Below are 116465 nucleotides of genomic sequence, written 5' to 3' on the forward strand. Positions count from 1 at the left end.
TTAGTATGAAAACTGACTTCCTTCAATCTGTTGGTCACTATGCCATCCTGGAGATTTGCTGGCACAATTTGCCATTGGAACCTTTACAGATTATTCTTCTGTTTGCCATATTTCTATAAATATTTAATCAGTTTCTATAGCCTTCTGACTGGAATTCTGAGCTAACTTCATATTCTAGGACTATTTTCATTTGATCTTTTTGGAATCATCAATACTTTTTCATTGGCATCCTATAATGTAACCAATCAAAGTTTAAACTACCTTTTGAGTGCAGAAAACTTTTGGAAAACTTCTTTTTATTTGTATCTTTGGTATCTATCAATGCCACTGTATTTCTGCTTTTTGTTTCTTTTAACAGTTCTCTGAAATTATTCATTAAATTCCTTCCTGTGATCTTTACTTGTTAAAGATTTTTACAAGAATAAAAGATGAACATGAAAAAATATATGGAGCTTTTAAAAGAAGATAGATAAAAGAAAAATAACAAACTGGAATGTTAAAATAAACAGAAAGCAGTAACTCTTCTAAGGAGAAGAGTTGTTTCCTATATTGTAAGGACTGCCCTATCTTGGTTTCAAAAGTTTGAACAATCATTGGATGGCAGAAAGAAAGATGGGAAATTGATTTTTGTAACTGATGTAGTTGCCTTCCTATTGCTGTATTACTATAAGATAGAAAAATGTGACTTGGATCCATAGCTATAAATACAACACACAGTTTAGTTAAATATGTTGAGTTACTTGTCTGCCTTTGTTTTAATCATTTTGGGATTTTTCTTTCAATATTAATTCCCATCTGAATTGAGCTATTATCTTAGCTGGTCATAAAATGATACTTCACACCTGTAATTTGAAAACTAGATTTTTAGAATGGTTTCAGATCTTATTTTTGAAGCCAGTTTATGAGTAGACTATTTTTTTTCCGGAAAATCAGCAAGGATCTCAGCTATAAACTTATACAAGAAATCAAATTTGATGTCAAGAAATGTTTGAGATAATAGATAGTTTGAACTAAATGTACTATAGTTTATTAAATACTTTTATATATATTAACTTCATACATTGATAGCCCAAGAATTAATTGTTTCTTACAAGATATTTGCAACACATACAGGTAGTCCTCAACTTATGACCACAACTGAATTTAAATTAAAACAGCTGGAGAGTTTTCTCTTTTTGTTGCAAAAGCCCGAGAATAATAATGAACTGCAGAAAAGGGAAAAACTGAGATCTGCAGCCCAAACTTTCATATAATTTCATATAAACAAGCTTAATACCCGTGTTGTTTGGGAGGAAAATAAGGAGAAGAAAAGTCTGCCTCTGCCTACCAGCATCCATCCATATTCATCTGGCTAGCATCCTGTCAGTGTGTGAGAGTGTTAAGGGCTGTTTGGAAAGTGAAGCAGTATTTGCTGTGTGAGCAAGAAGGATATAGCAAGGAGCCTGGGTGTGGCTTAGCTCAATTGTTCTGGACTAAAGCTGCTTGTTGCTCTGAAACTGAAACTGAAATTGAAACTCATCTCCTTTGATTGTGTTTTGCAGGTGGGCAGTGGGAGTAGAACTCCTTAACATCAGAGCGTGTTAATAATATACGAAATACTAATGCTCTGATGGTCATTTTGAAAAAGCCTTTCTTAGTGAGCACCTAGAAGCCAAGAGGAACATACATGCCAAATTTCAAGTTTGTAGGCTTTATGGATCTAGAGATATTGTAGTGACGCATGAGTGGTATTTCACTTTTATATATATAGAAAATTCAGATCCCACTCATTAGAACATAATTCTGAATGATGAAAGACTGTGGTCTTTTACTCTTCATAATGATTACTATCTTATTTATTTCACCATCTTTTCTTAGTTGTAATAGAAACAGCAGAAACATTTTTCACAAGCAATCCTATGATATTTACTAAAAGGACAGTTTAATTTGACTTTTTCCCAAGAGTAATATTGTAACATGTTTGTAAGAATTTAAATTATTACCTTAGGCCTTTTGCATCTTGACCTGCAACTCTAGCTAGCCACTTTTTTCTTAAATGACAAATCAAAGTACCTTTAAAAGGTTGTGGTATTGTGAATAAAATCTCTGCATGTTTTCTACACCATTGCATTTGTTTTTTTGTTGAACAAGACAACTATTTTTAAAAAGGCCAGTATTGCAGAGTTTCTATTTGGCTATGACCTGAGTAAAAACAGAAGAATCACTCATTTTATTGTTTTAGCATTTGCAAGTCAAATTGTGGTTTAAGTGTTTAAGACTGTCCTCACGAATTCATGTAACTCTTGTGGAAATTATAAAATATTTTCTATAAATAGCAATAGCACTTAGACATATACCTCTTCACAGTGCTTTTACAGCCCTCTCTAAATGGTTTACAGAGTCAGCATATTTTCCCCAACAATCTGGGTCCTCATTTTACTGACATTAGAAGGCTGGAAGGCTGAGTCAGCCTTGAGCCTGGTGAGATTCAATCTCCCAAATTACAGGCAGCTGGCAGGAAGCAGAAGTAGCCTGCAGTACTGCATTCTAACCACTGTGCCACCAGGGCTCTTAAATAGTTCTAATATAGTTCTAGCTATATATTAATTAGAGAATACTCCTGCTTTTCCTTTTTTGCTGTTTTCTAAATGGATTAGTATCTTGTCTTCAAACCTTTTTGAAAAAGATCATGTAATTATTAAATTTTGTTATTTTTCCATTGTTATAGCTTCAAATTTGGGTTATTATTTCTGTCTAACTGCCACAATGGTGTAAATATGAGCTCTTAATTGACTAGGAAACCCATTTTTCACCTAGTCTAAAAAGGAATTCTTTATGTTGTTTTGATTAATACAATTTTATTATTTTCCTTTAAGAGTTTTTGCAGAATACAGATGTGTCTTGACAGATAACAATACCTAATTGGTTTTGCCTGACCTGAGATATTAAGCAGGTCTGTGTCTGATTATTACTTATAGAGATATCCAGAGAAACCCAGAGATGTAGAATAGATGGGAAATTTTTTAAGCATCTGAGCATAAGGCAATACAACTCACTTTTATTTTCCTACTAAGAAAGCTACACGGGCATGTCTCTGAAGTTATCAGGAGTCAAGCCTGATTTTATCTTTACAAAGACATACTATTTTGTAAGTTTGTGAGTGGGAGCAATTGGACAGGGCTGGCAAACTCACAGCCTATGGGCTGGATACATCACATGCTGGCCACACCCATGCCCAGTTTAGTGAAGGGGAAAAAGTCTTGATACATCATGTGATGCCACTGTGAGGTCGCGAGTTTGACACCCTTGATCTAAGATACGCATATTGCAGTAGTTGGATTAGCCAAGTAATATTCTATCTACAAATCAGATGTCTTTGTTGTATAAAAATTTAACCTGCTTATATTGGCCTCATATTTAAAAAAACAAATCACTATGACAATTTATGCCAATTTTATGAAGTAGAGATAATCCTCAACTAATAACCATTTATTTAATGACTGATCAAAGTTTTAAGGGCACTGAAAAAAGTGACTTATGATGAATTTTCACACTTATGATTGTTTCACCATCCCTATAGCCCAAATGATCAAACTTTGGGTGGTTGGCAACCAACATGGTTGCATCATCCTGGGCTCCTGGGATTGTCATTTGCAACATTCCTAAGGAGTTTCTGACAAGCAAAGCCAATAGGGAAAGCCAGATTCACTTAACAACTGCATGATTCATTGAACAACTGTAGTGATTCACTTAAAGATGGCAAAAAATGTAATAAAATGGGGTATAATCCACTTAACACCTGACTTTCTTAGCAAAAGAAATTTTGGGCTCAGTTGTGGGTGAGAACTTCCTGTATTATACTGACTCTTTGTCTTCCAAGTGCTAAATATTCACAAAACAATTTGTTTGGGCCATGAAGGGAAATCTTGTTATTTCTAGTCTAGCTGTATTTAATATGATCGGTTGAAACACTATCATGAATAGGTTTTCCATAAGAAATGTATCTATGTAAATAAATTGTCCACTTTGAAAATGTAAAATTCACATGGAACATAATCTTATCCTATATTTACTTAAAAGACATCAGTAAGCAAGGTGAACTGATTTCTGGTGCTTAATCTTATAATGCAATGCACAGCATGTTGTTCAATTCAGTGTGCTTTATTCCTAAATAAGTGGGCAAAGAATTGTGTCTTCAAGAAGACTGATTTGAATTCAGATTTAAGTCATTTTGCATTAGTTCAGTAGACATTTATTGAGTTTAGGCTATTCATGACTAAATGTATGCCAAATTGATTTCAGTTGCTCTACTCCAAGTATGAATAACCTGGGTGCAATCTGTAGTAAATAATAATTTACTACAAATAATACTACAAATAATTTTAAACAATTGTGTTTTAAACCTTTTGTGGGTTTTATGTTTTTATGTCCCTTTTTTTCTTTTACATAAAACTATCTTTTTAAACCAAATGATCATTATCCCACGTCTCAAATTTCTTCAAAACTTTAACAAGCCTCTTTTTTAAGTCCAGCAGAGAAAAATTATTCTGATTATTCTCTTGAATTGGCATTTTTGTTTCCTTTGTTAATTTTTAGATCCTCATCATTTTTTATATCTAGTGATAAGTTCACATTTTTTTCCATAATAATATCAGATAAGTTTTGTTCCAAATATTTTTCTGTATGAGCATATTCTAGTGTAACAGCTCCTTGTTGGAATAGGGTGTTCATAAAAGCAGACAACATAATTGACACTGTTGATTCAAAGTCCCATTGCTGTTCTTCAATGTTGGTGAATTTTAATAGTTTCTAATCTATTCTTTAATAGTAAAGTTAGATCACAGTAAAGCCTTCTGGACATATCTCCCAAAAGAAAAGAAACCCTTCCCTTCCTTTTTTTCTGAGGAGTTTATTGGAAGGTTACTCTGAATACACAGAAACTGAAGACCAACTTAACTAGAGGGAATCAGTGTTTGAACAGAATGAAATCTCTGCCCAATAAATTATCTTTTCTAGTGATCATGATGGATGAACTTAAGGAACTATATATACAATGTCTAAAAAAGTGCATGCAGTTGGTCTGAATATACAGATACATGGAAATGCAAGAGTATGCTGGAGTGGACTAGATAATGTGCTGAAAACCCAGAAAAAATCAAAGTATGACTGATGGATCATCAGGACACAAACTTCCATGATCAAGAACTAACCAAGAACAGTTAGACACCTCCTCAAATTGTATTCTGCATTGCACTTCATGACAAGATTGATTTATACCAGCTGTTTAGAGTTCAATACTTTGAAGGTACAGAATAAGAGATTAAGAGTTATGTGCATTTAATCTGGGAGAAATGGGTGAAGTATGTAAGAGTGTGATGAAGATGTTCTCCATTCTGTAGCTCACCATTTTACTTCCTATTTTGCTATTTTTCCCCACTTTGGGAAACCTTTCTGGAATCAAGGAGCTACAAGACAGCTTTTGGTAATTATTTGATTATTAATGTAGATCACCTCTCTGTTAAATTGTGATCAATTTAAAACAATTAATGTTGGAACAAAAAGGGAAAAATTTTGTTTGGTGCTGAAAGGACAGCACCAATCTTATCTTCCACATAGGTTGGATGGGGACAAGGAAACTGAAGTTGGCACAAGTCCTCTGCATTAGTTTTTATTTACAGTATAGTCTCAAAATACCCTCTAAATTTTGTTGTTTTTCTAGATGTAGTTTCTCTAGGCAATCTTTCACTTAACTTTAATCTAGAAGATATAACAAGCAGGTAATATCTCATCTCATATCCTGCACCATTTCCCATTTCTCAAATGCCATTCTTCCCTGGACCATGTAAGAAGACAACCTTCAGCACAATAATTGAGTATGACATTCCACATTAAGACATGTCATTTAGTGAAGGCTGTCTTCTGGAGATGGTGCCAGATATGAGATATTACCTATTTGTATCTTCTAGATCAGGGGTGACAAACTCGCGTCACCACGGCAGCATCACGTGACATATTGGGACTTTCCCCCCCTTTGATAAACTGGGCATGGGTGTGGCCAGTGCGTGACACATCCAGCCCATGGGTTGTGAGTTTGACAGCCCTGTTTTAGATTAAAGATAAGTGAAAGGCTACTTAGAGAAACTACATTTAGAAAACAATAAAATTCTGACTCTAAAGAGGATGAGATAATACCGTGACATTTTCAGATATAATTATAGCTTAGCACTCTAGGGAAATTTAGATTGTTGATAATTATGTATGACTGTTGTTACTTGGATGCTGCTTTTGTTCTGTAAAGCAAACACGATGCTATTATTTTTGGGTCAACAGCTATTTCTTCAACCAGTTTTAAAATACTTTCAAAACATTAGCTTGAGATGAGCCTGCACATTATAATTACATTTATAATGGCATATATTTATTTGCATTTGTTTATTCTGATGTTTTTCAGGAGCAAAAACTACAGTTGTTTCTGTTTTTTGTTAGGTTTATTTGTTCATGGTACCCATACATTGAAATCAGTGAGTTTAAAAATTGGAACTTGGAATTTAAGTTCCATAATATTAGTGCTAGAAACTGCTGGTTATTAATAGCTTAAAAAGAGTGCTGTCCTATTGGTGGCTAACAAATTCTCTGCTATTATATCAACATTAAATTACTGTTGCATTCTTAACTATATTAGGTATTCAATAGAACTTGCAATTTCGGCTATGTATAACTAGGTAACCTCTCAGATTATCTTGAACTGAGTAAAACCAATCTCATTAATATACTTTTAAGAATATGATCTTTCATGTGTGCATTGTAAACTATTTTGGGTTTCTCTGTAATCTTATATTGATCAAAGGCAGGCTAATGGATAGGTAGACATTTTTTAAAGCTGGGAGAGAATGGCTGACAGCTCCTAATTCACAGACATGTGCATACCCATATGCACATATATAATACAGGTATTTCTTGACTTACAACAGTTTATTTAGTGACCTTTCAAAGTTACAACAGCACTGAAAAAAGTGACTCATGTGTATGATGTTTTTCACATGACCATTGCAGCATCCTCATATGATCAAAATGCAGATGCTTGGCAACTAGTTTATATTTATGACAGTTGTAGTGTCTTGGGGTCATGTGATCAGCTTTTGCGACCTTCTGACAAGCCATCAAACCATCACTTAACAACCAAGTTACTAACTTAACAAATGCTATGATTCACTTAACAACTGTAGCAAGAAAACTCATAAAATGGAGCAAAACTCACTTCAACATAAATTTTGGGCTCAATTGTGGTTGTAACTTGAGGACAACCTATAATTTACATTTAAATTCAACCTTTTAAAAAAATAGGAACTAATACATTAGATTGCATAGAAATAATGCTGGATTGTGGTTTTTTTAAAAAATCTAATTCATATTGATTTGATTTGATTTCTATAACTGCAGTGTACATCATAAAAACCTAAAACAACAATACAGTATAAATTAAATATACATGGCTGCAGAGTAAAATTATTGCCATAGATGTTAATATAACCAAGAAATAGAATCCTTAACATATTCATGGCCCCAGGCCCAAGCTCGTAACCATGTCTTCAGAAGAATTAGGGTCATCCTAATCTTTGAAGGGAGAATATTCAGGGGGTAAGGGCTTTAGCAGAGAAGCTCCATCTCCTAGTCCTTGCTAACCAATATTCCTTGGCTGATGGGACTTATAATATGCCCAAGCTGCTGGACCAAATTGCATAGGTAGAAACAACTCTCTAGAATAGGCAGTCATTTAGGTAACCTGGCTCAAAGCCATGAAGGGCTTTAAACAGTGGTGGGATTCAGCCAGTTTGCACCAGTTCGGGAGAACCGGTTGTTAAGTTTCTGAGCAGTTTGGTGAACTGATTGTTGGAAGAAATCATTAGGGCAGAGAACCAGTTGTTAAATTATTTGAATCCCACCACTGGCTTTAAAGGTGATAACCAGTATTTTGAATTACACCCGGAAGCTCACTGGTAGCCAATGCAAGTCATGTAGCATTAGCATTAAATGTGTTGAATATCCAACACAATTTACCATCTGTGCAGCCACATACTGTACCAGCTGAAGCTTCTGAATGTTTCTCAAGAGCAGCACCATGTAGTGTGCATTGCAGTAATTCAGATGAGAGGTCACAAGGGTTATGTGTGAATATGAACAAAGCCTCCTGGTCCAGAAACAGAAACAACTGGCTTACAACATTAAGGTGTGTAAAGGCCCTCCTAGCCATAGCTGCCACCTACTCTTCTCACAGGAGCACTGAGCAGTGAGTCCAAAAGGATCTCTAGATTGCACATTGGTTCTATCTGGAGCAGAGCCATCCCTCTAGGATCATCTGTGGAAAAGACTTGTCACTGGAAGATGACAAATACTCAATGCCACTCAGTCTTACTTGGATTGAGTTGAATCTATTGCGCTTCCTCCAGACCCGTATAGCTTCCAGGCACTGGTCCAGACACCCACAACATCAATCACAGTCCAGGGTGGAGATGAAAAGCTTTATACATCAGCATACTGATGTCTCATCCCAAACCATTGGATCACTTCACCCAGAGGCCTCACATAGATGGTAAATAGGAGAGAGAGAGAGAGAGAGAGAGAGAGAGAGAGAGAACGAACTGGGGCCTTGGGGCACCTTATTTATACCAACTAAAAACAATCCTGGCAGAAGAAGGAAAACCAGCCCAATTCAGTGCCACCCACTTTTAAATATGAAGATGCATCATTTGTATATTATCAAAAGCACATCTGTTTCAACATGACACTTGAAAATGTTTTGGCAAAAAGGAATTGTGGCTAAATAATTTTGTAAATAATTTTGTAATCATCTATTAATAATACACAAGGTACAGAGTAAGCAAGCTAATGGTATTTCACCAAGGGTTTAGGAAGTGCTTGTGAGTAGAGACCTTACAGTTGCCAAGTTTTTGACATGTTAGTGTGACATTGGATAAGGGAATCTCAATTATTTAAAGGCAAACAGCAGAGTACTATTACTCTGTAAGGGTTTGCATCGAAGTTTTAGTTTTGTAACCCATCCTAAATTGCGAAATAATATAAGGCCTCTTAAATTGGGAAATCATAATAAAACCTACACAGAGCTTATCAGTTCCCCACCTGGCACAGACTTAAATCTGCTGGCAGTATTCACACAATGTTTTGCAGATTAATTACTTTCCCTTTACAGCGACGTTGAACTCGGAACTCTGTCCACGGGGCACTTTTTTTAAAAAAAATAATAATCTGTGTTCTAATTGCTACGTCTAACTTCTGTTCAAATTCCAATTCCACGCGATCGCCCCGCCCACAAAATAGCTCGGCGTCGCTTTTCCCTCCCTTGCCTTCGCTGCTTGCCCCGCCTACTCCCGATCCTGCCTTGAAGGAATCAACGGCTCGCCCAAGCTGCCACGTTTCCCTGCTGACGTTGCCCGGCCGGCTGAACCTGTCAGCCAATCGGTTACCAAAATATCAAAGTTGAGTCAACCGGGAAACGCGAAAGAAAGAGCTTTGATTACGCACGCGTCGACCCGCCTGTAGGTTTGCTGGGAAAGCGAGTTTTTTTGCGGGCTCCGCTCCAAAGCAACCCGAAAGCTGTCACGGGACTTGGGAACTCAGTTCCCCAGCATTCCTTGCCAAGGATTCTCCACCGCCTTCTCACCATCATGTAAGACCCAGCCCTCCCCCAGAGGCTTCTCCGTTTCCTGGTTCGGTGGTGGCAGCCATTTTGAGTTTTAGGTGCTAGAGCGTAGACGACGGCAAGTCGCCGCTGGTGTGGGGAGGGGTTGTTCCTGTTAGAAGGAGACGCCGCTGTTGCCCGTGTGTGTGTCTGTCGCCTTTGGGTGTTGGTTGGCCCGGAAGTCCGACCGTTCCAGGAGCCGCCGGTGGTGGGTCTGACCGCCGCCTGCTCCGCGGAGAGAGCTCATTCTCTACAGGCCGTGGGGGGCCCCGCTGACATGTCCAGTATGAATCCCGAATAGTGAGTACTGTGTGGCGGCTTGCTTTCTGGTGTGCGTGGGGACAGAAGGAAGCGACGAGGTTGTAGGGGGGAGCAGGAGACGGGGACGCCGGGCGGGATGAGATCAGTGGTTGACGGGATGGAGCAATTGCTCCTTGGCGAAGGAAAACAGGGAGGCAGAGGCGGCTCTGGGGCCAGCAGTCCCTGGGAAAACAGGGGAAGCTGCCGTGGCTCTGGGGGGGATCCAGGATGGTTGGTTGTGCCCGCAGCGAGTAAACAGAATTGGGGGCTTTGGCTTTAGGATGTTTTCAAAGATGCATTCTGACACCACCACCACCACCACCCTTTTGAAAGATAGGATTTGGCCCGAAACTTTTTCTGGGAATCCTTTTTGTAAGATGTAAATAATCGTCTCAGCCTTTGGGGGGCCTTTCCGATAGCTAAGCGAGTCGGTTCATTATTTGGTGTATTCTGTAGTTGCACAAGTGGGGGATCTTGTAGGTCTGATTCCGTGTCTTAGTTGCTCTCCTCGAGCGACGGTAGAGTCCCATCTACTTTTCTAACCACGATTTACGTAAGCAATCCGGGATCAAGATCGCAGCTCCCTGTTGTTAAAGCTTATAGTGGGCAAATGGTGTGCGAATAAGGGAATAAAAACCACATCTGAGATAACTTTTGTTCATGGAAGCCTCTTAGGTTAAATGAAGGGAGAAAGTGTGGTTTCAACCAAGGAATTTAGGGAAATGTACACCCCCCCCCCATTTAATACTCCCAACTGGATGTATTGGAAGATGATCCAAGGCCATTTACTAAATGATTGTGGCATTTAGAATACCATATATCAAGTAGACCTCAGTATGATTGTGTTTTTTTTTCCCATTTAACCTGTTCAATTCACTTTGTCTTAAATTAGTGACCATATAACATGCATACATATGCTCTCCACTGGCTTATAGATTTCCTTAGAAGTCTTTCTCTAAAGGTTGTTCTGTTCTCTTTACATGTTGCTTTTTTTCTTGTTTGCTTAGGTGGGGAGCCTTGACTAAAAGCTGTATTTAATATTTAAGGGAGGTGGGGAACTGATGGACTTTGGGGAAAGTTCAGTTTTAACTATGATATGACTCTAGTATTGCTTAGTTCTCATCTCTTCCCCACAATTAATAGCAGTTAATTGTACCACTGAAGTTCAGCTATAAGGGCCAGAGGCATTTTCAAGAATTTACAAAGGGGGATTTAATATTGACAGTTGTCTGCCCCTGTATATTACATTCTGTCTTTACCAGTATCCTCACCTTTGCTTTATAAACATATTTACCTTTATCTCTAGCCATTCCTGTTCTTGTTCATTTCTTTAAACTTAAAATACAGCCTAACTCTGGACTTATTTTTCCCTTCATATGTATGTAGCTTGTTTCTCTGTACCTCTGCTTGTTATTTACTTGTTATTTTCATCTTGGCAGCATTGGTACTCCAAAGTACCAATTATTCAAAGCTCTTTGAATAATTTATATTGAAGGATAATTTGGCTGCAAATGTTTGGAAAATAACTCATTTGAATTTATGTATAATTAATTTTCAGTCGTGCAACAGTAAGAAATATAGGGATATAGTATTCTGATTGTTGGTGGACTCAGTGTATGGCAACCACAGTTAAGGCAGCTACAGTTTTGAGGCCTTCTTATGTAAATGTATACTATCTGCAAGGTGTAAAAAGAATGACTTTGAGGAAATGGCCTCCTAATGTAAGAAAAAACAAAAACTTAAACCAGGAATGACTTGCCTGAAAGCCTATACTGTAATTTGTTCTGAACAGCAACTATTTCTGGAGTTTGTCTTCAAAGTTTACTGAGAAACTGAAAAGAAGTTCTAATGTCTGTAGGGACATTTTTGTGACAAAACAGTAGCAATTGTCACAATGTTGGTGAGAAGATTTTATGATATGTTTTAAAAAATTAACTGTTGGTTCTTCTAAACTGAGAATTGATTGCTTATGTATCAGGTTGCAAAGAAGTCCCCCCCCAATTGCAAAATACATGGTATTCTCATTTAATTTTGCAGTGTGTAAACATTCAGTAGTATTACTTTACAGTGGATAAAGTAATCTTTACCATTTGATTTCTGTGTAGCTGATTCATACTTTCTGACCAGTTGCTATTGACTGATTATTGTGGATCTTCATTTTAGCTGAGTGTCATGTGTTTGCCACATGATTCTTAGAATGCTTTCTGGGCTTAGGTTGATTTTGCAATGTTGCTGCATTGCAGTGAAACACTTCTAAGAAATGAAAAGAAGAAATATGAAAGCAACACCAAATGCTTAATGATGATTTCTTTCTTATTAAGGACTTTTTGATTGCTTAATAATTTTTCTCATCATCCACCCTCATTCTTTGGGTGCTACAGCTTAAAGGCTGAATATCATCAAATCTTGTTCTACTGTTTCCAGGCAACATTAGCAGTGGCACTTTAGAACAGCAAGTCTAATTTTATCATGAGTTCAAGTTGCATGTGGTGAGAACTAGGGCCTCAAGATTAAGTGTATTTGTTTTTAGCATCCAAACAAATAATGTTTGATATAATGTTGATACAATGTTTGATATATATGTTTGATATCTATGTTGTAGCTTAACATATTAAATATAGTTTTCTTAATTATGTAGGGTTCTGTACATTTTAAACTCTGAAAGTTTAATAATTTTCTGAAAATTCTCAAATGAAATATTGAGTAAGATCAAAAGGTATATGGGGATGACCTTTTAATAGGACCCTAATCCATGATAAATATGGGGGGTATTTTCTTATCTATCGGATTGGAATAAGATCATGTTGGTATGACTGATATTTTTGAAGGATAGACCCAAGAGGTGACGCGGGTGGCACTTGTGTTGCCTCCCTGGCTTTTTAGGAGTCCATCTTGCCCTCAGCACTTTGAATATATGAAACTTCTGGGAAATACCTTTTATAGGTTTGGACTAGAAAATTGCTTTAAAATCATGAACATGAGAGATTGAGTTGAAACTGAAATTAAAATAAAATAGTGCATAGAATACCATAGGTAGGAGAAGATGGTTTGTGGGAGATGTGCAACCATGTGTGGATTGGATTGCATTCCTTCTGAAATATTGTTTGATGATCCTGGATTCAGTGCAAGCAAGCAACCAAACCAAGGTTCCATAATTAAGTATTTTCAAATTTTACTGATAAGTCAGCAAAAACTTTTAAAGTTAATATTTTTAAATTTGATGCTTCAGTTTAGTAAAAGAGCAGAACAGTATTTGGTTTAATGCTTCAGTTATTTACAGCACAGAAAAGTACTAGAATGCAGTTGTAATTATTAAAATTAACTTGTAGTTTACATCTGTGGCAACTTTTCATTGATTTCCTTTATGAGGTAGTGCTAAGTTGTATTAATATTAACCATTTTATTTTACAATAGTGAAGTAAAATGTAATATATGTATCTGTTTTGGATAGGTAAAGTGTCAAAAAGTAACTAATTCAAATAATTGTTAATAAGGATGCATTTTAGCCAAGGTATTTGCCTGACATAGCCTAGTTTTGGAAACTAAGTAGAATCAGCTGATTAGAATTTGGATTGGCAATTTACAAAGAATATCAAGGATGTAGGTGAGATTGGAAAGTTGAAAAAAACATTCTGGAAGAAGACAGTGGCAAATTAGCGCTGTATTGCTGCTAAAAGAAAATACAATAGTGGAAGTTTGTAAACCCTTTAGAATTATTCATAATCCTGAACTATTTGATTTACAATGTAACTGGAGTTTCGTCTTGCCTATTAATAGAGTTTCTGGTTAAACAAGACACAAAACAATATATTATGTCATGTCTTTTTTGAACCCTGATCCACCATTCTCTTAATAGGTTTACATTGAGTTAGATGATCCAAACAATGGCAATCACATGTAAGTTTGAGGGGTGGGTCCTTTTCTTAACAGAGACAAGTCGATTGCTAGATTCAGTCTGCTTTTCAGGACACAATTTATGGAACTGAATCTTGCCCTAATCAGATGAGATCTCTCTGAACTCTGAAAAGGATTATCAGTGCTCAGGAAACTATAAAGAACTATGAAATCTTTTGTAAGCAGTTTACTCTCCATCATGCCATGGTCAGACACATAGTATACAAATGGAGAGATATAATAACATTGTTACCCTCTTCCCAGATGTAGTTGTCAATTGCCACCTGTTTCAGGTTTGCCAAAGACTTCATATTGCAGACTGGAACAGTGTTGGGTGGGTAGGCAAAACAAAAATGGTACTTTGTAGTGTTGATGAGAAATCAGAATTCTGTATTCCAACAAAAGAATCCCCTCAGTGAAACATGGCAATAAAAGTACTATTGATTGAAATTGTTTTGAAGCCTCAGAAATCAGATGGCTTACAAATGATCAGGGAGTAATGTATTCTGATTTGAACCAATACATTCTAGAGAACATCAGCTTAGCCAGCCATGAGTTGAATGTGAGTGATACCGTATATCAGTGGTCCTAGATATACATCTACAGCAGAGTTACTGAAGTGGAAAAAGTTCGCATTTTTGAATGGCCAAATCTAAGGCCTGAATTTAAATCTATTGAAATGTGGCACGACTGAAGCAATCAGCATGCAAGATAACTCCAAAATATCTGAGTTGAAGCAGTTTGTAAGGATTGAATACCAAAGAGATTTGGATGAGGTATTTGCTACTAAAGGAGATACCACAATTAAGGTAATCTTCACATTATTTCTCCAACAAAAGCAGTGATTGTTGGTTCAGCATATACAATGGGAAAAAAAAGACAAAATACATGGTTTTTAAAGTTTGTATAATGAGAATCTCTTTAATTGGTAATAGAATTCAGATGAAACTCAGATCTCAATTGTAGGCTACAGTACTAGGATTATAGTTACCAAACATTTAAAATTCGATCACATGACCACATGGATGCTACAACAGTCGTAAGTTTGAAAAACTGTCTTAAGTCATTTTTTCAGTGCTGTTGTAACTTCAAAGAATCATGAAATAAAAGTTGTAAGTTGAATAGTATTTGTAATTTAACTAGGCTGTGATTTGAATGAGTCAATGAAAATCCCTCTACTATATAAAGAGAATTAGAATAGCATGAAGGATTCAGAACATCTTGAAAAACATTACCTTGGACTGAGATACAGTTCCTGGCAGAAAATTATTGTAATATAGCATGAAAGGCATTTATTCAATAAAACCACAGGCTCCTCTGTCAGAAATGTCTACATGAGTTTATTCACTTCACTCTTGTAAATGTTTGAGATTTTTCTGTAAGTTACCTTGTAGAAAGATGGTCTATAAATTTTATTAATGAATAAGTGTACATAGGAGCTATGGCATTTTAGTTTGTATATGAAAAACATTTTTTCAACATCTTAGATTACACATCTTATTTAGAAAAACAGTCTGATAAGTGCCTTGTGCATTTGAAGAGTTAACTTTTTTCTGAAGCCAGGTTATTATATTAGATATTGATATGCAGGCTGTCAAAATACTAAATTTGTAAAGCGAGCCAGGCTGCAAGATTAAGGGCTAGAAAACTTAATTGTACTAAGGAAGTCTTGGTGTTGCAGTAGGTGTCCAACTTTTTATAAAATTTTCAACTTCAAAGTTTTAAACAACATATCCTTTTAGCATGGAAATAATGATAAATGGTTTTATTTCAAAAATTCACTAGTATTTGTCAACAGCTATGTATTTTAATTTTTGTATTTATGATATGATTTTTTTAAGATTATTTGCAGTCCAGTTAGTTGCTGACATAGGTAGCTATATAAATTGAATACATGGTGTTGATGATCATAAGTGATCTGAAGATTTCATTTAATATAATGCACTTGACTTACCTTACTTCCAGCATAATAATAAAAGAGTACAATACAGAATTCCATGTGAATCTTTTTGCTGTTCTCTTCATGAACTTCAATCCAAAACCAGTCCCAATGAGAACTTTAAACCATGTATTTAGAAAGAGTTTTCCATAAAGTTGTAACATGATTTATTTTCAGAGCTTTTCAGTTATCGAAACATGGAAGTCTTAGCATAGCTGATACTACTGTATTCTTTCCATAATGTTTAGGTGTTTTGCTTATAGCTCCTCACTGCGACTGTTACACCAAAACCCATGAAAATTTGTATACGATAGTAGTATTGTATGACATCTTTGGTCTGTCTGTGGTGATAGCTAATGATAGATGGGAACATAGAAGTAAAAAGCAGAATATTGAACCAGCTGGATAGTGCCAAAGGGATTGGAAAAAGTCTCAGTAGTAAATACCGATGATTTGTAATTTAAACATTTTAACATTCTGTTTAGATTGAGAAAATTGTATAAAAGAATTTCATTCACTTGTTTCAAGCATTCTAAAATTAATTTCTGTGAAAGCATATAGTTATGACTTAGATAAATTTAATTATGTTCTATAAGTTTGAAATCTTAGAATCACTAGTATTCAAACTGCTTAAATTTGAATACAAATACAAAATTCTGAAAATTCATTACATTTTATGTCAGAACTTTCCTTGTAGTGAAATGCAAAGGTACCATATTTTTCAAACTATAAGATGCTCCAGGCTATAAGACGCACCTAGCTTTTGGGGAGGAAAACAAGGGGAAGAAAAACTGCCTTTGCCTCCCAGCAGTTTGCCTCCTTGCAGCAAACAGCCTGGTCAGCTTCAGCACAGCCTGATTTAGCACGAGCAGCTGATTGGTGGTTGGATCTGCCTCTCGGAATACCGATGATCAGCTGTTCCAGGCTGCGGGGATCGCTGCTGCCCATCAGTGCTGCCTCCTATTTCGGCCTCCGCATGTCCTGTTTTTGGCCTGTTCCAGGCAGCGGGGATAGGTGGCGGCAATAGGTGGCAGCACCGCCTAACTGTAACCCTAAACCTGTTTGCTGCAGAGGCAAATTGCTGGGAGGCAGAGGCTGAAGGGTGTGGGCCAGGGGATGGGTGGGGCTTTGACAACATTCGCTATATAAGACGCACAGATATTTCCACCCACTTTGGGAGGTGTGTGTGTAAAAGTGCATCTTATAGTCTGAAAAATAAGGCAGTTCAATTTAAAGTCCTTCCACTATTGGTGACTTCTCACCAGGGCATCTAGAGAAGAGTCTTGGAAAATAATGATGCTAGGCTACATAACAAACGGAAATGTTACAAGAATTCTATTTGCAAACAAATGGAAGACGGTGGAAGTTATGTAATGCAGGCAGGATGCTCCAGTGAGCAATCTGGGAGCTTTATTTTTGACCAATTTAAGTTCTAAATTGATTCCAAAGAAGTGCTATGTATACTGCACTCTGTTGCCGAACTGTTTATGACAATGGTAATATTGCTAATACCAATTTTAGTAGAGAAAGAAACAAGGGATAAGAACAGATTTACAATAACCCTAGGCTGATTTGTTTGCCTTTTCGCTGTGTAAGTGTATTATTTAAAGAATCCCACACATGAGCCAACTATCAAAAGTAGTTCCATCTTCTGGATGGAATGGATTTTATTAAAGATTGTTTTGCTCCGGATCCCTTATTCAAGACAGACTCCAAGAGTCGAGCAAAGGCTGGAGGGGCAGTTATTTCTTACTACCAGAATTCTCTTCCAGAAAGTATCAGTTACTATATTGACCAACTGATCTAGAAAGAGAACAAAACTAAAGATCTGTAACAGTTCTATTATTTTCTAATTTTCATCACAATTTCGTTTCCACAAAGCCACATAATTTAGATTTAAATTTGGGTTTCAGTATTAAATTTATTTATATAATTCCTAGCATATCTCGACAAAAAGAAAATTGTCAATTTCAATGAAGATAAAACATAATATGTTATATGAATAAATAGCTTTAATCTATCATACTATTGTGCATATAATTGTGGTTTTCTCTTTGCAGTGATTATTTATTCAAGCTACTCCTTATTGGAGATTCTGGTGTTGGAAAATCTTGCCTGCTGCTTAGGTTTGCAGTAAGTTGTCTTGCATTCTCATCTTTGGATTAATAATAGCAAATGGTATTAATAACTAGATGTTTTAGCTTCCATAATGTTTATACTTGCCAAGTATTTGTAAAATAAAATATCTGTTTGCAAGAAAAGTTAGAAAAAATGCTAATCTTGTGTGTGCATTTATAAGACATGGAGTTAATCCTTTACAAAACTAAAAGCCCTTAAGCACATTAAAAAGTCTAGAGTTCTTAAGTTGGAAATAGGGCTAAATTTGGGGGTATTGAATTGTGCTTGTGATGTATTTGGGTGAGGCCAGTTTGTATGCTCAGTCAAACTAAGAGTAATCAAGAAATAAATCCTGCAATTCATACTCGGCCTTCGCTACAGTGTGAATTATTGAATTGTTACATATCTTTCCAGGTCTATCTACAGGTAGTCCTTAACTTACAACCATTTGTTTAGTGATTGTGCAAAATTACAATGACACTGAAAAAAGTGACATGACTGTTTTTCACATTTACCACTGTTGCAGTGTCATGTGATCAAAATTCAGGCACTTGGCAACTGGTTTGTATTTATGACAGTTGCAGTGTTCTGTGGTCACGTGATCACCTTTTGTGACCTGACAAGCAAAGTCAGTGTGGAAGCCAATTAACAATTGCAGTGATTCACTTAATATCTGGGGCAAGAAAGGTTGTAAAATGGAGCAAAACTTGCTTAACAACTGTCTTGCTGAGCCACAGAAATTTTGGGCTCAGTTGTGGTTGGAGACTACCTGTATAAGTGTAAACTATACAGAAATCTAATCCTGTAATTGGTAATGTTGGTGTGGTACACTAAATATATAAATGGCTTGATTATATTAATCATTAGCTTAGAGTTACTCTCTCAAACAAGCGAGAGAAAGCAGCTCTAATTGGTTCTTGGTCTTGCTACAAAATGGACTTCTACAATGCTTATGGCTATTCAAAATTATGATAGCCTTGGAAAAAGTGACTTTCCGAAAAGTATACTCACACTTAGAGCCATTGTATCTCCCCTATGGTCATGTGATTGCAATTCAGGTACTTGGCCACCTGCTTAAATCTATGATCAAATGCAACAACCTGTGGGTCATATGATCATGGTTTAATGCCTTTTTTGCCAGTTTCTGGCAAAACACCCATTGGGGAAGCTGGATTTGTTTAACTGCATGATTTGCATAACCACCACTGTACAAGTTGTCATAAAATCAGGCCTGATTTAATTTACAATCACAATTTATGACAGAAATCCCAGTCCCAATTGTGAACATAATTTGAGGACTACCTGTATGATCAATTAACGGCAGTCAGTTTGATAATGTTCACTGAACCTTCCCATCATCATCTGCGCAATCTCAACTAGAAGCTGTTCGTTTTTTTGCTAATGTATCCATCCTGGCTTCAGTTTAATCAAGTATTTGTTTAATCTGAAACAGGTTTTCCTGTCTGTGGTGGTGATGCTTTGGAATACAGTATTACTAATGATTCTAAAAAATGTTTTCTCATCCTAGGATGACACATATACAGAAAGCTATATCAGCACAATTGGGGTGGACTTCAAAATCAGAACTATAGAGTTAGATGGCAAAACTATCAAGCTTCAGATAGTAAGTATTATCCATTGATAAATCTCAGAAGATGCGCTATCTAGGGTGTTGTAAGCTTCATAGGACAATTATACCATTAGAAAATCTGCATTATGGCCAGTTCCAAACTCTGTCAAGCAGCCGCAAATGTGAATTGGTTTATATGTTAAGCATATATAATAAGTGTTGCTCTGCATTTTGTAGCTTGAAGGTACTTTGTGGCAAACTTACCAAAACGCTCCCACTGACTGAGGGTATATCCAAGATATGCCTGAACAAAGACCTTTTACTGGTGCCTCCTGGTAATGCTATGAGCTTAAAATGAAATCCCCAACAGCACTTTATAGTTGATTCCAATGAAATGGATTCTGCTTCATTGTTTCAGGTATTTCATCAGATCTTTGGTAGATATTTCAGAATCATTAGTTGACTAAGTAGTATTATCAAAGTTTTTAAATTTGTCCAGTTAAGAGCCCTGATGGTGCAGTGGTTAAAATGTAGTCTTGTAGGCTAATTCTGCTGACTGCCAACTACCGGCAGTTTGACAGTACAAGGCTCACCAGCTCAAGGCTGACTCAGCCTTCCATCCTTTCGAGGTCTCCAAAATGAGGAGCCAGTTTGTTGAGAGCAATATGCTGACTCTGCAGACTGTATAGAGAGGGCTGTAAAGCACCGTGAAGAGGTATATATTGTCTTATTGCTATCAGATCAGAATGGGTGCAGTCTTTTAAGCGCTATTCGTTGTTTTTCATAGTGGGATACAGCAGGACAAGAGAGATTTCGAACAATTACTTCTAGTTACTACAGAGGAGCTCATGGCATCATAGTTGTGTATGATGTTACAGATCAGGTAAGTGTTAGTTTGGCATTTGAATGAACTGCATGAGCGTGTCATAGGGAAGTGCAACTTTGTACATTGCTCAAAAAAATAAAGGGAACACTTAAACAACACAATGTAACTCCAAGTCAATCACACTTCTGTGAAATCAAACTGTCCACTTAAGTAGCAACACTGATTGATAATCAATTTCACATGCTGTTGTGCAAATGGGATAGACAACAGGTGGAAAGCAGAGGCAGTTAGCAAGACATCCCCAATGAAGGAGTGGTTCTGCAGGTGGTGACCACAGACCACTTCTCAGTTCCTATGCTTTTTGGCTGATGGTTTGGTCACTTTTGAATGCTGGCGGTGCTTTCACTCTAGTGGTTGCATGAGACGGAGTCTACAATCACACAAGTGGCTCAGGTAGTACAGCTCATCCAGGATGGCACATCAATGCAAGCTGTGGCAAGAAAGTTTGCTGTGTCTGTCAGCATAGTGTCCAGAGCATGGAGGTGTTACCAGGAGGCAGGCCAGTACATCAGGAGACATGGAGGAGGCCGTAGGAGGGCAACAACCCAGCATCAGGACCACTACCTCCCCCTTTGTGCAAGGAGGGACAGGAGGAGCATTGCCAGAGCCCTGCAAAATGACCTCCAGCGGGCCACAAATGAGCATGTGGCTGCTCAAACGGTCAGAAACAGACTCCATGAGGGCGATATGAGAGCCCGACGTCCACAGGTGGGGGTTGTGCTTACAGCCCAACACTGTGCAGGATGTTTGGCATTTGCCAGAGAACACCAAGATTGGCAAATTTGCCACTGGCGCCCTGTGCTCTTCACAAATGAAAGCAGGTTCACACTGAGCACATGTGACAGACGTGACAGGGTCTGGAGACGCTGTGGAGAACGGTCTGCTGCCTGCAACATCCTCCAGCATGACCGGCTTGGCAGTGGATCAGTAATGGTGTGGCGTAGCATTTCTTTAGGGGGCCGCACAGCCCTCCATGTGCTCGCCAGAGGTAGCCTGACTGCCATTAGGTACCGAGATGAGATCCTCAAACCCCTTGTGAGACCACAGACTGTCCAGGAGTTGGGGGATGCTTTAGTCCAGGTGTGGGAGGAGATCCCTCAGGAGACCCTCCGCCACCTCATCAGGAGCATGCCCAGGCGTTGTAGGGAGGTCATACAGGCACATGGAGGCCACACGCTACTGAGCCTCATTTTGACATGTTTTAAGGACATTACATCAAAGTTGGATCAGCCTGTAGTGGGTTTTTTTTTCACTTTAATTTTGAGTTTAACTCCAAATCCAGACCTCCATGGGTTGCTAAATTTGATTTCCATTGATAATTTTTGTGTGATTTTGTTGCCAGCACATTCAACTATGTAATGACCAAAGTATTTAATACAAATATTTCATTCATTCAGATCTAGGATGTCTTATTTTTGTGTTCCCTTTATTTTTTTGAGCAGTGTACATAGCAGCAATTAGGTGAAGAGATGATTGAATTCAGTGATTGTACATCCTCTCACTTTGAGTCTTAGTTCTCCTTGTAATATGTTGCGTTTTAAATCATCTCGCCACCCGCAACTCTGATGCTTCCACAAATTATTTTTAATTTTATGGTGGGTCTTTGCATAAAAGAAGAGTCTTAAGGCAAAGAAAAATCTTCGTTAATTCAAGCCATTTGTAAAGCAAAGGAGAGAGGCGGGCACTATTGGGATTATATTTAAAATGCAACTGGATTTGTCTTAGAATCCAAATGCGCTGTATTAAATGGCTGAGTTTAGATTTAACATATTTTATTTTTTTTAGGAGTCTTTCAATAATGTAAAACAGTGGCTTCAAGAAATAGATCGTTATGCCAGTGAAAATGTTAACAAGTTGTTGGTAGGAAACAAGTGTGATCTGACTACAAAGAAAGTCGTAGATTATACAACAGCGAAGGTATGCCTATCTTTTAAAACAACTTTAACCTTCAAAAACAGAAAAATATTATTGAATCCATTGCAATATTTATGAACTAGGGGATGCATAATGCTGAGAATGTGTGTGGTATAGTGGTTAAGACATTTGATTAAACGGGGTGCCCACATTCAAGTCTCTATTAGTGGAACTTCCCTGGTTGAATTTGGGCTGTCCACTATTTCTTAGCCTAGCCTACTCCACAAGGTTGTCAGCATAAACTTGGAAGATGAGGACTGAATATCCCATCATGAATTTCTGAAGGGAAAGCTGTATGAAAACTAACAATAATAGTTAAATCTAAGTGAGGTTGTATGAAAGTGCCTCTGATGCTTCCTTTTCATAATTAGCTAGAGAGCAATCAAATTCTTTTCCAAATCTGGATAATAGAACTAATAGTGATGTCTTTATTCTACAGGAATTTGCAGATTCTCTTGGGATTCCATTTTTGGAAACCAGTGCAAAAAATGCAACCAATGTAGAACAATCTTTCATGACCATGGCTGCTGAGATCAAAAAACGAATGGGTCCTGGAGCGACAGCAGGTGGCGCAGAAAAATCCAATGTTAAAATTCAGAGCACTCCAGTCAAGCAGTCCAGCGGAGGTTGCTGTTAAAACTTTCCTTCCCAGCTCTTTCTCAACAATGAATTTGAAATCTGAACCCAACTGAAAAATGCCTGAATTGTACTGTATGTAGCTGCACTACAACAGCATCTTATCGTCTCCACAAAGGTCAGAGATTGTAAATGGTCAATACTGACTTTTTTATTCCCCGATCTCAATAAAGCTAACTTCATTTTCAGAAATGTGTTAAACCTTTTGTGTGCTAGTTTATAAATGTGCGTAATCTTTGTTACTTTTTCTTATTGTTTCCTGTGGTTGGCTAAATTTTGAACATGATTTTGTTCTGATCTTATTGGCACATTTAGATGTCGGGTTTAGGCTTCTGAAGATGAAGTTTAGTCTTTGTTTTTCTATTCAACAGCACAATTGTGGCTGTGACTTTTCCATGAGTTCATAAGGCATTCTGTATAAAATGAAATTTACTAGTTCCATGTAGAGCTCTAAGGAAATGGAAAGAAAACACACTACCTGGGATCAGCACGAAATAACAGTGCGCAGCCAAAAGCAGGTTTGGACTCTCTGAGCAGCACCTCCCTTGGCAACCCCCTTTTGAAATAGCAGGGCATTTCCCTAAGGGGAGGGGGATTGCCATTCAAAAGGAAGTTGCAATCCCATAATAGTTCTTTGGATCGCAGATGCTGATTTTTCTTTACACTCTGCATATAATTTGTGGCTGCAGACTCTTGTAATTGGTTGCACAAAATGTAACAAACTGAAGAAATGTTTAATAAATATTGTACTTATTGGAAGTAATATCAAACTGTATGGTGATAAGTATTGTCTTAATTCTTATGAATAAGGGAAGAGGCTTGCATTGTGCTCCCAGTGAACTTTTTTGTGTGCGGTATTGGCACTTTAAAATCACTTCCTTATAGACTGTACCTGCCCAGCCCAGCAAATGACTAGCAAATATGGCCTACATGACATAAAGTGTCATGTGTTTCTGGCATGTGTGCTGTACTTGGAACACAACTTATACCATTGTTATAGAACCATAATCACTCTAGATGTACCATCTCTCTTTCCCTTTGCATCCTAATTGTGTTTGAATCTATTTCTGAATGGTTCCATTTAGAAATTATTTGTCTCTCTTGCTCTGTCATAGAAAAGGAAACAGTATTTTTCCTAAAGTATGAATGACTTCAAGCTAACAAAGGTGATGTTAACTCTAATGATATGTTATGTCTTTTCTAAATAATGTTACTTCCATTCTCTCACAATCAATACTGTTGACTTTAATAAAATTTTGTGCAATTTATTGGTCGGCTTGGTTATGCACAAAGGCACAAGAAAGCTACAGTGAAAAAAAAGCATAGTAATAAGGCAGCTGACCAAAAAAGACAAATAATACATTTGTGCAGGGAGGAAACATTTGAATACATATGTGAATTTGAGCAAAAATGTGGCTTGGTTATTGCTTCAGTGACCATATGTATAACTTTTGTATAAAGAAACTAATCCATTAGTGCCTGATATCTGGGTTTTAAAGTTACCAACTTGATAAAAGAATATCTTATTTACAAAATAATTTGAAAGTCATTGACACTTTTTGTAAGCAAACACTCAGATGTGATTGAAAGGCAAATGTATTAGCAAATCTCGAGAAAATTTCATCCCCATTATGGGATAGACTTTAGTGATCTGCAACTGGGACACACAATACCTTAATTCTTCATAGTACTGTTGATAGAAGATTGAAATTATTGAATTTCTGAATCTGCTCTTTAACTTCAACAATAAAGTGTACTTCAGAATGAGAATTGTTTAATCAGTTGATTCATAATATGCTTTTAGTATTGTATCAATTCATAAAGAAATGTTGCGTAGCAGAAAATTGGCTACAATATTTAAATGATGATTTGGGGTCATTCTGAAAGTGCTAAAGCTCTTGGCAATAATAAACTCTAAATGTTATTAACTGAGCACACTTTTTTAAAAAAATAAAGTGTACTATTCTGACCTTCAGAAGATGCTTAGAATACTAATGAATACATATTTCAGTACTTTTGTTTGCTAGACTTTATCTGTGCTTCTTTTAAAATAGTAGCTTGTTAACATTCTGAACAAAGTGACTATACTTTTTTTTCCAATTTATGTGTCAGTTCTAGTTGTATGTTGTTTTTAAATCTGGGAAGCAGCCTGCAAAAGGCAAAAGATTTGGAATAGTGTAAATCTGATTTGTAAACGTTTGAAAATATTTGTGTTCTAGGTTTTCATGTTTTGTGGAGTTAGTTTTTATAACCTCTTGGCCCTAATGTGAGCAAACTATGACTTCAATACTTGAGGGCACACCCAAATTCCATTGTTTTGGACTTCTAAATTCTCCTTCCAACTATTACAGCTAAACACTGCCATTTAGAAGGAAACAAATATAAATCCAAAAATAGACATACAAATAAAAAACTGTAAAAATTCAATCTAAACTTTACATGGAATCAATCTCAGTTTTTGAACAGTCCTACATGTTGAAATGCCACCGTTGTGAATTAGAACAGTGACTTAGTGCCTTAGATTGTATCAGTCCATAGCAGTTTCCAAAAATGCATTAATTCAAAGTAAATTTTGTGGAAAAACCAATTTATGCTGCAGTATCTATGTCATGCAAATACTACTTCATAGCAATGCTGACAGTACAGCTCTTACCTGAGAAGAAGCACTTAAGAGCATGCAAAGGTAACTTATAGGCTACTTGCACATCATGCTAGGCTAAAATGTGAATCAGAATGTATGCAAACTCAGGCTACCAGATTAATTTAGTAAACTTTCATTCTGGTTTACCTGTATAAACAAGGCTAAAAAGATCTGATACTATGTAGTCACTTTGTGCTGAGATAGGTGGCAAACAAATTTAATAAATAATGATTTTTTTCACCTACCCCTTAAAAAAATAATTTCTTCTTGTTTCCAGTGAAAAAGAAAGTTGAACAGCTTAGAAAGAAGACATTACCTTTAGCCTATCAATTGCTCTTGATACGGCTTGGAAATTGCAGTTTCAAAAGTTGTGTAGGAAGGGGTTTTATCTCTGAGTGCACAGAATTCTTTTTTAAAGGTCTAATATGGATTCAGGATTATGGGCAATTAGGAGACAGCATCCTTAACTACAAAGCTTATGGAGGCAGAAAAAGAAGGTATATGCAAGCCTACTCATGCTACGATATTAAACTGAGGTTCTCTGTTACAAGCTGAGTCTCTTGTATTCTGTAATGAAAACATAGAGCCAACCTTCATCCAGGAACTTACCACTAAAGTATTTATCAATTGCACAGAAAAGTACTATTACAATCTAGTGGTTGGTAAGTAAAGGTGAACAGTGCCTGAAGCTTTCAAAAAAATTATAATTTCTTTAGCATGAAATAATACCATACTAGTCATGTAATTGCAGCTTTAAAGGACGATTATTTAACTGTTACTGAAATCACTTACCTCCAGTGCATGTTTTAAAATAATAAAGTTGCTTTATTTGAAATGTAGCTTCCATATAATTTGTCACATGAGATAAACTGAAGACTTACAATTATTCACTGAAAAAAAATACAAAACAAATAATTGGGCTATACATTTTTTGATTATTTGGAAGCACTTTGGATCTCCCATAAAAAAGTATTTTGGCTGTTTTATACAACAGCCTCTATTTTGTTTCAGGCAGCAACACAAACCTAAAAATGAAGGTTGCTGCTTTAAGAAGTCCATTCATGATCTCACTTTCAAACCAACTTTTTGAGGCTCAAGTGGAATTTGTGTCTCACAAACACTTGAATAATTTCTGAAGCGCGCAGAGCCCTGGCAAATAGATATCTAAATTAGAAATGCATCATTAAACCTCCTGTCACTCCAACATCAGAAGTTTCCCTTCCACACTGTTCTTTAACACTTTGTTGCCAGATACAAAGCCCATTGTTGTACCTTCTGAACTTGAAAACCAAGCTTGATATCACTGCAGCACATCAAAACTTTGAAGGAAAAGTTATTGTTTCTTGATTAGGGAGCCGCCTCCATACTGTTTATGGATTCATTCTTCCACATCAATAGAAGTTTTATCTGAAATAAAATCATAAAACAGCCATTCTGTTTCTATTCTCACATTTTGAATAGAAATTACTGAGGATCACATAATAACTATATTATCTGAAATGGAGCACATTATTCAAATTAGGCTTATACCCTACATCAGGGCTGTCAAACTTCCAGTCCGCAGGCCAGATGTGTCAAACTGGCCACACCCACACCATTTAGCGAAGGAAAAAAAGTCCCAATAAGTCATGTCATCATGACAATGTGAATTTGACGCTCCTGCCCTACATAAATAAAAGCACGCACTAATTTTTTTAAAAAAAAAAAACATGCTGATGCAGCATTTTTAAAGTAATATGGGTAGTCTTGGATTTACAACCTATTTGTTTAGTGACTGAAGTTACAATGGCACTGGAGAAAAAAAAATGAAATGACCGTTTCTCGCACAACGGTTGCAACATCCCCATAGTCACATGATCAAAATTTGGACGCTTGGCAACTGGGAGAGCCAGTTTGGTCTAGTAGTTAAGGCGCAAGCTAGAAAGCAGGAGACTGAGTTCGAGTCCCACCTTATCCATGAAAGCCAGCTGCGTGACTTTGGGCTAGTCTCCCAGCCCAACTCATCTCACAAGATTGTTGTTGTGGAAAAAATAGGAGGAGGAGGATGTGTTGGTTATGTTTGCTGCCTTGAGTTATGTCTAAAAATAATAAAGATGGAATCCAAACAAACAAACTGGTATGTATTTATGAAACTGAAGTGTACTGGGGTCATGTGATCACCTTTTGTGAAATTCTGACAACAAAAGTCAGTGAGGAAGTCAGATTCATTTAACAAGTTTCATGTTACTAACTTAGCAATAACACTTAATATACTGCTTCACGGTGCTTTTACAGCCCTCCCTAAGCAGTTTACAGAGTCAGCCTATTGCCCCCAACAATTTGGGTCCTCATTTTACCCATCTCGGAAGGATGGAAGGCTGAGTCAACCTTGAGCCGGTGAGGATCAAAGCCCTGGCAGTCAGCAGAGTTAGCCTGTGATACTGCATTCTAACCACTGCACCACTACGGCTCCTACTGTAATAACTATAGTAATTCACTTAACAATTGTGGCAAAACGGGTCATAAAACGAGGCAAAACTCACAACTGTCTTGAGGTTGTAGGTTGAGGACACTCCAAATATATATATTTTGCATTTACTTATGAAAAGGCCTGTTTATCCTACATTGTATTATATAAATCCAGAAAATAAGGAGGGGAAAAAAATCCAAAGAGCGGGACAAGGAAAAAGAATAAAAAACAAGGGATGCAGAGAAAGCCAGTCACTCATGATTCTTAAATCATGTTATTCTTATTTTTCTGTGAAATGCAGAGTATTCCAGAAACAGATGTAGCTGCCTAGTTTACTCTCATCAGACAATTGGCATCCTTAACCACTGTAGCCAAAGCCACACAGGCTGTGCTTTTTGGAGAATGGTTTTACTGTGGAGCCCTTGGTGCTCTCTGAGCTTGTTTGTTTGCAGGCCTTTCAATTCCTGACAAGATTACATCCTAAGTCCTAGTGAGTGTGGGGTTTGCTCCCTGTTTATATACTGTAATTTGTTCTGTCTCTGTCAGTGGGGGTGTGTTTGTTTTTCTTCTTCTTAGTGTATCCTTGATTAGAATACACCTTTTCAACTTGATTGTCTAGTGCAGGGGTCACCAACCTTTTGGACCTCAGGGAACACCAAACTTATAATTTTAAACCGCTGACCACTAATACGAATCCAATGCGCCGCTCGCTGAAGCACCTGGATTCCCACTGATGGGCTGGGCTACTTCAGGCACTTAGCTTGGCTGCCTGTTTCTGCAACCTTAAATAGCCAGTCATTTGGGTCCGTTTCCCACAGAAAATCAAACATCAGGATCTCTCTCTGTCATCTCTCTTTCTCTCCCCTCCTTTCTCCCTCTTTCTCTCTCTCTTCTCCCCATCTGGGGGGAGGAACTTCTGAACTGGTATTGCCTCCTGCCTACCCTTCTGGCAGCCACAAAGTCTCCTCCTTGGCGACGAGGAAGCATGGTGGGAGAAGCTTGGCAGCTGCCAGAGGGGCAGTGAGCGCTTTGCCTCCCCCCCCACAACATCTTCACCGGAGGGCATCGCTGGCAGCCGTTTGGCCTCCTCGATGCACGGAGGCAGGACGCAACACCAGTTCAGAGGTCCCTTTTCCTCCACCCCCACCCCCTTGCAGGCCAGTGAACACTCAGGAAGGGCTCCGATGCCGCGATCTCCCGCATCCCTCCCCTCAGGAGCTGCAAAGTACTCACCACCCTCTGGCAGCCGCCACGCCTCCTCCCACCATGCTTCCTCTTTGCCAGAAGCGCTCATGCACCCAGCGGGAAGAAGGCAGCTTGGCAGCTGCCAGAGGATGAGGCAGGAGGCAACACCAGTTCAGAGGTCCCTTTTCCCCCCACCCCCACACAGGCCAGGAAACACCCAGGAAGGGCTCCGATGCCACAATCTCCCATGCACTATCCTCCCTCCCCGCACATATCAGTCCATCCGCTGCCAGTATCATCCTTGTTGCAGACACAGGTGTGCTGTGGGCCACCAAAATTTTCTCAAGGACCACCAGTGGTCCGCAGCCCACCAGCTGGCGACCACTGGTCTAGTGTTAATCCCTGCCTATCCGGATGTTGGCTGCTGAAGAGGACGTGTTCTAGTCTTTTTGTTTGCCTCTTAACTTTTGTTTTGTTTCACCATTTCTGGAGGAAAAAAAATTCAGGAAGGCAACCCTAAATCTTTTCTCTGGTTCACTTGGTTAAAGGGGTTGGGGACAGAAATATTTCGCTAATTCACAAGATAGAAAATTCTACATTTATCTACCCTTCCCAGCGTCCTTTCCCTTTTGCTTACTCAGATGCATCTTTGTGGACTGCAGTTTCTTGAACATCGCAATGCTTCCTCAAGCCGTCATCAAGAGTATGTATGGCTGCTAAAATAGATTCATACAATCGTTCAGCATGGCTTTTAAGCATATCCGAATGTTTTGCAATCAAGCCAAGAGTTTTCTGTAAAACTATTAAGCAAAGAGTAGGATATAAATTATACCATGCAACAGCTCAGTAGCAGGATATAAGAAAGCTTTTCTAAATGCCCATACTAGGGTTACAGGAGTAAGCGCTACAGAATCTGGCTCCTTTGTTTAACCATGTACTGATGAGAAGCGGCAAATATTCTGCCTCTTTCCTATACCTTTACAATAGGACAGGCCTGGTCTGAACATTAAGTCATAATATGTTTTCTCTCAACTTCACCTGAGGAGTGAAGATACCCAGCTTACTCTCCCTTAAAGATTATTGTAATTATTGTAAAGATTATTACAGGGAAGGGAGGAAAGAAACTTAAGCTGCTTGAAAAGAAATGGAATATCAAACTAAATTAATAAATGTATGTTACAATGTGCAATTTAAACTATAATGGCCACAAATACTTCAATGTTCTGCAATTTAATCCTTTACCAGTAATGAATTAAATTTTGAAAACACTTAAGTTTCTCCAAAGCACCCAAACTTGAATTGGTTCAGTTTTTCAGAGAAAAAGTATATGTGTTTCAATTATTTCATTATGTCCTGAAGCTATAATCCTATTTCCTCCATACCCTATTACAAGGGACTGTATCCTTAATTTGGCTTACTTCTGTGTAGTGCTTTAGATCATATCACAAATCTGTTTATTGAAATTTGTGTAACTTAAGGCTGAAATCCTCTATCAAATTACTAGAAGTCCTATTGACAAATATTCTAAGGCTTAAATGCAACTTGCCACTTGCAGGCTCGCTATTTTTAAAACAAGAGCTAGAAATCCTAGTGTTTTAATTTTCCTTAAATGAGGCCGGGCCCCTTTATTAGGTCCTTGCTTAACAATAAATAATTCAGCATTCATGTTTGAATTTATGATGGCATTTGAACGAGTCATACTACCAATTTTTGAAGTTCTGGCTATTGTAGCAACCCTAGTTACATAATTGTGATCTAGGTGCTTGACACCCAGATAATAAATGCAGCTTATAGCATCAAACAGTCATGGGATCACTATTTGTGACTTTCTTTGCCAGCTTTCTGGCAGAGTCAATGGGAAAGCCTGCAGGAGGTCACAAATGACCAGTACATGTAATCCTCACTTAATTAAATAAACCTATGATTAATTATTCACTTAATGATGGCAATTGGAACTGCTGGAATTTCTGTCACCAGATAGCATGTTCACACAACATCACACTTCACAACCACTTGCTTAGCGACAGAAATTCCAGCCCCATTTACAGTTGTTAAGTGAAGACTACTTGCATTTTCAAGCTCCTATATATGTAACTGCTTCCTTACCTGGTGAATTTGTTGACATGCATCTAAGAAGATTTTCACCATCGTGCAACACACTTTCAGTCAATGCTTGGTGCTCAGCTATATCTTTTTTGAATTCCTGTCAAGAAATGTTGTGAAATGTAATGCACAAAGCAGGAAAAATCATAGTAATATGGTTGCTTGCCTAGATCAGGTACCATTCATAAGAATTAACCGCCTTAACTGAATTAGCAGAATTTATGTGACACTGGATCTTTTAAAAATAATTTAACAAATTATGTATTATTCAAACTAGAGGATACTTAAGTTCAAAAAAACTGAGTGAAATCCACTGAGTTTTAAATGCAATAGATTAATTTTGACATACAACCGTCACAATCTTCTCTGGAGAGTCAGAAAATTCACTAAAGCAAATTTGGTGAATGGCATCAGGACAGAGCAAAGAAAAGAGTAAGGGTCACTGCATAGATTTCTTAAGTATTTTATGTAATAGTGAATGTTTGCCAAATATATGTGAGTTATAACATAGGCTTAATTAAAAATGTACTAAAAGTTAATTTTTGATTCTTCAATTTGTTAATGAGGTTGGGCCCCAATAAAATTCCACTTTTACTTGCCAGCATGTTCTCTCCAAATGAATGAACCCTCTCAATTAATCTGCTTAAGATTGCACTGCACAAGTTTAATATCCCCCTACCCCCAATCCTAGTACTGTTTAGCAATCTTGTTGCTTAAGTAGAGAAAGTTTCATTTATTCAAACTTTTTCTCTGTGCAAGTCACCAAGAGTTGTTTTGTTCTGTGTTAGTACAGGAATATGTGTAATATATAATGAAAGAAAACCTGTTCAACATTGTAGCCAGAGAGCAGTAGTTCTGTCCAGTTACTGGCGTAAAGCTAAGTGGTTTCATTGATAGAATGAAGTACTTTTGCAAATTTTGTTTATATTTGAATCTGGTCAACAACTATTGTTCTCTAGGTATACAGCACATCTAGAATTAGAATCAGCATCCAAAATAAAGTATGTAACAGACCAATAAAGCATTATCACTACTGGCAATAAAGTAAGATTCTACAAATGAATTCCATTTTTTTAATATATATGTTTTTGTATGTGCCTCGGATTCAGTGCAGTCCTGGTGACTTCTTGGACTGGTCTTTACAATTTTCTTGACAAGCGTTTCAGAATTGGTTAGTCCTTGCCTCCTTCCTAGGTTGAGAGAGAATGGGTCACCCAGCTGTTTTGGGCCTAAGGCAAAACTAGAACTCAGTCTCCCAGTTTCTAGCTGGTACCTAAACCACTGCCTCAAACTGGCTCTTACAAATACCATACAAGAGATCAGTATTTATCTATGTGGATTAAGAACTTAACTAAAGACATTCAATTCTTTTGATAGATTTCACATCATTTTACAGCTATCTCTCTAACTGCCACTTTCAAGCATCAATTTTGCCAATGCAAAGAAATACATGTGATGACTTAGCATAATCCTTCCAATGTCTTCTACAAAAGGCTGCAAGAAAGGGTTAACAATTGTAGGCTTCCATATTACCCAGGCTGCATACATATGTATGCATTACAAGTGTAATAAAAAATGAAGCCCATTGTTGAAATTTGTGAAGAAAAAAATGCAGTTAGTTACCAAGTAGTTTTGAAATGATGCTTTAACACTCTCAACGTCTGGCTTGGGAGGAATCCATTGATCTATACCTTCTGCCACTTTATGCAGCCAGCGAATGAGCTCTTCCAACTGACAGCAAAACACCTATATAGATAATTCAGAAAAAAGGTTATTCATTCAGCTCCATTCAAATTTGGAATCAGTGGATTTGATTGGCTTAAACTGCACTATTGCCACAGTATGTATCAATTATAAGAAAACAGGAATATTTATCATGAGTATCACAATGTTTGCAAGACTCCAGAGAGTGCTATGTTATATATGCTATAATAAGTATAAAATACTTATTTAGATACTTCAAAACAGTAAAATCAAACATCTCTTACATTAAAAAAAAAACAGCAAAACAGGAATATTCCAGATTTCTGTAAAGAACTTTTCTTACTGAAAAACCATATGGGAGATTATGGAGAAGCATCAGTAGATTCCTAATTACAGCTGAAAGCATTGAAGTTGGCTGCCCTTCACACATTCAAAGTTCAGAAATGAGCCATACCGATAGGATCAAATGGTACCAAGTGAAAATGGTCGGTGACAAAAGCTTTCTAGAGAACTACAAAATTCTTCAGGGCAGGGCATCTCGTTTTGCAAATGTATCACCAGGACTAGGCAACGCATTCAAGGCAATATTTTGTAAAGGGTATTGGTGCAAGCAGAGCACTCCTTTGAAGTGCTTTGTGGCTTTGAAGTTCAGTCCAGCTACTTCAAGAGCTTTCTCGGGACTCTGGACGTTTATCCACAATATTCTGTAATACTGCCCCCAAAATACATATGCAACTGCGGCATACAGAAAGTATGCGTCAAAGAACAGCTTTTCATGAATCCCTACACAGCTCTGTTTATTATGTTGTCATGTTAATTTGTGATAAGCTAACAATATAGAAGACTCCATAGTCCCATCAATGGAGAAAATCCTCAAATTAAAAGAATAGGATTTGGACAGAATAGCACAGGATTTAATAAGTAGTTGACCTTCTTGCTAGAATCCATGTATTTATATCCCTGGAAACTCAGAAGGTATTACAACACTGAATAGAAAAATGTTCCCATTTAAACTAAATGTACGTAAACCACCCATAACACAGGATGTTAATCCCTGTACAAAAGGCTGTATCAAACTCAAAGGAGGAAAAGATATGTGGCCCAGCAGACAAGGTGAGCTGTTAATTTATACTAGCGTGAAAAGTTTGTTAATTCTTCTGAACTATCTATATTCATACAGTTTGGTGATTGACAATATGAGCAGAGCTTCCACAAAGACAATGAACCCCAAAGAAAACTTTAGAGCAGGGGTGTCCAACCTTTCACCTTCCCTGGGCCACATTAGAAGATGAAAATTTGGTTTGGGCCGCACATAAAATAAAATAACAGTAACGATACCTGATCATCCAAAAAAACCATAGAAATATTAAATTTATTTGGAAATGAAGTTAGTGAGATGTTTTTATTATTTATTATTTATTATAAATTATTTTTTATCACGTTTTTTTATCACGGTTTTTTTATCACAGTTTATTTTCCAGCCAAATATTTTTTGGGGGGGAAGCTCGCCCGCCTCGCACCTATCTCTCCTCCTGCAAATGGCCTGGCTGGATGAGGCAGGACTGGAAGGCAGAAGCGGCGGCGGGGGCTGGGGAAGAAGCAGCAGCGGGGGCAGAAGTGGCAGTGGGGGCAGAAGCGGCGGCGGGGGCAGCGGCGGCTGGGGAAGAAGCGGCAGGGGCAGAAGCGGTGGCGGGGGCAGAAGTGGCGGCGGGGGCAGAAGCAGCAGCAGAAGCAGCGGTGGCAGGGGGGCAGAAGCAGCAGAAGTGGCAGCGGCGGGGGCAGAAGCGGCGGCGGGGCGGCGGCAGCAACAGCAGGAGGTGGCACTCTGACGGCACCCGCCTTTTCTGTTGCTGCTTGGCCTGGTGCTCGCCTCGCCCCGCACCTGCCTCTCCTCCTCCTCCTCGCTGGCTCTGGCACGAAGGTTGGGGTGGGCACTGGGCCGCATTATGAGGTGACCTGGGCCGCATGCGGCCCCTGGGCCGCGGGTTGGACAAGCCTGCTTTAGAGTATACATAGTATGTTCAATTTTAACACAATGACCTTCAGATTTTTTTTAAAAAATTACCTTAATACACTGTGCAAGAGAGTAATGTTCCTTCTTTTCCTTGATAGAAAGGAACTCTGGGCATCTCATTTCAGGAAAATCAGAGCTAGCAGTTTCTCTTGGCTCGCTTTCCTGTTCCTTGCCGGCCTGATCCCTGAGAATGTCTATCTCATCAAGTTCTTGGAAATTACATGTATGGAAGGAGTCAGAATACAATTCCCACTGGCTCTCATTGCCATCGCTATCTCCTTGAACCTCTGACAGGAGCTGCTCCCCATTCACACTGATGCAGGGGAAGTCATCTTGTACCTGGCCAAGTTCAGGTTTCTTTATAGTCAGTGTAAGATCCGATAGCTGCTGCGCCAGTGTCTCTAACTCCTTGAGTCTTGGTGGTAAGGAGAGATATTCATCATCACTGGCACATTCTTTCCGTAAGGGCAGTACACTTGTGGAGCGCAAGAAGTTTCCACTAGCAGCTTTTCTCCCCCAAAGACACCCATGTCTCTTTTTGTGGCATTCCTTCTCAATTACAAAAGTGGAATTAGATAGCTCAGGGTACCCAGGAGATAAACTAGGTGACATCCCTTCAGAAAGGCCAACTCCACCATCTGCCAGGGACATTTTCCCAATGGGGGATATTCTGTAGTGTGAAACTGGAACTGAGCATTCAAGCTTTTTCAAGAAAGGACTTGAAAGTCTCTGTGAGGTAGAGCTCTCCCTGGTTTGGTGTTCTTGGTCCCACATACTTGTAGACTTCAAGGTGCTCTCGGGGGAAATGGAGAGGCTATCAAGATCAATTCCAGAATCATGGACAGTGGAATCTTTGAGATTTTGGAGAAGCTTGTATTTTGGACGTAAAGGGTAAGTGTAATCAAGCAAGTCCTCGTATTCCTTATTAGGATTCCAAAGTGGGGACTGACGGTCTGGCGATGGTGGCAGAGAATCGGGTATTGCACATGCCCAGTAATCAGCCTGGAAGGTGGACATCCTTCTCATCTGCCCCACAACAGAACAGCTTCTTGAGGGTAATGGTTTCTGCATGCTCAGTTTGGGACTTTCTTCATAGTCAGTCAGATTGTTTTGATACCAAGGAACAGGCATTTCATATGATGGACAGGCCCCAGTAGCTGAAACGCTTCTTGATCTTTTCAGTTCCTGTGGTTCAAAACCAGTGTCCACCAAAGGCTGTAAGGAACTGAAACTCTTAGGCAATACAGACATTTTGGCACTAAAGTATGGGCTTCTTTTACCTGATAAATGCCTCGGAGTGGATGAATAAGGGATAACTAGTGCTTGTCTCCTACAGTCAGTATCAAGATTGCTAACGGATCTGGCGGCAGGACTAATAAACGTAGCACCTGGAGCTTTTGTTGAGGGAGCTCTTGGAAACTCCAGCATACCGTGAAATGGCTTAGTTCCATCCGAGCACTTTACCATATCCCTCTGAACGGTTGGTTGGTTTCATAAAGGAGAAAACAAAAAAGAAACGTCATATTCCAGGACATCTAATTCAGATTAGCTAACTGCCTTTAGTTTAACTCACAAGAATCAAGTCGATGTTTATATGGATTTAAGCAGCGAGCTGTGACTACTACATCCATCAGCAGATGGATTCTTTTTTTATTATTATTAAATAAATAAATGTATATCCCATTCAAAATTCAGATTCATAAGGCACATCAGGTTTCATATAAAATCTACCTTATTTTATCCTTCCTTATGATTTAAACCTAACACCAATTTGCATATCATGTATGACAGAAAGCTAAGAAAATGTAAATATGCCCACTCAAATCCTGTTTGACAAACCAGCTGCAGGAGCCGTGCAACAAGGGACCAATTATTATACTAAAGAACAAAGCATAATGTGCTTTGTTTGGCTAATGGCTTCCTCCTCTGGTTCTTTCAGGAAAATGAAGTCTGGATCCGACACTTTCACATCATGCTAAGCTTGGCTAATCAATGCTTGTCAGCCATTCTGACTTACTCAGAGCCATTCAATGCATTCTGGAACAGCACAGCTGTCTCCAAGATGCCTTAGACCTTAGTGTGATGTACAGACAGAGCCATAGCTGCGAACAAGGATTCACACTTTCTTTGGAAAAACCAGGCCTGCAATAGTCTTGTAATCAAGAACTCTGGAGAGGGCTAATATCTTTTATTAAAGCAGAAAACTGTACTTCTTCCATTTAAATATGTATTGGAATAAAAACACTAGTAAACTAAGAGATTTTTGTTACATTTCTGCATGAAACAGAAAACCAAAGAAAGAAAAAAACCCCGGAGAATCTAAATGGATGGCAGGAGGAGGGAGGCAGAGACAACGTGCTTTATATTAATTAAGCTTTCAACATACAATGTATGTATCATAACCAAAGTTTCAATTTTTCACAGTAAGGAGATATAAAATATACATCAGCATAACTACTGTTCCAACTATTTACTCTAGGTATTTTGTCAGAGAATTTAGTGTTTCCCAAGATTTCACATGACTTTAATAGAGGTGGGATTCAACCAGTGTTACTATTGGTTCGGTGACTACATTTTGCGCGTGTATATAAAACCTTAAGCTATGCCGCCCGAACAGCTGAAAAGTGCTGTGCGCAGGTGCCACTCAAAGCAGCTGAGTTTGAAAAAAGCAGGAAATAAAGGACAGGTAAGAGCCCAGGCGGGCCAAACAGCAGCAAACACAGAACTGGTTCGGCGTCTGCTGCTCTTCAGAGCTACTGGTTCTATGGAGCTGAGCAGAACTGGTAGCATCCCACCCACCCTGGATTTTATTTTTCCAGCGTTCTCCTTCCCCACTAGAGACTACATGAATTAACAGAACATTATTGATCAAAGTCTCCCAACAGTTGTATCTATGGTGGAAACCAACACTCCTCTTAAACATTCGTAACATCAAATAACAGCGTAAATGCAAAATGAGAAATACAATCCCTTGGCATCATTGTTCACTTAGATGCAGAGTGAAATGTAAGAAAGATACCCTAGCCATACCCTTGTTTAGAAATACAGATCCTGCTACGTGTCTAAAGGGTACACACCCCTTTTATGAACCTCTATAAATTACACCAATAGCAATGACATTTAATTTTTTAAATAAAAGAATCCATACATTCTTTTGCAGTAAGAAGATTAGCATAATTAAGAGAAAAAAATGCTCTTACCTGCTGCTTTTCAGAACACAAATAACTTCTGTTAAAATGCCGCATGTCACTGCCATTAAGGATTTTGTCAATTAGTAGCTTTTTTTCTAAGTACTTTGGTTTTCTTTTGTACAATCTGTTAAAAAGCATCAAAAATATTTATGCTTTTGATTCCTCACTAAAACACTAGAAATAGTGCAACCATTTTCCTCTATAGCTATGGAGTTTTTGTACTCCATTCTTTTATAGGTTTTCCTTTCTTAACTGTTCAAAGTTCCAACAGACCTTCCCCTTTCTCCCTCCCCTGCCCCCCAAAAAGTTATGACCTGGTTCTGGAGTTCTGACAGGATCCCACCCATGGACATATGATTGCATTTTGGGCTCCTGGCAACTGGGTTAGATTTACAACATCTATTTGCAGCATCCCACTGTCACTTAACTGCATTGTTTGACATTTACTTCATGTTTCTGGAAAAAAAATGCTCATTAGATAAAATGGGTTCATTTAAAGACCACAGCATTTGTTAAGGGCCACTGGAAAAAAGGTCATAAAATTGGTCACGGTTTCATGGTGACTTGCTTAATGACCATTATTCCAGGCTTAATTGCAGTTGCAAATTGAGGGTTTCTTTAAGTGCCAGCTCTTCATCTTCTGCATCCAAGAGTTAATGACTTTTCCTAATTAACTCAAGACAACACAAGTCTAATCCTGCAGGATTTTACCTACTATCACACCTGACCCTCATACAGCATCTAAAGGAGACCTTTTCACCATCTATAAAACAAGTTTGTTTAATTTCAATCTCAAATCTGCAACAACAACATAAAATCCAAAATAATGATTTCCCAAGCACTAAGCTTGCATTGTTATGCCATCTCCTAGGCACTATCTTCAGTGGGACTGAACTTCATGTGAAGATCCAGCTAATTTCACTATAGATTTTAAGCTGGATACATGTTTACTTGGGATGAAGTTCTGGACAGACAGGAGAGGGAGGAAAAGGAAGTTGTTATGGAGGACATGAATTGATTATTTTAGAACTGCTTTCATCAATGTTTACCTAATGTTATAAGGGCCTGGCTTAGCACATACACCCTTTTGAAACAGAGACCAAATCAAATGAATTTTGTGCTATTCACATAAAGATTTTATCAGGTATCCATTGAACCCAGGATACGTGAAAGTTACATCATGGTTGGCTATAGATGCAACTATTCTAAATACGTAGTCTAAATATAATGCATGGTTAAGTACAAAGGCTGATCACAGGTTATTCCTTAAAAATTATACTAACACCAGTTCCAAACTGACACTATGTTTTCACAGAACTTATGTCCATCTCATCACCACACCAGTGCCAAAACCACACCAGCAGCCTTCAAATCTTTTTTCCTGCTTCCTCTTGTAAGTTGTAGGAACATCCTCAACCTTTGCCCTCCCTATCTGCCACCTCCTGTTACATTGTCATCAGACAGGAAACACTTGCTTCCATGTTCTTTCAAACAGGGATCTCTGTCAAAACCGGCAACCAAGGGAAAAAGGAAGGATGCAGAGAAGGAGAGACAATTGGAGATACTAAAAAAGAAACAAAGGAATTTACACTTGCCAAAAAAAAAAAAAAACCCCTCAACCCCAGCCAATCACATTTTCTGGTTCAAATTAAATAATTCACTTATTTAATTTGCTGTGGTTTTAACTCAAATTTGGTTTCTTAAGAAGAAATGAACAACCGGGAATATTAGCCTGGAGCTTAAGGATGAACAAGATACTGCTCAGTCCAGGTAAACGGCTGTGTGGGATTCTGACTCATCAGAGAATAGTACACTTGTCACCAATGTGGTCAAAGGCGAAGTTTAGAAACAAAAGGCCTGGATTTCATCATAGGTAAACATCTTCCAATGTATCTTTTTATGTGTGCCTTCTGAAAGAGCAAATCTATCAGGAAGCATTAAATACAAGACAATTCCTCATGTTCTAGCCACTGTTAACATGAGCATTTGTTTCGTTCCAGGCTATCTTCATGTCCTGCCTGAGTACAAACAAAGCTGCAGTATTAATGCCCACCAAGTTCCTCCTCAAATATGGTGTGACTATTGTTGCTTAGCGCAACAATGATCTGCCTCACTACCACATAATACATCTAAACTGGCTGTCAACTAATCTGTTCTCATGCCAGCCCAGCTTATGCAGCTACCCAGCCTTCAAAGACCCCACCCCCTGCTCCCTGTAGAACTAGGCAGACATCTGAACTAAAGCTCCCACAGGCTTTTGCCATCAGCCAGGCTGGGTCCTGGGAGGCATCAGAATTGTTGTGACCTAGGCTTCACAAAACAGATTCCTTGTCTCAACAAAAACCCCTTTTTATTAGGCTAGGGTGAATTCCTATCATTCACATCCAGCAGAGTCCTGGCAAACAGTCTTTCAAGGGTGAATTACAACCACAGACCTTATCAGGTTTGGAGAGTTGCCAGGCCGATAGCTTCCAAGTGCAAAGCTGTACAAGAAAATACTTGGCAAAGAGTCTCTGAGAGTCACGAACAAATCTTCACACTAATGAAACAAACTAATTATCTCCTGCAACCACCACTCCCCTTTCGTTCCTCTTTATTCCCTATGGGAGGAGCCACTTACCTTCCACCTGTGCCTTTACTCTTGTTCCTTAATTGGTCCCTTCTTCTGGCAACTCTGTGCATGTGCACATCAGGAACAGCCTCCAGCTGTTCTTCTGCCTCACTGATCTCTGACTCTGAAGGCAGCTGATAACTGTCTGATGGGTCTGGTCCCATCTCTGCCTCCGACACAGAGCACTCATCAGAGCCTACTCCAGGACTGGTCCATGTTCCTCCACAACCTCCTCACTGTCTGAGACTGCCGCCAGCTCTGCTGGCTGGCCACAAGAATACTCGGACCTGTGTTGAGCTGCTACAGGCCACATGGACTCCATTTAATCCCCCAGAACTTCACCAACTGGTACAAAGAACCTCTCAGCACATATAATTATTACACACTTCAAGGTAAAGTTTTGCAAAGATATGAGCAGTAATAATGCATCTTTCTGAACAACCCCCTTTATGCATTTTCCCATTCCTGCAAGCAAGACCAAGTGCAACAAATAGCTCAAAAGCTAACCAGAGATTAGCATTTTGTGAAAAGTTCAATTCACACTTGAAAAGAGTTTGCAAATGAGCTCTCTGGGGGAAAAGCCAAAGGCAGTGCTGCCTTGTTTCAAAAGAAGGACCCTCTTGTATTACAGCTGGAGGAAGCCTTCCAGATTCTAGACTCTGCACTCTGCTTCTTCCTCCTACTAATGCAAAACACTGAATTGAATGTTCTCTAGGCATTCAACTTGGCTTTTACTTTGTGTCAGCAGTTAAAATAGTCAGTTTTAAAATGAGATTCACACATTCATGGCGGGAAGAAACAGCCTCTGTGACTCTATTTAACCTTCAATAAAAGACAATATATATCATGGTAGCAGTTGCAGAATAGAAGATGTAAGACAGCACATGTTCACTTTGTAGGGCTTCTACCTAGCCACTATGGGAGACTACCGTATGATGGATGACATGAGATCCTTTGAACTGGCTCAACAGGCCAGTCCTCTTACTGTCAACTTTGGCTGCTCAAAATCAGAGGTGGTATTCAGCAGGTTCTGACCAGTTCTGGAGAACCGGTAGCAGAAATTTTGAGTAGTTCAGAGAACCGGCAAATCCCACCACTGACTGGTCCCACCCCCATCTATTCTCTGCCTCCCAAGTCCCAGCTGATCAGCTGAGTCTTCTTTTGTTGCCCTGCACAGGAGAACGGAGCTGGAAAGCAGGTTAATGGGGTGGGGAGGAAATGGGGATTTTGCAGTATCCTTCCCCTGACATGCCCACCAAGCCACGCCCACTGAACCGGTAGTGAAAGTTTCTGAATTCCACCACTGCTCACAATGATAGTGATAACATATAGAATATTTTAGGACTCTCCTTATACATGAAAAAAAAACCACCACCAGAATCTAGATACTGCATTATATGATATGATAAGCTTTCTTGTGATCTTTTCAAGTGGCAATCTTTAAGGACCAAAGCCACCAGAGAAAGCATCTGATGAAGGCCACCATTCTATTTTTGTTCTACTGTATCTCAAGTCCACAGCTATGACCCAAAAGCCGCACGATAGATTCCGTGTCGAGTACCGGTAACTCAAGACAGTAAACAAGTTAAGGTAACTGGAAGCAAGTCAACAGAGAATCGAAACATGACAGGGCAAGATGATTTTTGACCTTCCATTACAGATTTTACATTACAAGGAAACAAAATACGTTAACAGAAGGCCTATATGCTATTTTGATACACTGGGCTGGCAACCTGAAAATGAGAGAGGATGGGTCAAGAACTGCTTGGCTACTTTGGGATGACAATTCATTCCTGATCTCTCCTCCCCCCTACCCCATCCCAAGGGCAACGTTGGTAAAAATGCTCCCTCTGCCCTCCATAATAGCAATGTAATAATATAATCATGAAGATAATATAATTTCCAAGTGGCTTTTTAGAAACAAACCACACACTGCAATCCTAGTATTACAAAAGATAAAAAAGCAAATGAAATGCTTCAAGTATTCTGAATTGCTTGCACAATAAATCTAATGTTCAGCTTAAAGAGGTGATGGTGCCAAAGGAATCAGAAAGCTGCCACTCCCAATGTTGGCAATCATCTAAAAGTACAAAAAAAAATGTAAAATAAGCATTTACAAGCAGGAAATATTAATTATATCTGAACTGGCCCTAAGACTATGTTCAATGCCCTTTTCCAAATATACATTATTTGAGCATCTGTTATTCCACCATCATGGGAGCTCAAGGTAGTCCAAGGATAGGAATTACAATTAGAATTTTTATAATCATTCAACAAAAATTTTGAGATTCCTACTGGAACATAGGATATTAATAATTAATAAGTACTCCCCCCCAATATTCTTAAAACTATAACAGGCTTCTCTTGATTAAATAAGTTTATCGTCCATCGCATTATGCTATTAGAGCCAAGGCTACAACCATGCTAAAGGGAAACAAACTTCATAAAAATATTTTCAACTACACAGAACTTTTAAAATTTTTAATGAAAATTATAACTTAAAATTGCTCTGGAAACTCAATTTCCCATTCATTCTGAATCAGCCCACCAATATAAATTACCCTTTCAATCCTGGATTCACAAATGTAGTTTTGTTTTGTAAATTGAAGACTAAAAAAACCCAATAAAACGTGGAATAGAAATAGCTTCATACTGTTGAAATGTGATTTTTTGCTCACTGAAAAAAATGGCTTACAACCACTGTAGCATCCTCATGGTCATGTGATCAAAATTTGGGTATTTGGCGAAGGGCATGTATTTACAATGCTTCAAATGTTCTGGGTCACATGCCATTTTCAATCTTCCCAGCCAGCTTCCGACAAAGTCAATGGAGGAAGCTGGTTTCACTTCACAATTGGATCATTCACTTAACAATTGCAGTGATTAGCTTAACATGATGAAAAAAGTTGTACAATCAGATGTGACTCACTTAACAACTGCTCCAGTTGTGGTCACAGGTTGAGGACAACCTAAATGCTAGCATATGACTGTTCCTTCAGATTTAGATGTTTTCATTACTAGGTTTTCCTTTAAATGAAAAAAGCAGCTTCAGAGATTCTTGAAATGAGCCTCTGAAGAATTCTAGAGTATAATTTTTTTTAGAAACTCTTAGCCACTATTCAGCATTAAGTGATAGCTTGTGTCTTCCACAGCACAGGTATACAAATAGAAATCTCAATAAATAAATTCATAACACTTACTGATGTTCAACCTAATACTGCATTTTCATCCTGATCATTTAGAAATTATGTATTTAAAAATTACATACTCACAAGTTCTAATTTGTTTGCCATTGAGTGCCAAAATGATCGCAATATCATTTCAACCAGTTATTTCAACCAGTTATTAATGACTATCATATAAAGAAGTGTCTTGTTATTTAAAAAAAATTGTGAGAAAGCTAATTTTCTGGTTTAGCCTACAATCTTGGTATTTCATTATAAAACAGGCTCAATCCCATACAACCTTTTTGAGATCACCCACATATCCACTTGATTTTCTATAGGATTTACCAACATTAGCAATTCTACAATCAACTTTGACAGGAGAAGAGAATTTTATACCATCCAAGGCAGGAGTGTCAAACTCAAGGCCCATGGGACAGATTCAGCCTGTGGGGCCACCCTGGAAACAGCAGAGGACTGGCCTGCAGTGCCAGCCCACGGATGTGCCCCCCCCTCCCCCGAGCTCCGTTTTTGCTGGCAGAAGTCTAGCAAAACAAACTAAAAAAAATAGAAAAAGAGAAATGTTTCCCCTTGCACATCTGAGCATGCAAGAAGGGACAGGAAATAAGAAAGGGAAAGAGGAAAGAAAAAGAAAGATGGGGAGAGAGCAAGGAAGGAAAAATAAGGAAAGAGGGGAAGAAGAAAGGAGAATGAAGAGGAAAGGAAAAAGAAAAGGAAGGGAGGGAGGGAGATAATACAGTGTGAGGGAGGGTCTGAGGGAAGTCCTGCCTTAGCACTTGGCCACCACAGGTGTGCCCACACGAGTTGAGCTGGGTACGCCCACCCAGGCCCTCTGAGGTGAAACACAACCCTGATGCAGCCCTCAATGAAATCGAATTTGACATGATCCAAGGTAAGACTACGATTTCCACAGTATGCATGCTTTCAACACTAGTGAATTTGGATTCAATTTAGGGACAGCAAATAAACTATAGGTAGTCCTCGACTTATGACCACAATTGAGCCCAAACTTTCTGTTGCTACGTGAGATATTTGTTAAGTGAGTTTTGCCCCATTTGATGACCTTTCTTGACACGGTTGTTAAGTGAATATTGTTTCTCCACTGACTTCACTTGTCAGAAGGTTAAGGAAGATGATCACACAACCCCAGGATAATCCAACCATCATAAATATGAATTTTGATCACATGACCCACGGGCGTGCTACAATGGTTCTAAGTGTGAAAATGGTCGTGTCACCTTTTTCACTTTGAACGGTCACTAAATGAACTGTTCTAAGTCGAGGACTACCTGTTTTTCCACTTGTCTTGGTTAATTAATTTCCCACCTACTGAAAGATGTAATAACTTACTAATGTAAAAACTTACTAACATGTAAACAGATTAAATTAACAGCTGCATTTTACATGGCCTGAAAAGCCATAAGATCAGCTTTTGTTCGTCAATTCTTCTCAGCCAGGTTCAGAAGGGGTTTTATACTACAATTTGCATGTCTATAGACTTCTTCCACACCCCCATCAAGAATAGTATAACTCTGCACAGAAGCAAATCACATTTTCCAGTTTAACTCCATATTTTTAGCCATGATGAACAGTTCCTGCAAACTTTTAAGCCTGCATATTATTTGGTAACTCACAGTCTTCATAAAATATTGGCTTTACCGTACTGTTGGATTTCCTTTTTCTACAATTCTTTAGCGTGATATACAAAGCCAGCTTCTTTCTTTTTCGTTCTCTTTCTCTCTTTCTTTCCAGACTGGCTACCCAAATCCTAGACCATTCAACATGGGATAGGTTGCGGGGGAGAGAAGAAAATAAACGCTTTTGCTTTACAGTGCATCTTGTGTTGTTGTTTTTTTCTTCTTCTCTGCTAACAGAATCGAGCTGCCCATCATTCCCACCCAACTAACCAAGCCCTTGGATTCGTAGCGTTCCCGGAATTTCTGGAGACTTTTGACTGCCGTCGGAAGGAATTCTGTTTCTCGGTGAAGATATTCAGCTCCACAAGTGGTCAATTGCACGCTCTGAAACTGCCATCCGAAAGACCGCTGGCACTTTAAAGCCAAACGAAGTCAGACTCGGCCGACAAAGAAGAACCCGGGATACGTGGGTGTGAGCCATAATACATGCATGTGCGTCCGCTTTTATCAAAGCAAAATTGTTATCAAGCCAGACGGAAAAACCACAAGTTCCCGCCCCCGTTTCCACGTTTTGCCCACCCAGAGAAACCTGCTGCTTGCTACACTTGCAAACAGTTTTGAGATGCCCAAACCGAAGCAGGGAGGCAGGGCTGCAAAAACAAAGGCGCTCTCCAGTTGCTATCAACTTGCAAGAGTTGCTCGGCCGTTTCCCGCCCGAAATAAAGAGCGGAGGCGTCTGTAAAAGGGAAGCCCGCCGCCCCCCCGTCCCCTCCTCGCCCACCAAGCATAAGGACGATCCATAAGTCGGGTACGCTCGGCCCGATTCTGTCCTCGCAAGACAAGGGACACCATTTCCCGCAGTCACTACTACAAGCAGCAATTTCAGGCCCAGCAAAAAAACTGCTTGGCCCCGACCCGGAAAGCTTGAGAAGGAGGGAAAAGCAACCCTATCTTTACCCAATGAAGAGCCCGCAATGCCAGGTCGCTCCTTTCACTCCTCCACCTCGGAAAGCCTCCGCCGACGCGGCCAAACCTTCCCCACCTCCTCCGGTGGCAACAATAAAAAAAAAACGCTGCTTCGCTCGTGCGAGGCTGTGCGCACGCGCGCTCCCGTCCTCCACGGAGCAGCTTCTTTTTTCCAATCAGCTCCTACGGCGCTGAAATTGGACACGGGGAGAGCGGGCTGGAAAGTCCGCTGTCTCGGCCAATGGAGAGTCGGCTGCCTTGGCTAGACGGGGTGGGTGGTGGTAAAGCTCGGATATTTAACCTCGGGTCTGGGCCCGTGGAGGTTTTAGTCTGAGGCGGTTTCTCAGGGGAGTAGTCCTTCGCGCCATGAAAGGGAAGGAGTGGAACCCCCACCCCCCGTTAGCTGACGAAGAAGTAAAAGGAGGAGGAGGAGGAGGAGGAGGCGCAGCGAGAGGGAGGACATGCATGCTTAAGGCGACCAACCGTCCTTTAGGGAGGACAGTCCTCCTTTTGTAAGTTCTGTCCTCCCTCAAAAAGCGTCCTGTTGTGTGTGATGTGACGTATTTGACAAGGCTCGGTACGGTGCGGCGAGACGCGATTATGAGACGCATGCGCTGGTCCACACAGGAGAATTGTCTTGAGGGAGTGCGCCGTGCACAAGTGGCTTTGTTTTTGTTTTTTCTTCAGTTTATTCGTGTCCTCCTTTTCATTGTAAAAAAGTTGATCACCTTATGCATGCTCCAAGTGTCACCCCTCCCCCTCCATTTTTTTTCGGCTTTGCATAGTGAAGGGAAGGGGCGCATTGGGAAGGGCAAGACGGCTGGGACCGGGGGAGCCAGGAATGAGTGGCGGGCGCAAGCAAGGAGATGTTGAGTTGGCTCCTATACATATAACATATGTATATATATATATATATATATGTTTTTGGAAGTTTTCGCGGGTACTTACATGTATGGCATTCAGCTTTGTTCGGGTATTTTCCCACATCATTGTAGTTGTGCTTTTAAAGTGCTTTAAAAGCATAACTACAATGACGGGAAAATACCGGAGGGGGGGGGGGACAAAGTCTGAAGCTATGTAAGTACATGAAAACTGGGGGGGGGGGGGGGGGGGGGGGGGGGGGGGGGGGGGGGGAACGGCCTCAAACAAAGCACACACACACACACACACATATGTGTGTGTGTGTGTGTATATACATACACACCCCTCTGGCTCAACACTCAAATGTCCTCGGACTGGTGGTCGGTGAGTGGGGGACTGTTCTGGTGTAGGATAAGAGAGGACGCAACAAGGGGCAAAAAAGTTTAATTTTGAAGTCCAGGTTACTACCTGACGGGACCCTTTCATAAAGGAGAATATTTGTAGCTCAGTGTTGACATGAGGGGCTCCTTGGTGCTCTCTGAACTTGCTTGTACCAAAGTTGTGTTTTTTTGTTTTTTTTCCTAAGAGGCACTGGACTTTCTGGGTTTTTTTGGAAGACGTTTGGCTTCTCATCCGAGAAGCTTCTTCAGCTCCGAATGAGATGAAATTGGATGAGAAGCCAAACGTCTTCAAGGGAAAAACCAGTTGCCTCTTGAAAAAAGCATTTTTGGGAAAACCGTGAACTGGATGGCTGAGACTATCAGCTTGCTTTTTTTCTTGCACCCATTTCATTACCGAAACTAGTTATCATCATCAGTGCTAGTAAGAAGTGGGGTTTGCTTGTCTGTATTCTAATCTAGTGGCTTGCCTGTTTGTGGGGATGATTTTAAGAGATTCTTTGGGAGCACCAAGGACCCCTTACGATCCAGCAATCTTGGATACAATAGTGGTGGGTACTAAAAGAATAAGGCCTTTTGCGGAAGTCTATCTTTTCAATGGGCTTTCTAGGGGAAAAGGGGGTGGGGCACAGTGGCTAAGACGCTGAGCTTGTTGATCAGAAAGATTGGCAGTTCAGTGGTTCGAATCCCTAGTGTCTTGTAATGAAGTGAGCTCCCGCTACTTGTCCCAGCTTCTGCCAACCTAGCAGTTCGAAAGCATGTAAAAATGCAAGTAGAAAAATAGGGACCACTTTGGTGGGAAGGTAACAATGTTCCATGCGCCTTTGGTGTTTAGTCATCCCGGCCACAGGACCACAGAGAGGTCCACGGAGATGTTTTCGGACGGCGCTGGCTCTTCGGATTTGAAGCGGAGATGAGCAACGCCCCCTAGAGTCGGGAACAACTAACACATATATGCGAGGGGAACCTTTACCTTTTACCTTCTAGAATCTAGAGAAAGATCTGTGCTGCCCTTTTGTCATAATGTTTTAAATCCAAGTATGTTTCACATGTTGTGCTACTGTGTTTGGAGGGCCTTTTCAACGTGTTAACACATCTTGCGGGTTTTTCCCTTGTAGGATTTTGTTTTAGTAAGTGCAATTCTTCTGTCGATGGTCCTTGGAATAATTTATCAAGGAAATATTTAATAAACTTGTAAAAAATCAAAACACCATTATTATACACCATTATTGTGTATTATTTTTTGTTTATTGCTGACAATTGTCCGGAAATAGCACTTTTAATTTTGTTAGTCTCCCAGAAACTATCATTTGATTGCAGATTTCAAAAGGCACTGAAAACTGCAGAAGGAAATGGCAAATTGGAAATTCTGCACAATAGTTGGAAAAAGACATTACCACAAGCATCCATTTTCAAACATTCTCGCTTTTTCTGAACATTGTCATATTTAGTGTAGCCAGCTGTTACTGTGTCAACTGCTAGTGACCTGCTGCTGCACCAGAGAACATTTTAACATACTGCACCTCTGTATGATTTGCCAATTGCACAGTGGCAGATAGGACAGCACTCCAGAGGGTTAATGTCATTGCCCAGAAGATCATTGGTTGCCCTCTCCTCTCTTTGGAAGAGCTTTATAGCTCCCACTGCCTTTAGAAAGTTCAAAACATTCTCAAAGATTCATCTCATCCTGGGAACCCTTTTTTTGAACTATTACCATCTGGCAGATGATACAGGATAATAAAAACAAGGATAAATAGGCTGAAAAACAGCTTCTATCCCAGGGCAGTAGCTCTTTTGAATTCTGCTGTATAGTGCAGTGTTGGTGTGGTGTCGGGGGCTTCTGGTTCAATGTGTGAAGGGTGAAGGATGTGTGTTTGTGTTTATTTTCATGGTTATGGTCATGATGTGCATTGAAGATGATGTTTGTTTTCGTTGTATGAGGTGCAATGAAAATAAACTTAAAAAAAGACATTACCACAAGCATCAATTTTCAAACATTTTTCTGAACAGTTAGTCATATTTAGTGTTTTCAGCTGTTACTGTGTTTGCAGTATTAAACAAAATACAGTCTCTGGTCTAGTTCATTTCATTTTTTAAAAATTTAAACCTTATTTAAGATAATACCAAGCTCTGTTTATATAAAAAGTGTCTATTTTCACTGTATTTCTTTTTTTTTTTTTGCCTGCCAATGAACCAGTGTTTTTTCTCTTAAGGGTGAAGACAGATCTAGATAGCACCTAAATATATTTTTAAAACTGAAGAATCAACCGCTTTGTTTCTGTGTTCCTACAATCATATATTATATCCTGGGTGCAGCCAATACCCATATCTTTATCAGGTACAGCCCATGTAATACAAATATCTGGAGTTTACTCTCATACCATTATAAATGTATGTATTATCCCTTCACACATAGCATTTGTGCAGTTCCTGGATTTGCTGTATAATGATCTAAATGCTTCCATTGCCACTGAGTGGCAGCTGATCCTTCAGTGCAATAAGCATCCCTGCAAACACAATTTGAAGCAAAACAATTGCCAGTTAAGGACAAATTATTTCCTATTGGTGGGAATTCCTAGTCACCCAATTCTTGTCCTTCATTCTGTGTATCTTTTAAGTCATTACAGTGTCATAGAGTCCCAATGCTGGCTTTCCCGAATCAGAGGGTAGCTCTGCTGTTCATTTATTTTTACTTTATTTTATTTTGTTTTATTTTATTTTTATTTGTCAATTGCTTACAAGATAATAGGTATAAGTAAAAACATAGTTATGAATACATGGATACATATAAGAAAAATAAAAGAAACAATAGAACAGAAATGGTAGACACATTGGTGCGCTTATGCATGCCCCCTACAGACCTTTTAGGAAAGGGGTGAGGTCAATAGTAGACAGTCTAAGGTTAAACTTTTTGGGGTGTGGGGAAGAAATCACAGAGCCAGGTAGAGTATTCCAGACATTGATCACTCTCTTGCTGAAGTCGTATTTCCTGCAATCAAGTTTGGTGTGATTAACCTTGAGTTTGTATCTATTGTTTGCTCTTTTATTGTTATGGTTGAAGCTGTAGTATTAATTGGCAGGTAGGACATTGCAATGTATGATTTTATATACTATACTTAGATTGGACTGAAGGCAGCGTAGTTCTAGATTTTCAAGGTCTAGAATTTCAAGTCTGGTGGCATAAGGTATTCTACAACGAATAGAGGAGTGGAGAACTCTTCTTGTGAAATATTTCTGGACTTTCTCAACTGTGTTAATATCAGATACGTAATGTGGGTTCCAGACTGATGAGCTGTATTCGAGTATTGGTCTAGCAAATGTTTTGTATGCTCTAGTTAGTAGTGTGATATTACCAGAGAAAAAGCTACGTAAGATTAGGTTAACAACTCTTAATGCCTTTTTGGCTATGTAGTTACAGTGGGCTCTAGCACTTAGATCATTAGAGATGGGTACTCCAAGGTCCTTGACAGAGTTTGGATCATCAACAAGGTCTTGACTATTCAGCCTGTACTTTATTTTTTATTCTTTATTTTATTTAGCAAGAAACATATTTCTCTTTTCAATTCACCATGGACAAATGCAGGATGAAAGTAGGATAAGAACTGAGGTGGATGCTTAATATTGAATTTTGTACTGTCCATTTGATCTGTCGGAAGAAATCCTCCTGATCCTTGATTCTAAATTATAAGACTACACATTACTCTGTCAGATAGTGATTCCCAAACATGCATATCTTGTTTAATGTTAAGAGGGGTATTTAGTATTTAATTTGTCAAGTTTTTGACTAGCCATCCTGCCATTTTTTTTCTTCATCCAGTTTCTAGACCACAGAGAATAAAATATTGGAAGAGGAAAACTGCTATAGAGCAGGATTAGGAAATGGATGCCAGTGTTCATGGACTCTCAATTTGCATATTCTGCATTTGCCCCCAGAAAAGACAGTAAATAAAATTGTACTTTCTCTGTCCAACCACAAGGTGGAACACATACTCCAAGTTGTTCAGTAATAAACTGGCTGTTTCCTCATTAGTGGTTTAACAAGTTGGACAGGACCTTGAAGGTCTTCTAGTCCAGGGGTCACCAACCTTTTGGACCTCAGGGACCACCAAACTCATAATTTTAAATCCCCGGGACCACTAATATGAATTTTGACTGATGGTGGCTTGCTGATGTTGGTGGGAGGGAGAGAGGGAGAGATCAGATCTAACCTCCCTTTCTCCCTCTCTCCCCCCCACCAAAAGGTGACAATTAAATTTTCTGAGCTTCAGCTAAAGAAATCGTTTCTGAAGGCTCATATAGCTCACTTCCCTGAAAGACGGAGGCAATACCTGGAATTCTTCTCTAGTACAATTAAAATATAAAACTCTGAAGGATTTCACAGCCACCTCGCTCACCCGCTTCCCCAATATCACAAACCCACATTCTTTCCAATATTGACTGGGAAGCTCAAAAAGCAACTAGCAACTAACTAGTTCAAAACTAGTCACAATTTTGAGAAAGGCAATTATATATATAGATATAATAAACTATATTTTAGCCTTTGAGTGTTATGTAATGCTAGCCCATCTAGTTAGAATGTGCCAGAAAACTGAGTTAACAAAACATGATTTCATTAACCATGTTGTATAATCCTTGAGGACCAAGCAGTAGAAGCTTCCCCTTTAAATTTTCATTTTCCTTGAAGTGAAGATAGATTTTCTTTTTATAAATCAGCTTCAGGATCTGAATATGCTATACCATTCATTCACATGTAGAATTCAGCTGAATTCTATACTGGGTGTAGACAATCTTTCGGTTCCTTCTCCGTATACTTTAAAGGCAAAACCACTTTGAAAATCTTGCCAACTGCTGGGACATAACCAGGCATTACCAGGAATCAAGGCACACAAACTCCAGCTCAGGGAAATTTGCGGTTGTTATTGTTTTATTCTGACTTGGCTATGCTAATTCATCATAATAGGATAAATTATTTCCTTGCATGTCTTCTATGATTACAATGTGTCAGGGGAGCAGGCGCATTTAAGAGACAATTGCAGTTGGTGATTTGGGGGACTTGTATGGTAGAAGGGTGGCTGGTATTAGAAAAAGTCAACTAATTCTATTTTGGGATGGATTCCCAATCTAAGAAACTTAAGCATTCGAGTTTGAGTCAGAAGAGTCAATTCCTAATTATGATGACATCAACATGACAAAAGCTGTCATATCCTGGTTCAAGTGCCACCTTTTCATATTTGTGTTGACTTTGCATAGCCATATATATGGGGTAGAACATATATTCCAACAGCTATCCCCCAGCAGATGCCTATGCCCTGAGATTTAATATTCAGCTGTATTCTGCAGGTAGCTGTCTCCTATTTTGATTCAGTTGGCTTACAGGCTACTAGAGTCAATGTGTAAAAAGCATAAACTTCTTTTGCCTGTTAAACTCCATTTTCTTTTGTTCAAACTAAGATATGCTAATTTGCAGTTTAGGAAATGATTAAAGTGACTCATGTTAATGGAAGCTTTTAGGGGTCTTCCATTCATAGACTCAATTTCCTCAAAAGCATTTCCCCATTTTGATACTGAAAGCCTTACAAGAGCTGAAGAAAATGTATTATTGTACATCTTAAGGGGCTTTCTGAAGATTCTTTCCTGTTTTTCCTGTTGATTATGATAGCAATAACAGAGATACACTTATAGTAATAACATTTTAACACAACAATCAATATATTGTGGTGTGCAAATACTAATAAAAACCCATTTAATGTATTTTTATCTGCTATTGCAGGAAAGATTCAATTATTCCTCTTTTAATAAAAGGGAGCTTCCCTTTATTTGCTTGTCTTTGATACTAGGAAAAAGGTATATATTTCCAGCTTTTGATTCTTTTTTGCCTGCCAATAATGATAAAATCTCATATCCAAAAAGTTTTTGCTCAGTGTAGATGAATTCACACAGCCAGGCTCTGCAACAACTGAGCTCTATGAATATTAATCACAATTCAATTGTATGAATATTGCACAGATAGATTGTGTAGAACATGGGTCACCAACCTTCTGGACCTCTGAGATCACCAAACAAAGTTTTAATTTTATTAGGGGGACCACTAATATGAATTTTGATGAGAGTTCTGATCTGATCTCTCTCCCTCAGTCCCTCTCTCTCTTTCTCTCTCTCTCTCTCACACACACACAACAGAGAGGCAGGGGTGGGATTCAAATTTCTTAACCAGTTCTGTGGTCATGGCCTAATTTGTGGGTATGGCTTGGTGGTCATGTGACTGGCTGGGCATGGCCTGTATGTAAATATTATAAATATTCATATAAATATTGCATTTTTTATTAAAAAAAAGAGCAACTTTGCCCAAAATCAGGCAAAGCAGGCAGGCAGGTTGAGTTGCTCACAGAATCACAGATTCACTTAGAAATCTATGATTCTGCCATTGGCTAGCCTGTCACATAAAATTTGCTTGCAAGCAAACCCATAAAATTTGCTAGCAAGAAAACCCATAAAATTTGCTAGCAAGAGCAAAATCAGGCAGAGCAGGCAGACCGATTGACTTGCTCACAGAATCATAGATTCATTCAGAGATCTATCTATCTGCCATTGGCTAGCTGAGTCTGTCACATAAAATTTGCTTGCAAGCAAACTCATAAAATTTGCTTGCAAGAAAACTCACAAAATTAACTCACAACACACCATGTATTAAATATTGAATTTTTTTATAAAAAAAGAGCAACTTTTACACAAAATCAGGCAAAACAGGCAGGCAGATTAAGTTGGTCACAGAATCAGATTCACTTAGAGATCTGTGTTCCTACCATCGGCTAGCTGAGTCTGCACTGCTTCAGTCCTAAGGAAGGTCCTTAAAAGCAGAGCCAAAGATCTAAAGATTAGCTAGAAAGCAAGAAATCCAATGATTTCCTGCTTTCTAGCTAATCTAAATCTCCCGGCACAGCAGAACAGCTGATGGTTGGAAAAAGAAAAATAACAACTTAGCAGGCAAGTTTGCCACGTAAGGAATAAGTGGGCAGGGAGGGTTCCCACGGGCCATGTGGGCGGTGCAGCCTTGTGTTCCTGCAGCCTGGATTCATTGCTTTGGCGGGGTTCTCTGGGGGGGGACGTTTCTCTGCAGACCACCAAAATTTTCTACAGCCCACCGGTTGGCAACCACTGGTGTAGAATGCATGCAAAAACCTCCTTGTGATTACACAACTCACTCCTAGCCAAAATTGTGTGGTGCACAGAAAAGGAACAAGAAGCTCATTATGTCTGGTCTTCCACATGCTGCATTTAGATCAACATTCCAGGGTAAGATTTGGCAGTATTTAATTCCCAATTTACATTAACAGATTGCCAAGTGGCTTGGAAGGGTCAGGAAATGCAATTTTTTGGTATTATTAAGAAGAATGCTCCTTGTCTTACAGCCCCCAAAACGGATTACTGACTCTTCTGTTATTTACCATACCTACATATAGCTGACTTGACTAAGGCAGCTGTATTTCTTACAAGTCACCTTCAACAGAAAAGATAAATCTGGGGTTTTAGTGATGGAAGCCTTGACATGAAGAAAATTTAATCTCTTTCCTGGGCCTGTTTTTGCCCTGGTAATGCTGACTCTATCCCCTTTTTTAAATACCCTATGAAGAGATGGGTTATTTGCATTGCACCACACAGTAGCTCTTAGCAACACCCAGAGATGGCTAGACAAATATCCATTACCATAGCCCTGATTATGAAAATGTCAGAATACACTATCATGTTCTAAGAATACAGGGAATCCTTGACTTGCAACCGTTCATTTAGTGACTGAAGTTACAATGGCACTGAAAAAAAGTGACTTCTGACTGTTTTTCACACGATCACTGCAGCATCCCCATACTCACGTGATCAAAATTAGTAAGTTTGGAAGCTGGCATGTATTTATGATGGTTGCAGTGTTCCAGGATCATGTGGTTACCTTTTGCGACCTTCTGACAAGCAAAGTCAATGGGGAATCCAAATTCACTTAGCAACCATGTTACTAACTGCAGTGATTCACTTAATAACTGTGGCAAAAAGGGATCATAAAATGGTGCAAAACTCACGTGACAACTGTGAAACCTACCACTGGAAATTTTGGGTTTAATTGTGATTCTAAAGCAAGGACTACCTATGATGTTATACAATTGAATGCATATTCTTTTTCCAATAATGATAAATGTTCATTCAGTCTAAAGGTTTTTATTTCAGATTCAGAAAAACTGTGAATAATTAACACAAGATTTATTGAATTTTGAGTTACAAAATGATTAAACATAATTCTCTGCACTGCTTTCCACCAAAACAGCAAGGAACAGTTGGGGTTTTTTAGAAGTGGAAAAACAGTATCAACTCCATAACCACATATCTATTTTCGCTTTTTTATATACATATACACATTTGATCCTTGGTAGCGATGAGGACCTTACAGAGATGCATGAACAAAATTAGGAGCATGCAAAATGTTTCAAATTTGAACTACTTCCATTTGAAATTTCCATCTCAAGAGTGAGATGAACTGTTTTTATTATTTTCAATACAACTTTTACAATATTTGGATATTGAAAATACAGTAATTCCAAAACAACTGAACAATCTCATTTTGCATTTGAAACATTTTGAATCTTTCACATTTGAAGTGGGATGCTCCAAAGTCAAAATGATTTGAATTTGAAATATTCTGCATGCCCACAAACAAAATACATGTTGAGAACATTTCATTCAGAGACAGAAAACAATACTTAGAAAATGGAGTGATTAGCTGTTGCTGACATACATTATTCTACAATCCTGATAAAGCACTGTTCTACAATGCTTTATCTAATTTCAGATTTGAAATCTAACATTTATATTCCTGTAAAATATACTGTATATCAGAACAGACAATGTGTTTCAGGAATTCAGACCCAGGGCTAAACTAAGCATCTAACTAAGGATCTTGAGAAGAAATACATGAGATGAATAGCACTGTGACTAAAACACAGATAAAGCAGCACTTTGGGTACAACACAATAAGGCAGGTGGTGTCATCGCTCATGTCTAAAACCATAGAGTGTAGCTTTTCTTATCCTACACAGATTCCAGATTGTTCACAGTCTCCACCTTTGTATTATGCAGCCATTCATTTTCATTACAGCAAAGCAAGTCCACATTCCACCTGACATTGATTAGAAACTTCAGTACAGAAAGACACAAGTGGCACTGTAGGGTTGTATAATCTTTCGCTAGCATTTGAATTGAAGAATATCATAAGAGACACAGTTTAAAGATACATATTTATGAAAGCTAATCAGAAGAGCTCACTGTAACTGTAAATACAGAACCATATTTCTCCTCATTAACAAGCAGCTTAGTTACCCTAAATGATTCCATTAATTGGGGGAGGGGCTGGTGTTGAACATTAAGGTAAGCTAGAAGTATATTAGCCAATTTAATATGATAACCGTTCCATCTGGTCATAATAATGTTATTCAGATCTCAGTAGATGCTGACATTCAGCTGTACCAGTGAAAAAAATATGAAAGCTTCTCAACGTTGTAAAAAACAAAATCCTGTTTGATGATACCTGGTGTGAGGTAATCTTCCCTAGTATTATACCGAGTAATCAGAGCACTTCTGCACCTAGTTTTGGCACCATTGCCACAGCAATACTGTCCTTGTTTTCACAGTGACATTTTTCAGCCAGTGTTCTTTTACTACGCTCTTCAAAATCTCAAATCACCAACTTATTTGCCATGGGACTCAGGGGGTAGGGTAGCTTAGGCCCACCGCCCAAAGTTTTCCTCTCTCGTTGCTCTCAAGCAACTACAGGAAAAGGCAAAGATGGCAGTGGGAAACTGATATTGGAGTAGCAGCTGGGCTTTTATTAGATGGTTTTTGTTGGGGGAGGAGACATGCTCAATAATCAGCAAGGGGACGCACTGATGGTTCAATGTAAATTCTGGGAATGGTTGCATGAGAATAAATACAATGAAGATTGAGCACAAAGTCCAATTAGAGCAATACCGTTTTTTTAGCCAACCTAAAAAAAAAATGGAATAGCAAGAGGAGAAAACACAAGCTGATGGCCTATTTTCAATTATAGTATTAACATGATATTTGGGAGGAGTGTGCAAACTTTAAAATTAGGGCCTCAACATAACCATAACAAAATCTGCTATGCAGCATCTGTGCCTAGAATGTCAGGATTTTTTAAAAAGCTGATCATCCAGTTCAAAAATATATAATTAGTTTCCAGCTTTGTTTCACCAGTTCATAGTAATACTATGCATGGTAATACTAGCATGCAGAATGTAAATCTATAAACCTCCACCTCATTCCTGCACATAGTCAGCATGGTTCTCCTGCAATTTTCAGCAGCCTAATTTCAGAGTTCCTAAAATGCTGCACAACAGATTTTTTTAAATTTTAATCAATCCTCTGCTTTATGTTTACATTTTGATTTCCTTCCACATTCCCCAACTAGATAAATTAAATGAACAAATTAATGAATATTTCATTCTAGTGGTTTAAACTGATTGAAATGAGAAAAATGAAAAACCAGAGAAAAGTGAAATATCATACACTGCAATGGAAACCTTAAAAACTAGAATTTGTATACTGCAAGTGCTGATATGATACATTAGGAAGGAGCAGTTTAAATAGTCAAGATTGCTGGTTGCCACTGAAATCAATAAGGGAGGCAACAAAATTCAATAGTGCAGCAAATATTTTACGCACACAAAACCCTAGGGGTAAATTCCTGATGCCTCTTAATTTAAAGTAATGATAATAATGTATCGTGTACAATATAGACTCTTACACAGTCTATGTCATTTTCCTTTATAGGCATTATTTTTAGGCATTACTGAGTTTCAAGCAATATGACACTTGAACCTGAAGATAGATATATCATCCATAAGCAAAAAAAACCCAGTTACGTTTATTAGTGTAGCAAAGTACAAAAGGTCATATTTCTCAATGGGATAAGGACAGGAACAGGGAGGATATGCTAACCTTGGATTTGGTCCAGGGATTGTCAAATAGCTAAAGAAAAAATAATCAGTAATGAAAAATATCTGTTCTACTCAATTGCCTGCTCTTTGCCATCTTGATTTTCCTCCAGACCAAAAAAATAATAATCATCTTTTTGTACCATTAGCAAATTTGACAAAAGAAAAGGCAATATTATTTGATAAAACAAAGCAGGGGTAGAATATTGATTCATTTTTTGTAAATATGCTGGTACTGATCCAAGATCTGAATTGAGGAGGCTATTGAGAAACACCTGCTTTCTCTCTCTTTTTCTTTCTCTGGCTACTATTGTCAATAAGTTGCTGTCAAACCAATCTTCGGTTCAGTCACTATAAAAATATGAAAAAAATAGCTTTACTATACACAAAAGAGATCCCCAATGGCATTTATACTGTGAGCAGTAATCAAAGCTCTCAATCAATCTGCCTTTTCCATTTGGTAGAAGAATTTGCTACTTAAACCCCTCACACTGGTTCTGTACAGTTCATTCACACTTAATACTGTGTGTGTTAGGTAGGTCACATTTCTGGCGGTAGCACCCAAGAGCTCCTTTGATTAGAGCTTCCTAATCTTTGTGATCATTAATGACAAGTTGTATTTTGAGAGGCAGGCAGGTTATACTGACAATCAAGGCTCACAGGTATTTTGCTTTCCAATATCCCTGCTCTTGCTGGAGTAATGGCCTATTTGATTCAATAATCACTGGCATTACATTATTTAAAACCCGTTAAATAAAATCTTTGTGATCATTAATTTCTTAATCTTTGTGATCATTAATGACAAGTTGTATTTTGAGAGGCAGGCAGGTTGTACTGACAATCAAGGCTCACAGATATTTTTCTTTCCAATATCCCTACTCTTGCTGGTCTATTTGATTCAATAATCACTGGCACTACATTATTTAAAACCCGTTAAATAAAATATTACTAATCTCCTAGAGAAGAGATTATTAGTCCTCTCTGGGGCATATTTTTAATACAGAAAAAGATGTGCTCAATTGGGATCTTAAAGAGGCATGAGTATATTCTTTTAGTGAGAACTAAAATTACATATCTATGCTTTCAATTTCTTTTTGCACTTCCTATTCAATTTCTGCTTTCCAGTGCTTAAACCTGAAATATTATGTAGTTTACAGTCATGCCTCCTCAAAAGTTACATAAAAATGACAGAAAAAGCTGAACAAGAATTTCTTTCTCTATAGAGAAAAAATTACTATGTCTGGAGTTTTACATCTTAGGAAGAAAGATTAAAGAAGGGGGAAAGGCATGAAAATGTACATTATTCCACTGTAGAATAAATGAACTGGGAGAAATTTCACTTGTCTCACATAATACTAACAACAATACCTTCATCCAGTGAAAATAAAAATTGGGAGGATCAAGATCCACAGTTGACTTTACTGATTTTGAAATCCTGCACAAACATTATTATTACTGCTCAAAGTGTGCTAAATCAGTTGCAGGAAGCAAATCAGTATTTTATGTGCTGATTATTTTCTGCACACCTATGCAAGTGGGCAAGATGGACTATAACTCACAAATTCCAACTAAGATGCAAAATGATGCCGGGATAAAGAGAAATATTTTCTTTCTCTATGAGCAAATCCTCTAAACAGTGTTTTACACTTTTGACATCTTTAAAGTCTGTGGACTTCAGTTACCAGAATTGGCTAGGGAATTCTGGGAGTTGCAGTCCACACATCTTAAAGTTCCCAAATGTGAAAAACACTGCTGTAAAGAAACCTAAGCGCTAAATTTCTACCACTAAAAATCATCCAATCAGCCAGCTCAAAGCTTCGCTTTTGTAAGAACACCTCTTTTCTGAAAATGTTTGCTCAGCAACTGAAACAAAGGATAGATGCAATCTTATGACTTAATGATTATCTAACTGAAAAGTAATAGGATTATCTAGATTATGACTCTGTTGCAAGAGGACTTGGCATTCTGACTGGCAGCAATACAAACAGGTCAGGTTTAACTGACTGGCCTGCCCAAAGGATAGTGATTTCTGTGTCAGCATTTGCTACGTCAATTGGTAAGAATACTTCACAATGTGTTTGTCTGGTTAATGCAGGAAGAGAAAAAAATTACTACCATATTTATTATGTGCCCGCACTGAAAGAATAGGTAGAATGAGATAAACATATAACCCATTCCAAAGGCTTCCTTTATAGTTACATAAAGTTATTTTATAATTTATAAGGAAAAAAGTTGTTTCTGGAAAGGTAAATATTTATCAAAACGATACCTTGCCCTTCAACCAAAGGTGTTTATCATTAAAATCTGACTTTTTTTTAATTCGTATTAATCCCATTTACTCTATATTCTGAATTTGGAGTTCACCAGATTGAAAATGGCAAATTAGGGCAAATGGTAACAATTCTGGGAACTGGAGTTGTGACCCATCTGGGAGGCACCAGGTAAGTTGTTTTTTCCTGCCCCAGGGCTTTAAGGTTAATTTTGCAGGGGGGGAAATTATAATGCATTATATCCTTTTGAAAAAGATTTTCATACTGGGAGGACAAGGACAGATAATATTCCAAACAAATTTAAATAATGGAATTGAATTCCTAATAGCCAGAAAAAATGTCTGAATGGTAACTCTTATACAAGAAGAGTTAAAGACCAGGATTGTATTATCAACACATATCCTCTTGAAAGCAATGGTGGAGTGAGAGAAAAAGCAACAAATGAAGCTTCATGATTATTATCAAGCCACATTTAAGCACCCATTTAAATATATTTTTATGTAGACCTTTTGAAGCTTATAACTGGATGTTCTACATATGTTTTCTATCCATATTTGCAGTATGATTTCATTTGTTATGCATAAAGAAAAAACATTATGGGCCATTTATGTCACCAGACGCTAAATAAACATGGAGTTCATCAGTTTAGGGATTGATAGAAACACATTTCATATACTTATTGGTCTTGGGGAAATGGGCAGCATACTACCTGATGCAGCCTGTCCTTTTGATAAACAATTTGTTTTTAGGTCCAGTTATGGATTCATGCTCAAAAGCATCATTCTAGATACAATGTCCACTAGGTTTATTGGGCCTACCAATCTGAAAACTCTAGCTAGCCTTCCATTGCCAATGGGGGGTCCCAATTTGGGACAGTTCTAAAGCAGAAAACATTAAAAGCCATAAGCCATACAATATGCTGCTCCAGGACAAAGATAATATCTCACAGCACCACCAGCAACATGACTTAAGGAAACATAAAGTCAGTTCCTGCTTTGTAGAAATAGTAGTACATATTCATCATGGCCACTCACTGATATTTCTTTCTAGGAACAACAATCAAGCATTAATGTAAATTACTGAGAGTGCCTAAAAACTAATTGAAGCTTCCTGTGTTAAGAAACAATTATGAAGGTTGCAACCCAACTGTTGCAGAGAAAGGCAATGGTTCAACTTCTTGCATTCTTTTTTGGTCCAGGTTCAACATACAGGTGCTTTGCTTAGTTCAGAAAGAGAGCAATAAATTAAAATTGTCCTTTTTAGGCTAATCTGGACTGGTGGCCATTAGCTATATATATCTGATAACATATTAGTTCAATTCTATTCTCCTTCAAAAGGTTTGCTTCTCTGATTTATCAAACTAGAACAAAAAGCAATAGTTTGGTTAGCTCCCACAAACTGGCTATCAATCAAAAGAAACGGATCCTTTAAGAATATCTTTCAAACACAGTCATGCAGGCTTGATGCAGTAAAATTACAAGAAACTCCATTTCTTTTCCTGTATAACTTTAGTTAATAAGACATTCCCCAAATCTCTGAAATTTCAGTCTATCTTATAAAGTGGGTTTTAATTATTATTTTACAGCAAGAAGAAATTTTCTAGGATAGCTATCATTCAGTCACTACATTTGTCTTGCATATGTTACTCACATACACATAAGGATGCAGCAGCACTTTGTGTACCAACTAAAGTTTTCATTCTTGTCTCTCTTTCTCACAAACACACACACAAACATACAGAAGCTTGCACATATTTTGTAGTCTGTGGCTGCTACCACTGTGTTTTATGCCATCAGAATGGAAGAGGACATGCCTGCTTAATCTTAGGGGGCCATACAGACTCTATTCAACAAGTACTTTCTAAATTACAGTGCCCATAAAGTGCCCTCCGCTCTTTTATATTCATAGGACTGATTCATTAGGTGTTAGATCTTGAGAGCTAGATGGTGGAGGGGTGCAATCTTGAACCTTGTGTGTTACCAGAGGTGATGTTTCCTCATCAGCTTTGGTGTTTGGAATGGCTTCCACATGGACATCACTAAGTTCTGTGTCTTTCTCCTTCGTTTCTTTTGGATTCAGATAATCAAGAATACCTGCTCCAAAGGCATCACCTTCAACGTTGACAACTGTTGTGGTCCGGTCCCTGGTCAATAGGGAAAACATGAAAACGTTTTCACTGGTGTTAATGAAATGCATCTGTAAACATTTGCAGAGGCTCAGGCTATCTTTAAAAGCAACAGATTTGAGAAATGTCATCTTCCACTCTCTATATTAATAGTGATCTGTGTTCAAGACTAAAGACATCAAAAAGCACAGCAAGCAAAAATGCTTTTTAAAAAGCAGACAGCTCTGCCCTATTCTCTGTAAGCAAAATTAAGATCAGAAGCTCAGCCTGAACAGTTTGCTGAAGGAGAATATAGTACTATCCTGTATCCATCAGTCAGTCATTTTTCCTGGCCAGCAAGGTAGGTGTTTCCTTTTTGCTGGAGAACATGATTGTAAAATTGGAGACTGGACCCAAGGCAACTCTTTTTGAGCCCCTACCTCCAATTTTAAACATACCCCACCAAGGTTTTTTAACCATCTTTCAGAGGAAAAAGAAACTAAACAAATACTATATCCTCCTTGGGAAGTTTTGATGTTTCAAGTTTTCTTGGAGCAAAATTCTGTTTCTTGTTTACCATAATTACCATCCTTTTCTTGACATATGAGGAACATTAACATTCTTTACATTTAATTGGAATGTAATTTTTACAGCAGTTATGGCTGAGCCCAAATATAAATACATATGCCTCAAAATGCAGCCTCTCTTTCACCTCATGCTACAAACAAAAACCCCACTGCAAAATATTTCTCCCCCAAGAAGGAGAAATAATTTTTATGTCATGAGATGCATGGTTTTTAATAGCTAATTTCCTCTGCTTCTCTCCCTTCTCAACTTCAGAGAGCTTTTGTGATAATCAGAATGGAAAAAGATGCAAATCAAAAAAAATTTGGCAGTAAGTTTCTAACTCAACATGCAATCAACAAGTTCTGCTATGTGGTTTGCAACTGCTCTCTTCTTGATGAAAGCACTTTTTAAAGGTTGCCCCACAAGGGATTATTAAGACCCTTGATACTTTGAGAACCACCATATTCAAGAGCCAACACGCACACATTTGTATACTTACACAATCCAGTCCACAGCCAATATGAGAGAGATGTCATTTGTGGGAAGTCCAATAGCCTCCAAAATAATAGCTATGGTTAGAACTCCTCCAGCTGGAATTCCAGCAGCTCCCACACTGGAAGCAGTGGCAGTAACCCTGTCAATAAAAATATTTTTGGCTATGCTGAAATTTCATATACGTATTAAAATAACACAGAATCATATGCGAAGTTTATTTTTTGTACTCGAGAATTTTTCTTTCATTCTATACACTGACACCACACATTGGAGATAGACTGTACAACTTGCCATTGTACATCCTGCAAATCAGCTTAATTCTAGTTGCATCAAGTTTGGGTGTGCCCCTGATCAAAATTACTAAAATGATTCAGAAGTGACTTAATGACACATCTACTTGCTGCTTCCTTTTGCATTGCCACCCACAGCACTGTCAAGCCAAGCATCCCTTTAGGTTTTTATTCTCTACATTGCAATAAACTATAATTTCCTTAGAAGGAGAAAAGTACGACCCCTTTTAGCATTTCCCTGAAGGACATAATTCATAAATGATGCTTCAACCAAAGCGCAATGTGGCAGGCTAGAAAGAGTCAAATTGTTTCTCTGGTTTTTCTGATGAACCTGAACCACTGATACTATCACTTACAGAATGGTAAAGATTTGTCCAATATTGAGGTCAACGTTGTTCAGTTGAGCAATAAAGACAGCAGCTACACACTGGAAAATAGCAGCTCCATCCATATTCACAGTAGCCCCAATAGGCAGAATAAATCTACTAATCCTTTTGTCTACTTTGTTGTTATCTTCAATGCATTTGATCATTGATGGAAGAGTTGCAGAGCTAGATGTGATCAAGGAAGAAGCACAAGAACGTCAAGTCCAGCATTGTTCCTGCAGCCCAAAATATAAGCATTTGTCTGTCAGCCTAAATAGATAATGTAACATTCCAGATACGTGCTGTTCCTGAAAATTAGGGCAAAGGATTCTACTTTATTCATTTCCAAAACAAATGCCTGAATCTTATGAGAAAAAGTAAAAGGGGAGTTTTATTATACATTTTGATTATTACATCCATTTCAAGTTCTATTATGTCTGGTTTAAAGAAATATTTTTACAATCAAGCACCGTAGTATTCTCAAATTGTCTCTCTCCCCACCCTGTAAGGTACAATAACATAGCCATTAAAACCTTTGCCGTCAAGCCATATTTTACCATATTAGGGACACAGACTATTAGAATTAGAAGAACTTTATTGTCATTGTACAAGTACAATGAAACTGTGGATGCACCCCAGCAACTGTTTGCAATACAATAAAACCAGAGCACTTAAAAATGAAGATAAAAAAATAGAGTACCCACGTCTCCATTTGCAACTAGAGAGTACAATATCTACGAATATACATAAAATATACATCCAACACTGACTGTGACGCTTTGCCAAGTATAATACACAAGAGATGTTATTAGACATCTGAATGAGGTATTGAGATTTCACATCTTTTCACATCTTAATAAGGTAGTGACTTTGTGTTTATTTGCGGTTCAGATGGTCCAGGGAAAGAGGCTATTTGTTAGTCTAGTGGTGTGGGATTTTATTGACCTAAAGCGCCATCCAGACGGCAGCAGGTTGAAAAGATAATTGCCAGGGTGTGAGGGGTCTTCTATAATGGCCTTGATTCTGCTTGGCAGCAGGACCTGGCTAAGTCTTCCAGGGAGGGCAGAGGGCAACCAATGATCTTTTGAGGTGTGTTTATCACCTTCTGTACAGTTTTCCTGTCCTCAGCTGTGAAGCCTGCATACCACACACCCAGACAATATGTCAGAGTGCTCTCCAGAGAGATCTACACTCCATTCTAAAAGCCTGCCTTACGTTTTAATAAATGTAGAGTCCCTAGTTTTACAAGAAAAGCTGAGTTACTATATTACTCTAAATTCAAACAATGTCATCCTCACTTCAGAAATAGAAGCAAAAATCTACCAACCTGGAACAAGTAGCAAATGCTGTGGTGAAAGGAGTTATAAGTCCTAACAGAAAAGTGAAAGGGTTTTTGCGTGTAACTGCAAAATAAATAAGTGGTAAAATAATTCCTCCATGAATAATATGGCCAAGAATTGATGCAAAAATGTATTTTCCAAGGCTTGTCACCAGCAGCATAATGTTATCCATTTCCACAATCTTGCTTCCAACTAGAAATGTGATGCCAAGTGGTACATACCTGAAAAGGAAGCACCAAGTGTTACATTGAATGCTAAATAACATTTTAATTTTTTACAGAATGAAAATGAAAATGTCAGTGATTTCTAAAACCCACATTATGGGCCTCAATAAAGAATAAACATCAGATTGTCATATAAAATTTCCCTCAGTAAATTGATTTTTTTATCTCTTTTTCTGTTATGGGACATTCATCTGCACATTTGCTGCTATCCTTGAGAACCATTAAATTGAACGAATTAAAGAATCTGCAGTGAATACAACAAGTATTTCATATTCAAAGGTTAATGGTGTGAAGGGGGGCTATTTTCATAAATAATGACATAAGTAATATGTTAGGGTGAACAGAGAAGTGAATGGTATAAAAAATGATCAAATCAGAAGAGTTAGTTTTACAGCATTTGGGTTGAACATATGTAAGTTGAAAAAACAGGAGATTAATTTGGTCCAAACTAGATTTTGTTCAGTGGACAGAGGTTGCTTTTGAATATGGAATGACAGAAGCATGTGAGAGATGGAAATTTAACACCTTTATTGTGGAGATTTTCCAGGGCAAAAAAGCACCAGAATTGCCTGACTTCTAGTTCTTGATCTGAGGAATTTGTGCAGTGACATGATGGTTTCAGTGACAAACCAATTGAGTGGCAATGAAAAGCAGAGTTCTAACCCCGGTTGCTTTTCTAGCAGAAGCCATGAGTGCAGAAGGACTCCCAAATAATGAACCTGGCCATTCAGATACAACACTGGTACTGACAGATATCTCTAATGTCCAAATAGCAACTCATTTGAGTTCACCTTAGTCTGTTCTCTCTCATTCAGATTCTTACAGTCTCTAGAAATTTGGATAGGATGTCAACGTCTTCCTATGCCCCAGAAGTGACAATGTAAAATTGGTATATTATCAACACATTGATTATATCACACTCCAAATGCCAAAAAATCACTTCTGTGGCACTCCACATATAACATGCCATTGGGCCTAACTGGCATACCGCATAATTGACTGAACAAACAGAACCACTTGCAAAACAGGGTCTGCAGTCTCAGATTCTTGTAGGCCAGCCAGTAAGATACTATGGCTGGTTGCATTGAAAGCCATTGCTTGCAGTGTTCCAAAGTCTTCCAAAGTTTTTACTAATGCAGATCTTTTAATCAGCATTCAATAATTTCAAAAATTATGCAAATGCTCTCAGTGTCAAGCCAATGTCACAAATCTAAAGTGGTTAGAATAAAAAATAAAAGGAAGGTAGCTAATTAAAAAAACTTCCAAAATGCCCACCCAATTTTAAAGAAAAAAATAAGTTTCTATATGGCAATAGTCATAGGAGACCCAACTAAAAATATTTCATCGAGTCTGGGTACCACTTTCCTATCCTGTTCAGGAAAGCAGAAAACTTATTTTTATAAAGCAACACCTGAAGGTCTCTCTGAAATGGCAGTGGTAGGGTATGAAGTGGAGTGAATTTGCCAGAGTCCCAAGGGACCTTCTTGCACAATTTCAGCTTCCATGATCCTTTCATTCTATACAGATTTTATAGGACAAACTGCAAGTTCTGCCTATGAACTGGCCTTTTCAATTCCAGTATTGAATCAGAAAGGAAAAAAGCTGCCATGTGCTAAATATTCAAGTCAGTTGCACAAGGGACATGAGAGAAATCCAGGCCTTGACCGGTCAATAGCCTATCTACAACCCTCTTGAGTCAATATATATTCAAGGGAGAGAGGGCAGTTGATCGATTTAAGCTGCTCATTTTTCTATATCAACTTTCCATGTCACACTGGCAGAGGGAAGTTAGAATTAGCTGATTCAGCAGAATAGGGTATATGTCCTTCCTAGAAACAAGGGTTCTGAAGCCCAACTGGTAATTCTGTAAAATTCCATGAAAATGGTGTTCTACATATTACATAGGCAATAAATGAGTAATTCTAAATGCCTTTATTAAGAAGCAAATGCTACTGAATACAGTAAGTGTTGAATAAGCATATTTAGACTTGTACAATTAAAACCCCAAAGATATGGAAACGGGTTATTAATATAGCCACACAACCAATAGGGTTGCAAATGAAATCCAACTACTGACTATACCAACTGCACTTTTAATTACTGAATATTTATGCTTCCTGTAATGTAACCAGCAGGGATCTTTACTGTATTTCTGAGCATCTTTTTCAATGAAGAATTTAGTTTCCAGATGAGCTAGAGAAATATATTTGAACTATAGACTTTCCCCACAAGAAAAGGTCTACCTGATATTTGATTAAGTAGTTTTTACTACAGTACTCCTCCCAAGTACGAAATTAGTGGTTCATACTCCATGCTTGATAAAGGGAGGTACATTATAAACATGCTGAATATTTCTCCTTAATGTATTGCATATACCACCTTCTATTAGACCTTAGATTCTGCTAGACAATCAGCTGGGAATTGTCCCTCTCAAATTAGATGTTAGAGATTATGAAGACCCTTTAATATAGACGTTAGAGCTGAAGAGAAGATAGTGTGTGTAGTAAATTGTATTTTAAACTGCCGCAACACTGGGAAGTTTTTTACAGATTGCAGTATTATTATGAACACTCACCACATAATCCAAGATACTAAGACCATGGTTGCCTCATTGAAAGAATTAAAGAAACGAATAAGTTCTTCTCCTTCAGGTCCAAGTTTTTTCAAAGCTACTCCCAAAACCAGAGCAAAGAGCACAAGCCCCAGAATATTCATTCCTTCAATTTCAGTGCCAACAGGGAACTGTGAATGAGATATAGTCATACTGTTAAGTGTTTTAATGTGGTGTGCCAATTAAATGAAGCTAGATCTCTCTTTCGATATTAATTGCAGTTAACAAATGAATGGAAGCAGCACTCAGAATAGGACAAAAGAGAAACCCACTAGAAACAATCTCTTCTCTGAATGCAGGTGCAATCTTTTGACAGAAGAGATAATTTTCATAAGTCTTCAGAATGAAGACGTTAGATCCTCATTATTTACCATATTGACGTTGAGCTAAAAGCATTGTGTATTTAAGATTAATACATTATTTGTACTTATAACGTAAAATTTTTACAACACAAGGAGCATTTCAATTTGATCAGTTTGGAAGGAGGAAATATCATTTTACCTAAACTACTTGTTTATTCAAAGTGGCCCTCTAGTTATCTTCCAAATACTTTGTGTAGACTACAAAGGCAAATAATTATTTCCACACCATTTTACGGGCAGGAGAAATATATCTCATATATTTGCTGACTGAGGGTAGGCTTGGGGAATTTGAACTAAGGGAACTGACACACACATTCAAGATCATGGCTAAACAGAACCTAGGCATATAAAATTCATACAGTTTGGGAGTGATAGGGAGAACTATCTCTATTCCACATTCCTTTCCACATTTATATTATCTACCAAGTCAAAAGAGATGATGAACTGTAAGAATATAGTTTGAATAATTTGTTAATGGGAATTAAAGGGATAACACTGAATAGCTATCCAAAAGATTATTTTAAAAAAGAGAAAAAAGCAAGTAACTATGGCAAAGAATTACTGTACACACATTTATGTTATTGTCATATCACTAAATACATATATCTTTGAGCTTCTCTTCCAATGTTTCTACCACAAGTGACTATTGTCCATGTGCTGTAAGACAAATCCAATGCATAGGATTATCAGGATAGATTTACATTCTTCCAAGCTGATTCTAGTAATTGCTCAACCATGATATAGTATTCTTTCTATTGAGATCCTGTTCAGACTTATGAACTTAATTTAGAAATATTGTGTACTGTCTTTCAGGTATAATTAACAAATGATGTTAACAAAAATTTCAAAAGGTCTTTAGAATAATAAACTTGTGAAGAAGATACAGCGTTAATTGAAGAGCTTTAATCTGAATATTTTGACATTATAATAATTACTTTGGGACACCTGCAAGAATGACCTCAGCTCCACTCCTCAGATCCTCTAAATCATGCAAAGGATTGAAGATGTTATCAATTCTTCTGTCCATGCAAGAAGGTATTCCATCTGATTATTTCTCCAACCCCCCAAAAAAATTTAGGAATGTTTTTTTTTTGAACTGGCAGTACTCTGGAACCTATCTCTGACTTTGAATGCAAATATTTACTGTTCGCTGTGGCTGTCTGTCTTTAGTAATGATTGTGATGTGAAAAGGTGTTTATTTATTTATTTAGCATATGGCAAATACATGGACTTATAGTGGTTCAAATGTTTATGTCCAATACACCCAGCCATTCAAGGACAGGGTAGTCTATGTTGAAAAAATCAGATATTGGGCCAGTGTAAGCTCTTGATGGACATTAGGACACACTATGATGGATATTTGTCGAGGAGCACCACAGTCACATTGAGGGGTAGAGACAAGACCCCACTTAAACAATGAGTCCTGGCAGATCCCATGTTGGATATGGATCCTGTTCAGAGTTGACCAATGCTGGCGCTGAAGATCAAAACCTGGCACCTTTTGTGTAGAATCAACTATGTAACTGGCCATTCAGCAGCCCATTTGGCTTTCCACTGTGTGTTGATGTCACACTGAAAAGGAGTAAAGCTCTTGAATTAAAAGCTCCTCATCTCTGAGGTCCTGAGGGAAAGACCCATCTCTTTCGTCTTGCAGAAAATGGTTGACAACACCACAACCTTCAGTAATTTAGAAGAAGAGTCTCTACAAAGTCACAAAGTAAGAAGATATTTTGGTCATTTCCTCCTCTTATCTAGAATAATCTATAATGCTATCCCATATAGTTTATTAAGAAGAATGGGCCCTTGACAGATAGGTCAAGGGATCCTGTAAGTCCTGAAGTTAGTTCAGAAGTTAGTGGCCATTATGACTGTAACATTACTTAAGACTTCTGTAAACAAAGTGCTGTACTGGAAAGAACCAGGGAATTTTTCTGGTTAAACTATGGTGTGGTACAATGCTATACAAACAAAAGATAATATTCCTAACAAAGATACAAAACTATCTGGTTCCTAACATTACTAACAACAAGAATTTGCAAAATAGAGATTCCCCGAGTAGAAATGGGAAAGATCCTGTTACTACTTCTTCAACAATGAAACAAGGAGACAAAGCTCAGATTATGCCACTCAGTCAGGTGGAGAGGACTAGAAATAATCCCCCACTTCTGACTTCAATGTCACTGAAAGTGACATTGTTCTAAAGTTTAAAGAGTCAACAACTTCAAAAGAGATGATTTTTACAAAGCAAACATATACACTAGAGAAAAAAACTATCCTCAAGCAGGCAACAGCAACCCAGAACTCAAGGGCAGCCTAGCAATATCGTGCTACGTTTCTGAGCTACCCAGATAATTTCATATAGCAGTGCAATGCTAGGTGCCAAAATGAGAGAATTCCACATTGTTAAACATCCAAAGGCTACAATGCACTCTTATGAGAGAAAATAAAGAGAACAATTGTTTAATAGTAGTGCTACAGGTTGGGGGCCTAGTTAATACATCCCCTCAGTTCCATAGTTACTAATGCCAAGGTTTTATAAGAAGAGCTGTTGGTGAAGGTTCTCGGGAGGCATGATCTGACAAAATAATGTGAATAAGCAGGAACCATGCTGTTCAAGTTAGAGCTGCAAAACATAGGTAACCAGATCGTGACCTGGAGGTAGATCTAATTTCACAGATGTTCTCATGGATCGTACATTGGGAAAATGGATGAGTGAGAAAGCCTGAACTCTCCACAAGTGGTTCCTCGTGCTCTGTAAAGGATGAAACAAGAAGTTGTTGCTTCCTGCCTTGGCTATTGCATGCTTCCCACTCTGGTGAAAGTACAGACTATGCATGAATTGGCATGATCTTTTCAAAGCTTCCATGAGCTGGGAAAGTGTAGGATATCTTCTGTCTGCTGGAATGGCTCAGCCTTCTGCATACTTTCCCCATTAAGAAAATGCACTGATGGAACTGGCAGTTGGACCACTTCATACTGCCTCTCTCAAGGAAAGTAACAGACAGCTGACAATTGTAAGCTAATGAAAGTCTCTAGAGAGAAAACGATACCTTTTCTGCCTCCAAACCTATCTTATTCTGGCCCAAAAATTCATTGATCTGGACTGTTTTGTTTCCATAATGTTTTCCCTCCATTGCAACTCTTGTTGCTAAGACCAGAAGCAAAGAGTGATCACAATTATTTCACCACTAAGCAGAGCTATATGTTCTAGACTGGTAAGGTTTTTTTTCTGTGGCTTTTCAGTTTCAGAAAGGGCAAATGCCTTGATATGGAAGCCTCTTGTCAATGGAGATTTTGGGCAACTACAAGCCTCTGAAGATTTGTAATGATTTTACCAGCAGAGGGCTCATTTTGCCAACTCTTATTGGAGTGAGGCTACCATGTATAGAAGTCTCACTCCTCTTTGTCAAGTACAAGAGGAAAGGTGGGATATAATAGTAATATAATGAACAAGAAAGTATCCAAGGACTCAAGATTGCATGAATGATCTCAGAATGATTCAGAGGTTGCCTCATTAATTTTTTCCTCCTTTTTTTAGTCTCTGGTTTGTTAATATTCCACGAAGGAACTAAAATAATGTGAATCATATAACCCTAAAGTGATACTGTAAAAATACTGCTTCTGTTATTTAACGTCCATCTAGATCTTCTTTGTCCTTTCCATTTAATTGTCATTGGATTGTGATCCAATGTACTTGTTTCAATATTTATTTCTTGAATATTAGTTAACAATTCTGTTGACATCCATATCATATCTATTCTGGACCGTAAGTGTCTATTTGAGTAGAAGGTGTATTGTTTAGTTTTAGCATTTCTTTCTCTCCATGTATCTTTTAAGTTTATTTCATCTACCATTTTAAAAATAGATTTAGGGAAAGTATTTCTGTTTTGCTTTATTGTGCTGTATAGTCCAGTTTGTTGTCTACATTAAAATCTCCCATAACTATATTAGCATAGTCCAGTTCAATTATTTTCATATGTAATTTTTTACAAAATTCTTCTTGTTTGTCATTCGAGGCATAGATTGCAATCAGGAGTGCTTTCATATTATTATCCATTATTTCCACCATTAGTATTCTTCCGTCGTCATCAGTATAAATCAATTTCGCTGGAATGGTCTCTTTAATATATAAAACCACTCCTCTTTTCTTGCATTGTGTCAAGGAGGTAAATATTTTCCCTAGTTTTGGCTGTATCAACAATTGTTCATATTGCTTTTTAATATGTACTTCTTGTAGGCAGATTATATCAAATTTTAATTTCTCTAATTTATGGAAAGTTTTCCTTCTTTTAACGGCTGAATTAAGTCCATTTATATTAATTGTAATCAATTTTTTCTCTTCCATGGTTATATTTTATAATTAGGTTTGGCAGGTCTCGTGGATCTTGGCTCACATTGTTCTTTGGCTTCCTCCTTTCCACCTACTGCACCTTCCTCTTTTTCAGTCATCATTTGGCAGTCCTCTTGGAATTCAATTAGTGAAATTTCTTTTTCTGCCTCTTCCTCTTTCCCCCTGAAAAATTCTGTATAAAATGATTCAGCTTTCTCAGTTGAATCAATTCTGTATCTCTGTTCTTGCCATGTGAACATTAAACCTTCTGGAATCAGCCATCTATAATTCACCTCTTTTTTAAGTAGCAATTTGGTCAAGAATCGGTATTCTCTTCTCATCTCTCTCACTCTTCTGGGTACTTGTTTCAAAATCACAATCTCCTTATCTTTATATTTCAATGTTTTCTCTCTTGCCACTTGCAATATTTGCGTTTTAATGGCTTTCTTTGTAAATCTGATGTGAACTTCTCTTGGTAGGCTATTTCTCATTGTGTATCTTGTGAAGACTCGATAGACCTCATCTATTCATCTTCTCTTCAGTTATTTCCAAAGCTTCAGCCAATATTTCTATCATTATCTCAGCTAGATTTTGTCCTTTTTCTTTCTCTATGTTTTAGAATCTAAGATAAAATTCTGTTCTGTCCATCTCCCATCTCAGCATACCACTTTTATCTTGTTCAACCACAGTTAACCTGTTATCAATGTCTCCTTATCTCTTTGTTTAGCTTCTTCTTCTTCAATTTTTAGTAGTCTCTCATCATACTTCATCATCATTTATTGGATGTTCTCGACTTTTTCATCAGTTTTCCCTGTTCTTTGTTCAATGTCCTCTGTTCTTTGTTCAATGTTCTCTATTCTCTTTTCAATATTCTCTGATCTTGTTTGAATGTTTTGAATTCCTTGCATAATCATCTGCAGGGTCATTTTTTCTTTTTCTTGTTCTTTCTCTTGCCTTAACATTGTCTGTATTGAACATTGTCCTCCAGATGGTGGAGAGGAGGAAGTAGAAATTGAAGAACCAGGAGCTGTTAATTTCCTACTCATTTCAAACAATTCAAAATCATCAGGTTCTTCTAGACCTTAATCCAATTGTGAAGTAACCAATTGCGATTCCAAATAAAAATAGTAGGGAAAAAGAAGCCAAATAGTAATAATAATTAAAAAAATAATAATTCTTCAGGTTCTTGTATACCTTAATCCAACTGATTAGTTAGATAACAATGAAAATTCAAAAATGAAGGAAAAGACCATAAACATACACAAAAAAGAAAAAGTTGTAAAATCCTAAAAAAGACGGAAAAGTGAGGAATAAAAAGCTAAAGAAAAAGCGGACTGCCGGTTTGAAAGGCTTCGGCGGCGGCAGGAATCTGCGATTGTGCGTGGTTCCTGCTGCGCTCGCCGCTGGCGTACCCCTGATCCAGCTGGATTTGGGGGTTAATAGTTACCCCATAGAAGTGACTGAAGATAGAGGAGGCCCAGCAGGGGTCCGAGGGGATCGCAACCCCCCTCCTCAGCTGGCTCAACTCCTTTCTCCAAAAGCGGTGGAACGGTAGTCAGCAATGGCCACCACAAAGAAATTTTCATCCGGACAAGACTGTGCAAGGAGGAAGCTGAGAAAGTGAAAGTTTTTGGCTGAACCGGGATAACAACTAACATCTAAATACCCAGGAAATTTAACTTTCTTAAAGATACATTGTTCCCTAAGAAGATCGTAAAAAGCAGCAGAAGAAAGTGAAAAGGGAAAGGTTTTTTTTCTCACTCTCCTTCCCTACGGAAATAACAGAAGGAAATCAGAAAAACCCAACTTGGCAACAGAAGGTAATTAAATTTGAAAATTAAAGCCAAGGGGATATTAAAGATTTCTGAACATTGGAATCAAAAAATTTAAAAATTCTTTTTTTGCTATAAGTGGGAAGGGAGAGTTAAAGAATTTATATTAAGACTGCTTGGAGCTTATAAGATCAGAGACAAACTGTAATAAGACTTCTAAAAAAATCATTTTGGAACTTTGCAATTGATTCTACCCCAAGAAGAGAAAGTATAAAAAGAAGAAAGTGCTAAATGAAACAGTTTGTGTTGATTTGGATTGCTTGGTGACTTTGAGACTTTTGGAAACTATTTTTTGAAAGACTAAAAACTTTTGGGTTGTTTAAAAAAAATCTCACAATGGCATTATCTGTTGAAGAATTGAAAATGGAATTTCAAAAGTTAAGAGAAGAGGAACAAGAAGGGAAGGGCTCTTCTGGATCTGTTTTTCACTTTTTGGAAATGGCGATTTCTACCTACCAGGAATTACAACAACAAGAAGGCTGGGATGAAGAAGAAGAAGCCATCTTTAATGAACAAATAACTTTAGTTGAGGAAGAAAAGGGAAAGAGGGGAAAGAGAATGGAGAATTCAAGACTTAAAAAAACAACCAAAAAAGGGGAAAATAAGGTGAAAAATCAATACAATGTCAGAAAGCAATAGAAAAGAGGAATACAACAGAGAGGGGAGATTAAGAGGGTGGAGATTAAGAGATGGGGGGGGGTAAAAAGGCTAGATTGGACAAGAAAGGAAGGGAAAAAGGGGAGAGAAGATACAAAGGCTTGAAACAAGATGTAAAAAAACAGATCTTTTTCAGAGACAAAGGGTAAAATACAATTAAAAAAGAGATTCTGCAAAAGCACATAAGATTGTATTGTAGTATTGTATTTGAAATAGAGTTAGAAAATTGGAATATTATATGATTTAATAAAATATTAAAGGAAATATGTAAAATGTTTAAGATTTAATGATAGAGTTTAATTTGCTATGGATTATTGTTTCAACTATATTATAAACCTAGTATTTTCTTATTTTAAAATGTACGTAGAATGTACTAAGCAGAATTAGAATGGAAATTATATATTATCTTAAGTGTTAAATTTAGGGGAAAGATAGACCCCAGAAAGAGAAAGTTTAAAAAGAAGAAAGGGCTAAATGAAATAGCTTGTGTTTACAGAAGAGAGTGGAGACCAAGAGGGTGGAGACCAAGAGACGGGGTGTGTGTGTGTGAAAAGACTAGGATTACAAAAGAGACTCTGCAAAAGTACATAAGATTGTATTGTTGTATCTTTACTTGAAACAATGTTAGAAAACTGGATCTTTACATGATTTAACAAAATACCAAAAAATGCTTAAGATTTAATGATAAAGTTTAATATACTATGGATTATTGTTTCAATTATATTATAAATTTATTATTTTTCTATCTTAAAATGTAGTAGGTAGTTTTAGAATGTGCTAAGCAGAATCAGAATGAGAATTATATATTATTTCAAGTGTTAAATTTAGGGGAAGATATAAAGGCGTCATACTTCAATTAGAGATTACAGGAGAAATATTGTGTTAATGAGAAAAGAAAAATAGATGATTGAAGCAGAATGGACAAAAGATATTAGTATAATTATCTAAATCGAGATGAAATAAATAAAATAGAATTAAGAGAGTGAAAAGAGGGGAGAAGCCATATAGAAAATATAGAATGGTAAATAAGATATGAAATGGTATATAAAGTGAGCATGAACTTGATTTATGTCTGTACCAAAAGATGTAACCCGGGACTAGGCCTCTTTCCAAAAAGAAGTTTTATGTTTTTATGTTTTGTGTTCTGTTTGTGTATGTTTGTTTATTGAAAATTAATAAAATTTATTTTTAAAAAAAAGCTAAAGAAAAAGGAAAAATTCTTCAGGTTCTTCAACACCTTAATCCAATTAAGAGGTCTCAAATAATACTATTTTAAAGGAAAAAGACTTCACACAGTGGATGGAGAAGAACTGGCCTTTTTCTTTAGAGAAAACAAAAAAGAAGATACATCAATCTAGAACAGGGGTGGGCAAACTTTTTGGCTCGGGGGCCTCATTGATTTTTAAAATTTGACAGACGGGCTGGGTCAGCACAAGATACGATACATATTAAAAAACTGCAAAATCAAGTCACTGCGCCTAATGCGCCACCTGGTGTCGAAATGCCTGTCATTGCAAGTCAAAATCAAATGAATGCAATCATTCAATCATTCACATCAAACCTTAATTCTGTACCAATCTTCGGCGGGCTGGATTAAAAAGACCAACGGGCCGGATGTGGCCCGCGGGCCATAGTTTGTCCACCCCTGATCTAGAATGTATGGGATACAATGAAGGCATATGCCAGAGGCTTGATAATAGACTATACAAGGAAAAGAAATACTATGAAAAGATTAGCCTCTTAAGGCATTAGAGGATGAGTATAAAGGACTTGAAAAAGAGCTACAGCAAATGCCACAGAAAAAGGACATTAAGTTCAAAATGGATATAACCAAACATAAAATGGGTCTAATAGAAAAAGAAGAATTAGCACAGAAAATTAGAGGTGCTAAACAGAACTACTTTGAAGATGTAAATAAACCAGGTAGATTGTTAACATATAAATTGAGAACGGAGAAAGAATCAAGGAAAATATTGCAATTAATAGATGATCAAGGCCAAGTTTGCTATGGTAGTAAAGAGGAAATCATTCAAGACTATTATGGGAAACTATACACACAAGAGAATATTGGTGAGGAAAGAGTCAAACAGTACCTACAGAATGCTAAGTTACCCCAGATACCTAAAGAGATTGAAACAATGTTAGAAAGCAATATAATGATGATGGAGTTAACTGAAGCACTCAAAAAGCAAAATAATGGAAAGGCACCAGGCCCAGATGGACTTCCGGCAGAATTTTACAAAAGATTACAAGAATCGTTGAATCTTCCATTGCTAGAAGTTATGAATGAAATTATGTTAAAGAAGAGGATACCTAAATCATGGTCAGAAGCTTATATTACACTTGTTCTAAAAGAGGAGGCCGATCCATTACAAATCAAGAACTATAGACCTATTTCCTTACTAAACGCAGATTATAAAATTTTTGCTTCAATATTGGCAGAAAGACTTAAAACATACTTAAATAATTTTATCCATCCTGATCAAAATGGATTTCTGCCAAAGAGACAAATTAAAGACAATATGAGAGTAATCTTGGACACTTTGGAATACTACGAGACACATCCTGAAAAACAAATGGCTTTGATATTTCTAGATGCACAGAAGGCATTTGATAACGTGAATTGGCGATACATGTTATTCTTGCCGGAACAGATGGACTTTGCTAGAAAATTTATTCAAGCAATAGAAGCTATATATCATAAGCAAACGGCAAAGGTAATGATAGAGGGAGAACTGACAGACTCTATTGATGTAAGAAAAGGAACAAGACAAGGGTGCCCACTATCACGTCTGTTGTTTGTGTTAACTTTGGAAGTGCTAAATAGAAATATTAGAGATGAAAAGAATATAAAAGGGATGAAAATTAAAAATGAAGAATTTAAGTTGCAAGCATTTGCAGATGATCTGGTTTTTATCTTAGAAGACCCACTAAAACAGCATCAAAATTGATAGAAAAGATAGAGACATATGGAAAGGTGGCTGGTTTGAAAATAAATAAAGATAAGACAAAGATCTTGACAAAGAATATGCTATCAAGACAAAAGGAAGAACTGGCAGACCTACTGAAAATTCAGGTCACGAATAAGATTAAGTACTTGGGGATATACTTGACAGCAAGACGCAGTACACTAAAAGAGAATAATTATATCAAACTTAAACAGCAGAGAGCACTAGATTTGGCAAAATGGGAAAATTTACAACTGTCATTAATAGGGAGAATATCAACAATCAAGATGAATATATTACCCAGAATTTTATATTTGTTTCAAACAGTTCCAATTAGGCTTGGAAAAGACTATTTTGAAGATTTAAATAAAATTGTATTGAAATATATATGGCAAGGTAAGAAAGCGAGAATAAAGTTAAAACTTGCAAGATGCCAGATTAAGAGGAGGATTTGGTTTGCCTAATTGGGAGTTGTATTACCAAGCTACAAATTTGATGTGGGCTAAGGAATGGATAACATTAAGAAATACTAGATTACTGACATTAGAAGGACATGATCTGTTGTTGGGGTGGCATGCTTTTTTATGGTATAAAGGAACTAAAACACAGGGGTACTTTAGAAGACATTATATACGGGAGTCTCTGTGGTTAAACTGGGAGAAGATTAAAAGACAATGTTATTTGAAAATTCCAGTCTGGCTATCGACTATTGAAGCATTTTCTTGTCCTATAATATACAAAAAGGAACAAACAGTTAGTTATGGTGAAATACTGAATGAAAAGGGTGAACTTAAATCTATAGAAAAATAGAGGAACAAGGTATAAAGATGAATTGGTTTTAATATGCGCAAATACATTCAAGGTATGATAAAGATACTAAAACAGAAGGTTTCTATGATAAACTGACTGATTTAGATAAGATTTTGACAGGTACTGATGAAAAGGTGATTAAAAAATTATATGGATATTTATTAGAAATTAAATTAGAAGAAGAACAAGTTAAAGAAACTATGATTGCTTGGGGGAAGAATTTTGGATATGGGATTGATCTAGAGAAATGGCAAAAATTGTGGTCTCAAAATTATAAAATGACAATGTCAACAGCATATAAAGAAAATTTGTATAAGATGTTTTACAGGTGGCATTTCCCCCTGACAAGAATAGCAAGAATATTCAAGAATAAATCCAAAAAATGTTGGAAATGTCATCAGACACCTGGCTCATATTACCATATGTGGTGGACTTGTGCGGATGCTAAAAAATACTGGACTAAAATCCACACGTGGTTGAAAAAAATGACAAAAAAACATATAGATTTGAAACCAGAGATATTTTTATTGGGACTTTTACCTGAAATATATAGTAAAGACTTGAAATACCTGATTGTAAATGTATTAACAGCGGCTAGGATTGTATTTGCTAAAAACTGGAAAAATGAGAAAATACCATCACAGGAGGAAATCATTTAAGAAAATATTGGAATGTGCTGAAATGAGCAGGTCGACATTTGAAATCAGAGAACAGGATGATAAACACTTTTATAAAGTTTGGGATCTATTCTATTAATGGTTAGACAATAAAGTATAGTAACAAAATATGTAGACTTTTAGAAAATACTAAATATATAAAGATGTATTCTTTCCTTATTATACCTACAAAATGATTTTAGGATGAGATTTGGGATGATAATATGAATTGTCACAAAACAAATTAAGTAAAATATGATTATTTCCTAAAGCATGAATGAATAAAAGTATAGTCAAATGATTGATTAATAATACCAACGTATTTAATATTGGGTTGAAAATACGAGATCATATACAATGTAATTGTAATTGAAGACTATGAAATGGAAGCACAAAACAATTTGTAAACCAACCGGCACACTGTATGTACATATATGGAAGATGCCTGATGTTTTTATGTTTTGTTTGTTTATGTTTGTTTTAAAAACCAATAAATTTTTTTAAAAAAAATACTGCTTCTGTTGTGGATTTTGGTTTTCCCTCTGGGTCAATGTAATTTTTGCTTCATGCATAGTTAGAAGATGGAACAAAAGTGTAATCCTAAAACAAGCATTTATGTACAAACAAAAATATTTCATAAAATAATTGTTTCCTTACCTTTTCAATGGTGACATTCCCAAGGGTGGCATTTATTATTTCTTTATAATCAACAATGTACTGTTGATGAAAAATAATGTTTTGATTACATACATATCGCTAGAAAGCTGCTCTTGCTATACTCAAGAATAAGTGATTATTTTACAAGTTAAAGCCTAAGTACTGACTTCCCAATGTGGAACTACAATTCCCATAATCTCTCACCGCTGGTTTTATTAGCTGGTGCTGATAAGATGTGAAGTATACTAATATTTGGAAGGCCACATGTTACCCATTCCTATTGTCTTGACAGTTTTCTTTTGTGCTTATTTTTTCCAATTCCCATTTCAACATTCCCTGAGGTACAAACCTGGGCATAATCATTGAAAGGAATGAGATTTAATTCTGAATAAAAAAGTTAAATAAATAAAGACAATAAATCCTTTGTAATGATACTAAGGATTAATTCAAAAGCATGTATACTGAGTGATAATATAACTTTAACAAAATCATTACTTACCTTGTCAATGGTAACATTATCAATGGTTGCATTTCTAATAATGACTTTATAATCAGTAGCATACTGTAAATGGAAAACATTGGTTCTGTTAATATTTGTGGCACAATTTAAACAAATATATAGGTTAAAACTATATGACTTGAAAAATGTATTTCTGGATTTTTTTAATGTGAAACTGAGAACTATAACATCATTGGTAAAGTTATAGATCCAATTTGGTCATAATTTTTTTGAACATACAACAATGTTGCTTATACATGAAAAACTTGTGCCTATGGACTGTTAAAGGCTTCCTACATATCTGAAGCATTTTGGTAGGACGAAGGAAAGCATTCAGTCATCAGGAACTGTCTTTATATCACCGCATTAAGCAAGGAACAAAAGAACAGGCAGTAAAGAAATACTGCATCCAAATGAAGCAACACCAGCAAAAGTTCCTCCACAATCTATATCTGATTTCATTTTTAAAACACTTCTTGGCATTTTGGATTGCCGCTCATACAGCTAATCATAGAACACAAGGATTTCCTATTACCAAAAATGGAATGGGATCAGCTGAGATTCAAGTGCCAGTTAAACTGCAGATTAAATGTGAGATTCCATAAGAAGATTGCAGCACTTCTAACAGAGGTTGTAGGTACCAGTGAAGATAGTAACATATATTTATGTTAGATTCCTGTTAGATTCCAATATTAGTTGCAAAGGCTGTATTATTATAGGACTATATTTTATTATCTAAAATAAATTTCAGCAAAATATATAAAGCACATACTTCAAAGGCTAATATTTAGCTTGTGAGACTATGACCCAGAAATCTTTCTGGTCAGAATAGTGAGTGCCTAAGAACTCCTGGCTGTTTAGGAATACCACCACCTGCATGACACAATGAAATGTGAACAATTTACAAAGGGAGAAAGAGAAACTAATCTTAAGCAGTGGAGGAACAGGGTAAATAGATGGCACTTTTAATAGTGGGATTAATATCTAATCATTAAGGTTCTGTTTCAAAAATACCATGGAATTTAAATTGAACAATAAAAAGGATGTAAACTGGCAACAAGAGATCTACAAAGGTCATCTCTCCGAGCTTTTTATATTTTACAATTTCAGATTAATAATGGTTCTTACTCTGGCAAACATCTTCTATGCTTTATTGCCTCCCAGTTTTATAGAGAATGCAGAGGTAAGTCTCTGAAAGGCATCAGAAACTGCTTGAACATTTTTGTACAGAAATATTTTGTTATATAGGTTGCATATTTTGTTCATATGGTTAAAAAGTTAACTCCCCCTCCAAAATGGGAAAACGGTTTTCATATATACGAAAGATACCATGAAAAGGTCATAAGGCCAAATTATTGCACAATCTAAAGCTTATCAAGGATTCAAGCATCATATTGCAAACTCTTCCATTACCCTTGTTCAGTATTTTGAATGTCCTCCATAAAATTGGAGTATTGGTTTAGATACTCTTATAATCCTGTGTAGATTAACTCTTGTAAAATACATTTTTGTACTAACTATATCCTGCAAAGGATCACATTATAGAAAATCAAACACTTTTTGATTGACATATCAGAATCCAGAACAGATTTTTAAATAGATACTGCACAGGATAATTACCGATCGAAAGGCTGCAACAATGAGATTTGATGGCATCAAATTTCTGAAAAACAAAAACAAAAATTAGGAGTTGATAATAGTTTATAATCTTAATTGTTTGTACATTGATATAAAATAATCTGTTTTTTTAAGATTTAGCATTAGTTCATCATTAACAAGGCAGAGTGCTTTACTACATCAGCATTTTTAGGCCTTAATAGACATACTTGCCTCAACAGCACATTTCAAAGAACTTACAAATAATTAACAATGTTATTAATAACTAATTTCTTCAGCGGTCGCATGACACTTCCTACAAAATGTACTAAACTGCAGAAAGTGCAATCCATGGGCAGTAATAGCCCCCTAAAAACAGTAAATCAGAGAATGATTTCAATTAAAAATGCAAAATAATTTTAATTTCAAAATTTAGTCAGATATATTTGTTTTCCCTATTTTATTTTTGGAGATTAGTTTTTTTTTTAAAGTAGTGAGTACTTAAATATTGTTAAGTACATTAAATATATTTCTAATAAATATTCTATAGTTCTATACTATTCTAACATCTAATGTGTACAGTACACAACAGCATAGTACAGTATAGAAATCAAATATCAAATCTATAAAGCATCCATAGAGGTATGGTATCTAATAAGCAAAGTTCAATTTAAAACAAAAGCCATGTATTATTAGAAATAAATAATTTTATTTCAGTCAACAACCAGTTTGAAACGAGGCAGGAAAAAGATACAACTATGAAGAAATGGCATACTTAAGTATAAATAAAATAATGCAGCATTGCATTCTATCAAGATTAAAATTAAAACTAGTTAAGAACCAGATGAGAACCATTTTGGTATAATGGTTAAGGCGCCAGACTAGAAACCTGGGAGGCATTGGGAGGGGCGGGCTGAGTTTTAATCCTGCCTTAGGCACAAAAGTCAGATGGATGACCCTGGGCCAGTCACTTTCTCACAACCCTAGGAAGGAGGCAAGGACAAGGCAAAAAGACTGTAGGGGTTAGTCCAGGCAGTCTCCGAGAATCGAACAGAAGAAATAAAAAACAGAGAATCACAAAATAAATCGTAGATGAAGTCCAAATCCAGATACTGAATCTATGAGATAGCGAATTAACAATATAAAAATAAGGTATACTATACAAATCCTAATAATCTAAAACATGGATAATTAGTTACAGCCAGGAATTTATTCATACAAAACTGAAGATTAATGGAATAGATAGATATTGCTCATATAGAACAGCAATCAGTTGTCTCTGCACATCCACAACTGCTACACAGAACTTTGTTGTATTATGCATAAAAAGGCTTCTCTAAATTAACATAATGTAACATTTCTTAGACCAGTCTGGAGCCTCTGACAACAAAGGGAAAATAAGCTTTCTTTGGATATCTTTGTAAAATTAGCAATATAACAGCGCAAGGAAAAGAGATTCAACTGAACTATCACTAGAAAAGAAGTTCCTATAATACACTCTAATCAAAGGCTGTATAAATCTACAGCATGAAGTTATCTCTTGGTTTACATTGTCCATGTCCAAATCTTGTAAAATCACCAAATTAACTCTCAAATCTTCAATAAGTGAATAATAATGCAACGAAATTGCAAAAAGGGATTCGTACATTGCCTCCATTCATACAAATTACCGAACTTGGTCAGATAAACATCCAGTTGAGGCATTTGCGTAAGTATGTTTAGGGTTGGTTACACTTGGTTAATTTTTTCATGCCTTATATAATTCCACCTTGTTTGATTACTTGTGCAATCAGTGCATTTAGTGAAGCTAGATAATGGGTTTAGTAGCCAAATTGAGAGTATTGTTTGAATAATAATCTGTTCAAGTCCTATCAAGCAGGATTAGGAAATAACCCTTGACAATGTCCATAATTGCAAAGTGTACCACCATAGAAATATTTCATAGAAAACCATGGTATAACATAGTAGAAAATACCAACAGAAGGCAAATAAAACTCATCAGAGAGATTTAACTCAGTTCTGTTACCAATCAACTTCCAAATATAATTTCTGAATTAAAAACCTGATTTGCTGTAAGAGTAGGGTGCATACTGAAAAGTTTCTCCTGAAAAGGATAAAAGGACTGCCATTTACGCACTCCAAGAGCAAGCTGAATCCTGCAATATCCTGCCCTAATGTTTTAACTTCAAAACAGCCCCATGCACCCCAAACATCACAGAAAATGCACCTGCAGAATAAACAGCTCTAATCTGGTGTCAAGTCTGTATCAAAGGTTAGAGGCTAATTCTATAAACACTGGTGGGAATAGAAGCTTTCAGGTCTATTGTACTCAGGATAAAGGGAACCAGAAAGATTGGTGGAACAAAAAGAGGACCCATTGTCTGAAGCACAGTTAAGCTGTCTGATCTCCAGTTCTATACTCAATTCATGCTATATGAACTTTCCCATAACCATTAGGAAATGCTAAAGTCCACAACTGTCTAGACAATTGCATTTATCAGCAATTTGGAACTTTACTGATGTTTTTACCTGTATTATTAATGAGTAGAAAATTTAGATATTTCTAAAAATAAGGCTTTCTTGTAGACTTCATTTTTATTCCATGGTATTTAAATTAGACCATTCCTATTATTCTTAGAAAACCTAACATCTTTGATTACAATTTCTACCAATATCCTAAGCAAACGCATAATAAAGTATTTTAGCAATGTCCCATTTTCATGCTGATATCTTTTTATTTAAGAAATCTATTATTTGATTATTACTTTTTTGCTTCATTTACAACAACTTTGATCTGGAGGCCATATTTGCTGGAAGTATAATTATGGTTGACTAAAAAACTGACGATACAATTAGATTCAAAGATTTAGAGAGCTACAAGATACAAGCAAGGTCTACTTTAATCTCTTTCAGCCTTGTGCAAATCAGAACAGCAAAGTTGCCCATGTCTCACATTCATTCATTCATTCATTCATTCATTCATTTATTTATTTATTTATTTGATTTGTCAATCGTTTACAAGATAATAAGTATAAATATATACATAGTTGTTTTCTGAGGTTCTCGCAAGTATTTGTATGTGGATCTTTGGTTGTTCGGGTTTTCTCCCGCGTAAGATTCGAAGTATCTAGGCAACGTTTCGATGAAGTCTCATTCATCATCTTCAGGCTTCTGTCTTCGGCTCTTGCTTCTGAGCCAAGACAGAAGCCTGAAGATGATGAATGAGACTTCATCAAAACGTTGCCTGATACTCAATCTTACGTGAGAAAACCCGAACAACCAAAGATCCATATACATAGTTATGAATACATGAAATGGGTACATATAAGAAAAATAAAAGAAACAATAGGACAGGGACAGTAGGCACATTGGTGCGCTTATGCACGCCTTGCTTACACTTATTGCTTACACTTTTACCATTATTATTATTATTATTATATAATAATAATATATATTATATATTATTATTATTATTGCTTACACTTGTACCATTAACAATCATTCTTTGCTAGAGACTCAGCTTATCAGGATGGAAACAAACAACCCCAAGTTTTTTCGTCCTTTAATTTGTTTTCTCTTCTTAATTTGTCCTTTGTTTTCTTTAATTAGATTTCTGATAAAGTTATTTGTTAAACAGGTAACACATTACAAGTACATTTTAGCACTAAGACAACCCTAGCTATTTTTTTCATACACTAGTGGAATCTTTTTTCTCCCTTTGTATTGTTTTATTCTATTATTGTAATATACCAGTAGTACATAGCGTTTTGCAAGCTGTGTTTTAAGTAAAAACAACTGATTGACCTAGCTGGTTACTGGAAACCTTCAGAGTAAATTGCAAATTAATTGGCTAAAAGTCATTTTGCAGAGTGAGATGGGCAATACATAAATTTGTTAAATTTATACAAATTGTACAATTTCCCAAAGGGAATTTACTTTGTAATGGCCTTGGTGGTATGGAACAACTGGCCTCTGGTGCTATACCTGGTATGCCAACAATCAATCTTCCACAAGTCTTAACACTGTTTTGTTTAAACAGGTGTTTGGAGTATAATTTTTAACTCTGATATGATATTGTGACCTTGATCCAATTCATATCTAGAAGATGCTGGCACAAGCAAGAGTTCTAATAAGGTTGGAGCTTGATGCTATAGGAGATGATATGCCTGCCTCCAAAGGGAATAAGTCTTATCTCACTCTTTCTTCTCTCCCATAGGAAAATATAATAAGCTGAAATGTGGGTAACTATCCTCCCTTTTTGGCGGCAGCTAATGAAACAAGGCAAGTAAATTCTGAGTAAAAAGATAAGGCACCAGGCATTTTCTTTGGTGACTGATTTGTCCTGAGAGAAAGACCAGAACAGCTGTTAGTGGAGTTATCTAATTTCTACTGATACAGTTCCCAGTTTCAGCCAGTCATTCTGAATTATCAGGGGTTTTCAATTCTTGCACCAATTTTGTGTCACAAAATTGCCTGTGTCAGGCAGGCAACATGTTGGGCAACCTTATTCATGTTGGAATTGAGCATCTGTTGAAAATAAAATGCCCCCCAAATTAAATACTGCTTGTTATTATGAAATGTTCTCTATTTTTTTAACTTTTACTCTATGATCTCTCTTCTAAGTTTTAAAGAGCAGGATGGAGATAAATTATTTTAGTTCACATTTTGACATCAACTTACTAAATATATATGCAGCATCCAATATAAAACCCCACAGTTATCTTTCAATTTTTAATACTCTGAATTTTGTAGAGCAATTCTCCAACAAAGAATGTATTGAAAAATATGCATACCCAAGAAATTGCAGTTAAAGGTCCTGTATTTTTCAAATTTGATGTTTACATAGTGAGCCATATATTGACAAGGAAATGGGATAAAAAAATTGCTTCAAAAAAAATAACATTTGTAAAAACAAAATAAACATGTTGGTCTTTAAACTTTATTCTACAAAGTACCTTAAATTTAATTATTTTGATTTACAGAAGATTTCGCCATCCATGTACAAATAAGTATTGTCTGTTGGCAAGCTTATTCTCTAAGTGCCATAAAACAAAAAAAGGTTTATTCTGGGCCAATATCATGTTTAGTAATCATCATTTAACTAATCATCATGATATCAAGCAGGATTTGATATCATTTTTAATTAAAATCTTAGGGTATACTTAACCACCCTCAATGCAAAAGCTACACATTCTGAATCTGTGGTTTCTGAGCTGTTTTATGTACAAGGAGTGAGCTGTGCTCATATTGCTCCTACGCTTTCTATTGTAGTCTGGTTGTATTTTGTTACTTGATTGGGAAATCAAAACAAATAATAACAAATCAAATTAGCAAAGGATCGTCCATTAGATGCTTATTCTCCCCAATCCTACATCCTCTTAAGTAACTCAACAAATAAGCAATCCATAACATCTGCAAAGTAACTCTAAGTGATGAGTAACCTGAATGGAAGACTATATAAGGGCAGGACATAAGCATAATTTTGTTGAAATAAACTGAAGACTTTTGTCAACCAAAAAAATTAAAGATTAACATTGTGCACAGCTTTTAACAGATGGAGTTTTCTCAGATACAAAGATTCTGCAAAAGCCTAAATGAATTCACATGTGGGACTTTTGTACAGAAATGTTACTGATTGCATCAGTAATCCTTGGCTTTGAAGGACCTCTGTTTATCTTTCTCTTTTTCCCCAATTACTGAATAGAAATCTGTAAACTGAAATTATGCCTCTGCCTCATGAAATGGTCTCCAGGTCTTTAAACTTTATACAGTACCATAATGCACCTGTTAAGTAAACGATGAAGAACCAAAATCTGCATGTTATTAGGCATTTTAATTTCCTGAGCGTATATTGGCCACCTTTCAGGAATCATTATCCACAAATCCTTATTCAGGACCATTACTCATCTTTGGCTAGTATTTCATCAGCTTCAAGTTCTTTGCAAAGCAAAGATGGCATACATACTAATCTCTAACTTCATACTAATAGCTCATAGGCAAGAGAGGAAGAAAAAAGAGAGAGACAGAGAGACAGAGAGAGAGAAGTGAGAGAGAGAGAGAAGAGAAGAGAAGAGAAAAGAAGAGAAGAGAAGAGAAGAGAGGGAGGGAAGAAGGAAGGAAGGAAGGAAGGGGTCAATGGAATCTAAAAGCATCAGACAGACCTGGAGATAAGAAAGTAAATAAATAGGAATTTTCAAAAGCCAAGTATCCTTCAGGCGCTTTGGATCATAACTCCCATCACTTCCACATTCATAGTCGCAATATTAAGACTCTGAAAGTTGGATTTCCAAAAGGGGGGGGGGCACCAGCCTCGCTTGCCTCCCACAAGGGGGCTAACCAGCAAGGCAGGAATCATCCCATGCTCAGCCAGGATTGCTCCGAGTCCGCCTCTGGACCAGAGGAAGGAAGCCCCCACCCCACCCCGACTTCCTTACCTTGCCAGGTCCAGGAAAGAGTCCACCGTCTCCTTATTGGTGGGCATGGCGCCATCCAAGCCCAAGTCTTTGCTATTGAGCTCCCCGGCGCCCACCCCGGGTTTGATGATGAAGGCCAAGGCAACGGCCAGCGCCGAGGCGATCAAGGTGGTAACCAAGAAGTAGGCGACGGCGATGCCGCCCAGCTTGCCCAGGGACCGAGTGTCCAGGCTGGCTGCCCCGGAGACCAGACTGCATATCACCAAAGGCAGGATGATCATCTTCAGCATACGGAGGAGCATCTCTCCCGGAAAGGCCAAGTAGGTGATTTGAGCCCGGGTGAGCGGCGTTTGCCTCAACAGGGCGCCCATGGCCACCCCAACCAGCACGCCGGTGACGGTCAGGATCACGATGCAGTTTTTCCTCAGGAACCGCCCGAAGCTCCGCAACTGGAAGAGCTTCAGCCGAGGCTGCTTCACTCCTTCCTCTCCAGACTCGAAGCCGGTTAGCACCGTCGGCTCCAGAAAGCCATTCCGGCTCTCGGTTGGCTTCTCCATTGCCGGTCGCTTCGGCCTGGCGGGAACCGCTCTCCAACCTAATTCAGAAAAAGCGCGCAGACCAAACGGCGGTCCGGGAAAGAGGCGCTTGGCCGGACTGCAAGGGGAAGCTTTATAAATGCCCGCCCCCCGCCCCGCCGGAATCTCCTCGGCACCAGAGGGAAAGGTTCGCTCCTTCCAGCCGCCGCGTGCCCTCACACCGCCGAGCGCCTTTTATGCACGACGCGCCCGCTCACACACGCCCTGGAGCGCGGGGAAGGCGGCCAGAAGAGGTGGCGGCGCCCTCCCACCCAATAAGGCTGATGCAAGGCGAAGGCGCTCTGGGCTCAGCTCCGGCCATTTCCCCCTCCCCCCACTCGGCCCGCTCCTCCAATCAGTCACTCCGGCGCGGTAGCCCCTCCTCTTCGAGAAGCCTCATCCAACTCTACGGGGTGGGGGGTTTCTAGCGAAAGGGGGGCGCGCTTGGCGAATGAGGAGCGCGAGGGAGGAGCGAACTGGCTAGGGCGGTGGCGCGGGGGCACCGTTCATTTGGCTGCGTCCGGCCGAGAATCCACCCGGGGGCGGGGGAAGCAAACGCCCGCGCGGGGCGGAAGGTGTTGGTCTCCTTTGGAGTTTTGTTTCAGCAGCGTCCACTTCGCCTCCCCGCTTTGCCATAAATGCCGAGAACCGATCAGAAAAGCGCCGGGCCGGGAGCGCGCGCGCTGGTTGCAGAATAACGCAGAACCCTCGGTAGGGTACGCACTCCGGACCGTACCACTTCGGGTTCGAAGGAGGAAGCGGTTCTGAACCTTTTTCTCCGCCTCAAACGGTCCATCCAAAAAAAAAAAAAGCTAGTGAAAGAATTAGTTCACCTGCCGTATTGGCCTCGCCGGGGAGGAATGGCTTAACTAACCCAAGACAAATGGCCCGACGTGTTTTCTGCCTCCCGTGATCCGAAATGGCGCGATCCTTTGTAGGGGGCATCCTTCCCATCGGCCGGTCTGAGGGAACGCTAAGCTCGATGAAACCGGATTCCTTCTCTAAGCGGCAGTGGCGGCGGCCCCGGTATATACTGTCGCTCGGAGAACCGAAGCCGCACTTGTGATGGACGGCCCTCCAGACAGAGGGAGAGCCTCGGAAAGTCTGGGCTTCCCATCTGTGATAGGCTGCAGTGCCAACCACCAAAGCAGGCAGATGTACACCTGCTTAGATGCCTCATCCCTCTGGGTTGCAATAGGACCCACAAGATGCCAGGCTGCTGCCTACAGGCTGAGAAAATGGGAAAGCTGCCTCATGGGTGGGCAGATGATGGCAGCAGGGAGCGGTTCACCTGACCCTGCCTGATCTTATTGGAGCAGCAACAAATCATAGAAATGGATAGCTATCCCTTGCAGTCAGACACCCCCATGGGAAGTAGCCAGGCCTGCCCGGAACAGGTGCTTCTTTTTCCTCACCACCTGGGCATCCTGCTAGAGAGAACGGGGCCTGCAACCTTCCAGGCCAAATGTTTTCTAGTCAAGGGAGAAAGGTGAGGTTGCAGCAGCTGTTGTTCCTTGTTTCGGCTTTCCTACAGCAAGGGGCAGAAGCACCTGCCAGCCCAGTCCTTGACCCCCCCTATTTCCTCCAGGGGCCTGATAACGCACCTTATTCTGCCAAGGATAAACAGAGAGAGCAAACTATTCGTTTGCCATCTCTGGCTGCTGGCTAAAGTTACTTGTGAGGAGCTGTCATTGGTCCTCCGTGGAAATGAGAATGTGGAAACTGGAGAGAGTTCCCTTCTTCCCAGTGCATTACATGGATAGAGAAAAGACCTACGTAAAAAAAGGCCTCATTGCTGAGGTGCTGGCTTCAATGGTAGTTTCAAGGAACAGCTCTAGTTTATTCCCTCTCCTTCTAGGCAACCTGGCAAGTAGATCTAACTATTGCTCTGACTTGCAGTGAGCTCTACATGGGCTTGCCCTTCAAGAATATCCAAAAACTTCAACTGGTACAAAATAGAACGATGCAATCAATTATGTTTGCCTCTGGTCAAATATATTACAAGTCTATTGCACAGCTGCATTGGTTACAAGATTGTTTCTTGGTCCAATTTAGGTGCTGATATTGACCTTTAAAAACTACCCAGGAATGGGGGCGGGTGATTTGTGGGACTATCTTTCCCTGATTTCATCCACCTGCTCCAGCTTATCTAACAGAATGAACACATTGTGGTTCTATTTTTCTAGAGAGCTACATTTGGCAGACCTAGGTAGTAGGCCTTTTCTGCTGTGACTCTCCATGCTGTTGCCTCTTGAAAAAGCACCTTTAGGGCAACCATGTCCTGGATGATGAGAATCTTCATAGACATTCTCCATAGTGTGGAATCCGCCTTCCCCAGCTCCCAAAATGAAAATGGCCTCCACTTCTAAGTTTTCCAAGGTTCCCCTACACCTGATTTATTTTTTAATTGTTTTTATACTTTTTAATGCTTTTAGTATTTGCTAATGATAAGAATTTTAGATATTTATTGTTTTATTTTTATTGGATAGTGCCCAGAGTCACTCTTCTGCTTATGAGAGCAGCTATATAAAGTCCTCTTCCTTCCAACCATTTAATGAACATGTGAAGTTACAATGGCCCTGAAAAAGAATAATAAGATACAACATTTAGTAATAGTCATAGGTTACTATAAGCAATCAAATCATACATAGGTTACTAATAATCAAAGCATACTGCTAGGAAAACAAATAAAACAATGTAAATTGTAAAGATAGCACAGGGAGTTTTACAAAAATATTTACAAAACTATACTTCCCCTTGCAACATCCAATTTTCACAGTACATAAAACAAAGACTGATCCTGAAGGAAATCCCATGTGTTGTTTCCTTCAATCTTGGATTTATCAGTGCTTACATCATTCCCCAAGCCCTGGTTCTGCCCATTCCAGACACCATTATTACTGAGATTCATGCAACGGCCATTTATTTCACTTTCATGGACTTGTGCACTTCCTTTTTCAGTATCGTCCTGGATTCTTCATCACTATACCTCTACAACATGTTTACATGGAAAGGCCAACAATATACCTGGACTCAAAATACCTCCCACAATTGAATAACTGACTCATCCTCATTAACTTGTGGCTCAATTCTCATCCCATTTATTGCTAGCTTAGAGAACAAAAACTACCTGTCAAATTGCCACCAATTATTTACTTTCTTGCCTGGGGAAAAAAAGGACATAAAGCTTCACCTATCAAACTCCAGTATCTACAACAAGAAGTAACCTATTCAGGCTACATTACTGGATCAGGAACATGAAACTAGCCCCAGAGAACGCTTCAAAGCCATACTCCATATGAAGCCTCTTACCACCAAACCTCAGGCAAGAGCACTTTTAGGGGTTCCTGGGTTCTGACAGTCATGGATTTTATTGTTTCAATGGATTAGGAATCTGCAGTTTCTCACATAGATTGATAATGTTCCATCAAGTTGTTTTCAACTCCTAGCAACCACATAGATAGATTTGCTCCATAAACTTTATGAAAAGCAAAGCTGGTATTTCTCAAAATGAGCTGTGTGGATAATAATGTATACAAGATGTCCTTCTGGTTTCATGAAGTCTTTCTAAAACAGATAATCATATAAAGATAATACAGTGTTGGCAAACACCCTGGAAAGTATTTTATTCTTATTATACCAGTTGCAGAACTGGTATAATCTGATGTCAGAAAATATTTTAATTAGAAGCATTTAACTTAAAAATGAAACTCTTCACACATTCCTTTTTATCACTAACTTGACCTGCTGGTAACCAGAAGAAACAGTGTTATAAAAAGAGACAATATCACAATATACAATATTTGTGTGACTAAGCCTAGCCCATAAGTGACAGCTGTACTAGAGTTGATTAAATCAAGTAAACCACAAACACAGGAAATCATTTGGAATATTGACTTCTTTAGATACATAGGTACAGCACCCAACACCCTATAAATCAAAAAGAAAATGTACATACCCAGTAAATTTAATTAAAAATCTCTCCCAGGAGAACTGCATGTCCACCAGAATAAATATTTTCTAATTATATTTTTATAATATAATTATAATATATAATATATGATTATAATATATATTATACAATATGATTCTTGATGAATGTATTTTATTTTTTCTTTAAATACACTGAAAGCATATGCACTAAAGACAAATTCCTTGTGTGTCCAATCACACTTGGTCAATAAAGAATTCTATTCTAAACAGTTTAAGAGACATGTTAACCTACACATTTTCTCTCTAAAAGCCTTCAATCTTGATACTCCAATTTTGTAGACTACCTTTCGAAACCTGGTTTTGTACTGTGCTCTTGAAAATAAACTACCTCTTCTCCAACCAGCAGGCCACTTCTTCTGTTTCTGATGCTGGTATAAGATAAAACTTGTATTAATGCAAGTGCTGTAAGATGGAACTGTTATAGTGTCCACATCTAAATAAATCCTAGGTTTGTGCAACAGCTGAAATTAAAACACACTCCTCAAATTAAGGAAAATACTATGAAAAAATAAATTATCAAACCTATTGTTTTGCTGAAAAAGAATAAACATGACTACTATAAAATTAACCTTTTAAAATTATTTGATTGTTAACTAGCATATAAACAGAGTGATCTGATAGTTTGTTGGACTTTCAAAAAGTAGTTTGATAAGATCCCCCAATTCTTTTTTTTATACACTACACCAAGGGTGTCAAACTCAAAGCTCGTGGGCCACATCTGGTTGGATCTGGCCCACGGGACCATCCCTGTGTACCAACACCACTTTGGCCCAGTCTACCCAATGCAGAGAGGAAAGATCAGGCCACCGAAGCTTTGGCCCAGTCTACCTGGTGCAAAGAGGAAAGATCAGGCCAATGTAGCTTCAGCCCAGTTTACCCAATTAGGCCAGCGTGGCTACGGCCCAGTCTACTCAATGTGAAAAGTAACATGCCAGATGTTTGGGGAGTGGCATCAAGCTGGCCATGCCCACTTAGTCGGCCACACCCACCCAGTCAGCCATGCCTCCGAGGTCAACCACAGCCCTGATGCGGCCCTCAATGAAATTGAGTTTGACACCCTGGCCTGCACTACATACACATGATTAGGAATTGATTGCATACATTTCCTGATTTCACGCATCTGTAACCTGTGCACATAGACACCCTCATTTCAAATGTCATACTTGAACACAGGTGGGTCCAGTCTGCAGTCTTGTGCTTCTACTGTGAATTAGAAGCATTGTCTGAAGTATTTTGGGGTAAATGCTTTGCTTCCATTCTCCTTTTCTAATATTAAAAGAAACCATTAATCTACTGGATTCTAGAAGTAATATGTTGCATTCAGAAGGAATAATGTTTTAAAATAGTCTATTTTAGGAAGAAAAAGCAAAAAAAAATGTAGCCTTTCCTTGGCCCATGTAGCACGAACATAGTGTCTTGTCAACAGTACGGTGATATTCAGGCAAGGTAGCATGAAGGCGGAACAATGTCAAACTAATCTATATGACTTTTTCAAACAAATAAACATGTTATTTAAAGCTGAACCAATTATCCTGCCACAGTGTCAGGTCATGGTAATTTAGCAGATTTGTTTTTCTGGTTGTTAATATAAAAGAATTTGCGTTATTAATATTTTTTTTCCCTAGCCAGTTGATAACTTTCACAGATTTTCTCAAGTGAAACTGGCACCTTTATTTAATACATAAGAAGGGATGACATGGGTGGCAGGATAAATATACTATTTTCTTTCAGTTTTATAATCTGGTTGTTTTGCTGAGACTAATTGATTAATTCAGAAAGCCGGAAATCTATTTAGCTACTGTATACAGACCTTAACTTTTCTGCACTGCATATGGTCAGGTAAGCTTCAGTGTGAGGGACAATCAGAAAACCTAGCCAAGATTGAAAGGAATGCAAAATCTGGTTAGGAAAGCTAAGTTAAATTCAACTTAGTTTTATTCTTTATCCACCACTATCACTGAGATAAGGAGGATTTTTTTTAGAGCGCTCTTCTTTCAGCATATGGCCAAAACTTCTGCCCTTGTATCTTTCCTATTGATAAGAATCTGAAACAGCAACAATGAAAAATCGAATCATGGTGGCCCTTCCGCTCATAATGCCCAGGGGTTTTTTTTTACTGCAACTATGGGACCAACCCAAATCTCACCCACATGATATGTTTTCTTGGCAGACTATTTCTAGGCAAAATATTTAAATTGCGCTTCTTCCCAATGGGCTGAGATATTTTGCTGCCTAAGGTGAAGAAGGATAAGATGGTAGTCCAGGGATGGGATTCTACCAGTTCACACCTATTCGCTAGAACCGGTTGTTAACATTCTAAACAGTTCGGAGAACCGGTTGTTAGAAGAAATTACTGGCCTAATCCTGTAAGGAAGGCAGGAAGGAAACATTCTGGTGTTGCTTACCGAAACTGCCTCTCTGTTAAACCTTATTGCATTCTTGGCAGGACTAGACTTCCTGTCTCAGGAACTTCTCTGGATTTTTTTCCCCTCCTTTGCTGATACTTTGCTTGTGTGGAGTGACCATTCAAAGTTACAATGGCACTGAAAAAAGTGGCTTATGACCATTTTTCACACTTACGACTGTTGCAGCATCCCTACAGTCATGAGAGGCCAGGCGAGGAGATATGTGACTGATATTGAGTTGGCCACACCCAGCAAATAACATGACCACCAAGCCATGTCCACCCAGTCACATGACCACCAAGCCATGCCCACCACCTAAGCCACGTCCACAGAACCAATTGTTAAAAATTTGAATCCCACCCCTGTGGTAGTCCAGCAGTTGAAGTTTACTTCAGTCCTGACAACAAATCAGTATGGCTCTATGGATTATGTAACTTGGCTCTGCCTGATTTAGAGAGGAAGGTGGGATGAGAAGATGCTATAAAGACTCCTGATTCTGAGGACCATCATGGGAACTGGATAAAAGACTAAGCCATAGAGTTGATGCTTCTACTTGGCCACATCACTGCATCTCTTTTTTTCAAGGTGGTCTTGTTCAGGGAAATCTAGGGCTGAGATCCAGAATATAGTATAGTTACTTTACGCTACAAGATTATGTCCTTGTTTCCTTGTGGAGCAATCCACATGAGGTCCTCGGCTCACTCCTAGTGTGAGTTATTTAGAATTGCCTTCCTTCTACTTCACTTCACCATGTCTGATTCATTCCCTGCCCTTTAGAAATGAAGGCTTTTGAATGGGTTATACTGACCTATTGAAAAGAAAGCCCCACTGAGTTCAGTAGGACTTGCTCATAAGTAAATTTGCACAGAAGGTTAGGGAATAAACAAACCCCTTCCTGAACCCCTCTGGTTCACAGCAGCTCTCTCTCATCACAGCAATTAAACTTGAACGTAGTTCTTTGATGGTATGTGTTTATGTTTCATTTCTAATTGAAGTAGGGGACATTTGTAGCTGGGGACATTAGAATTAACCTTCCTGTCCCTACATTATGATTCTTCCAAATTGTTACTCCCCACCCAACTCCCTTCTTTGCATATTCATTTAGGAAACCTTTTAAGCCTTATTTTGACATTGAGGAGACAGTGTATTACAAATACATATGTGTAGAAATGTAATTGTGTGAGAAGCAGCATATAAGTATGTATGTTTCGAAGGACCGGCAGATAGAAACATTAGAAAACATCTACATGAATCAGACCTGGCCATCTTTTAGCCCTGACCATGACAACTGTATCACTCTTGGGAGGGGGGAAAACTTCACTGCTGTTAGAGCAGCTCCTACCTTTATCTCTTGAGTTGTGGGTGGATGTCCTTTTATCTCTGGCACACACATGTGTAAAGCCTAGAGAAGACTGAGAATGAAACTGAGATACCAAGACTACAGGCTTTTGTATTTCTTTCATTCTGTGGTTAATAAATTGTTTGCCCTTAGGTGCCTCTTTTATTTAAAAAAATAATAGTATCAACCCAAGCACAAATGTCATGTAAGTGCAGCCTCTGGTTTACTAGCTACGGTGGGTGGGATTTATTTTGCACAGCTGATAGTATGTATGCTGCTTATGTATTTTCTGCCATCACTTTGTTTCTGACTACTGTATGCTTTTATGTAAGTCTGTGAGAGGCTACTTAGAGAAATGAAGTGCAACAGTGAGAACAAGCTTGAATAATGTGGGATAAGAGATGGGAATCCTTGGCCTTTTCAGTATCACATTAATGATAATTGATTTTGTTGACCTGCTGGGGATTGAATCCCAAAACCTGAAGCCCCTGGCCTCCTGTAGCCTGGAGTTCGATCCCACCAGGCTCAAGGTTGACTCATCCTTCATCCTTCCGAGGTTGGTAAAATGAGGACCCAGATTGCTGGGGGAAATATGAAAATAATGTATATTTACCTAATGCCTATCTACTACTGGCATTGCTATAAAATTGCCATAAATGAGATGGGGGAAGTAAATTAAGAAAGATTGATCTACCATAAGGAGTCCTCTTGTTCTGAAGGATCAGAAATGGAGATGCAGAACATAGTGAGGGCTCCCTGTTGCATAAGACAGAAGGGCACTAGTTATTGGAAGATGCTGAAAGCTTTTGTGGAGCTCTAAGAAAAATACCCCATTATTTGCAAGACCCACATAAGGTTTTTTTTTTTACTGTGCTGAAGAAAGAATGCAGGGAGCAGGACTGAGCCAAAGCAACTGGAAGGTTGAAGCTTGTTGAGAAGGCCTTGGCAGCCTTTTGGGCCACTTGGCAACTCCAAGCCTCACTCTGAATCTTAAATGGGAAACTTTGAGGGATGGCAGCTTGTCCGGGCATATTAGGGATCCATACGTGAAAACAAATTTCAAAGATGTGAGTCAGCAATAGCATGACAATTCCTTCATGGGGGTGGGTGGGATAAAGGGAACTGTAGAAAAGAAACCAATTGTAAGGGGGAAAGTTCATATGAAGTAATGTGAAGAGGAGTATAGAAAGTCTATGATCTGAGAGCTTTACCCAGGCAGTCCTTATCTATATCATCTTAAAAGTTATGGAAACAAGCACAAAAAGTGGAGAATCTCAGAGGGCAAACTCTTCATTCCACTCATTTATTAATTCAGCAAAAGATGGCCATACCCCCAATATGAGCTTTTCCACAGGTTACTTTCAAATCTTCGCATAGTGTAGCTTTTTTCAGGCTGAGAAAATATAGCCCTAAATAAGGAGCTACAATTCCCAGCATTCCCCAGCATTACTCATCCCAGTTAAGGCTATTAGCAATTGTAGTTCAGAATATCTGGAAGCTTCTGGTCTCCATGGACATTTTAAATTTGATTCTGACTCTGCAAGTTGCCTTAAAAACAGCCTCTAAATCTTAAATGAGTAAATGCCATTGAAACTTATCTGTGCCATGTTGACAGAATGTAACTCTCTGAGTCTAAGAAGATAAGATTTAGTTGATCGGATCCCCCTCATAAACAAATGCTACATCAGTTTCAAATGATCTGTGTCCTCACAATACAGTGGACCTGGGAGGCTGAGTTGGTTAATATCACCTTAGCTCCTGCTCTGAAGGAAGTTCTGTGAAGATTGTTCTCTCCTGCAACTGAAGGCACAGATGAAACTTTCTTTTCTGGGGGTTTTCTCTCTCTCTTTTTTTTTTTTAGATATGGCTGTGGGCTGTGTCTTGCTCCACAACCACTGTGAGGAACAGCTTTGCTGGTTACATTTCTTCCCCCTGCAAAAGGAGAACAATCTGGGATGGAGGGCTGACTGGCTGTTGTGTGTTGCCTTCTCCCTCTGGCCAGTTGGCAAGAATGAAGGGTGGCTCAATTGGGAGAACAAAGCATAATAGAAAGGACTCATTTGTGGCCGTGTTAAATTGCTGTAAAAGAATTCAAAGGTGAGGTTTTTGGCCCTTGTTTACCACCTCATAGCTCTAGATTGCCTGATTTCACCACGTTTCAGATTCTCCCCCAAGCTGTGTGTGCACTTAGATCTTTGGTAGACTTTGGATCTAAGATAAAATTTGGCCCAGAAATTAATGATTGGAGAAATCATTAATCATATCAAAATAAGAGGGTTTGCTTAAAAAAACCCAAAAGACGAACCTTGAAAAAAATGTGGAAAAATTAAGCATTGTAGGTTATGCGAAATTTTATTATATGAGCTGGAATGAGATAAAATATCAAACAAGGTAAAATTGAAAAGGGACAGAAAAGATGAGGAAAGTTTTAGGGCTTAGAAAAACAACAGAGGAATTGAGTGTTGAGCTAATGAGGATCTTATGAAAGAATATTAAACAACCGTACTGAACTAAAGTAAACCCAAAGTTCACAAACAGTTCTTTGGAATCAAAGAGGATAGGACCAGGGGGAAAAAAAGAAAACAATATGAAACAATTTAATTAACAAAATTAACCAAAGAAGAAACCTGGCAGAAAGCAAGAATGGCGCAGTTGGACACTGGTTGGGAATAAAGACAAACCAAAGCCACTCTCATGTGAATTCTCTCTACTTTTTTTAAAAAACCTTAAAAAATAATTTGAAATCAGTTGCAATCTGGAGTTAACACTGATTCGTTGCTAACTGTATTTATATGAAATCCATCGGCACGTGCCTATATTCCATACTGTATTAGTAATTTTTGAAGAAAAGCATTTGGCTCTGTTTGCAAAATACTGTGGGAATTATAATAATTTTTAAACAATGAAGCTTTTGTGAACCAATAAGATGTTTGGTAAAGGAATCCTAAGGATAAACGGATGCATGGGAAAAATTCAATTTTATGCCAACCAAGGACAAACAACTAATAGATTGCTACAGTTTGAAACAATCATTCTACCATGAAATCTGAATAGTTGACCATTAAATGCTCCAACATCACCCAGAAAGTTACATTAGGACTTTGTCCAAGGTGGGTGAAATAAACAACCTACAAACTCGTTGACTGAAGTCACATATATATGAAGTTTATGAACTAATATTTTATAAACTTGTTTTTTATTACAAATTTCTGAAATGCTTGTTTTGATAGATACATTGCAGAATGAAAGCTTTATAAGATATTGGTGAATGTTTCCAAGATAGATCTTTGAGGATTACTCTTACTTGCTCTATTGAAAGAGTTACCCATTTATTTGTATTCTTTGTTCTCTGTTTGTAAGGACAAGACATAGATAAGGATAAGTTCGCTTATCCATGAGAATTCAAAAATCTTTAGCAAGAAACCTTGTCAAATAACATTCAATATCATTTGAATGTAATATCAATGGAATAACTGCATCCATAAATCTCATTAATAGAGGGTAAGGCAGAAATTGCCTTTGCAGAGGCTATCCTATGTTATGAAATCCCTGTCCCTCTATGTTAAAGGTCTCCAAACTTGGCAACTTTAAGACTTGTGGACTTCAACTCCCAAAATTCTTCAGCCAGCATAAGAAATTCTGGGAATTAAAGTCCACAAATCTTAAAGTTGCCAAGATTGGAACCCCCTGCTCTATGTGCTATTATTTGTTTAATTACCATTGTTTATCAAATTTTCTGGAATAAAATTAAGATGACCAGTTTATGTTCTGGATCTGCTTTGTACTCCTTGTTAAAACTGGGGTCAAATTGTCTCCAATGTTCTGGCACAGAATGTGATTTGAGAAACAAATTATATATATTTTTGTTAGGTGATCAGAAATTTCACATTTTTCTTTTCTTTCCTCTCAGGTTTTTTCATCTCCTCTGTTCAGTTTTTTAATGCTTCTTTCTATAGCACATTTGACTGTGCTGGACCCTGCTGCATGTACAGTAACATGTACACTAAATATCACACTATGTTTATTGTTTTGCATCAATTATACCACCTTTGTTTCTAACATTATCAACTCTGCTTGATTTCAAAGTAAACAAGACATCTAAAATCATGATCTGAGGTGACGATACAAACTCTCTCTGAATGTAATTGCAATTCCCCATTCTTACAATGATTCGTTTGCATCCCTGCCTAATTTATTTCATTTTCCCAATGTTTTCCTCAAAGTTTTGCACAGGTGAGCAAAAGCCGATGCCCAAATCTAATTTACATTTGACACCAGATATCACCTCCAAAGAAGGTATAGAATCTAATGCACATTGAAAGAGTGGATCTCTTCCCTCTTCCAACGGAGAAGTCCACTCTTTCAATGTGCATTAGATTTTATATCTTCTTTTGGAAAACTATTCACTTTTCAAAACCCATGTGCAAAATATACTGCCAATCTCACAGAGCATTTAAAAAATCATTTCTATTTCAATAATAGGAAGAAGGCAAACTATCAGCTCTTTAAAAGAAACCAGTCTAAAAAACCAGACACCATATAGACCAGTTATAGTAACAGAAACTTGCAAGTCTGCATATGCTGTTTATTCTCTCTCATTTATTTTCATGAGAATTAAAGGGAAGGGGTCTGTCTGACATGTATTTACAAAACACTTTCTTGGCCTGGACTCAAGTTACATTTCTCTGAACATTGCCTTGGTAGCAGCCTATGTCCTCAAGGCCAGTGTTTTTATTCTCTGCAAAAAGTCATCTCCTAATAGCCAAATCTGGGCACTGTAGAATAATTGCTTGATGTGAACATCCATTAACCAGGTGCAGGTTATACAATGCTTAATCAGAAAAAAATATAATTGGAACTTTTAATGACTTTAAGATAGCTGGAGAATCAAGGTACTGTATGGTTGTTTTTCCTGTATATTGCTTGGAGACGTTATAAATCGAATGACCTTAAACACTTCTAAAATAAAAATAAATAAAAATAAGGTAATACAAATTCACTTTGACTTGAAAAAGTATATACTGTGGAGGTTTTCAGGGAGGTTTTTTTGTTATAAAATCGCTCTGCCCCATTCATTAAATGTTATAGGCAGCAGGACAATATTACATTGCATTTGTAACCCCTAATTGTTTGCAATTATTATTCTTGTTGTTTTTCTTAGTCAAAAGTATTAATCAAGGATGGAAAGGCACACATTTTGATAGATATCACTCTATCAAATCTGCCTTCAGGAAGATTCTTAAAACTGTTGAACTTGAATGGAGAAAGAAATGTTACAGACTTAGTTATTTCAGTAGAAACACAGAAACACAATTCAGCCATTACACTATGTAGGAAAAGACTTGGATGCTGATGTTACACATCCAATATCCACAAAATTAGAGAGTGGGGTAGTTGAAAAGTAAAAGAATGGTGATCGGTGGCCTTGATCTATCATACTAAGGGAAAACACACAAGTGTATAATTTTTTTTTAAAAAAAACTTTCCTTTTAGCTGAATCTTGCAAAATATCTTCTGCTGACGTTGACAGATTTGTTAATCAAGGAAAGAGATGCTCCAAAGGGTAACCACATGAAGTAGAATATTGTGTACCTGTTAACTTATCCGGTCTTTTTCTGCTGACAAATATTGCCTCTTTATTTATCTTCAGAATAAGATTTCTAAGGAAGGTTCATAAGTATGCAATTTTTAGATGCAACTCTAGGGAAATTAAAAACAATACTGGAGGAATTATTATAGAATAACAGAGTTGGAAGGGACCTTGGAGGTCTTCTAGTCCAACCTCCTGCCTAGGCAGGAAACCCTACACCACTTTAGGCAAAGGGTTATCCAAGCTCTTCTTCAAAACTTCCAGTGTTGGAGCATTCACAACTTCTGGAGGCCAGTTGTTCCACTGATTAATTGTTCTAACTGTCAGGAAATTTCTCCTTAGTTCTAAGTTGCTTCTCTCCTTGATTAGTTTCCACCCATGGCTTCTTCTGCTTTGGAGAATAGCTTAATGGTAAGGGATTATATTGACTCTGCTTTTTAGAAGCTAGCTGTGAAGATCGCAAATGGTGATTACCTGACCATGTAATGTTAGAATTGTGACCAGTCAGCCACTACCTAGATTACAATCTCATTACTATGGGGACACTGAAACCATTGTGAGTGTATAGACCAGTGGTAAGTTCCACTAATTCAGTGTCCAAGCCATGGCTGAATGAGTGGCCATTAACTAAGTACCCCCTGCATTCTATCATTACCATCACTACCACCTCTATTTTCAATGTATATGTGTACCTTAACTTTCTTCCCAGTGGGAACAAATGGAAAGCTAGTACTTAGAATGAAGAGAGGGAAAGACTTGGTGCAAATCAAGAATGGATTGGGAATAAGAATAATATTTAGAATAGCAATGTAAAGGCATTGCTTTAGGACTGCTTGAGAGTGCAGATGGGAAGGGGAATTCCCACCAAGGAATCCATGCTAGATGAACACTTGGCCCGTATGCAGTGTGGTTAGTATTTTTCTTTCTTTCTTTCACCAACACAAAAAAATCCAGTAAGGATTTGGAGGTTGGGCATTCTTTTTCGGAATGTTAGGAAGTTAGTTTTGTTTATCTTTGAAAGGCTGGAATCCTTAAACTGTCATACAATCAGTCCTGTAGAAGCTGAAGAGGGCAAAATATCCTCTGTAAAGTACATAAATAGAGTACATAAAACTAAAAGAAAACTTGACCATGTACAGGTAGACCTCAAGTTACGACCATAACTTCAGAAAGCTTTAGAAGAGACCTTTGTAAAACCAGCAAAGTGTCAACCCTGAAGCTCACCCAACCAAAGCCATCTTGACAGCTTCAGGGTTGCCACACTGGAGCTGAGGGATAGGGAGAAGGAATTTGAGATAGCTGGGATTTTGTAGCCAAAACAAAATATTTTCTCTTGGGATCCAAGGTCGTTCTCACAACTGGTCAGAGGAAGGTGATGTTACCAGGCAACCAGGCAGTGCCATGATTGGACTGCGTGACTGATTGTTTTGAGAAAGTGACAAACTTTTACTTTTAATTAGATGAAAACCACGGGAACCTTCAGACATAAATATGCTGATGATGCCCAATTATATATCTCTACTCCTGGAGAATTAAGCAATGCCACAAACATCTTACCACTTTCAGTCTTGCAAGATTCTCTTAATGTAAACTTGCAATAAAGATACAGCTAGTACTCCTGGTTGTGCTTTTCTGAATTACTTTGCATGGCTAACATCAATTCTAAATATTTCTCCTTTCCTTTCACTCTCCAGAAAAATTAGGGAAGGTCCTTTCTGAAATATTTTCCGCACCATCTTCTCTTCTGTGGGCATGTTGATTGTCCATGCTGTAGTTCTCTCTCCTGTCTCCCAAACACATTCCCACCTACCATTACAGATGCTGATTCTCATAGCAAAATCTCTGTTCTTATATTCCAGCTCTCAGTGGCGGATTAAGGCCCACTGGTGCCCTAAGCACTGACAAATCTTGATGACCCCTTCCTTTGTGCAGACTGTACAACAAAGCTTAGGCTACATAAAAAAATGTTGTGGTGCCCCCTTTGGGCCTGGTGCCCTAAGCAAGTGCTTGGTCTGCTCAATGGTTAATACACCACTGCCAGCTCTTTAAATGTTATCTAAGTGTTATTTATTTATATCTCACCTCTTTTTTTACAAATAATTCAAAGGAGTTACTCCTTCCCCCTCTATTTTCCCCACAACAACAACCCTGTGAGGGGGATTGGGCTGGGAGAGAGAGACTGGCCCAAATTCACTCAGCTCTTTAAGAGTAATCCAGTGGCTGCAGAAGTTTCAATCAGTGGTGAAATTAACTTTTTTTTTACTACTGGTTCTGTGGGCATAGTTTGGGCATGGCTTGGTGGGCATGGCAGGGAAAGGTTACTGCAAAATCTCCATTCCCTCCCCACCCCACTAACCTGCTTTGCAGCTCCGTTCTCCTGCGCAGGGCAACAAAAGAAGATCCAGCCAATCAGCTGGGACTTGGGAGACAGAGAATAAATGGGGGCGGGGCCAGTCATAGGTGGTATTTGCCGGTTCTCCAAACTACTCAAAATTTCCGCTACCGGTTCCCCAGAACTGGTCAGAACCTGCTGAATACCACCTCTGGTCTGAATGGCCAAGAGATGGCAGCACAAACAATTCTCTAACCTTTTGCTGTCACCTAGTGGTCAATAGTTCAACCTAGTCAACCCATCGCTTCAAGATTTTGTTGTTCTTGCCGTTATGAAAAATTCAATCTATGCTATAATACAGTGGTGGGATTCACTTTTTTTTTACTACTGGTTCTGTGGGCATGGCTTGGTGGGCATGGCAGGGGAAGAATACTGTAAAATCACACATCAGAGGTGGTATTTGCCGGTTCTCTAAACTACTCAAAATTTCCGCTACCGGTTTTCCGGAACTGGTCAGAACCTGCTGGGTACCACCTCTGATATGTTGGGAAGAGAAAAAAGGGGGAAATGGCAACGCAGAGTAATGCGTAGCATTGTGTGCATGGCAGTAGGAGGAGAGAGACTCTTCATGTTCGGGATGTTGGTCAGGGTTGGAATATCAACCTAGGAGCTACAAATCTCGGTCCTTAGAATGAGATATATTAAAATTATATCCAGATGTATTCTGGATGTTTAGTAAGATTGCATTATAGGGGTAGCATGAATTTCTGTTGCCTCTGAAATGGTAGGGGAGCATAGCAAAACAACTCTGTGAACAACAGATCTGTGAATTTCCTTAGGTGACTCTGCTACACTGATGAATACAGTTATTATCCTTCTGGACGTTGCATTCTGTTAATGACTTTACTGAGACACACCGGCACCCCCGTACCCCCAAGGTTGTTCTCCAGCTCATCATTGGGAAGAAGTCTCTTGCTGCTTGGTTGGTTTCTTTATTCTTGTCACGTTAGGGTAAACTTTCTAAGAGCTACAGCTGCAGCAACCGCAGAAGGCAAGCAAGCAGTGTTCATTGTCCTTGGTGGCTTTGGAAAATAGGGAGAAAGTTCTAGAGAGAGCGGGGGGGGGGGAGAGAGAGACGAGCCCTCTCCTGTCACCAGCAGCCTCCTTCTTTTTTCAGGCCACTTGGCAGTTTCAGATGGTGTTAACAATCAGATTGGATTTTAAGATGCAGCAGAAGCAAAATATTCCCTCAAGTTTGTTGTTGTGCTTTATTCCAGGTACACATGCTTTCCTTCTTCCTTTCATTATAAATCCTTTAGGGATTATAATGAAACAGCTACAGCCTCTACTTGTTTGTTTCTCATTTTGTTTGTATTTTAAGCATTTTTTTTTCTTTTCTATATCCATAGCTAATAGGGAAGAACTCTTCAGCTGTGTGAAAAGGCCTGCTCCACTTCAGGAAAGATTGTGCCACAGTCAGTGCATTTTCCTTTAGGATTTCAGAAGGCTCTCTAATTTCCTCAGAGGAGGGCTAAACCAATTGACGGAAAACAGGCCTCAGGATACATTGATTTTTTCTAGGTGGCTAAAGGAAACCGGGCTGAATTTCAGAAACACCCTAGGAGGGCATTAAATTCAAGGGCATGGCTCTTTGGGGACCCCCTCCCCCCCATATTTAAAATAGACTACAAACGACTAATTTGGCTCCTCCTCTGAAATCTGTTTGGCATATTGGTTTCTATCCTTTGTCCGATCTCCTATTCAGCTCCAGCATTTTTTTTTTTCACAAATTGGAGAGGGATGAAATCATTTTCTAGTTTCCATTATTTTAGCAGTTTAATTACTGGCAGAGGCTGGAAATTAGGATGGTGTTTCATAAAGTTAGAAGAACTGCTGGAGGAAATATGTGCCGTTATGGAGGGCTATCATTAGAAATGCCACAAGTTATATTTTTTTACCTTTCTTTGGGGACCACTTCTATAATTGAATTGATAAACTGAATTTAAACTCAAAAACCATCTTATTTAGTTATTTGTTTATTTAACAATTTTATACAGCTTGCTGTGTACTCTGATGTGTGAATCACTCCCAGAGAAATTTCAAAAACATCCTTTTCCCAAAAAAATGTGTGGTTAACATTTTTATAATTACTTTATTTGTTTAGGGTTATATTTTTTGTATATATTTTTGCCATACTGAGGATTAGTAAATCACTCAGATTCAACCACCATAAGGAGTTGTTGCTCTTGTTGCTGTTGAAATAAAGTCAGCCAGCAGCAGATGTGTGTGTATTATTTATTCTATTTATACATTCAATTTCTATAGTTCCTCAGCTCAAACAAATGAGTGTGGGCAGCTTACAATTCTAAGAATGTAAGTACAAATCCATGAGATTTGTTGGCCATTAGAAAAGTTACCTGCTTCTGCTTCCTTTTCCTTACCTGTCATCGTTGTCTCAGAAGCTAACAATTTGGGGTCCAAGAAAGAAAGAAGAATGGGGCTGGTGGTTACCATACTTTCAGTGACCTTTAGTATCACTGAGTTTTTATTTTTGTTGGAAGAAATGTCCATCTGGGTTCAATTCCAAGTGGGGAGGAAGACACTAGAAACATGGAGACTGCTTGGAAGGATGGTTTAATGGAGCAGAACCATTAAGCACAGGGAATGGAGACTAAAACATGTGAAGAACGGTTGCAGGAACTGGGCTTGGCTAGTCTAGTGAAGAGAAGGACCAGGGGAGACATGATAGCGGTCTTCCAATATTTGAGGGGCTACCACAGAGAGGAAGGGGTGAAGCTATTTTCTAAAGCACCCGAAGGCCAGACAAGGAATAACGGATGGAAACTGAACAAGGAGAGATTCAATCTGGAAATAAGGAGAAACTTTCTGACAGAACAATCAACCAATGGAACAGCTTGCCCTCGGAAGTTGTGGGAGCGCCATCACTTGAGACCTTCAAGAAGAGATTGGACTGCCATTTGTCAGAAATGGTGTAGGGTCTCCCGCTTGGGCGGGGGGTTGGACTAGATGACCTACAAGGTCCCTTCCAAATCTGATTATCTGTTAGCTGTTAGCTGTTATGGTCCTGGTGCAGCTGAACAAATGGAGTGGAGAGTGATATACACTGTTCAAAAAAATAAAGGGAACACTTAAACAACACAATGTAACTCCAAGTCAATCACACTTCTGTGAAATCAAACTGTCCACTTAGGTAGCAACACTGGTTGACAATCAATTTCACATGCTGTTGTGCAAATGGAATAGACAAGAGGTGGAAAGCATAGGCAGTTAGCAAGACATCCCCAATAAAGGAGTGGTTCTGCAGGTGGTGACCACATACCATTTCTCAGTTCCTATGCTTTCTGGCTGATGGTTTGGTCACTTTTGAATGCTGGCGGTGCTTTCATTCTAGTGGTAGCATGAAACAGAGTCTACAACCCACACAAGTGGCTCAGGTAGTGCAGCTCATCCAGGATGGCACATCAATGCGAGCTGTAGCAAGAAAGTTTGCTGTGTCTGTCAGCGTAGTGTCCGGAGCATGGAGGTGCTACCAGGAGACAGGCCAGTACATCAGGAGACATAGAGGAGGCCATAGGAGGGCAATAACCCAGCATTAGGACCGCTACCTCCACCTTTTTGTGCAAGGAGGGACAGGAGGAGCACTGCCAGAGCCCTGCAAAATGACCTCCAGCAGGCCACAGATATGCATGTGGCTGCTCAAACGGTCAGAAACAGACTCCATGAGGGTGGTATGAGGGCCCGACGTCCACAGGTGGGGGTTGTGCTTACAGCCTAATGCCATGCAGGACATTTGGCATTTGCCAGAGAACACCAAGATTGGCAAATTCACCACTGTCGCCCTGTGATCTTCACAGATGAAAGCAGGTGCACACTGAGCACATGTGACAGACGTGACAGGGTCTCGAGACGCCATGGAGAATGTTCTGCTGCCTGCAACATCCTCCAGCATGACCGTTTTGGCAGTGGGTCAGTAATGGGGTGGGGTGGCATTTCTTTAGGGGGCCACACAGCCCTCCATGTGCTCACCGGAGGTAGCCTGACTGTCATTAGGTACCAAGATGAGATCCTCAGACCCCTTGTGAGACCATATGCTGGTGCGGTTGGCCCTGGGTTCCTCCTAATGCAAGACAATGGCTGGAGTGTGTCAGCAGTTCCTGCAAGACAAAGGCAGTGATGCTATGGACTGGCCTGCCCATTCCCCAGACCTGAATTTAATTGAGCCCATCTGGGACATCATGTCTCGATCCATCCACCAACGCCATATTGCACCACAGACTGTCCAGGAATTGGGGGATGCTTTAGTCCAGGTGTGGGAGGAGATCCCTCAGGAGACCCTCCGCCACCTCATCAGGAACATGCCCAGGCATTGTAGGGAGGTCATACAGGCACGTGGAGGCCACACACACTACTGAGACTCATTTTGACTTGTTTTAAGGACATTACATGAAAGTTGGATCAGCCTGTAGTGTTTTTTTCCACTTAATTTTGAGTGTAAGTCCAAATCCAGACCTCCATAGGTTGCTAAATTTGATTTCCATTCATAATGTTTGTGTGATTTTGTTGTCAGCACATTCAACTATGTAATGAACAATGTATTTAATAAGAATTTTTCATTCATTCAGATGTAGGATGTCGTATTTTTGTGTTCCCTTTATTTTTTTAAGCAGTGTATATTTATATCCTCTCTTGGGCCTTGCAAGAAATGTATCCTACCAGTTGTCAGACTCCCAGGGGGCTTTGCGGGGGTCCAGCTAACCTTGTAGGCTGTCTGTGTCCCAGGTTTGATTGAATCTTGCTGGGTGATGGTGTAATGAAGAGGGTTGTGCTCTGAAAGGGTGTTGGGCAATTCCTATTGTGGCTTAATGGCTTTGTCCTGGTTTGGACGTTGAGTGAGGGCTAATCCTATCACCCTGAGCTGAAGGCTTTTTGTCTTGTACATAGAATGGCCCAGTCTCTCTGGAGCTATTAACAAAATTGGAGGCTGCTTTCCAAGAGCATGTTCGCCCTTTTCTCATCCAGGGAGGTATAATATTCTGTCTTTTTAATATTTCCTGGAATATTTCATTCTTCTAGGAGTGGGGTGGGCGCTAACTTTCTACACTTTTGTTAGTGTGGCTGCTTTATTGCAGTTTTGCCAGCTCCCTTCCATGCTCAGAACACCACTCTCCAATTGTGCCTGTGTTTCCCACATACAGTGTTTACAGTAGGAGAAGAACAGCTGGTTTAGCTTGTGCAGTTACTGTTGTATTATATAGTAAAGCCTACAGGTATTCATGTTTGGATTTATCAGTTACTTGTTAAAGGACACAGTACCACCTAGTGGTAAAATCAGGTATAATATATATAGTCTATGGTAGCAGAAAATCAGGAGGAATCTGTTGAAACCTTTTCTGACTAACACATCTCATTAAAAGGTATAAGCTGCAAAGTGATGGTGGCATTTATGAGGAAGTGTGCATAAGGGTGAATACAACATGGCTACAGTGGAAAGCGATCACTGGAGTACATGCCAATTCATCTAAAATCAAAAGTGTACATACAGAATGATGATCCACCCAATAGCACTGTATAGCGCTGAGTGCTGCTGGCCAACTCCCCAAACTGTTGAGCCTCCTTTACATGCCGCGGAGATGCACGTGCTCCATTGTTCATTAGCCGGTTCCCTTCTTGCCCTGTCAGCAATGAAACAGCCCAGCTGCAGAGGGGTGTTGCATCAATGACCTAAAATATGGGGGAAAGCCCATAGTGCCTGGCGAGGTACTGTGAGCAGAACTCCACACTGTTGCCTGCACCACCTACCATTTTAACACTGAGGGCAAATGACCATGTGGAAGACCAAAGCAAAAAAAAAATGTCAGGACACAATGAATGTAGTGGACCAGAGGTGGGATTCAAATTTCTCAATAACCTGTTCTGTGGGTGTGGCCTAATTTGTGGGTGTGGCTTGGTAGGCATGACTGGGTAGGCATGGCTTGTATGTAAATATTATAAATATTGATGTAAATATTGATTTTTTTAATTAAAAAGAGCAACTTTTATCCAAAAGCAGGCAAAGCAGGCAGGCAGATTGAATTTCTAACAGAATCACAGATTCACTTAGAGATCTATCTATCTGCAGTCAGCTACCTGAGTCTGTATTGAAAAGCTTCAGTCCTAAGGAAGGTTCGGCTCTGCTTTTAGATTAGCTAGAAAGCAAGAAATCCAAGGATTTCCTGCTTTCTAGCTAATCTAAATCTTCTGGCAAAGCAGAACAGCTAATTATGGGGAGAGGAAAAACAGCAACTTACCAACCAGGCAAGTTGGATGGCTCGCATGCCAGGTAAGGAGTGAGTGGGAGGGGAAGGGTGGGATCAGTCAGTGGAGCGATTTGCCGGTTCTCCGAACTGGGGACAATCGTGTGTGTAGCATTTGCAAGAAATCATCAGCTGTGCCACCTGGACAGCTGACAAGCTCCGCATGCGGGTGTGCAGCCTTTGAAAATCCTCTTGTTCCCTGCTTTTTCAACCTCAGCTGTGCCGCGCAAAGCAGCTGAGGAGGGAAAAGCAGGGAATAAAGGACAGCCTAGAGCCCAGGCAGGCAGATGGGCCAAACACCGAACCGGTTTGGCATCAGCTGCTCTTCGTCACTACAGGTTCTATAGAACCAGGCTGAACCGGTAGCATCCCACCCCTGTGGTGGACATGAAAATCATCTACTTAGTCTTGGTTGCTGAGTTTGATTGTGTGAAATGATATGTGATGATGCTGTGAGGGTGTGTGTATGTGGGAGGAGGAGGACTCATTTTGAAGAAGTTTTGTTTTAATTTGTGGCTAGTACCGAATGAGGGATGCGGTCACTCAGTGGCTAAGAGGTTTAGCTCGTTGATCAGAAAGTTTGGCAGTTCGAATCCCTAGCACTGCGTAATGGAGTGAGCTCCCGTTACTTGTCCTATCTTCTGCCAACCTAGCAGTTCGAAAGCATGTAAAAAATGCAAGTAGAAAAATAGGGACCACTTTGGTGAGAAGGTAACAGAGTTCCATGCACCTTTGGCCATTAGTCATGCCAGCCACATGACCACGGAGACGTCTTCGGACAGCGCCAGGGGTGGGTTTCTACTCATTCTGTCCACCTCTGTAGAACTGATAGCTCTGAAGAGCAGTAAAACCGGTTCTATGTCTGGTGATGTTTTTGCCCACCCACCCACCCGGGCTCTTACCTGATCTTTATTTCCTGATTTTTCAACTACAGCTGCCAAACGAGGCACAGCTGAAGTTAGAAAAGCAGGAAAAGAGGGCTGTTTCAAAGACTGCTTCTCTGCACGCAGCGTGCTGATGACGATTTACAGGCGCGCGGCTCGCAGCTTACAGGGAAGCTCATAAATCCCAAACCAGTAGTTAACCCTGTCGTATCCCACCCCTGGACAGCGCTGGCTCTTCAGCTTCATAACAGAGAAGAGCACCACCCCCTAGAACTGGAAAGGACTAGCACGTAACTGCGAGGGGAACCTTTACCTTACCGAATGAGATTTTGAGTCAATCAGATTAAATCATACTTAAATTGCTTAAGTTTTTTATTCCATCAGAAAAACAAACAAACTGGGACAGGAGCTATTTCATTCTATTAACTGGTAGTCTAACTTACAACCAGTTGTTTAGTGACTGAAGTAGCAGCAGCACTGAAAAAAATGATTTATGACCATTTACCACACATTGCAGCTTCCCCACAGTCACATGATCAAAAACTGGACACCTGACATGAATTTAGGATGCTCGCAGTGCCCCTGGGTCATGTCATCAACTTTTGCGACTTTCTGACAAGCAAAGTCAATGGGGAAGCCACTTAGTAGCATGTTACTGACTTAACAACTGCTGTGATTCACTTAACAACAGCCTCAAGAGAGGTCGTGAAATGGAGCAAAACTCTCTTAACAAACATCCTACTTAGCAACATAAATGTTGCCAAAGTTAGGCATGTTCTATCAAGCCGTAAATACTGTCCTTAATTTTAAATAGCATTTGATGTTCCTTATGAAAGTTGAATTTAAATAAATAAATCAAAATATCAATATTATTGCTACTACACTTTGGCCAGATTTTTTTCCATAGCTTCACAAATCCCTGCTTAACCTCATTAATTTTCTTTCTAAGAACATAAGAACAAAAACTGCATGAGATTTGTTCAAGGACCCTGGATTATGCCTCTTCTGTCATACTATACCACTCATGGAGGATTAGTGGTTAAAACCTCCCCATCATCTCCAATTCACAGCCGCAAAATACCTTTAAAAAAATCTCCTTTAATTTCTCCCTGTAGAAATGATGGTCCCCTGGTTCATCTTACAAAGCAAGAGCGGTACAAGCCAGGTTGGACCAATTCTAGAAACTAAATATTAGGGCTGTGTCAAGATCTGTGGGAAAAGATGGTTTGAAGTGTGCGTGGGCATACATTCTCCACCTGTCTGCACCTCCTTAAATTCTGTGGGCTACTATGTAAAACACAAGGTAAGATATAACTCTTCAATGAGTTGTTGACAGGTGTTACATGCACACTCGTGCATGCTTTGAAACACCCTTTTCTCTTTGAGTCTGGATTGCTCAAGACTCATGCAAAAGATACCCAGAGCCATTTCTATTACTCCCCAGATTTCTGATGCTACCCCAATTCATTCTTTCATCTTACTGATTTTTGTTCTCATAAATTCCAAAAATTGACACCAGTAGCTTCCAACCTTTTGGGCACCACCAGAGACCAGTTCCACGAAGAAAGGTTTTTCCACAGACTGCCTGCATCCCACAAATGGGGCTTCACTTGTTTGCATGGCCCAGTTGCTAGCATGCCAAGGACTGGTACTGGTCCATGCCTGGGGGTTGGAGACCCCTGGGTTATATTACTTGTTGCTCTCTCTCTCTCTCTCTCTCCCCTTCCCTTCCTCATACAAATGGTATTTGTGTGCATGTTAATTAACAGGAAGATTTCAGAGGAGCACTTTTAAGGACTGTGTGATGTAATAACAGGCATAGAATCATGAACTCAACATGCATTTCCATAGTTGTATCTTGATTCTGTACAAGTACCCTCACTGAATGCCCACGAGGAGGGACTTATTTGTTTTATTGAAGCATATCTTGGTAAAATTTGGGTTGCCTGGCTAAGACGCTGAGCTTGTCGATCAGAAAGGTCAGCAGTTCGGCGGTTTGAATCCCTAGCACTGCGTAATGGAGTGAGCTCCCGTTGCTTGTCCCAGCTTCTGCCAACCTAGCAGTTAGAAAGCATGTAAAAATGCAAGTAGAAAAATAGGGACCACTTTGGTGGGAAGGTAACAGCATTCTGTGCGTCTTCGGCATTTAGTCGGGCCGGGCACATGACCACAGATACGTCTTCCGACAGCGCTGGCTCTTTGGCTTTGTAACAGAGATGAACATCACCCCCTAGATTTGGGAACGACTAGTACATATGTGCAAGGGGAACCTTGACCTTGACCTCTCCTCTAGTATGGGTACAGAGACAGAAAGCCTTTGCTTTTTTCTAGTTCTATAATACTATAAAAAATAATTCTTTCAATTAATTTGTGTTTCATACGAACAAAAGCACTGCTTAATGTGGCTTGTTGATGACAATTGGCAGTTTAAACCAGATGGAGTATAATTCTGAAGACTTTATGTGAAGTTAAGGGGAGTAAAACAAGCCAGAGGCTTGACAAATGACCTCAAGGCCATAGATATAACATTGCCTGTGCATCTGCTGATTATTCATCAACTACTTATCTGGAAGTCCTTGGCTGATGCTAAGGCCTCCCTACACCTGTTTCAAGAAATCAGCATCCTGAACAGCTCTTAATAATTTACAGCTTTCTTGGTGTTGCTTTTATCAATAATTGCTGCAGGGAGACATTGTAAAATGTAAATGTATAGGAAAAAAGGCTCAACAATTAAAGAAGTAATAATTAAAGTAATTATGTGTGTGTCCTTACGTGAATACTTCAAATTACTTAATATTTCTTTGTTTCCTCATGGATAATTTGACAAATAGAAATTGTTTTTGTTGCAAATAGTCCAGGTAATTCTCAAGAAACAGATGTTGAAAGCAGTTTACCCAGTTCTCCAAAATAATATAAATTACTTCCATCTATGATACGTATAATTTGGTAAAGATACATTACTGCCAAAGTTTTTATGTGACCTAGATGCCAGACTTTCATGTGATTTGGGTTTTTTATTTATGTTTTCCAAAATTAGAAAAACAAACCCCTTAAAGCAACAACTATTACTAAATTAAAATAACAGGAACAAAAAAAAAAACTAGGATTAATATCCCATGCTTTCTTACATAGGAG

General features: G+C 38.4%; 3 protein-coding genes and 1 long non-coding RNA gene across 10 annotated transcripts; 2 read left to right on the top strand and 2 right to left on the bottom strand.

Moving 5' to 3' along the window:
- Window positions 1-9717: 9717 nt before the first annotated feature.
- RAB1A (RAB1A, member RAS oncogene family) lies at window positions 9718-24857 on the top strand. The gene is made up of 6 exons (XM_026712859.2): window positions 9718-9976; window positions 17870-17942; window positions 19456-19551; window positions 20285-20380; window positions 22169-22300; window positions 22737-24857. Exons 1-6 carry the CDS (start codon window positions 9954-9956, stop codon window positions 22932-22934), a joined length of 618 nt encoding a protein of 205 aa, XP_026568644.1. The 5' UTR covers window positions 9718-9953; the 3' UTR covers window positions 22935-24857.
- Window positions 24858-25048: 191 nt separating this feature from the next.
- Window positions 25049-46745, bottom strand: CEP68 (centrosomal protein 68). Of its 6 annotated transcripts, none has more exons than XR_015740660.1 (8): window positions 46611-46745; window positions 38230-38344; window positions 35081-36502; window positions 32935-33057; window positions 31315-31411; window positions 29846-29924; window positions 26847-26981; window positions 26379-26464 (listed from the first exon to the last, which is right to left on the bottom strand). XR_015740660.1 is itself a non-coding variant. In XM_087919311.1 (7 exons), the coding sequence occupies exons 2-7, from the start codon at window positions 38272-38274 to the stop codon at window positions 26978-26980; spliced, it is 1770 nt and encodes a 589-aa protein (XP_087775437.1). In that variant the 5' UTR covers window positions 38275-38344; window positions 46611-46745; the 3' UTR covers window positions 25049-26977. The 6 variants fall into 6 exon arrangements, 3 of the variants coding, with proteins under 3 accessions (XP_087775437.1, XP_087775438.1, XP_026568643.1); XR_015740659.1 differs by having other exon boundaries at window positions 29846-30008; XR_015740661.1 differs by lacking the exon at window positions 29846-29924 and having other exon boundaries at window positions 25049-26464.
- Window positions 46746-59150: 12405 nt separating this feature from the next.
- Window positions 59151-90881, bottom strand: SLC1A4 (solute carrier family 1 member 4). 2 transcript variants are annotated; one of them, XM_026712836.2, is made up of 10 exons: window positions 89920-90638; window positions 83510-83552; window positions 81890-81952; window positions 81391-81450; window positions 69103-69269; window positions 66291-66524; window positions 64955-65149; window positions 64313-64447; window positions 63123-63285; window positions 59151-59223 (listed from the first exon to the last, which is right to left on the bottom strand). In XM_026712836.2, exons 1-10 carry the CDS (start codon window positions 90453-90455, stop codon window positions 59221-59223), a joined length of 1599 nt encoding a protein of 532 aa, XP_026568621.1. In that variant the 5' UTR covers window positions 90456-90638; the 3' UTR covers window positions 59151-59220. The 2 variants fall into 2 exon arrangements, with proteins under 2 accessions (XP_026568621.1, XP_026568620.1); XM_026712835.2 differs by lacking the exon at window positions 59151-59223 and having other exon boundaries at window positions 61895-63285; window positions 89920-90881.
- Window positions 60783-61278, top strand: LOC148127874 (uncharacterized). Its single transcript, XR_015740662.1, has 2 exons — window positions 60783-60865; window positions 61160-61278. It is a non-coding gene; the product is annotated as an uncharacterized LOC148127874 (long non-coding RNA).
- Window positions 90882-116465: the final 25584 nt, after the last annotated feature.

The sequence above is a fragment of the Pseudonaja textilis genome, chromosome 1, assembly GCF_049901715.1.
Source record: "Pseudonaja textilis isolate UNSWEBS1 chromosome 1, rPseTex1.2, whole genome shotgun sequence".
Classification (NCBI taxonomy): domain Eukaryota; kingdom Metazoa; phylum Chordata; class Lepidosauria; order Squamata; family Elapidae; genus Pseudonaja; species Pseudonaja textilis.

What these genes read in the sequence shown, in the direction of transcription:
- RAB1A (XM_026712859.2), top strand. Translation starts at nt 9,954, where the DNA reads ATGTCCAGTATGAATCCCGAATA. An exon ending in GCCTGCTGCTTAGGTTTGCA is followed by an intron (nt 17,943 to 19,455) that starts GTAAGTTGTCTT and finishes TTCTCATCCTAG; the next exon opens with GATGACACATATACAGAAAG. An exon ending in TAGATTATACAACAGCGAAG is followed by an intron (nt 22,301 to 22,736) that starts GTATGCCTATCT and finishes TTTATTCTACAG; the next exon opens with GAATTTGCAGATTCTCTTGG.
- CEP68 (XM_026712858.2), bottom strand. Translation starts at nt 38,274, where the DNA reads ATGCGGCATTTTAACAGAAGTTATTTGTGTTCTGAAAAGCAGCAG. An exon ending in CATCATTTCAAAACTACTTG is followed by an intron (nt 31,412 to 32,934) that starts GTAACTAACTGC and finishes ATTTCTTGACAG; the next exon opens with GAATTCAAAAAAGATATAGC. An exon ending in CATGTCAACAAATTCACCAG is followed by an intron (nt 30,009 to 31,314) that starts GTAAGGAAGCAG and finishes TTTGCTTAATAG; the next exon opens with TTTTACAGAAAACTCTTGGC.
- SLC1A4 (XM_026712835.2), bottom strand. Translation starts at nt 90,455, where the DNA reads ATGGAGAAGCCAACCGAGAGCCGGAATGGCTTTCTGGAGCCGACGGTG. An exon ending in GCATTTGCTACTTGTTCCAG is followed by an intron (nt 65,150 to 66,290) that starts GTTGGTAGATTT and finishes GATCACATCTAG; the next exon opens with CTCTGCAACTCTTCCATCAA. An exon ending in GGACAAATCTTTACCATTCT is followed by an intron (nt 64,448 to 64,954) that starts GTAAGTGATAGT and finishes TTTTATTGACAG; the next exon opens with GGTTACTGCCACTGCTTCCA.